General features: G+C 44.6%; 1 protein-coding gene across 8 annotated transcripts; it reads right to left on the bottom strand.

The window, feature by feature from the left end:
* Positions 1-4,464: 4,464 nt before the first annotated feature.
* On the bottom strand, positions 4,465-115,048 carry igsf9bb (immunoglobulin superfamily, member 9Bb). 8 transcript variants are annotated; one of them, XM_018755307.2, is made up of 22 exons: positions 114,715-115,048; positions 83,020-83,211; positions 78,405-78,551; positions 60,775-60,926; positions 54,438-54,555; positions 51,292-51,433; positions 47,101-47,246; positions 43,768-43,910; positions 43,188-43,328; positions 42,936-43,052; positions 42,530-42,680; positions 38,927-39,050; positions 34,009-34,184; positions 32,912-33,138; positions 27,429-27,513; positions 26,581-26,742; positions 25,310-25,355; positions 18,864-18,950; positions 11,871-13,526; positions 8,051-8,178; positions 7,414-7,485; positions 6,217-6,287 (listed from the first exon to the last, which is right to left on the bottom strand). In XM_018755307.2, the coding sequence occupies exons 1-21, from the start codon at positions 114,776-114,778 to the stop codon at positions 7,418-7,420; spliced, it is 4,272 nt and encodes a 1,423-aa protein (XP_018610823.1). In that variant the 5' UTR covers positions 114,779-115,048; the 3' UTR covers positions 6,217-6,287; positions 7,414-7,417. The 8 variants fall into 8 exon arrangements, with proteins under 8 accessions (XP_018610818.1, XP_018610819.1, XP_018610820.1 ...); XM_018755302.2 differs by lacking the exon at positions 7,414-7,485 and having other exon boundaries at positions 4,465-6,287; XM_018755303.2 differs by lacking the exon at positions 7,414-7,485 and having other exon boundaries at positions 4,465-6,287; positions 38,939-39,050.
* Between the last annotated feature and the right edge of the window lie 10,560 nt (positions 115,049-125,608).

Raw genomic sequence — 125,608 nt, 5'->3', positions numbered from 1 at the left:
GGACAGTTTGCTTCCAAAAGAATCACATTATCATCTATGGTCCAGACTCAGACTGCTCGGACTGCGGAACCTTGTACTTTTCGTGACAGTTTTCACTTTATACACATCACTTATTTTCCGTTAGTGACTTTTGACGTCTCTTCACTGTAAGCAAACCTCAGAGACATAACCATGCAAATGAAACCTCTCTATGTACATTACCTGCCAATGCTGGTCAATAAAAAAAAAAAATTGTAATAATAACAGTAATAATAAATAGTAATATTGTCCCTTAAATCTCTTTCTTTCATGCAGCAAAGTTATTTAAGCGCTTCTGTACAAAAAATATTTCTATCAGCAGTTTGAAATTTAGTGGGATTCTCAGACAGCGACTTTATAGAGGCTACAAAGATGATAAATGATAAAGGGGTTTTCCCTGGGGGGGGGGTAGGGGGGGTTGGGTAGCAACATGGCTTCAGCTGACTCTCAGAGTGAAAGAAGGTGTACTTTTTGGGGATGCGAATAGGACGAGCGGAGGCCAGCTGACCTCTGTCTCAAAGTGGACTTTAGGTGCAACATGTGGACCTGGGGATGGGAAATACCAAATTAGAATACATATGAATATTCATACACAGGATGTATGTATTTGCCCAAAATTACAAAAAAAAAAAAAAACAGTGTTATGATATCATTATCCATGTTAGCTCAGGACACACTGGAAATCCCTGTAGTTCTTTTTAAAAGAACTGGAAGAATCCCGTCAAGGTTTAGATTTTGCAAAGCACAAAAGTCCCATTCAAAGCAATGTCTTACTTTTCTACTAAGTCCTAAGCTGCCTGAATCCCAAATCTCAAAAAATAGCTGGACATCATTTCAACGCAATCTAAATCAGCTAGCTCATCTTATAAAATACAGGCCCCTCTATGTTCACCCTTTTCTCCATCTCGGGAGGTGCCAGACCTGCAGAAAAGACAAGATCAGAACAAAACTGGATCTGAGGAGGCCTGGCTGAGCGTGGAGGGGCGAGAATGACATGCTTCATTATCAATGCTTCTGAATCACAGCTGGCTGACAAAAACAGGAAGCTGAGCCACGAAAAAATGGCAAAAATGCATGTGACAGTATATGCGTTGTACATACAGCTGTGAACTTCTCAGGTAAAGAACGCCTCTCCTCACATTGGAACACTGCCGAAAAGGAAAAATGGGAGGTCCAACGACTGCCAAACATCATTACCTAAACAGCTTGTTCAAGAACAGGATAAAAAATTCTCTTTATATAAGGTCCAGAAGCTTTCAATTCACATCATTTATTATCGACATAATATGACCTATAATGGTTAATACTATCGCTCACTATGATGCCTGAACTCTTAAAACAGCCAGTGTGAGGTATTACTATTGGTGTTACTGCAAGCCAAAAGTGCACACTGCATGTGAAACAGCCGGGAATCTATCTACTGCAAAGTACTTTCACTAAAAGTGCTTGCATCTCAGATAAGTACACGTACACTAAATTTATATACTAAATCATCCAGAGGCATAAACTATCCCCCTGGCTGTTCATGAGAGATATACTGGATCTTGATATATTCTTACTCAGGAAAAGACTTCAGGCGGCGCTCAAACGCAATGAATGAAAAAGCCACGCAAATAAAAATTTAAACATTAAAAATAAATTAAGACAAACTATTAAAAGACTGCGGCAAAAACTATGTAAATGTCAAAAAGTGGGAGCTCTTCATAACAGTCAGACTAGCTGCTTATACATTCTTGCATACAGTATGGTAGCAGTTATTCGTCTTAATCGAAACAGGCAAGTGTAATTCAAAGACAGACTTCTATAAAACCTTTAAAAATGTGTGCACTATAAGCTTGTTATATAAAGTATAAAGGAATGTGATTGAGTATGAAAGTTATAACAAGCACAATTTAAAAAAATTAAGACATTACAGTTTAAACATCGTAGACAGTGTTTACTGGATGAAAAAGTTCATTCAGTGCATTTTCTTTGACCTCCTAACGTCCAGTCAGCAATCGTTTATTGCCGGTCCAAACTCCCGTTATTTACATTATCTGGTGGCAAGCTCGAAATGAAAAGTTAATGCGGAGGCTTCCCTCCCAAACTGAATTAAGCTCACAAATGAGAAATGGATCAAGGCGCGTTACCTGAAATACGCCCCTACGGCACACGTGAGAAATCGCCAAAATATATTCAACTACATTGCCATTCTCTGTTTCTGGACACTCGCTTCATACCTACAGTAGTCCATGGCAAACAGCACAGGTCAGACTGGATCTGACTGAAAACGCACACGTGAACATTCACAGCCAACGTGTAGATCAGGTGCAGCGATGACTGGCGATCACACCAAGAAATCACCTTCTGGGCGTCACAAGTTAGGAAGATTAGCACCCGATATTTCAAGAAACGAGCTGTACTACAGTTGACGTTGTATTACTGGTAATGGTGACTACCAAACCAAACTCCTTTCCATTCCGGAAGGAAGAGGTGCCTCCTGGTGATATACTGTACTTGTCCCATGCATTTGCCCTTCATTCGATATGAAAGCGCTGAAGAGCGCGGAGAGATCAGCTTGTGCTCCCGCACACCGAGGCTACATAGAAGGATGAGCTTTGCTCAAAGTCCCTTTCTCCACAAGAGTACCAGACACTGGGTTTTATAGTCTAGAAATAGCACCTCATGCTGATTTCGCTTTTTAGGAAACTGACTACATTTTTCAGCTACGTACACATTTTAGGCGTTGAATCCTCCACTGTGTTCAGCTGGTCGTGTGGTTTGCTGCTGATACAACGAATATGCACTACGAAGCCACAGGGCCAGAGAACCCTCTGTAAAATCAACCCCGACCCCACCTCCCTTTACATTTGTGTTCACGGAGCAATAAAACTGGATGACATTTTACAGATCACTCACAGTTTTTTTTTTTTTTTTCTTTTTTTTTTTTTTTTTTAAATCTAATACCAAAATGCAGTCTGTTTAACATCTACATTAGTGATTAAATATTTCAACATGATTTTACTGCTGTCATCTACAACCCCATAACTACACCCACTGACATCTATGATGAAGAATTTTTCTTTTTTGTCATATAAGAAAGGGAGCAGCCAACTGTAGACTAAATCTAAGATTCAACTGAATGTCACACAGGCTGCTGACTACTGTTTCCACCCAGGGTCCAGCGCAAACGGCAACCAAGTTATTGTGTTTCAGGGGCGACATATTCCTTTGAGTCAGGTACGTTTGGCTGCAGGGCCTTACTGAGAAGCACACGTTAATAAAGAACATCTCCCCAAGTGCTAATGGCAAAGCTGTTTTGACTAGTTTCAGCTACGGATGCTTGTAAAGAAAAGGCAATCGGGATTCATTCTCCACCTAACCCACTAACAGGATCACTTAGTCTTGACATCGATAACAATATATTTTTTTTAAAAAAACCTTGAAATTCTACGCAGACAAGCCATCTACTAAATGAATGCAGAAGCATTTGCTTTATCAATAAATGTACAGTAAATGTAAGAAGCCAGTTCTTCGTCAATTAAAGTTTTAGACTGATTTTCTTTTTTTTTTTGGACTGAAAGGAATAAAAAAGAAATAGTTTGGTAAACTGTGGCATCATTAAAAGTGATGGGAAAAAGGAAGAGCACGAGAAAGATCTGAAGAGCCAGTTGAAGACAGTGTACAGCAGGTGTGTGAAAGCTTACAGAATGCAGATGTGAAGTCACAAATACTGCCACGTTATTGTTCTGGCTGAAACAGAAGTCGGATCAGTGGTTCAGAGCAAGTCCACTGCGGGCTGCTTAGTACCCCAGGCACATAACATCACACCCGAGATCTGTTCATGACTGCTCATCATGCGCGCTCAGGAGCCCAAAGCTAATGTGTGTCCAGCAGCAGAAAGACCTCACACCGGGGCCACGAGTCGGGCAAAACAGCATTGCAACGTCTGCAGCTTAGATCTGCTACCTCCGACAAGAGAGCACACCTGAGCACGCACACCTGTAAGCGCACCTGGGAGCACTTCTGCGGCCCCTCCCAGTTCCATCCGTAAGGGTAACGACAGAATAGGAAGAACACAGATGCCTTGGCGTAGCCCATTCTGGATGTCTCGGTTCTGTCTGAGAAATATGTATGCATCAGTACAAATCAAGCACCCTCTGAATGTTAAATATTACAATGAGGACAAGAAAAACATTGCTGATTACAGAGCTGCTTTTGTAGCCCTGTCACCTCATAGATTATACTGGTTCTACTGCCATGTCAACAAAAATATCATTCCGTACATATATACGCACACAGATACATGTGTATATGTGTGTGTGTGTATATATATTTATATGTACAGAATGAGATTCTTAATGCTTCTGCAGGCTGCAACCAGCAAATTCCAAAAAAAAAAAAAAAAAAAGAACACAAAACAACCTAAAAAATACATTAACAAGAGTCATGTCAAGGCTACAAAACTGGTAACAAAAGGCAGTGGATGTAGTTTTCATAAAGAAAAGCAACGCAGCAGACAGATGTAGAACAGGCAACCTGGAATGAGCCCTACTTAGGCCCAAAGAAGCTGTCTATGAGTTTTTATACAGGCCCTCCCAAAAACATGAAAAAATACTATAGTACCATATGGCACAAAATCCTATCATCCTCATAGTACAGTACTTGTGTTGTTTTTATTGATTAAGGAAGCGGTAGCATTTTTGGCATTACTATAGTACTTTTTTAAAAGGGTTAGGAGCCCTCTATTCCAAAGACACACAGGGTTAGTGTGCCCAGAAATAAGGTGGGAGTGTACGAGTACAAAATCCAACATTTTGCTCCAGTGCAATTGCATGTGAAAGGAAAACATCAAGAAAAGGCAAATGTTTCATGTCTAACGGCAAAGAAATAAGAAAGTAATCAAAGACAGTAATGCTTGTAATAAAATATTGACACTGTTTATGATTACATGAAAGTGTTGAAGACTAAATTTGTTTATACCAGCAAAGAGCGGATGCCTCTTCTGCCATCAAATATACATGCACTCCTTGTTGTGCTTTGCATTTAAATGACTTTCCTACCGAGTGGAAATAATGAGCGCTTCATGATGGCATCAATGATTCAACGAAAATGCTTCTGATCTATTAACAGAGGCTTAAGAAGATACCAGTCTCAATTCATTAAAAAGAAATCAATTCACAACTCTAGAAAATATTGTCATAATATTGTTTGACAGTAAGGTATGACTGTATTACAGTGTGGTATTCCCTTCCCAAAGTCAACACAGCAAAAGGCCTAAGTGAATTGAATTTAGACAGTGTTTGCCATAAATAAAACACAATAGTCATTAAATTAATTTCAAACGGTAAAACAATAAATAGAGCTCAGTGAAATAAATAAATCCCACAGCACGGGACGGTTGCGAGTATGGTAATCGATTGCAAAGACCCAGTCCATGCGGTAAACTGCTTAGTGACCTGAGGTATATATTTTCAAAAGACAGAACCCTGTGATTCACTGACAGATTAATTTCCCCTTTTGGCAGGGAGTGTTGGCAGAGCAAAGTTAGTGAAGGAATGTGAGTAGAGTAGAGGAGAGGCATAAACTGGGACCGCATCGAAAACTCCTACCACGGCGCAATAGGGGAAGACTGAAATCAACTTCTTCTCAGCACACTGTGATAATACTGTCGAACGAACATCGAGGAACGAGCTGTTGACTGTTTTTACATGGCTGAACATTGTAATCCATCCTTTACTATAGTTTGTTTGTACAGACTCCTTCTGATCTGGTAACTTCGGCACAGCAACTGTAGTTGTGGAAGATCAGAATATTTTCCCTTAAATTTTCCTTGCAGGGTAATTTGCACTGGAGTAAAACTTTGGACACTTTGGAATATCACCAATTTCCTCTGAATTATCAAAAATCATAACACTAAAAACAAAAAGATACACATCTGAATATGGATGAGGGCGACGGCTAATGAGTCGCTGAGCTGGAGAGAATGATGTTTGAGGACGAGTGTTCTCTTGAGGGTTGGGCGGCTTTCTGAGAAGGGGACTGAGGGGAGAAATGGACTTGGCCTGGTTGGCTTCAGAGGAGGGTGGCATGGTCTGGGTCTGCTGTGTCCATGCTGGCCAGGATGGCTTTCTGGTCCTCCCGCGGTGGCCGGCGGTAGAGCAGAGCAGAAAAGCGGGCATATGGGTCCTGTCGGGCTGGCCTTTTCTTCTTCTTGCGGAGGTAGAGAGCTTCTTCGGGCAGGAGTACCTGAGAGGTGTGGAGCTGCTGGGTCTGAGAGGTGGACACACCTGAGATGGACAACAACAGTGAGCTCAGAGGGGGCAGATGAAGCAGCGACCTCTGTGCTCAGTGTCGGCAACATCAAGTATCGTGACGGTTAAAGGGCCAGAATGTTAGAGTGGTGAAATCTGCCAAGGAGTACCACTGATGTACCTCTGACTCGTGACCTTTACCTTGTCTGCTACAGTAAATAGCCAGCAGTACAAAGAGATGAAGTCTGAGCTCTGTTAGACGGATGGCAACGATCAAGTAAAGGTGCAGGGAATGCGAAAGTTACGCAAAGACGTACAAGAATGAAGATCCAGGATACACATGAATCACACATAAGAACATTCAACAGAACTCTTGAGTTTTACTCCATGATCCAGTAAGTCCTTGTCCTCAGCAAAGGAGACACAGCCACTGTAGGAGAATACATACAGGGACACATTCGCACACACCAATGAGCTTCCAGCATGTTTTTGGGATGAATGCAAGGAAATCAGGGACCTGGAGCACAGGGACGGGTCAGACAACTCCACACAGACCGCTAAACTGGAATGGGGCCTTGGTCCACCGAGGTGCCATGCCAACGAGGCTGCATTCACACAAGCCTACGTGTGATCGACTGCCTACATATAACACGAACCAGGATGTTCTCACAGGCAGACATGAATGAAGTCATTGCCATTACCTCAAAATAATTCTCTACTTTAAAAAACCTTTTTTTCTCATTTACTGTTAAGTTATAACAAATTTATGTAAAAATGACTGTCAGACTTTATAACATTTAAATATCATCATCTTGCATAAATAGTGAATATTGTTAGACATCAGCATGCAGGGCAAACATATGACAACAGCTGAAGGTGTCTGCGGGTCTCTCAGAGGAATGTAAATTCTGGTCCTCTTCTTGCAATGCAGACTACAAGGTTAAACTGGTCATGGGAAACAGATGGGTCAGTGCTGGTCACATATGAAGGGCAAATGATTTTTTTTTTTTTTTTTAACCCTTTTGGCATCACACCAGGAGGTGATGTGGAGTTTGTTACAGTATGACTGAGGGTACACTCAAGCTCGGTAAGAGTACATCACGCCACTGGGGGACGCAAGTGAGTTGGGGAAGGCTGTACTGGAACTGATCTGTCATACTACCTTCTCACAGCTCAGTGGAGTGCTGCTGGGAATTCAGAACCACCGGGCGCATATATACAATCTGACTGAGGCCTGTAAGACAGGAAGTGCCCTGTTAACCCTAAACAAAAACTGCCTTGTTGAACTTTCACAGTGACAAAAGTTCAGATAAGGCCAATTCACCAAAATTTCCAGGACTGACAGTAGAAGCATTATTTTGCCTCGGGGAGAAAAAACTGGTACATACATAATCTGTGATTACCACATTCAATACTCATTTTATGCAACTGTTACAATGAGCCATAGAGTAAAGCCAACATAGTCCAGAGATCTATTGCATTTATTCACCACTTTTCTCTAAAGCAACTTGCAATGTTAAGCTACCTACACTGACTTACCCATTTAAAGAGCAGGGCAAGGTAGCATAAGTACCTTGCTCAAGGGTACTACAGTAGGAGGTGGGATTTGAACCTGTGACCTTCAGATCCAAAGGCAGCTGCTTGAGCCACCACACTATGAGATTTAAGTGTTATAACCTCATAACCTATAAGTCACATGATTTCAATTAAGAGCTTTAAAATAACTGATCTGATCTACTTTAAACTCCCTACGTTCTTGAATTCCAGAAGAGTAAGGTTGGAAGGTACTTAGTGCGTACCTGTTTTCTTTCTGGATTTCGAGTTGTTGTTGTTCATAACCATTTTCTTGGCTTTTTTAACTCGTTGGTATCTCAGTGCTTCCATCCTCTCAGACCCTGCAGGGGCACTCGATGCACCTAGACGTTTTCTGAGGAAACAAGGAAAAGAAGAGAAGGTCAGTCACCAAGGAAACCAGCTACTGCCCGAATATCTTGAGGTCCAATAATCGTATTCCCCCAGGCCTCAATTCAGAGGTGCCGGTACCATGTTAAGACGCGCCTCTGATTACCTACAAATCAACTTGAGTTATTGTGCTGTTTGCCTGAATCGAACAATTTGTTCAGCATAATAATACTGATTTTTCTATTACAAAAGAAAGATGTGATTGCGCTGCCATGTAGTACAGTAGTCCATATTACAATTTCATAAATTCATTATCATGATACAGTACAAGTCATATGGCACTACAAGAGGAAATCTTGATACTTAACAGGAAACTAAGGCTACTTGATTTCCAGGTTAGGAGGATTTCTTCCGTGAAACGGTTAACAGGCTACAAGTTTACCTCCTTTCGTGTGCTCCAATACAGTGATGCTAAAAGTCCGTTTTTTTCTCAGCGGGAAAAAAAAAAAAAAAAAACAACAGAAATAAAAAAAAAAAAAAAAAACAGAACTTTGTAAACATGGCCAACTTCAACAACTTCAATATTGTCAGGTTCCTACGTGTGCTTGTTTCTACAGATACGATGGTCTTCCCATCCAGATTTGGAGGCACTTTTTAAAGGTAGTCCGCAGACTCTGACAAAGACACAAAGGTTTTCACGAGGCACAAAAACAATGGAAACTGCATTATACGGAGGCTGTCCTTCTGAAGTGGCTGCGGAAAGAGAAATTGAAGGCAATTAGTAGAGGGGCAGGGTGAGGCAGGGGGGGTCACAGCTGAGCCACAAAGCATCAATCATCATTGATATGTGTTCATAGACATGAATACTGTCTACAATGGGCTTCACCATGCTGACAGGGGGGAGAGATGGCGGGAGGGGGATGACTACTCAGGAACAGTCACATAAATAAAAGAAACCAAAGCACTTGGACAACAAATGTAACAAGAGTTTATTCTGAGAGTCACTTTCCTCTTTCTCTTTTTTTGGAACAATATTCAAGAGCAATATTCAGCAATGGCATGCATGGCGATTTGCACATGGAACAGGACTTTAAAGGGGAATACTCTCACTAGCACCTCTTGGTGCCACAAACGCAGATCCAGCAGAAGCGAGGCCACTGGACTCCCCAGACCAAGTCAGGCACGTTGTTACTTTTGGAGGAACACATTCTTCACAGGCTGTTCTGCAGTCTGAAATGTGACTCAGAAACACAGCAATTTGCTTTGATTTTGTGAAACCCATGTGGGACATTGACAAGAGGAAGTCAAATACAGTAATACCCCGCTTAACGCTGCCCCGTTTAGAGCTCTTTTCTTATAGTGCGCCTGCCAGTGGAACCCAGAAGAGCTGCACTTCTCTCCACAATAAAGACAATATCACATAAAACACTGGTTATTTAGCATTCACAGGCTCTGTACTCTGTCTGTGTGTGTGTGTGTGGCAGCCCAACATTTTCAGCGCAGTAAAGTGCCATCGGTAGCCCGTTATTCACAGCTCAGCTGTGTGATGTACCTGGAGCGTCCCATGTCTAATCAGTTCAGTGACACTGAAGGAGTGAATTACACCACCTCACGAGTAAGAGCACAAGCCGCAAATCGTGCAGTGCGTGAGGATGGGTGCAGCCAGGTGTGTGCTGATGGTGCATCCTTCTTACACAAGTCTGACAGGTGGATCAGCGTGTTGAAGCAAGTTGGGTAAGCAAAGTGACTCGGAGTCCTCGTGTGTGTGTGTGTGTGTGTTTTGCACTGTGAGCTTGTGATTATCTTTGCAGGTGTGAGCCATTAGTGTGACTCAAAGCTCATGTGCAAGTGAAGCACATGCTTCTCGCATGTGCCACCTGTTGTTACAGTATGTTTTCTTGTAAAAATCGCTCAGTAACAGTTCATTTGATTGTTTTGTATTTGTATTTTCACCTAGCTAATAAAACATAATGTCATAATTACCCCGTTTGGCACTGTTTTGCTTAGCGCTCCACGTTCCAGGAACGAACCCTGAGCGCAAACCAGGGTATTACTGTACTATTCTTGGCGCAGTAATACTAATGCTATTCCACCGCTGTGAAGTTACTTGCGTTCATCTAGATGCAGAAAATGGATACATGCCAAATTCATAAACCTTAGCACACTGCCTTGAATTATTTTAAGGAATATATAAGTACAAGATCCTCAAATATTCTTCCTTTGGTAGGAAAGTGATTTAGAAAAAAAAATCTAAATGTTGCATACCTTTCGCTAGATACCACTGATCGGAGGTTATTCAAGACTGCAGAACCAAAATGCATTAAAGCAGCAAGGAACAATGTAAACTCTAAATCGGCTGGCGCTGAGATCAACTGAATGGAAGACCCAAACACTCGTATTCCCCTTTAAAGGACAAGGTGATTAAAAGCCCCACCTGCTGCTGCCCCCCCCCTTTCAGACATGGATCCAACCCTTACCTATTGCGATGTAGAGGACCTGGTCACAACAACGCTGCCCAGATAGCTGAGATCAATCAAAAACAAAGCACGTAAGACTCCCGGAGCCATCAGAATGACCAGTTTGTCCCTAATTAATATGATGGAGACATTGCAACAGATGAGAGTTGACAATCCCTGCAACACGGTTCGCCCAATAAGCCTCCCCTGGCTGGCAGTCAGACCTGGGGTCTCCTGGGCCGGGGGTGGGGGGGTGGGAGAGAGGCGGACATGCGGTCAGGTACCCCCTTCCCCCCATCCCGCCCCGTGCCTGCAGTGGTGAACACTCCATAAGCACCTTCCTCATCACACCATGAGCCAGGTGTCCTAAAAAGCCTGGAATGAGTCGCAACAAGGAGAATCCTTTTGTCTGGGGGCGCTCAATTGAGGGTGTCTTGTGGGTTTCCACCTGCTGGGTGAAAGAGGGGTAAGGACACAAAATAGGAAGACTGGGATCCAGTGGCGACCTCCTTCTGAATCCAGGCTTTTTAGGGACCTGCAACCTGGTTGTTTTTATTTTATTTTTCCAGGTTTGTGCAGCCTCTGTCAATGACCTGGGTTGTTAACCAAAGACCTTGACACAAACAGTCTGGTTATACTTTTATCTGTGAAGCAAATGACTCCAGCCATCTGAAGTTACGAATTCCACATTACTGAAATTGTTCCAAAAAAAGTACAACGTTTGAACATTCAATTCGGCCGCAATGTTAGTCCCCAGACGAGCCTGCTGCAGTGCTTCACAGATTTCATGGATGGATGTTTGGAGTTAAAATGTTTGACAAGAAAAGCAGCAAAGAAAAAAAAGACTGGCTTGAGAATTATTTTTCAGCCCAACAAATGAAGAGATCAACAGTAAATGGCATGGCATAGTGTGATGTCAGTGCACAAACCTTCACAAATCTGTCTAGAGATACTGGACAGTAACTGTACACGGATGATCCACAGTTATAGAACACATATGTCGAAAACCTCCATGGCTATAAAGCAGAAGCTCATAAGAGCTTCTTTATTACTTCATATTATATTTGTTTTACAATTCTCAATTCAAGTAACTGAGCAGTAATAATAGAATTCCAATAGAAATTCCAAAGGGTTGCTTCCAGAATTAAATCTGGAACCCCTGGCCATCAGTCTAATTATTGTAATTTGGAGGGGTAGAGAGCAACAAAGTCCTTTTCTCATGGGTAAGTGCTGCTTTCAGGTGACAGCCTATTGCACCTACCCTGAAGCTGACAATTGAGGTGGAGAGGGTTCTGATGGAAGGATCTCCTCGTCTGTCCTCCTCTGGGATGGCATCTGCCCGAAAACGTCGCTGCTTTCCATGGGGGGTGATGGGGACTGGGACGGGTAGCTTGTTGCTGTGGAAGCAAAGGCCATGTGGGAGCGGTAGCTGGGGCTTGCCCGCCTACTACCCTGGCCCTGGGCGGGAGAGGAGGAGGGCGAGGACCTCCGGGAGAAGCTGGCGGCAGAGGGGGGCTGCAGGGTGATCTCCGACATCTCCGGAGGTATGGGGGGCTGGACGATGCTCGGGCGGGGCCGGGGGCGCACTACAATCTCTGGGGAGCCCTCGTGTGAACTTAGGGGGCTCTGGGTAAGAGGGGAGAGTCGGGATGGCTGGAGGACCACCTGATGCATGCTCGGCTCCATCCTGCGAGCCAGCCTGGGGCTGAGTCGAGGCCCAGGCTCATACCACCGGGTGTCCAGGCTACCAAATGTGCTTGGGCCGCCCATGTGGGCTGCCGGGTCAGGGTAAGGCAATACTGGTACACCCAAACCGTGGCTTGTATGTCTTAGCTGCCCTAGACTCTGTGCCTCTTGCATAGGTAAACGCTTGGCTGGAAGGCCCTGAGGCTTGACCTTGCTGGGAGACTTGCCTGGGCGACTCTTTGGGGCCTCCAGCTGCAGGACACCAGGGTATGAGGGAGCCTGAAGGGAGGAGGGCTGGAGGCTACTAGGAGGAAGAACATGAGGAGGAGGCAAGGGAAGCTCCCGGTGAAAATGTAAAGGGTGGTGAGGTGGGAAGATGAAGTGAGGCTCCTCCAGGCTCGCGAAAGGGAAATCCGGTCGCTGCCAGATCTCCGGAGAGCGAGTGGAGGGGGTGTGGGTGAGCGGAAGGGTGCTGCCAGAAGCGGCGTAGTGTTGGATGTCACCCTCCCCCATCTCCTCTGGAATGGTAGGATGACCAAAGGGCCCCTCAGGCAGATAGGGGGGTGAGGACATGACAGAGCTAAGCGGGCTGGTGTCAGGCATGTAGAAGGGAGGCAGGGACTCAGGCTCTCCAGGGCTGCCAATGTAGCCGTAGTACTGGCCGTGGGGAAACACTCTGTGCTGCTGGGAGGTTCTGATCTGCCCTGTGGCCTGAAGCCGGCTGCTCTCCATGATGGTCATACCTTCCATGGGCCTCTGGAACCGGGGACTGTAGGCTGGGGGCTGCATGTAGGACTCCTGGCTGGAGGACATGGGGGAGATCTGGTGGGGTCTGAGTGTAGCCATAACTGGGGGCATGGGCCCGGGATCATCATTTTCCTCATCTGACTGCCGAAACTCAGGGTACAAGTCAGACTCCTCCACGAAGGGGAAGCCCTCGATGCGTCTGGGCTTGACGCTGGTCTCCATTTCGGATGGGTCCATGACGAATCGGCCATCAGGACCACGGCTGATGAGCTCGATGGGTGTGGTGGCCTCGGCCTCGTGCTTAGAGACACTGTACTTCTTGCTGGTTATTGCTCTCTTTGTCTTCTTGTAGAGGGAGAGTTCCTTCTCTTTGCCCGGACTCGGTGGTGCTTTTTTCACATGCAGGCCTCGGCCATCCTCCGAGGACTCGGATGGTGCTCCCATGGAACGAACACTCTCAGGACTCAGCTTCCCAGAAGAGGACCTGTGGGAAGGGTGGAGCACAAAAAGACAGTTACTGTGCAAACTTCAAGCTGGTAAATGGAGACCTAGCAGGCCAGGCTACAACAGTGGACCAGCAGACAACATGAACATTGATGTATAATAGTTAGGGTATCACTCATGAAGGTCACCAAAAGTCAAAACAATTCCTCTGTCAAGTATCTATAAAGACCAGTTTCTGGAAAAAGAAAATAAAACACTTTGTGGACAATTGTCTAAATTAATGGATCACTGAACTCAGTAGCCTTAAATGACAAATAACACGCACTCTCAAAATTCTTAAGCATTCAAAATGGATCAACTTCTCTGATGGTCAAACTGAGATTTTAGCAAGAAGAACTGATGCAAGCTTTATATAAAAAAAAATAAAAACAGCTATGGAGCACATTTCTTCGAAAAATAAAAGCTTATATCACTGGACAGGGTCTGGGAAGGATGTCTGACAGTTCTACCAACTCTAGCTTTTACATCAGCAATAAGTACACGGCGGGGTATAAACACTGCCAAGTTTACTCTGAGGCTGGTGACTTTGGAGGTCAGACCCAGAGTCACATGACTCACAGCAACTCCAACTGCATACTGCCCCATGGGTGTTCCCTATCTGCACACTTTGCCAAAGGCGTATGAGTATTGTACATTAAGGACATGAGTCACAGCTGAATCATGTAGGTGGCGTGCGAGGGGGGTGATCACAGCTATCAGATTTTACCATGAGTCACGATCACCACTCCCATCACCCCAACCCCGAGTCATGGAACGCGTGCCGAACACAGCTTAATGCCACAGTTCATTTGGCTCCTTGAAACACAGCCTATTTAGTCATACTTCATTACTCGCATGTTTCTTAGAGGCCAACGTCCCTGACGAGAAGATTTTGCCAGGGCTCATAGCACAAGGTGTCACAGTTTACATCCAGCCCACCAATGGGACACATAGAGAACACAGGTCTGCCCAAGTGGCACTGATCAGCTTTTCTCCCCTTGTTTCTGGGCATGCCTTATCACTGCTCAGCCCTCCCTGGGTCTCATACTCTCCAGTTCAATCCTGGTGTTTTCACTTTTGATAATCTGTCACCAGAGAATGCATGTATGTGGAGCACTGCCAGACAGTCTTCAGTAGTGACAGACATTTTATTTGCCGATAGATGAAATTTGCATAAATTTTTATATTACTGACAAGCACTATCAGTAACTGGAAGGAAACAGAAAAGCAGAACTGAATTAAGGCCAATATGTATTTAAAGTTGTATCTATTATTTATTATATAAAAGTAGTATGTGAGCATATACACACTCTAGTCCAAACAGTCATTATAACACGGACTTAGAATGTATTGAATTCAGAGTTTCAATGTCAGTAAAAAAAACCTGGCAGTGTTACTATGACTACCACTGTATTAACTGCAGGTTCCTTATGAAGCCAAGAGAGTACTCGCACCAAGAGATGAGGAGGAGTAACAAGCGCCTTCCAGATAACAAACGAGAAATCAGATCCCTTGTTAAGCCATTACAGTTTATTGAGAGGAAGAAAATACATTTGGTGGCTCAAGCTTATGGTAAATGCTGTTTTTTTTTTCTCTTGACTTGTTTGCTGCATCAGGGCTTGCACTTCTGATGGCTGTACTGATGGCTTAGTTTCCAAGACAACCGGTTGTCGATGGCCAGCAATAAAAGCAATGATGTTCTTTCTGCCACTTAAGCCAAGCTGCGGGATGCGATGTTCTTCGTGAGGCAATGTCTTCTGACAGGCCGATTTCCAGCGCACGGTGGAAAAAAAAAAAAAAAAAAAAAAAAACAGGCACACAATCTGCTTTCCATACCATATAGAACAGTACACAACACACTAAACAGTAGATCACGGCAGCTGAAAATAACTGCTAATAATCATGCATAACACACTGAAACCCTTTTGATAAATAAACCATAGGAGAAAAGCGACCGATCAGAAAGAGCCATAAACTGGTTAATTAAAATAAGTCATATTATTGAATCAGTGTTGTAGGAACTACAGTTACACTGTTTTATACTGTTGTCCGCTCATGGAGGAAATGACATCCCTGTTTGTAAGCGCTGTGTGTAACTGTGCTCTTGTATGTAAACACACTGCCGTCAGTTTGGTCGATTGTCTGTGCAAAGACCTGAGATAGCACAGAGCGCAGCGAAAATAAGACATTCATAATGAAAGGGAGAAAACGGTACAAAAGGGAATACCAAATGCATGTGCAAGTTCCAACGATATTAAAGTAGTAGTAGTAGAAGTAATAGCAACCATACCACATCGCTGACAGAGATAAAGATTTGGGAAACAGCAGGAGAGAAGAGTAGAACCACAGGCCAGTACTCTTTGGCACTGAAACAGGTACCATTAAGGTATACCCAAGCAACTACTACAAAGGTGATAAATAAGGTTGAATTAAAAGAAACAAAAGGTTTATCATGGCCGGATTTAGTGACAGAGCAATATGAAAAGTGATGGTTGCCAAGAAATTCACCACAGAATGAGAAAGGAGCACATCTGCGACCAATGGATCCAATCAAAGTAAAAATGGCAAAAGGTTGAGCTGGCAGGGCGGCCGCTGGTAAAAGGCAAGCGGGGCTCAGTCATGCGCGGGTGTGCAGTGGAGTGTCGGTCACCACGAGGCAGTGATTCAGAGGTTGCTTCTCAGTGAAAATCTGGAAGAATACAATGCACACAGATAAGGGTCATTCTATGGAGCAGCTGCAGAATGGGGCACCCACTCGATGCTTTCTGGGCGCTATTCCCCCAGTCTTCCTTCAGAGACCCAACGTGTTTGGCCGAGACAGATCGACTGATCCCAAGTGTTCGTCGCGGATGCAGCAAATACAGGAAGTACCTCAGCAGGGGACAGTGCAACTCTGATGTTATATTTCTGATTAAGCCAGCAAATGACCGAATATATTGTGTTGCTTGTGGGGAAAATGACAGTCCAGCAGCATTGAGGGTCCACTCGTGACCTACAGAGGTTGTGATGCTCTCTCCCGTGATCCTCAATGGGACTCACTTCCCACTTTTTAAAGTATCTTCAGAACGATCACATTCATTCACAGAAACTACAATATTTAAGTTAAAGCAAAAAAAAAGTTCTTTTTAAAGCAAGAGCGAAAATCACCATTATTATTTTTAACCAGTAGTGACACTGAAAATAAAATGAAACTAAGGCTGCCCTGGCAGACGTTGCAAATTAGCATCAGCTGGTACAGATTTTTCCTACTGCTAGCATTAATTGGGCCCTGTGTGGGTTAAAGTTTCTCTGGCTTCTATGAAACTATTACAGGTGGCCCTCGAGTTACAACATACGTATGTGATTTACGAGTATCCGGACTTACTACGGGAGTCCCATTACTCTTATTATATTATTTTCGAGTCCTGAGGTTTCGTCACACAATGGGCACTGATGCCTCCATATGCTTGTGCGGTTGGTTGCATATTTGTTACTGTTTGCGTTTCAGTCAGTGTTTGGGTGTCGAGCAGCAACTGCACTTTGTTAGCAGAACTTTTAATCTGTGACTCCCTTCAAGTTACTTTTTATTCAAATTTTTGAGTAAGCAAGAAAGTTGTCATTATTCATTAATACATACCGTACAGTACTAACTAAAGTATTCAAAATTACTTGTACTATATTTAATTTTAGAACTACTATACTTTATTTAGTGAGGGGGCGCAGTGGCGCAGCGGGTTTGGCCGGGTCCTGCTCTCTGGCAGGTCTGGGGATCAAGTCCCACTTAGGGTGCCTTGTGATGGACTGGTGTCCGGTCCTGGGTGTGTCCCCTCCCCCTCCAGCCTTGCGCCCTCTGTTGCCAGGTTAGGTTCCGGCTCACCGCAACCCCGCTCGGGACAAGAGGCTTCACCCAATGTGTGTGTATACTGTATTTATGTTGTTTTGTACTGGTATTATTTTAAAAAGAATAATGTGTGAAATTAGTGACACAACAAAGCTCTAATATACCATGTAGCATTTGTGCATATTAATTGTTTATATATCTGTATGTCACCTGTCACCAAGACAAATTCCTTGTATGTGCGAACATACTTGGCAATAAAGCTCGTTCTGATTCTGATTCTGATTATATGGTTTATATAATACAGCATAACTATCAACAAAGTCAAGTTACAATGGGTCATTGAAATGGAACCCCATCATAAGCAGAGGACCAGTTATACGTCTTTCACAGAACAAGAGACTGGGTCTGCCTCCTAAGCCAAGGGCCAAAGATGTATTTTTGAAGGTACTAGTATTGGCCCAGAAGCATTTACGCTTTTCTCCAACTTCCTAGATACATTATACTTACATTTATTTGTTCAGCTGATGCTTTTCTTCAAAACAGCTTACAGTATTAAGCTACTTACAACAATTTACTTATTTATACAGCACAACAACTTTTACAGGAGCAATCCAAGGAAAGTACCTTACTTTTGGGTAATACAGCAGGACGAGGGATTCAGACCTGAGTCCTTCAAGTTGTAGATGATGGCTTTAACCACAATGCCCCCTGTTAGACTGGCCAACTGTCACTACCCAAGCCAAGTGTGCTTTGATCTGGGCAGTCAGCATCCATCATCAAGCAAAGTTCGAGCACCGTTTTATGGAAGGGGGCCTGGGCTGGAACCCGTGCAGGAAATGATGCCATGGTGCAGGATAATGGAAAGCACCAGCAAGAGAAACAGGACCATGGGAGGATGATGGGGGTTTCTGAGATAGGAAGGGCCCTCTACCTGATACTGACAGCGTGTCCTGCAAAGTGCTTAGCGAGAGCAATGTCTACAAAACCAGTGGAAGGCAAAATAGTCTTCAAGCATGAGCACCTACAGAAGCTGAATCCTGCATGTATGCTGGCATGGCCATCAGCTTCTAAACAGTACAAAACACATCACTATGGTAATTCCACCTGCAGAGCTGGCAGCAGCACTAACAGCAAAGGGATATGGGGAAAGGGAAAATCATGAAGTGCCTTAGAACTGGGTTTAAAATTAAATTTTACCTTCTCTTAGTAAACGACTATTATTCATTCAATGATGGCAGAAGGCAGTGGCGACCAATCTAAGTTAGGACTGTTCCGTTCAGAAGGAAGCAGGAGGTGGTCACCAGCGGAAACAAAATAACTGTAACATTGGGGTTCTAGAACCGAGCACCAGGGACTTGCTCGGGCGGGCAGGGTGGTGGGGTGTGTGTGGAGGAAGGGTAGGGGCATTAAAGACTGAGGCGCTCTTGTGTCGCCCGCGAGTGGGCCGCGCCCAGCACTGAACATGGGGCATGCTGCCAAAAGCCAGCGCACACTGCTGAACAAGGTGCAGGCACTCACTGAGGACTGGTGGGCGGGGGCCTGTAGCTGCTCCCATCTGGCCCCTCCCAGTAGGGCTCAATGCCAGGCAAGGGGGTAAGAGGAGTCCTGCGGTGGGAAACACAATAGAAACGGGGGAGAGTTGGCCGTCAATGAGGCAGGGCGCCCTGGCAATAAACACAGCAGACTCAGGAGGGGACAGAGAGACAGAGGAGAGGAGAGGAGAGGCGAGGAGAGGCGAGGAGAGGAGAGGCGAGGAGAGGGAGGGACATGTGCAGAGAGCAAGAGACACAAGGAAGATGTGGCCGGTGAATGTCTGAATTCTCTGTTTATTAGTGGAAATTAGACATACATCTTACAGTTCAAAGACCACACATGCAAGGGGGGTATAATCTCATGCAATCAGGTCAGGATACGATAAATATCCTGCAAGTCTTGCTCAGTGTAATAATATACCTCTGTAGCTCCATGACTTTTGGTAGACACGTTGAAAAAAATCAGGTATATGTATCTATATATTACACAGTAAAAAAAGCTACAGTTTGCTGGGCAGGAACGGAAAGGTGCCCCTTATCGTAAAGGAGACCGACCCGCATACAGTACGGAAGATAAACACAATACATTTAAGAGCGAGGTGTACTGGCTCGACGAAGCAGCTGTGCTAAAACACCCACAATGCATCTGCATTTCAGAGTCCACACCTGGCACCGTTGGCAGTAATTTGTCACCACTGCGGCATTATAGACTTCGGTGGTAAGGAAACAGTGGCACTGTTGGTTCACGCCATTAGCAACAAAATATGTGGTTGTTAAATGTGCCACTGGTGTAATTTTGGTGTAGATTACTGTGATGGAGCCTGGATGAGGTACACTTTATGGCCATCTGGTTTATGTCCTTTGAGCAGCTGAGCCCATTTGCGTAAATAAGCAAAAACACACTGGTATAGCACGAACATTCAATGCATTTTCTAGGCGAGAGCTGGTTTTTACTTTTCTTTGCAGCACCATTAAGAGGTTATGTAACATCAGATTATTAATCTGATGTAAGAAAAAAAAATCAATATATAGTCATACTAATACAAGTTATTTCTACTGATGATCACTCCACTCAGACCATTGTATTTGCATATGTATAGTAATTACTAAGAGCTGGAAACAAAAAGAAAGCAAACATTTAAAACTCTGTTTCTAAAACCATGCCAATATTAAATTCTTTCCTTTAACGTTCAAGATTGTGTTCAACAACTGACTGCAATACTGACACCAATTTTTCAAGTTGTCACAATACTGTGCATTACATTGCTTATAATAACCAAGGGATCAAATACACAGAATGCAACCGATTCAAACAAGTCATCTCCAAAAGTCATCAAAGGTCGCAGTTATCATAACTGGAAGAAGAGAGACACACAAAAGAGCAGTTAAGTAGGAAGAAATATATAAATGCTTTTTCTTTTCTTTTTTTTACAATGTACAACTGTCTTCATTTAATACGTAGTTCACGTTATAACCAATCCAGCACCGCAAGTTTAAACGCTGCTTAAAATGTTCAGCTTTGTAGTGTACCATGGTAAAACTACTGAAAAGGTGTACCAAAAGCGGTATAAAAAGCATGGGAAGAAGCCAGAGCCAAGCATGGTTGAAGGGTCGCTCTAAGGTACAGCATGCATATTTACCATGGTAAACTTCAGGCAGGGAGTACCGGAGCTGAAAGATGTGTTCACCGACAGATGCTCTCTGACTGGTGCTGAAAAGCACTTTCCTTTGAGCAGCACAATTAGACTCGAACACAAGACATGAAATGAAATATCAGCAGATTTACCCCTGAAAAATGGTCTTCTGCTCATGTTTTGCCGTTTCTTTCTCCTTAAGTGAGAACACAGACAGGGAGTGTGCGCAACTGATCGAGCCGGGCGCTGGGTTCTGGGTCGGGCTATGAACTTCTCAATCAACAACGTCTCAGGGTTTTAGGCAACATCTACATCTGTGTGTACATGACGTGTGCACATGTACCCACGAGTGTGCAACACCATCTCAGGGGAGGTCAACGACAGCAGGTAAGAGGAAGGGGGGTGGGGGGTGGTGGGCCAGCACTCACATGTACCGTCTGTGATTTGTTAGCGAGCCACTTTTCAACCACTGGGTTTCAGCCAGTGCCTCTGCCATCCTGGTCAGACAGGAGCGTGGGGACAGACCACAGACAAGGTGGAGTTCAGTCAGGGAGCTGGAGATCTCTCCTCCTGAACCCTCGCAGGTCCTACGGCTGTGGGATCTTCTCTGCTCCCACATCCAAGGACCACAAGGCCACCGGCCACACACAGTCTGGGCGCTCTGTGTGTGTGCTGCACACCTGAGTCAGTGCACTACTGGACACCGAGTGTTTCACATTTCAAAAAGAAACTCTTGAGTACAAACTGAACAAAAATGCTTACAATAAAACCACACGTTAAGGGCTCGTTCTGTGCATGAGCTTCTTTCATTCCTACAACACATTTTCATTTATTACATAGCCTTCTCTGTGATATTATTACATTGTCCTGGTGCACCAAGAATACACTTTGCTATTTGAGTGTTACTTGTGAACAAATATACTGGGTTTCAGAAAATGTGTGAAAGGTTTGAATGTGCACCAGAAACACCACCTACCTGTACCAGGAGGTTCACAGCAGGTACAGCTAAAGTAACTCAACCACCTTGAAAAATATTAACTTCAGTCTTCATTCCAGACACAGCATCATGTCAAATTTCAAAGTTACCATCTAATATTATGTTTAATTATGATTAAAATACACAAATTTAACATATTATTACCATTGGGGGTATAATGTAAAAACTGTAACTGAAAGTATATTGGTTATACTTGTCAAAAATTGCTACAGGGAACTTTTAAAGGAGCACTTAGTGTGAACAGATTAGTGATTCATAATTTCAGTCCTCAAAACCCCTTGTCCCACTGGTGGTGCTTGAATATTTGTGTTTGACACAAGCGATTGGTATCGGATGTAACTTGGGTATAAGAAAAATGAAAAGCCAGTTTCATTTATAGATTGTAAAGAGGCATTTTCAATCCAAAGTAATACACCTTTAAGAGTAAGACAGTACTGAATAAAATACACTGGCTCCTCGTGTTATGAACATTGTAGTTACGCATTTTTGAAGATACATACGTGCAGTTTCCAGTTTAATTTTTTAAAAACTGCATTTTCTACCCTACTCTATTAAAAAAAAACCTCTGTCCATTGGGCCACCTGTACCCATCCATTAGCTAACAGTTAAAACTCTCAGACTGGAAACAGTACAGGTGCATGGGTCCATATCCATTCAACTTACTCCCTGTGTTTACAGCTCATGTCTGGTGTTCCTGAGTGTCGATGATCAATAAGAGGTATTTTGCACACATTTATGAGATGAATCAAACAATAGTCGGCATTCAACAAGGGTTTGCTGAGATAATGTACACTCACGTTCAGATGTTTTAATTTAGTTTTAATTTTAATCCAACTTGAAGTTAACAAAGATGTTAACATGAAAAGTATTACCAAGTATTTCATTTACTATAACTACTCTAACTATATAACGAAATTCACTATATAACGATACATCATCTTATCCATAAATAAACCGAGGGACATCTATTTTATTAAGCTTTTATTTATTGTATGGACGATAAAGAAAGTTGACAGAGGCCTGAAGCTGGTAAATGATGGGCATTTTTATGTGATGAACTGGTCAACAGCATGGAGTGGAGTGTTGTTTTTTTTTTCCAGTCATATTAAATAAATTTTAATTTTAAGAAAGTTTGAAGTTAATAAAAATGAGAAAAATTATAATCAAATGTAGTGGCATCATTTCCAGGGTGTAACCCCCTTGCACCCTGTTCTTCCAGAATGGGCTACACACACAGTGACCCTGCACTAGCAAACAGTTCCCCATAATGGATGGATGCAGGCGTTACAGAATATTTCTTACAGCTTTGTCTAATGGCTTTTTACAACTATCCCATTAATAAGTGGAAGGAAGTATGTATTATTTCATTGACTGCAGCTTACTAGTACAAATGTCTTTGGAGTTATAAGAAAATTGAGTTTCTGCTTCCAGTCCCTATCGTGTTCATAAGTTGAGGATCCAGTGTAAACCAAAAACACAACACAATAAAACTAAGCTCGAAAATCCGGCACCCAGTTTGTATAGTTTAACAATGTTTAATCACAAAAACTGCATTTAAAGTAAGATTCACAGCATCTTTTTTTCCGTAATAAATGTTGAAAAAAACTGCGATATAATCCACAGCATATCAGCAAATTTCATTACATAAATGTACCTACTATAACAAAAGAACAGTATATTGACCTCTGTTTTGACTATATTTGTTTTATAAAAAGGCTTTGCAATGGGTTTGGCCATACTTGTCAAACATGTGTGTAGTGGGCAGTACAAATGTCAATTCCACTCTAATTGTCTAACATTAATCAGTTCTGCCCCTAAAGAGCAGGGTAAATGTGTCCACCGCGTTTAACAAAGATGAGAAATATAAATGGCAGCAAAAATGACTATAAACCATTCCAACTTATAAAATATGAAGAGTGTACAGCATAAAAAATAAAGTGTCACTGCATTGTTTCATCTGTAATTTTGACTTATTGTTCAGTGTAGCTGCACATTCATGTTCAAAGTAAAAACAGGCAACAGCTCTCTAAAAACTAACCAGAAATCAAACAGGCATGATAATATTGTAATTGACAATTTGGACACATAAATGACAACAGCTGGCCAGCATAAACAAGTTATGATTTGTTCTCACATATCACATAGCGTTCCCCATAATGAATACCATACTAAATACTGCATTTCATACCACTTGCAAAGGATATTATTTCTATAGGACATCCAAAAGAATTTATCACTTTGTTTTTATCACTAAACAAAGACAGTTTTTTTTGCACTCATTTTGAACTTTTTCAGGTTATGTTAAATATGAAGTTTGCTACATGTTTTAGATTTTATTTACTCATACAGATGGTCCCCTGTCTGCAATACTAATATTGACCAACAAAGTGCTACTAATAGAGAAGTAATATAGAGTGGGACTACTTTTCCAACATAATTACATAATTAGTACTTATAAAGTCCATATTTTGTGCAAAAAAAGATGCTAGGAGTACATACGTGGGACACTAACTGTAGAAAAAGAGCAAACTGATGCTCCATGACAGAGGGTAACATGGGATACAGGGAGTGAAATGACTACATTTCTATATTTTTTTTACCCCTCTAATCATTACTACATTTGACTACTTTCATCCTTATTGTTAGTCATACTATTGGTTTAATAATAAAAGTATTATATTTTGATATATTTTAAGAATGTTACATGTACATTAGGGTAGCATAGTGTATTGAAAGCTGAGCAAAGGTTCTGATTGCTTTAGAAAACACAGTACAGTACTGAAAAAAAAAATAGTACCAAAAGCTCCCACTGAACTTCCCTATTTATGGGATATGTGCGCTGAATATTTTGAGTTTTCTTATTACTTACAGGGTTTACCATCACTTTAAACCAGTTGTATGTGCTCTCTCACTTCATGGGTGGGAATCACAGCGGTACATTTTCTTCAAAAAATACATTTTACAATCATAAAGGACCATTTCTAAATAAGCATCTATAAACACATCTTTGTAAACATTCTGAGTTTAAATGCATCCCTCTCTAAGTTTAGTGATGTTTCTGTGTAATTAAATTGTCTCATTACGACAGTTGCCCTGTATCTGCAAAGCAACAAATAATGGGGAACCGTATAGTAGAGACTAACTGTACTTGCATTTAAACAGGCAGCAAAAATTTTAATGTTATTTACCACAATCCTGCTGTTTATTTTTTGTTGTATTTAGCAATGGCATGAAAACAACAGCAGAACCACATAATGACTATTGATGATGTTACGCATTAATAATTTAAAAAGTTGGCCCATAACATTTACTTTTCTTAAGCAGGTGAAACAATTTTTAGCACTGGCAATCAATGTGCGCGAAAAGTGCGGCGCATTAGTTAAGGATGACAAGCCACTGTGCGGCTAAAAATTAGTTTTCCACAGTTTCCTTTTCTTGCCTCACTGAAATCACAGCAAGTGGCACATTTTATATAAATCTTTATTTATCAGAAAACGCCATGTTTTGTATGAGAACAGACCGTAACTGAGCCTCAGAAATGAGGAAACTCTGCCTGTTATTACTGATGATGAGCTTACTGATGTGGGTAGAGAAAGCAGCTACATGACTGCATGTGGTCCAATCCCTCACTGGGTACAGGTAACGGTTTGTTTGCCAGTAATCAGTGAGGGATGTGACCACAGCCAGGCCTCCTCAACTAAAGGATGCAGCAGGCTGCAGTGGTGGGAAGCTGATGGCCTTTTGCCTTGGCGTAACCTGTAATTGCGTGGAAAAAAACAACAGCCACTGGATTTTACTTACGGAGTCTCGACGCTTTTCCTGCAGTGCGTTATCGAAAGTGGGGGATCTGAGAAAAAGGACAGAAACAGTACAAAGTGGATGGTTAATCCTCAAGAGAGCACAGCAAAGGGTGTCGATACACTGAAATACTGGTAAAATGCCCATTATTACATTCTCGAACTCATTTAAGTGCCATCATCACAGCCTGCGGCACAAAGGCCTTTAAGATGCAGCGGTTGGCACACTGTTGAAACCAGCGGAGACAGAGCTGACGTCAATGTGAAGTCACCACACTTATCGTTCCGTAAGAGAACGTGTCTTTCTCCCAGTAACTTTTAAAAGAATCTGCAATTACCTTGGGCCGAGTCAGGGGTTTTGAAGATGAACATAGACTTACAGTTTGCTATAATAAGCTCGATGTCACTCCTGCTCACACTCAGCAACTACAAAAGAGGGGTTTCATCTTCTGTTTAGCAATTTTGAGCACCTGCAACTCCATTAATAAAGTGCAAGACCTGTTCAGGAAGTAAGCCTTTAGTGTTTCACTGAAGTGGGCACCCTTCTATTATTTGCACATCGACTGTGCCACGCAGAAATGTCGCAGCATGCCATTACATTGGAATCGCAGAAACGTTATCTCCAACACAAATATAATGTTTGTATCTTTGCTGAGGGGAGAAACACAGTTTTGATTCCATCCAGTGCTTATTCCTTCAGCAAGTGTAAGACAGAGCACAAAAAAAAAAAATCAGTAGTGATGTTGCTTAGGTTTAATTATGTCTCAGAGCTGGTAGATCATGTACAGGCATCAAGACTGGCATTTCACAGCAATTAGAGGTATTCTATGGATGAAAATGTGAAATAATCACGTTCAGTTGCGATAAAACATGTTTTATTTATCTCTGAATGAGCTTCAAAAAGTTGGTGCTCTTAAAACCCAACAAAAACTACTTCAGCTAAAACAGAGTAAGACTATGAAAAAATATGTAAGTGCAAGATTACTTTCCACAGCGACACAAGAAGAATCTTTAAAAGAAAGGCTACTGGTATATAGCACTACTAATTTAAATTCCAATGCCAATAATTCTTTAAGTTTGACTCATTCATACATATTGGTACATAGATTTACCAACCAATGAATCGCGAGGCAATGGGGTGAAAGGCCATTCTGCAAGAACACAAAACCCACAATATACGGTACATTCAATGTATTTGACATTCATACATGAAAGTGGGCTTATCCTCCTGAAAAGAGCAACTACAGTGTTGACAGAGCAGCACAGCGCACTCACCTCGCCTTCTCTTCAGCTTCCGCCGCCGCTGCTTATTGACAAAGCAGGCGGCCAACGTGCTGAACAAGATGGCCGCCGCCAGGAAGCAAATGGTGGCCACGATGCCTGCTACCACAGGCCGAGCCAGACCTTCGTCCGCCATCTCCGGGGGTGGGAAGAAATCTGCGTGGAGAGCAAAGAGCACACGGTACAACAAGGGAACATCACGCAGGTATGCTGCAAGTAAAAGGCAGACACCCCAAAGCACTGTGACCTCAGGACAGAATCTTCAAAAAACCTGCCTCTACCACTAGTTATACTTTTTCAGATCACTGGGAAAAAATGTATGAGTTTACTAGACTGTTCAAAACAATTTCACATTTTATAAAATGGAAGCAGAGGTAAAAAAATCCCAATAATATGCATTGTATTAGATTTACTTTCTTATGCTGTAAAATATTCTTTTTGCACAAAACAATTCCAAATACAACGATTTTAACAATTAGAATTCAAGATGTTCAAACTTTAATAAAAAGGAAGCAGAATTAACTGTGACCCAGTAGGGGGCAGTAAAGTGCTTCCACTCTGCAATGTTTAGCAGCAGAGTATATGGAGTTGTAAAAAAAAAAAAAAAAAAAAGCAAAATATCTATACGTACATTTCTCACTAATTCCAGCACACTAAAATGAAATCTGTTTTGACACCGCCACTGATGATTATGTGTTTCACAATAGATTGCAGGCAAACAGTATTTATTCTTTTTAATTATTACGAATATAATGAGGCAGGCACTGCGACATTAAATTTAAGTCAACCAGGCATTTTTAGAATGCCAATACCATGGACACAGACAGTTTTCAAAACCTCACCTGTACTCGAAACTCCCACAACATTACTGGGCTCACTGATGAGGTCTTCCATGACGGCCATCACTCGGAATTCATACCATGACTCCTGAGGTGAGAGTAACCCATTTTAGACAATGGACTTGTAGGGAACAATTAACATGGTCTCATTGTCAGGTAACACAAAAGTGATAGATTGCTGGGTCCTCCCACACACACACCATCATCCCCTCAAAGCTCAGGAATCACCCAGTACAAGGTCACAGAGGGTCCAGAAGGTTCTCCCTACTGCCTCAGGATCATGACTTCCTACCAGTAAGGCACATTTTGAGTTCTAAATCAAACTCTTAATATCCACATTTACATGACAAGAACAAATACTATGAACCACAATTAGTGAATCCATCTTCATCACCAAACACACAAAATCCCTGCCTTACCTTTTAAATGTAATTCAAATCCAAGGTCAGAATATCATTAACTATTTTGATCACCTTTAAATCCAGGCTTAAGACCCACATGTTCAAAATGACTTACATATGACACTTTCCCTGATTCTTTTTTCTGTCCCTTTTCCCTCTCATCATTTATCTTACTATTATTTTCCCTTCTTACATTAGCACCATCAGTGCTGGAACATACCAACACAGAAACAGCAGCACATAGAGATAATGAATACATCCATATTTAAAGCAAGGAAAAAAAATGCAATATTAAACATGTGTGGTGATGAGCATTTAGTACCATGGTCCAGAAAGTCCTCTAGTGAAAACAGTGTCGAGAAAGCAAATGAGTTATCATACAGGTAAAGGTTAATTTTTTATAGCAAAAGAAAATTCATCACTTGGGTCATCTATACACTGTTTTACTTCATTTGATATGGATCATAACAACAAAATACACACACACACACACACACATTTTCAGAACCGCTTGTCCCTTACGGGGTCACGGGGAACCGGAGCCTACCCGGCAACACAGGGCGTAAGGCCAGAGGGGGAAGGGGACACACCCAGGACGGGACGCCAGTCCGTCACAAGGCACCCCAAGCGGGACTCGAACCCCAGACCCACCGGAGAGTAGGACTGCGGTCCAACCCACTGCGCCACCGCACCCCCTTATAACAACAAAATATTTCTACTGAATTATTAAGCGAGAAAGAAGAAAAGCTCACAAAGTTTTCAATGTGCTGTTAAGCAGAATAATTTTTTTTTTTAAATTTCAGCTAGTTGTGTTAACTGCTGTGTTTGGGATGACACGGAGGTGCAATGAGTGCAACGCAACTCCTGGGCTGGGGGTTCAGATACGAGCTCCAATCCAACCCAGTCTGTGTGGGGTCTGTATGCGCTCCCTCTGTTTCTGCGGTTTCCTCCCACAGTCCAAAGACATGTTTCAGATAAACTCAAGACTGTAGTCCTGTCATTTGTGACTTTATTCTTCCACATCATTATTTTTCTTTTTGCTTAATTCTGTTAAAACGGCCACCCACCGCTGAACCCCAACACAGTCATTCACTTTACCCAGCATGCCCTGCGTGGGCGCTTTCCTTTCCCTTTTAAAATTCTTTTAAGAGTCTCATTAAAACTTTTCCTTATAACAGCTGATGGTTTTATACAATGAAGCAAAGTCGAAAGAATTCTGAGAAACACTTGCCAGTGGTCACGTGGCAATGAGTAGAAGACACTCCAATCCACTCCACTCCGGAGGGAGGGAAGGAGAAAGTCTACTCACCTCGTAAGATTTTCAGCATCACCGAGGCTTGTATAAGATTTCAGTTCTCCTAAGGTATTTCTCATAAGTGTGAATTGGTAGCTTGTTATGCAAATTTTCTGGTATAGTTTATATGCACTCATAAGTGTAAATTCTCGCATTATGAGCATTCATTACATGAGGGGAGACGGTACCTCTGTCTTGGCTAAAATTCTACCCATACCGAAGAGCAAATTTTAGTGGTGTCAGGAAAGAGCTGAAAGCACTGGACACTGTACCATGTCCAAAGTCCCACGTGGGACAATTACTTCAGCAACTCCAGCAGTCAACACAGATGTGCTCTATTCAGAGGAAGCAGAATGAACAAGGCAAAACTGCAAACGTGTCTGCTAAAAACAAAGAGAAATTTAGCTATTTAAAAACTCAGTATAGAAATATGTAAAGGAAAAGCCTAACAATTATGCCATAGAAGATGTGTTCCCCAAAAGCTATTATTTGTATGTTTAATTAAATGATAATAAGCGGTTCCGAAAACGTGTGTGTGTGTATTACAGATTTTACAGGTCTTTTGATGATGAACCACATTGGACAGTCTGAAAATAAAGAAATATTTGTGAAACATTAATATTCCTACCAATTTCATATATTCATATACTGAGAATAGTATATTTCAGATATGCTGGTCCCTTGCTGGATCTGGGCCTGGTCATGGTGAAAGGGCTTGTATGATCTCCAGAGCTATATAGTTGGGAGCAGTATGCTGCTGGTAGGGTCTCCCACAGCAAACAGGTCTGGAGTGAAGATTCAGACTAACACAATCCAAAAAACCCCATGAAAGGGATCAAGAGTACAACGTGTACACTGCCCGGAATAGGATCACTGGGACCTACCCCTGGAGCCAGGCCTGGGGGTAGTGTTCCTGGGCTAGCACCTGGTGGCCGGGCAACCCACGTAACCTGGCTGGGCACAGCCCAAAAAAGGCAACGTGGGGTCCATGTGGGCCCACCACCCGCAAGGTCCAACATGGGGGCTGGGTGCAATGCCTTTCAGGCAGCAGGAGTGGGCAGAGTGGCACACGGCATCACAGACCCTTGCGGCAGAAACTGGCTCTTGGCACATGGAATGTCACCTCACTGGGGGAAAAGGAACCGGAACTGGTGCAGAAGGTTGAGAGATACCAACTAGATATAGTTGGGCTCACCTCCAATCACAGTGTTGGCTGTGGAACCAAATTCCTTGATAGGGGGTGGTCTCTCTCCTACTCAGGAGTTGCACAGGGTGAGAGGCACCAGGCGAGTGTGGGGATACTCTCAAGCTCCCGGCTGGCTGCCGGACAGCTGGAGTTTGTCCCAGTGGACGAGAGGGTTGCCTCAATGCAACTTAGGGTTGCAGAGAGGAAAACTTTGACTATTGTGTGTGCTAATGCACCAAACAGCAGTTCAGAGTATTCAAACTTCTTGGAGAGAGTGGGTGGGGATCTGGACATTGCCCCAACTACAGACTCCATAGTCCTGCTGGGGGACTTCAACGCTCACGTTGGCAACGACTGAGAAATCTCCCCAATTACCCCACTCCAGAACGGCTTGCCCCATCTAAACCTGAACGATGAAACGTTACTGGACTTCTGTGGTAGTCATGGTTTGTCCATAACAAACACCATGTTCGAACACAAGGATGTTCATAAGTGTACTTGGTATCAGAGCTCCTTGGGCTAAAAGTCAATGACTGACTTTGTAGTTGTTTCATCTGACTTGAGGCCACATGTTCTGGACACTCGGGTGAAGAGAGGTGCTGAGCTGTCAACCAATCACCATCTGGCGGCAAGCGGGATCAGATGGCGGGGAAAATTGACAGACAGAACCGGTAGACCCAAGCGTATAGTGAGGGTGTGCTGGGAACGACTGTGGGTGCCAGTCACAGCAGCAACAAAAGCTTGTGGGTGCCAGTCATGGCAGCAACCGAAGAACCTGCTGGTGGACACCGGTGGTTGAGGGAAGTCATCAAGCTGAAGAAAGAGGCCTTTAGGGCCTTGTTGGCTCTGAGGACTCCTGACTCAGATAGGTAATGGCAGGAAAAAAGGCAGCAGCGGCTGCGGTTGCAGAAGCAAAATCCGGAGCGTGGGAGGAGTTTGAAGAGGCCATGGAAAATGACTTTCGGTCGGCCTCAAAGAAGTTCTGGTGAACTCCGGCAGCTCAGGATGGGGTCGGAGGAGCCTCGCTCAGGCTGTGCTCAGCAAAGGTGGAGAAACTCTGACCTCAAATGAAGACATTGTTGGGAGGTGGAAGGAGCACTTTCAGGAACTCCTACACCCAAGCGATATACAGTACCTCCCTTACAGGAGTCAGGGCCAAAGGCTTCCGGCCAAAGGCTCCGGCCGATAGTTGAACCTCGGATTGAAAAGGAACAATGTGGATTCCGTCCTGGTTGTGAAACAGTGGATCAGCTTTTCACCCTCTCACAGATAACTGAGAGGACATGGGAGTTCGCTAATCCAATCTAAATGTGTTTTGTGGACTTGGAGAAGGCCTACGACCATGTTCCCCAAGAAATTCTGGGGGAGGTGCTTTAGGAGTATGGGGTGCCGGGGCCACTACTGCAGGTCATTTGGTCTCTGTACACACGGAGCGAGAACTGTGTCCGCATACTCAGCATTAAGTCAAGCCTGTTCAATGTGGGTGTTGGACTCCGCCAAGGTTGTGCCTTGTCCCCACTCCTGTTTGGGGTTTTCATGGACAGGATATCAAGGTGCAGCTGAGGTCAGGAGGGCATTCTATGTGGGGACCAGAAGGTGATGTATCTGCTTTTTGCGTATGATGCTGTCCTTTTGGCACCCTCACATGGATGTCTCCAGCATACACTGGAACAGTTTACAGCCGAGTATGAAGAGGTTGGTATGCTGAAGAGGGAGCTGAGCCACAAGGCAAAGCTCTCTATTTACCGGTCGGTCTATGTCCCTACCCTCACCTATGGTCATGAACTCTGGGAAATGACCAAACGAATAAGATCGCAGATAAAAGCAGTTGAAATGAGTTTTCTCCACAGGGTGGTGGGACTCACTCCGTGACAGGGTGAGGAGTTTGGCCATCCGGGAGAAACTCATTGTAGAGCCACAGCTCCATCACATTGAGAAGAGTCAGTTGAGGTGGTTCGGGCATCTGGTAAGGAGGCCTTCTGGGCACCTCCCTTTTGAGGTTTACCAGGCACGGCCAGCTGGGACGAGGCCCCAAGGTCAGCCCAGGATCCACTGAAGAAATTATATCTCCCAGTTGGCCTGGGAGCTGCTGGGGATCTCCAGGGTTGAGCTGGAGGAAGTTGCAAGGGACAGGGACGTCTGGGCTTCTCTGCTCTCCCTATTGCCACCGCGAACCTAGTTAGACAAGCAGTCAGGAAAATGATGGATGGATGGAGATATATTGGTCCACCTAAATAAATAAAATAAATAACTTTTTTATATTAGGTTGCTGTCATAATCGAGATTGTTGTTTCAAGTCAGAAGGATGTAGGCATGACTGCAGCATTTCCACAGATGTGCATAAAAACTGCACTCCTGAGATATACTTACCGTTAGTAGCTGATTTTCACTTTCAAGTAATTCCTTTTATGCCACTTTGATGCTACAGATCCTACAGAACTGTTTTCTTTTCCCAGAAACAAAATTTAAGTTTCTGACTTTCCTTACTTTGTTTGTCTTCTGTCACACTGATCAGGGTGAATTCACTTAAAATGATTTAGAGTGAAAAGACAGGTATGAAAAAAATAGTGCCAAACAGCTGAAAACTGATGCAGGACATTTTTACCTGGACAAGGTCTCTAGCCAGCAGCTCAGTTTCTCCAGCTGGGATTGCATCGTCCAGAACATCCCACCTCTCACCGAGGCGGAATTCCATGATGTAGCGATCGATTGGCGATGTGTGATTGGCTGGCGGGATCCACGTCAGTAGGATTCCCTGCTGTGTCCGATTGGCTGTGAGGCACCTTGGTGGGGTAAGCAGCACCAGTGGTTCAGGGGTACTTATAGGAAATACTAGAGACAGAGCGTAACAGAAAGATAGAGACGCCAGTGAGGTCCAGGAGTACTACATAAGGATGATGTCCTTTACGTGTAAACATAATCAGTGCAAATATTTAAGAAAGATAAGAACATTAAGGGCCAAGTACATCTGAAAATTTTCAAAAAGGTTCCATGAACAAATAATGAATAATATGTAAACAGTCCATACAGTACAGTGTGATTATTTGCGGGGATGTGTAAGAGCATACCTAAGTAACACGGAAATAGCAGAATGATTAAAAATAATTTATTTAATTCCATTCCATTTATTTTAATACTATTGTATTTAAATTAGTGGGGGCGCGGTGGTGCAGTGGGTTGGACCGGGTCCTGCTCTCTGGTGGGTCTGGGGTTCGAGTCCCGCTTGGGGTGCCTTGCGACGGACTGGCGTCCCGTCCTGGGTGTGTCCCCTCCCCCTCCGGCCTTACACCCTGAGTTGCCGGGTTAGGCTCCGGTTCCCCGCGACCCCATATGGGACGAGCGGTTCAGAAAAAAAAAAAATGTATTTAAATTAATTAAATTTGTAGCTAGATGCAGATGGTGGTACGGTATATTAATGTCCATTGAAGTTCAGGTACTGACTACGATGAACATTTCACAGGTTGGTAAAGGATATGGTCTGAGGGGAAAATAAAGTTGCTTTTGTGCATCCTTGTTTGCATGTTTATTTCTATCAAGTTTTCTTTATCTTTTCGGAAGTCTTGGTGCCAGTGAAACAATTCTCACTGGAACATGTTAGTCATAATAAAAAAAAAACTAAATAAGTGGACTAGCTACCATATAACCCAGTGTGACAGATGGGCAGTCATTGAACCCGCCCCATCTGACGGAAATCCCGCCCACCTAACGTGTTCACAGTGACGACCTCGCTGAAGGGTCCTGTGCCTAGCTTGTTCTGTGCCAGGACGCTGAACTGGTACGCCGTCTCGGATTCCAGGCCATGCACCAGCAGCCAGTTCTGAGCTACGGGCACAGGCACAGAGAGCCAGTCGTGAGGCCCCAGCTGCGCCCTCTTCACCCTGGGGAGGAGCGGTACAAGCACAGGGGAGTCATTTCCCACCAATCACACTGGGGAGGAAGGTCAACCGACCCTCGACAGCCCACTAAACAATTTTTCACCCATCTTAACTGAAGGACTCTAAAAAAAAAAAAAAAAAAGAAGTTTCTCACCTCTATTTCTCACTGACATAAAACCCATGTGACATCCACCTCCATTCGTAGGTCTTCTAGTACTTGTCACTTTACACAGAAAACCACAATCCGAGTCACCATTCCAGCTGGATCGCTTCCAAAGCAAATACATTACAGCTTAATTAAAGCACTATTTCTTTTTCTTAAATACTGTAATGCATGACACGGTTAAAGGTCCAGCTTGGAGAAGGTCATTAACAATTAATGATGGAAGATCTGCAGTTCTTTTCACTTCACTGAATCTTTTCATAGTGGGAGACAGCAGCTTTCAGAACATCACTGGGACTCTGATCTGAGTTAAAGAAGTTCACAGTTTTTGGGTAGTCAGGGCACAAGGAGCTAAGCAGGATCAAGACTTTCTATGACCTAAATATTGGACATGACAGTCAAACAGCTCCTATGAAACTCCATAATATATGAACTGAACAATAAAATATTGCAGGTAACCTGATCACACATAATTACCCAAGAGATAGCACTGATGGCACACTGTTGCATGGACACACACAGCCTTGGAGGACAGCATGCTACTGAGCACACATGAGCCATTGTGATGACACCATTAGCAGCAAACGTTGCATGTGTTCTCACGCAGCTTTCAATAGCCAGCAGGTCACTGCATGCAAAATGCGCAAAAGTGCACTCATAGCCAGCGCAGGCCACAGTAACAGCATCAACCCTCTGACTTCACTCATCCAGGATAAGCGATGGGTACCAACACCTAGATGTCAATTGTGCACACAATCGGTACAGTGATGGTTCATTTAAAATCATGTTAGATTTATAATCAGATTATTATTATTATTATTATTATTATTATTATTATTAGAGTATATAGCCAAAAAGAAATTATCATAATAGTGAAATAAGTGTAACCTACATTAAAGCCATTAGGGTAACAGGCCAGTTAAAAACCAGCCAATGTAATTTTTTTTTAGCTTCGAACAGATGAGACGTGCACAGGCCTTTAGGTCGCTGTCCAGCGGTGTGACAGTCATACAAATGCTGGGTATTTATTTATGTCATTACTTACAAGTGGTAAAGTATCGTCCTGGAGGTGCTCAAGATAAGAGATGATTTGTACAGCGATCACAGGCACATTTTAACCTTGGCGGTCAGGTACCGCTGGAGCGGCACAGTCGGCACATACCCCAGTGACCACGATGGGGGCTCCTGGCTGAAAGGGGATTATGGGTTGTGATAAATTAAATTGCTCTTACAGGGCGCATATGGTCTGCTGTGATATGCTGTACTCTAGAGGGAGGAACCTGGTTCATCATTCTTGAATTTTAAAGCACAGCATGGTACCATTGTGCGCATGTTAAGCGATGTGCTTCCTGTCGGCGTGTGCATTATGCAGCTGTCAGAGCGGCACAGGTCCAGGGGTGGGGGCGGGTGTAAATATCAGAAAGGCACATCAGAGGCGAGTTGCGGAGGACAGACGGGAACCGTCGCTTTCATGGAGCGTGGACGGTGCTGCGTACGCAGAGGATGGGCGGTGCTGGTATCGCGACGAGCTTCGCCGGTGTGGACCGACAGCGAGATGACTGGATCCACCACTCCTGTCTTTAAAAAAAACTCACAGGGTCTTTCAGTGGCTCGACCAATGAGATCCCTTTGTAAACTGAGGTTTCATATCACAGCGATCGGAAGTTTTGTCCTTTCCATCAGGTTACCTGTCGCTCGATGATATCTGGCACTGAAATGCGCCTAGTGTAACGGGCAATGACCATATAGATGTTTCATCGTTTCTGCAAGTGCGTTGCGTCACGAGGCTAATGGAATGGCAGGTCCTATGTGGAGAAGCAGAGCCCAGGTCTGCAGCTGGCTTTGCTGCATCAGAGATGAGAAAGGAACAGATGAAGGGGGGGTATCTTCTGTGGAGGAAGCCTCTCTAATGATGATGGGAAGGGGCTCATCTCTCAGTGCAGCACTGCACTGTGGGAAATGCCCCTAATCTCCAGCCTGTCTGTTACAAAGAGCCTCTCCAGACTCGAGCATTCCCTCCTCAGGGAAGAACAGAAGGGCTGAGAGATAACCCCCCCGACCCTGTGCCCCAATCAGTATGTGGCCGTGCCTGGGGAGATAATGTGCTTACGGCTGCAGGTGGAGCGAAGGACAGCATTGGTATTCTGTGTGGGTCCACGGGCCGTCACTCGACCGATGCCTCTCGCAGCAGGATTCAGTCAGAGATCCTGTCCGCTGCACTGACTGTATCCAGGCCACCCCACCCACACACACACACACACACACATTGTTTCTGCATGGAAAATCAAGAGCCGATATGACGGGTCAGTCAATGAACAAGGAGACAGAAGACTCCGAAGGGAATGAGAGACCAGAGTTTTGCAAGGAGAAGGCAGAACACACTGCTTTGCATCCTGCATGTGTGCCTGTTTGAGGTGCGAGTGTGTGCATGAGTATGTGTCTGCAAGTGCATGCGAGTGGGTCTTTGAGTATTTGAGCCTAAGGGTGTGTGTGTACGACTCTGCATTAAGTTATGTACATGACAGTTTATGTTTTACATATGTCTGTGGACATGTATTCCTGCCTATCTCAGTGTGAGTGTGTGTGCGCGTTTGTGTGTATGCGAGCATGCACCTGGCTGTGTCCGCTACTAGAAGACCTTGAAATGAGAATGCCACTCCCTCCTAATCTCCCCTGCAGCCCAGAACTCTCTTTGCATTCTGACGCTGTCCTCTGTCCCCAGCTCCACCACCCCAGCTCCCTTAGACGCACGTAGACGCACATACACACTTTCACGCTATCCCCTTACCCAGGGTCACTCTCCTCATCCCTTATCAGCAGTGCCCTGAAAGGCCTACAACCCAGGGACACTTCGCTACAGAACAAGCATCAGAGACAAAGGCAAAGAGAGACCTAAATGCCCGAAAGGGTGTCACTCCAAAGCAGGTCATGAATGATCTACTCGAGGTGACGATGCACTCACTGTGAAAAAACTGGGAAATCCAGAAACATCTTTGCCACTTCATCAGAAACACCAGACTTGAACTGCTCCCCCTGGTACCTGCATCTACAGTACACCAGATGGCAACACCCTCTATGGTGGTGAACTTTCAGAAGACATATTTAATGTAAACCAGCCAAATGGGAAAACAGTTCCCTTCCGTACCACACATACCTTCCAAAAACGTGTGCAAAGCAGGTGGGTTTCCATTCTATAGGAATGGCCAGGGGGTCTATAGAATGCTGATATTCAGCAGAATATCGAAGAGCGGGACTAGCGCGGGTGGGGCAGCAAAGCTGTGCAGAAGCACTAGAGCAGATCTAGCCAGGAGAAAGAGGAACAGAAGGGAGCAAGGTGCAGCCCGTCACTCTCACAAAAGACCCCCCAAGGAGCTACTTCACCCCCACCTTCTTCGGCAATACTCAACGTACTCATATCTGAACCAGCTGTTGGTTTCCCTCAGATACACCCTTAACCTTTGACCTCCCATTACATGTCCTTTTATAAGTCCTGGTGTGATAAACAGTGTGTCTTAACTATCCCAAGGTGACCTTCTTAATTTCTCTGATTAGACAAACACAGCTGTTAGGCCATACGATGCGACGTGTAATACTCACTTAAAACCAAAACGAGACCGTTACATGAAGGTTTGGTTTTGGACACTGAAAAAACATTACTTCTATTCACGCTGCATTAAAACTCTGTGGAAGTGTTCATCCTATCAAACGTTGTGGGTTAAATCAGTTGTGAAATGTTAGAACGGCTCATCTTATGATATGTTTATTACTATGGCATATGGCACGGGAACTAAACATACCCTCTAAATCACATGAACCCATTATTACTTTTCACTGGGATGGAATGTTTAATGGCCAATCTAATTGCACACAACTGCACCCTGTAATTGTTTTCTCCTCTAAATAAGGTGCTTTATATGCGCCGTGTTGCATAACAGCTCAGTCCCAGAACTGCTGTGCTATAACAGTTTCACTCCAATTGTATTTTCACATTCGGTCATCAAGTGTCAGGCTCACTGGCTCATTGTCTGCGTTCGGGAACGAGGGCTGCAGAACTGCTGGCGGCACACTGCCTGGAGAAGTCCACCTTTCTGACTATTGAGTCTGGGGCTCAACTAGAACGGGTGAAGAAAAATCCTGATGGCCAACGACATTAGGAAATTATGAAGGCACTTTTCGATGTACTCCGAACTTTAATAATAACAGAAATTCAATGGAAGCTATACTGAAATTTACTTTTAAAAAGTAAATACTTTTTAAAGTGCTATAATGCAACAAAAAGATGTTGCCAACACGCACTTCCCGTCGTCGTCTTCATACTGTGCTTGCTGACTAAACCCTACAATAAGTTTAGCCTGTCATCGATCTGATGGAGGTGAGAAGTGTTTCAAGGAGCATGCTTTCAGTTTTGAGTCACCTCCTACTCTCCCTTTCACCCCACCCATGTCCTCCTCTTTTTCCCCGTCACCCCCAACTCCCTCGTCTATGTACTCCCCAAAATTGCCACAGTCTCACAGGAGCAGGGCAAAGCTCAGGAAAACGGTTAGGAAAGAAGCAGAAAGCAAAGCATGCTGGGATGACTCACACATGGCCGTACCAGACTGAGAATGTCTGCTCATGTCCGCCATCATATCCGGGCTCCCAGGAGACGTTGGCCGAGGTCGTCGAGGCCGAAACATGGATGTTGGTCGGGGCGTGTGGGCTTGTGCCTGGCCAGGGGGAGTTGGGGGACAGGGACACATCAGCACCCACTCTTTTCCCAAAATGGGGACACAGGACACTCAAGGTCAACATGTACAAGAGTACAGCAGCCAAGGACCATAACCCTTGACCTAAATGTTGCCCGTTCTGGTCCAGGGAAGGATCCGATATCGATTATCTTAAAGCCTTCAATTTGGCTATTTAAGATGATGAAAAATATCCAAATGCAGAAAGAAAATGCAACACACTAAATACTTGAACGTAAACATTATTACGACTCTCCAATGGGACGAGTTCAGAAAAGTGCAAATATGTTTCAGAAATAATTATTGCTCATGAATCTGCAATGCAAAGCTCTGAACAGTTCACAGGCCCCGTAGTCTTTTGATATGCACGTAAAGAGCGTTAGATTAAGTAATAAAGCCTCTGCAGCATTCTAAGAATATCCGTTACTATGACAACACTGGCAATTTACCCAGATTGCCCATAAATAAACACAATCATTTCGTTAGACCTTTGGGACCTGCAAATTATAGTTATATTAAATCTGAATGTGCCTAAGTAAAAACATGAAAATGTTGCTAATATTTCATAAAATAACTTGTAGTACAGTGCGGGGCTTATCCGCAGACACATTCTGAAGTAACACCCCATCTGAGAGCAGATTTCTGAAATATCTTGCTTTAATTTTCAAATAGGAGTTTACCGTTAAGCATGGCATGTCTAATTGAGTCGAATACAGATGGATGCTTTGAAATACTGCACGAAGGCTCGTCTGTTTATTGATATGGCTGTTACATCGTCATCTTGCATCGTTAAAAGATTTATCTCCTCGGACCAGACCGGCATCCTTTGTAATTGCCTGCTCACTTTTTCCAGGGTTGTCATGAAGGTCTGGCAGTTTCAGAATCAAACCATTAAAGCTTGTCCCCTTGGCATCATTCCGTCATGTCACCTGTCACATCAGGGGATTCTCATAATGACTTGACAGACATAATTTTGTCAGCCGGAGGGGTTGCTGGAAAACGGCGATAATGGTGGCAGCATTTTGTTCCTGCAAAAATGTGTTGGCTCTCTCTGAGTTTTGTGACAGAGAAAGGGAATGAACAACATCCAAACACGGGAGGTCACAAGAATCCATGAGGGCATCGCCGTAACGTCCGACATCTGACAATTTCATGCTCTGCTGAAACCATCTAGACATACACACACATTCATATCCAACAGGCAGTAATTTAATACTAAGGGGCCACTACAAATTTTAAGAAATCATCTGACTAAAATTCAGGGTTACTCATTTTCAGTTGTACTATATCTTTACGCTATGTTGATCCAGAATTTATCATTTGCACCGTTGAAACCCTGGATTAAATTTTCGATGTACAATGCCAAAAGGTACTAAAGGTCCAAAAGCAAAAGCACAAAGGTGCTCGGTTCTGACTCCGGCTCCAGTGTGGTGGAACGACCTCCCCCTGTCACTCAGAACTGCTGAATCTCTGCCCACATTTAAAAAGGGTCTTAAAACTCACCTTTTCTGGACTCACTTCTTCCATGATCTCTTAAATTCATGTAATGCGTAAATGTTCATGCTCTATAACTTTGAGATGAGAACTGTTGAACAACAGACAAACCTGCACGCAGCTACTTATGTAATGTAATGTAAATGTTTAAAAAATATATTACGAATGTGATTCGGAATTGTCGATATTCAAATGAGATTTTATGCAGCAACTTGTGTGATGTACATTGGTTCATATGGCGGAAAATAAATTATCCGCTTTACAATTATGTGGCTGCATCTAAGTCTCTCTTTCCACTGATGTAATGTACACAACGTATTTTCTATAAGACGCATGGAGAAAAGCGTCTGCTAAATGAATAAATGTAAATGTAATTCCAGTTAGTAAAATCTCTGTGTGGGCAGGATTTATTTTCAGAAATGGTTTTGAAGTAAAAACAATTAAGAGCTTTGTGCAAATTCTCCAAAGCAGGCAATTATTTTTGAGGTGATTCACTAAAGACAAGTTCTTCCTCTTGCTAGAGTTCAGAGGTATTTGTGTTCAGCATCAGTGACTACCGACCTCTTAAAGGCAAGGCGAGGCGAGGATTTTCAGCGAGCAGCTGGATAACAGCTACTAACCACATGATATCGACCATGAAGCAGCTATGTGCTCCCTTGGTGTTGGTCACATTGTGTTGCAGGAGATAGGCCAGTGGGTACCGTAGCAATTAGAGTCATCGCCTCACACTCAAAGGACCCAGGTTCAAGTCCCTGCTCCCACTATATACCCTTGACCACGATATTTTCCTGAATAGCTCCAGGAAAAATTACCGAAACTGGGTAAGTTTTTAATACCCAGTTTTTAAATGGTAAATATTTACAAGTAGCTTAGTAAACAAACTCTACATTGTAAGTGGCCTTGGAGAAATACATCAGCTAAATTAGTAAATAATAATAAGAAGAAGCACTCGGTTACATGTGTGCTACTGTAATGGGACAAGTTCACAAAGCCTCATTTGCAGTCAGGCCCCAGCATATCAGACCCCATGCGGACATGACTCTCATCCACCTGAGGCCCACCAATTAGATCCCCTTCCACATGTAGCCCCACCAATCACATCCTCATCCATATGCAGCCCCACCAATCAGATCCTGATCCACATGTAGCCCCACCAATCAGATCCCCACCAATCAGATCCTCATCTACATGTAACCCCACCAATCAGATCCTCATCCACATGTAGCCCCGCCAATCAGGTCCTCATCCACCTGTAGCACCACCAGTCAGCTCTTCAATCAACTGCAGCTCCGGAACTCAGAGCCAGCCATTGTTGGCATGTAAACTCAGAAACAAGCATTCGTTTTGTTCATTTATATTTATCAGTTGAGTACTACCTTTCACAGCATGCCTGGGCCATTTGTAAAAGACAGCAAAGCTGTGAGGCAGTCAAGTCTGGGTGGGAGGGAGCGGGGGGGAAGGTTTCCGAAGTGCAGGAGACATTTGCTCATCTGTGGACCCAAAATGTCAGTGCCACTCCACTGACCCAGCAAATTGCTCTTTAAATACCGCCTCCAGGTGCGTTGGCTTGCACCGTTGGGTTCCGCAAGCACCAAACAAACAAAGCTCACAGACGCCGTTTTCTTGCACCAATGACAGCAACTTTACATTTTACTCTCTCTCACTTTCTTCCCGTCTTCATTGCATCTCACAATAAAACATTTACTGCACAAAGACATGATGTGCCACCGCCAAAAAGATTTGCACTAACAAGACTGACCAGTAGTATCCACTGTTCATTCAATTTACATTGAACTAGACTAGCACCGCATCTGCAACTTTCTACACACTACTTCAGACAAATCCATACCTACGTAACTATAGTGCCACGCAGATCAGAAGAAAATAACTCCAAACAATATCAAGTCTCCTCGCAACACTTTCCTGCTGTGGAGGAAGGAAAGCTGGGTAATGGTGGTCACTCCTACCGATCACCAGGAGGTGCGTGCTGGCAGTGATGCTCGTGGCGACGTTGGTGGCGACACACTCCCACTCCCCGTGATCTTCCTTGCTGAGGGACTTGAACTGTAAGCTGCCAGTTGGTAGGACGTTGTGCTTGCTTCGGCTGGGCTTCCCTACCTTTGCCAGATGGAGAAAACCCATCAGCAGTCAAACTCTCGGGTAGACATGTGCATCTGTGCTAGTGCAGTGTTCCCCAAATCCTCCACCGACCCCACTCTCATGCCCACATCCACATTTTTCAGTAGTCCTTACAATTGGGTTCAAGGCAAATTAGGCATTATCATGACAAAAATCCATTCACACTCAGTATCTGCTAGAAGGGTGAACACTGCTTCTGCAGCCTCAGGTAGAGAGAAGCAGGATGAGGCCAACCTTCCTCCATGTGATGTTTGGAAAGGGGTCTCCTTCAGCCTCACAGGGGATAACCAGCTCTCTCCCAGCCTCCTGTCGGTATTCCCCTCCAGGGACCACCGAGAATTTGGGGGGTTCCTGCAGGTCAACATGTCTATGATTTAGCCCCGGCAAGAGACTCCAGAGGTATAGCTAAAGGAGATGGTGACCTCAGAAGATTCCCAATCATCATCTAGGAAGGATGCAGCCTTAAATGAGGTGAAGAAGTAATACCTTTAGCACCAGGGGGGCTGGGGGTGACTGTCCCATGGTACCCAGGACGTTGTAAGGCACACAGGTGTAGGTGCCGAGAGAATCCTCTGTCACCTCCGCCACACGAATGCTTCCATCTTCCATTTGGGTCCAGCCGGGGTACTGGTGAGGAGGAGTAATGTCAATAGACTGTGCATTCCTCCAAAAGTATATTTCAACATAACCACCTAAAACTTCAGACTGGAGACTCTAGCAGAACTGTATGTGAAATCTCAGGTGAAAATGAGGTTCCTCAAAGCAAAAACCAGGACTGAAAAAATAGAAGGAAAAGGAGTGAAAGATTAAATAAAGGTGAGCAGCATCTTGCAGAATGTGAATTTTTGCTTGTAAGCAAATGTGTTCAAGTCGGCTCTTCTCGAAATTCACAGTTTTCTGAAAGCTCAGTTACTTATAAATATACATACTGTTTTCCACTTACTGCTGTTCTTTTCGCATTTCACACAAAACGCTAAAAACAGACGTCAGTATCAGACAAGTGCCTCCATCCTACCTATAACCTTTGATCTACCCCCTATAAAGTGTTCAAAACCAGCTGGCTCACCTTTTCGACTCTCAGAGGGAGTCCATCCTTTTTCCATTTGACTGATGTCACGGGTGGGTTGGCGTCCACCGGGCAGCGGATGTAGCCTGGCAGTCCGATTGCGACGTAGATGACAGGAGGCATGTTCACGACTCGGGCAGGGTCTGATGGGGTGACATGTAACAAAGAGGCATTATAGTTAAAGAAAGAAATGATTTTGTCTATGCATTCTAGTTCACACTTTTCCCCAAAGCTATCTACAATTATTTACCCATTTATATAGTTGGGTAAGCTTACCAGAGCAATTCAGATTAAGTACCTTCTGCAAGGGTACTGCAGCTACAGGGGGATTCAAACCCACTTTGGGCCTAATGGCAGCAGCTCTAACCACTATGCTACCAGCTCATGTATGTTAATATCTCAGTTCTGAATACATCCTATCAAAAGGTCTGCACAATAAGGGTCATTTACTGTAACTGACAGTTAATCTAGAAGATTGTAGCTGCTGAGAGTCAGTGAAACATCCAGATGTAAGACAAGAGGACAAGGGGTCCATAATGATAAAGCCAGTTCCATTGTAGCGGTCAGAGACAAGTTTAATGAAGCTTGAGGAGAAGAAGGCAGTAAATTAGGTGCAGAAGAACACGGTTGGAGGCTCAGCTCACTTTGCAGAGGACATGAGTATCAAGCCCAGCATGCCCGTACGGCCTGGCTTTGTGGACACTGCATGTGACGGGACTTTGCTCACGTTAGCTCGGGCCGGGAAGACAAGGCTCATTTGTCAGCTGTTTCACAGCCTGTCTGAGTCAATTTGTGGTGGACAGGAAGCTGCAAAAAAACACTGACTTCTTAACCTTTACGTTGCTGGTTCATGTCCCAGGAATAGTCTTAAATTAAGCCAACATCAGTTGTTCCAGTAACATACTCGGCTGAATGAATGAGTAAAAAGTGCATATCCGCAATCACAATATATTACTGCGAATAAAGACAGTAATCAATAATAATATTAAAAAATAAGATACACCACCCTTAAAGTGTTCCTCAAGCTGGAGAGTTTGCAGAAACCCCAGGTTCTCATTCATAGAAACAGCAATGTGTAATGAACTGATTAATCGCTATGCGCATTTAGCTTGCGCTGTGTCTACAGCGTACATCCGGCATTCTACGATCGCAGCAGTATACGAAGGACTAATCCCAAGAGCACAAATATGGAAAAGTGAGTTTACTAGGGGAGAAAAACTGCCAAGCCAGCAAATGGAATCCACCACGCTCAGGGCTCGACGCAGCCGGCCCTTGTTTGAAATATTTAAATCTCGCAAGTCTGTGCAAACGGGCATGGTGCCTCCTGCAGCAGAAAGAGCGTTAGGTCAAAGGACAGGCAAAAAAAGGCAGGTTTCCCAAGGGAACTGTTTATCAGGGCTTTTTGAGAAGTTCCAAAATCGAAATTTAATTAGTAAGCAGGAAGGCGCTCCTGACCTCAGCAGGAAAAAGAGTGATAGCGGCCTGTAACTGACAGCAGGACACATCGTTGTCAAGTGTGGGTTTCTGGCAGCTGCACCCTCCCAGTACCGGTGTCCTATAAGACATCCAGTGCAGTAGACCAGTTGCATTTTGTGCTTGGCGTCTTTGCAGTCTTCCTTGCAGTTAAAACGAATCATATCCACTTTGGAGGGAACGAGGGATCAGAGCTTCCGAGGCAGATTTGGTCGCCATGGCTGTCTCATACTGCGGAGCAGTCGTGTCTGCGCTCCATCGAGGCCTAATGGTCAGGGACGCTTAGACGTCTAGAGGGGCTCTCAGAATTGAAGCTTGAAACAGATCCATCTCAGTGATTTTGTGTAAAGGGGCTCGGGCCTATATTTAGCTACTGTGACGCGGTGGAGGGCGGATCAGGAAGCAGGCCCGGGGAGGGGGGAGGGGGGGTCGGGGGGTGGAGCAGACGGATTCGGCCGAGTCTCCGCACTCCAGCGCTGCTGTGCATTTTCTGGGGGCTACCAGCATGCGGGCCTGGTCTCCCGCAAGCAGTCTGCCGCTGACGTCACTGCAGAGGGAAAGAAGGGAGAGGGGTTCCGCGGAGCGGGGAGCAATGATGTCACCCCTGAATCCCCGCTGCTTTCAACACCCCCTCCCTCTCATAAACACACACACACACACACACACACACACACACACACACACACACACACTGCTTGAGGATTCTCTTTCAGAAACAGCGCTTTCACCTGTGTGGTGCCTCGAATTTACTCGTGGAGGGGGTGGGGGGGTGTGCATGGTGGCTGTGGTGGGAGGAGGGGGAGCAGGCTGGGCTCCTCACTGCAGTCCCTGTGTACTGCAGGATCCCACCCTAAATGCCGCACTGACAAGCATCTGTGTCTTGCACGTAAACTTTTTCATACCGGACACAGAAAAGCAATAAAAAAAGCTTCAATCATTTAATTGTAACAAGCTTAAAAATATGCACGTAGTCAACAGCCATAGGTACGAGCACTCAGAATCTTGGAGGCATCTTTCTGCAAAGGTGCCGATAATCAGACTGGACACTGCAATTCCCATGTCAGTTCTCACCAAGGGCAAAAATCCGGTATGCTAATTACACCATTTATCTTTCAGCACAAAAAGAAATAAAGGTCACATCTGAAAGTGACAAGTGATACATTTTACTGTATATACAAAATTCACATTAAGGCTGCTGGAGAAAAAAAAACTGTGAAATGACAAATCCTTTACTGGGCTGAAAGACAGCGCCAGTGGAATGAGCCGGAGGGAAGGCCAGTGAGGCTTGAGAAGCTAGGAGACTCAAGGTCACATTATACACATCCGCCAAGAGAGTCTGGGATGGGTGGGGGGCAGGGGGCCGGGGGGCACTCGTTCCCGAGCACCTCTCAATGGAAAGTGCTGTAGTGCAAGGCGCCAGGCTGCGGACGCAAGCCAAGCCGGTGGCGGTTGGGAGCGACAGTAACCTCTCATCAGCTGTGGGATGAAAACGGACAGAAAACCCCTTTCTCTAGTCACAGCCAGGCTCTGCTCTTCCGCCATCAAACCAAGTGAGAAAACATCACAGAGAACCCATAACCCAACATCTAGTCTCTTCCCATCAAGGGAAAATTTGCTACCTTCATAATACGGTTCACATCATTTATTAGTACTTCACACATCTGTTTGCTACCAAACTCAGACACTGAGTCCAAAACATTTTATTGTAATTGTATAACTCCCTTATTATAACTGCCTTAAGCGAAATACACGGAATAACTTTAGATTTTGACTGTGGGAAGCAGACAATCTGTCGGGGTGAAGGAAACGATGACATGTTCAGACCGTGGGAGTGTAGAAGCGGGTGTGCAAAACACTCACACTGCACCGTCAGGTGCGCCGATGCAGAGGGCGGCCGGCCAAGGCTGTTGCTGGGACTGCACGTGTATTTCCCAGCATCCTCTGGTTTGACTTGGGAGATGATGAGGGAGCCATCAATCAGAATGCTAACTCTGCGCTTCAGATCACTGTGGGGGCAGAAAAGCATAATACATTAATTGGCTGTATTATTATTATTATTATTTACTACAATTTTTGTTCTGTTCCTTAGCCTGTAATTCTGTCCAAAGACACTTTAAATTCCTCCTCCTTGTACAGGCAGTTATCCTTATTGGAGCTCTAATGTAGCACCTTTAGGTTACAAACCAGATTACCAGTAGTGTACTCTGCTACTGAGGGTATCCTGCTCATGACCCTGAGGAGTAAACATCTACAGCATAGGAACAGTGTGCCATGAATAGATTCGCTCCAATCTCCATATTTCGTGCAACTGATTTCAAGGGCATCAAATGATTTCCATTAAAGGCGCATTATACAGTAAATAATTCCTTCAAGAGAGGCAGCAGCACTCCAGTCAAACACGCACTCCATCTATTGCAGTGGCAACAAAAGGCCCTTTGTGAGCGAGGGATCTTGCCACGGGCGGCCGCAAAATGAATGGCTTGTTTTCAGCATTATCGACTGGAGCTTCACTCCAGGTTCGCAGTCGAACAGCACTACGGTATTACAGCTGTAACTGCTCTCTGATCCTTAAAACAAGATAGAGCCTACAGGTGCTGCCCGTCCTTGGCGGTGTTGGAGTCGCTCTGTGGACATCCAGGGGAAGCAGTACGCTGTCTGCATGAGCGGCCTGACACGAGCCAACATTTAATCGATACGGGAGAGCCGGAGACGTTTGACTTGATCGCGCGCAAGCTGCACACTAAGCGGAGCACTTAGCATACTACGTGTCCGCAGCATGAAAAACCTGCAAGAGATTTCAATACAGCCCTCTGAATTTCTGCAGTGTCTTTCCCAGTATGAGTGTAGGAGGGCTGGATTTGGGTGCCTGCAGGTCGTGAGCGCTTCCGCTCCGAAATGCACAAAAAGGAAGGAAAACACCCCTGAATTACATTGACCGACATGCTGCATTTCAAACTATTCTAACGCTAAACCACGTGACTGCTGGAAAAGCCAAAGGAAGAACCTTTCTTAGGAAAGGTCAAGGAATTCTGCCACTATATTTTGTTTTTTTAAATTAAATTAGTTTTCTTCCTTAATTTTTTCATCATTTCTCCTATTTCTTCTGCTTTTTGAAATATCGTTCTTCCTTCATAGGTCATAAGAATTTCATAATCCCAAGTCATGGCACCTAGAGTGCATAATGGGAAACCCGTCACTGGGCGATCACGTATTGCGTAGCTACGCGGACTTCTCTCTACATTTTGGTCGACTGAGCATGCAGTGATCCGAAAGGGCCAATGGAGGGCAGTGTTGAGCTTGAAAATGAGCTTGCACGGGGGGCGCACCGGTTTCCTAACAAAAGAGAATCTCGTACGTTTTCGGCGCCACTCTGAAATACTGTAAGTTGAACATACGGCTGTTCGTGCCCAGCGCTGTCAGGTGTAAACAAACGAATGAGTGTATGACACCTATAAAACGAACATCTAACGTTCTTGATCCTCTAATCCACATAGTAAGCCGGATTTCCCCCAGACCAATGGGAGGAAAGCTCCTGTCACAGGGGCCCCGTAGCAGGTTACCCCCAGCGTCTGGTAATACTGACTCAGTGGCCTGAAGGACACATCCGATCTTCCTTGTTCCGTTTACCAAAGGCAGACCCTTGTTAGAAGACAACCAGCGCCTCAACGTTGTCCCTTTGGTGGCAGTGTCCAATTGGATGGATGTCATGGCCATCGATTGCACGCTAATCTGAAAGGCCACACCTGATCAAAGCAATAGGTCCCTGGGAATGAAGGAAATACGGCTCATAAGAAGCCTACAAAGTCGGGTCTGTAGCCTTTCATTACCGGCTAGCGCCGAGGGAGCCACAGCAGCTCGGGTTCGGGCACAATGAAGCGTACGGTGACACAAGCACCATGCCATAAGATGTTCCTCTCTTGAGGTCTTGCCCGGTGTGCCCTGGTACAAAAACCCGGTTAAGCCGTGACTGGGCATTACGCCGACAAAGCACCGATGATGCGGCCCACAGACCCTCAGAGGGAGTCAAGCTGACTGAGTGCACGAAGGCTTTCGCCCAACATGAATTACCGGCTACAAGCCTTGCCAGGCGCCTCACAGGATTCAAAAAAAGAAGGAGCAACATCGGCGCACTGGACGTGATCATGTGATCTGACAGCGTGGCAACAGACTCGTGGACTGAATGAACTTTAAACCTAAATGCTCAGGAATCCACCTCGTCAAAACATCTGGCAGTCTTACAAGGTGAAGAAAACGGGAACAGCAAGGTCACCACTAGTCCGGTGCCACTGTGATATTCAGTGTCACTCAAAACATCGAACATTAAAAGCCCAGCCTGCGTTGCTGCCTTCATTAATTCAGTGCAATCATGAATACAATTAAATGACTAAGAGTTTCAGCGGATCAGAAGCATCTCCAGTATCGCTGGTACATCACAAACAAAGTACAGTGTAAGTAACTGAGTTTCACAACTGCTCCGCAAATAAATGTTTAACAGGAAATGTCCCAGGAGCAAAAACATAATGTCGACTGGAGAAAATGCCGTGGGATACACTTTCTCAGTGCAGAACGCAAAGTGCCGGTTGAACTCGTACGTGTCATTCCAGAAAATACCATGGAAACGTGGAAGACTTAACAAAACGAGGTCACTTTCGAATGTCGCCAATCGTACGTGAAGCTGCGCTGACAGCCGTGGGCAGTCAGCATGTAGCTCCAGGGCTTTGTGCTACTCAGGGTGCGAGGCTGCATATACAGGAAGACCCCCAACAAGCAAACACACACTGAACGCATCCTTCTCTCCCAAGACGCTGGGGCAATGTCAAGGAGGAGAATGTCTAATTATTCATGACAGTTTCAACATCACAATCTATTCTGCGCTACCTTAAAGCTTTCCTATGCGTTCTTACCCAACCCTGAATTTGTACCCTTCTCTGCAAAACGTAATATATTTATTTTTCCCTTTCATATTTTCAAGGGCTCCTGTGCAGCAATCCCTTTTGAAACTGTGACGAGTGACATCGCCCGAGTAATATGCAGGAACGCATGCGGCGCATCTGAGGATGCAATAAAGGCAAAGGCGTGGGTTTCGGGGACAGCAACTTGACTGTAACAGAAGAGATGGGCGTATTTGCACAGTATGCAGCTGCCAGAATCCATCTCCCGTGATAAATTGTAAAAATGTCAGAGCATGCCGTTCCCCGAGTAGGGCCGCGGCAGGTTGCCTAACAGCTGCAAACGCGCAGAAATGAAATTAACCTGGAGAGCGGCTTGTCGCTCCGCACCTCTACAGAAAAGTATGATTATTGGGAATGCGGAGTCGTACACCTCTAGCGCAAATACCCACAAACTGGGCAGTCCGCGCCTAGGGGAAAGCCAGCCCACTGCCGACCTCTTAAATATGACCTTGGGATATATGACAAGGACACACAGAATGGTGCAGTGGCCGTCCAAGGACTAGAGTGCTGAGGGTGGGGGAGGAGTTGCTGGTTTTCAATACAGCCACCGGTAGTGGACACTGATCCATGTCTATCTGTACATGGAGTTTACCTTCAGAACCATACCTCATTTACAAAAGGAAACAGTATGTACTGCAAAGGGCACTTGAAGCCCCACACACACACACACACACACACACACACACACACACACACACACACACACTTTCTGACCCGCTTGTCCCATACGGGGTCGCGGGGAACCAGAGCCTAACCCAGCAACACAGGGCGTAAGGCTGGAGGGGGAGAGGACACACCCAGGACGGGATGCCAGTCTGTCGCAAGGCACCCCAAGCGGGACTCGAACCCCAGACCCACCGGACAGCAGGACCCGGTCCAACCCACTGCGCCGCCACACCCCCCCTGCCTTTAATACTTCATCTTTATCAGGTATTCTAAAGTAAACATTCAGAATTCCAGTTTAGAGTAGATTTTAGTACTCTACTGAAATGCAATGAAAAAGGTATAATGAAATGTGAAAAAAAAAATCTGCAATGACACAGTGGCCTGCGGTCAACAGTGAGGAATGGCACAATAATGAACCCGATCATAACTTTACTTCTTGAAGAAGACGTTATCTTCCTCCCAGAACCAGGTGTACGTCAGGTTGCCAGGATACGCCTCTGCTTGGCAAGTGAAGAATGCGTCCTGGGATATGTTGACTGTTATGTTTTCAGGTGGTGATACAATAAATGGTGGTCCTGAAAAAAGTAAGAGAAAAACAGAAATAAAGGGCCAGTAAACAATTTGCCACGAGTACTGAAATGTATTTAGAAGGAATCAGCAAAATCGGACTTCAATATTCGTTCAAAAGTATAACTTTTACACAAAGTACGGAACAGGACTAAACCAAGAGCTTCAAAAGGAAAATAATTTGTCTGTCTAATATAATTTCACATCAATTTCACATTCCACAAATAACACAATGAATGCATGTACTACCTTTCTACTGCACAAATATAAAAAATAAAAAATGTGTTCTGACTACGAAACCAAGTTTCTGTTTTCAAGTTTCACAAGATCAAAAATAAAAAAAAAATCCTTAGTAAAGAAAATTAAAAAAAAAAAAGAAACAACAAACTCTTGGATGGCTCCAGCAGGTAGCGTTGCTGTCTCTCAACACCTGTACTGCGTGTTTGGACTTGGGTTTGATCGCACCTCATTCTGTGTGGAGTTTGGATGCCCGCTCTGTGTTCAGATGGAATTCCGCCCACAGTCCAAAGGCACGTTTCAGGTGGACTGGTAACTAAACTGCCCATCTGTGTGTGTTACATGCTCTGCTGTATAAATGGGTAAATGCCTGTAGTTAGTTTAGAGGACCTAACATTGTAAGACATCTTGGAAAAAGTTGTCTGCTAAATACTACGCAGTCCAAATCATTGTAGGTAATCACGATACGTCATGTTGGAAAAAAGTGTCCGCAGAAAGAATGAACGCAAACGCCAGAAACAGATAATTGTGTAATACAGCACGGACACCACCGGGGGCACTGCCGTGCACGATGGCCTCCCACAGGCAGCACTTTACCTCCCACCTGAGGACGTCACTATAAGTTAGCAGCAGCGCTGGCGTTGGAAAGCTCCGGTAGCCCTTCAGTTTCCCTCGGCCAGCGAAGCATGTGCCTCACAGATGCTCGCCGGCCCCTTTTGCTACGGACTGCCGTGGCGGCATCTTGTTGGAGAAAGAACCTTCTTGACCTAAACCCGCCAGCTAGCCCTGTTCAGTAGTTGAGCAGATGGAAGCTGCGGGCTTCTTTCATTTGCTTCTACAGATTACAGCATTTACTCTGAGCAAGGAAGAAGCAAATACAGCTTCCCTACTGTCATTTGGTGCCTAAATTGGATAGAAACCAGCAGCAAGTACTGCAGTGGTTCACCTGCCCATTCCAGTTTCGGGCCAGCCGCCTGTTGCTCCCCTGAAAAAGGCATTAACTCAAACAGTTTCTGTAACTGAACAAGCTACATACAGTAAGTAGGTAAAACTGCAGCTTGCTTTGGATAAAAAGTCTTTACAATGCAATTTAAAAATAAATAAAATAAAAAAACCTTGTTTGTTGGGCGTCTTTACGTGGTCATTGCGCTACATTCTTGCGCCGGTTCAGTGGCCCACACAAGGTTCTGCCTCTGTTGGTGTTCAGGGCCTGGCATTAGCCTGAAAGATTTTTTGTGGCCATTTCGAGGTTTTCTGAGAAAAGGATCCAACTTTCACGTCTCTCCTAAGGTATAATGGGTTTAGGAACTTCCCTCCCCTGGTACTGGTCTCTGATGAGGAGGCCTTTCCTTTTAAGGGTATTTTAACATTCATTCACTGAAGCAGGGACTGCTCACATATTTCCCCGTTGATTTATGGAAATCCTATTTACGGACGTGCCCAGAAAGAGTGGGAGTGACAGACAAGCAGACGTGGCGTATGAATACACAAAAGTGGAGTAAATCCACTAAGTGGATGCCAGCAGCCACAGAGGGTCTCTGATGGTTCGGGGGGGTTTCTGGAAGAGCCTGTGGGGTTCCTAGGAGTGTGATGAAGGAAAAACGAACTGACAGTGGAACCTTGCATTGACCTTGGAATATGCTGGCAAGCCTTAGTCCTTGAGTGAGCGCTTATAAGCCACCCGACAGGCTGCGTGAAAGTACAGCGGCACTGCCAACCTGCACGGCACACACTTGGCTCCCACACGCAGGTAATGAAGCACAAGCGGATGCAGGTTAATGCTTGTGCTGTGCACAGATGGGTGGGGGTTGGGGGAGCACAGGAGACCGGGCTCCAGGTGACCTCTGTGTGACTTTGGCCAGACGGAGCACCTAGCACCTACTATGTGTGCGCACGCTTGTGTGTGTGTGTGTGTGTGTGTGTGTGTGTGTGTGTGTGTGTGTGTGTGTGTGTGTGTATTTGTGTCTGTGTGGGTGGGTTGGCAGACAGTGGACATCATGGACATTAATCAAGAAGCTCATTTCCACCCCTGCACCCATGTTGCCTCTGAGTAATTAAGCATGAAATGCCAGTTCAATATGCAGCGTGGGAATGGAGGTAAAGAAGGCGGTCCTGGTGCTGTGGAAGGAGACCGTGCTCACAGATCACGGGGGGAGGCCGAGGGAAAGGTGTTTTGGCCCTACTCCTTCTGCAGCTATTAAGGGGAACATCTCCCTCAGAATGCTCATGCAGGTAAACCACCATCCTTTAGGAAAGTTAGCATCCATACTTTTTAACTGCCAGGATGGGGGCGGGCGGTTGTGTTCCAAAGTGCCAGTTTTACAGCGGTCAGCATAACAGAGGGTGGTCAAGGTTAATTTGGGCCGAAAAAGGGCTTAGTAGCCACTGGCGATGTGAACCAGCACAGATTTTCCCGGAGAGATATCTCGGTGATAATTCCTGTCAACACCAGAACGGGCAACAGTGACCGCCATAATCCCCAAATCAGTTTGACACGGCCACCCCGGTCTGGATTGGCCCCCGCTCTCCTATTATGCCTCATCTCCCTCTTTATCGCTAGTTTAACAGTGTAATACGGCATAACCTTGTACTGTCAAATTCACAGCGGTCAGGGAATGATCCACGGCTAACAAATCTGCATTGGACACCGCTTGCTCCAATCCTTCCCCGAGAAGAGATACTGCTCGGTCGAACGGCCCAGATCGTTCTCCGACATACTGAACTGGCTGCTCCACTGGTGCCAGTGTGATGTCAGGCAAGCTCAATGAGCGCTACCTTGGACCAGCAGGCGCGTGGTGTGGACAGCCTCCCCCTGCACGCTGTACGCCCGGCATGTGTAGGCCCCCCGGTCTTCCCGGTTGATTGACTGCACCGTCAGGCTCCCATCGCTCACCTATGGACGGAGACACAACTCAACAATATGCAAACAATACCCATGCAGACATAGCTTGGTATAAGTATAAGCCAGAGTACGTGAATATTTCAAGCCTCAGTCAAAAAGAATTCAAATTTGTCGCAAGTTACAGCTCAGTTTCCACTTCCGAGTGCAAAATCTCATGGCTGCTGCTCTCGGTCATGGCTTTCAGACTGGTCTTCTTCCTGCAGATGGACACATCGAAAAGCATGCGGACCGGAACCATTTACAAGGGATCCTTCTCTGTTTCAAACCAGGGCGGACGAATACACTTAGTCTCAGCCAATCGCATGTCTGCTGGGACTGATTTTATCTGTCCCCCCATTCCCATGGGAGACACCAGGACATGTGAAAGAGACCCAGATAGCCCGCAGTGCCACTTGGTCACACTAACCAATGCATCCGGCTTCCGTGGGGCTACAGCAGAATTTATAGGTCAAACTGAACTTCCTGCTGTGTGCATGCCACAGATTTGATTTCTATCTGGCCTCGAGGCTAGAAACAATAGGACACTCTAACTCTAAACATGGGAAGACATAAAAAGGGGATGGGGAACCGGAAGGAAACTTTGGCACAAATCCTATGCTTTAGGATACCAAACAACAGGGACCATTGAAGCTGCATCTTCGGTCTTCTTCCCCATCGCGGTCCCTTCATTCATAATTGTACTGCAATTATCACAACTCGTATGACACAGACAGCGTGCGGCTCTCCAGGCCCTTAATGGCTGCTAATTGATCTGAGGAAATGGAAAGAGGGAAATGCTAAGAGGATAGCCAATGGCTATAAACCTAAATCTTATTCCTAAGTAGATATTACTTATGCGTTTAACCATGGCACTAATGGGTAGCCCATAATTTGTTTAAGGGGTAATTTATCGTCTTTATTTACTAGCATGTCGAAAGTGCTTTTTTTTACATTTATACTCATTCTAATTAATTTAACAGAACAATATATCATTGACACCACAGATGTTTAAATGAAGTACTCTAGACAGGCCACTGGTGTTTCTCTGTTAAATGGATATTTAGTAGAACAAAGCCAATAACGGCATTCATTCCACAAGATTTCACTCAACAGCCTCTTGGTCAGAAGTTTGGCTCCTTAATTTCTCCAAAAACTGAGATGGTGAAGGACAACAGAACCACAAAAACAAAACGCTGAGGGCTGCTTTGCAGCAAATACAGCATGGACTGCATCAAGACTCAAGTGATTTCGCGTCACACTGTTGAAGAAAATAAAATGAGAAAAGGATGTTTATTGGCAACAGGGGGATGTGGTGGCAAAGTGGGTTTGACCAGGGCCTGCTATCTGGTGGGTCTGGGGTTTGAGTCCCACTTGGGGTGCCTTGCAATGGACTGGCGTCCCGTCCTGGGTGTGTCCCATCCCCCTCCAGCCTTCCGCCCAGCGTTACCGGGTTAGGGTTAGGCTCCGGCTCCCCGCAACCCTGCTTGGGACAGGCGGTTTTAGACTGTGTGTGTGTGTGTTTGTTTATTGGCCTATAGAGAGCTTACATTTGCTGCTGTTCTGTGCAGATGCTTTTCAGCTGAAGGGCAACTGACATCCATCCAATCCACAACTGACTCTTTTAAAGTTGCATATAGCTCCAGTTACACTGTGTCAGGTATGAATACAGGTGTGAGGAATTTACACAGGTACTGCCTGCTATTCCTGTTGAACCACAGACCATGCGTGTACCTTTAAGGAACAAATCTTTTTTCACAAGGAGGAACTGCATATTATTAGCAACAAAAATGTTAAAAGAAAAACTCCTAGAGAAGTCATTGAAGTCTCTTGCCAGTAAAAGCCTGTCATGAAAAAAGTATGAAGGCACTGTTGGCTGAGAGGGATCTGCTGGAAGCCCAGGTAAGGCAGCACTGACAAACACTGACGCCCCACACCAGGCAAGGATGAAAGGAGGACAGGCTTTTACCACTTAAATAATTCAGAGCTCCGCTCACCCTACTCAGCGTATGGGAGGTGCATGGGAGAGCGGGCTGCTCACCAAGAGGAGCAGGGGGACCCTGCCAGCCAACTCCGCATTTATCATAAGCACAGGGGAACAACCCATCGGCACAGAGCCCACAGACCGAGGACTCCCATATCCATCAAGAGGTCAAACATAGGCCTGGGCAATGTGGATAAATTCTGGACGGCATTTGGTCTTAGGAAATGCCATATGTCAAAAATATTCTGATGGATGGATTGATTGATTGGCATGTCCCCCTTCAAGAGTCCAAGACCCACGCTGACAATCCCAAAGGCATGAACCATTGTTTACCTTACATAAGGGTAAATGATGACTAGGGATAACCTTACCTAAAGGGGTTCTTATACTTGACCCCTCATTCAGAGTTGAGCTCAGGACAACAGCGCTGATTTTTGGCCTGGGTGTCCTGCTAAAGCATTTGAATGTCTGACAGCTTCAACAAAGTCCAGTAAACTGGCCTAACATAGAACATGGTGTTCAACTAGAGTTTCCTAACACTACTCATCTTTGGGAAACTGAAACCTGTGGTTACATATGGTATATATTTACATTAACACACACACTGTCTGAAACTGCTTGCCCCAAGCAGGGTTATGGCAAGCCAGAGCCTAACCTGGCAAAACAGGGCGCAAGGCTGGAGGGGGAGGGGACACACCCAGGACAGGACACCAGTCCATCGTAAGGCACCCCAAGCGGGACTCGAACCCCAGACCTGCCAAACAGCAGGATCCAGCCAAACCTGCTGCGCCACCGCACCCTCAATTTACATTTATTTATCAGAGGCTTTCACCAAAGCGACTTCCAATGAATTCTATGTAGTGTTATCAGCCCACACACCTTATTCACCAAGGTGACTTACACTTCTAGATACACTACTTTCACTGGGTCACTAATCCATATATCAGTGGGACACACTCTTTCTGTCACTCACACACTATGGGTGAACCTGAACAGCATGTCTTTGGACTGTGGGAGGAAACCAGAGCACCCGGAGGAAACCAACACAGACACAGGGAGAACATGCAAACTCCACACAGGCTGAGGGGCGATCAAACCCACGTCCTTTCGTACCACCCAGGCTCTGTGAGACAGTAGAGCCACTATATATGATAGTCAGTCAGAACATTTGTAGAGAAGGGGACAGTTGGTTTTAAAACCTCCAAACATCGTTTAAAAGCCATGACAAGCAAGGCTTCATCAATACCAGCTTGGCTGAATCAACCTACAGATCAAACACACACACACTGTCTGAAACTGCTTGTCCCAAGCAGGGTCACGGCAAGCCAGAGCCTAACCTGGCAGCACAGGACACAAGGCTGGATGGGGAGGGGACACACCCAGGACAGGACGCCAGTCTGTCACAAGGCACCCCAAGCAGGACTCGACCCCCAGACCCACCAAAGAGCAGGACCCAGCCAAACCCGCTGCACCATCGCGCCCCCAGAGATCAAATAGAAACATTCAAAAAAAGTGCAGCTAACGCACTACCACGAGGGTGACAGGAAAGGAGAGGAACACAGCAAAAAAAAATAATTTGTTTAATCAATAGCTACATTCCCTACAGTGCCGAGAGTGTGGATGGACATAAAATTGAGCTGTCATTTCTCACTGTGACATCTGTCTCAAAGTATGAAGCCCCACATCCAGAAAAAGCAATGTACTGCAGCTGACCATGGGCTTTGGGACTGTGAACCTAAGACCAAGTTTCAGAGACTTGCAGACACACACACACACACACACACACACACCATCACCAGTATCAGCATCAGTATCAACAGTATCAGCATCTTACACTACCCTGTATTTCTACTGCGGAAGACCAAGCAATCCCTTCACACAAGCAAGGCTGGCGAGATCTGAATATTCAGGACACTGCTGCCATTTAAGTGCCATGGCAAGAAGCCACAGCGTCTCCGTCTGAGATCCGGCAGAGCTAGAAACCCCCTCCATTAGAAAAAACTTCTCCTGCAGTCACTCTGACCCACCTTTACGACCCCATGTCCAATTTCTCCTGACACGGCCAACGACAAGAGCCCTCCTGACACAAGACCGTTTACGATCCATGCCCTCCCGTTCTAATTAACAGCCCAGATGATGCGGTGCACAGTGAACATTAATGGCGGCACAGGGAAAAAGAGAGGAAAACATTTTATAGATGTAGCATTAAAAGGAAATCAATCAAACTGGCTGGCAGATTACCGTATTCCAGCAATTATTTAGTGCCAACAGTGAGGAGAAAAAAAATGTTAATTTAAATCAATAAATCTGCTCGGCTTAAAATTGAACCACATTTCCCTGAAATGAGTGAATTACCCGTACACCTCATTAAATATTCACTCAGCTCGCACAATGTAAAATATGGATGCCACCTCCACATCTGACAGCTTTAACTTGACTGACAGATTATAAATCTTGGGCAAAAAGTAAACATTTGTAGCAAAGTAGATATATGCAACGTAGAGTTTCCTTGAACAATATTTACTGTTTTTGGCAAACACTAAAAGGGAACCAGGTAAGAACACTGGTTAGCGCTGCTGCCTTTTGGGCTCAAAAGTTATAGGTTCGAATCCCACCTCCTGCTTTAGAACTCCTGATCAAAGCGCATGACCCTAAATTGCTCCAGTAAAAAAATATCCCGCTGTACAAATGCATATAATTGTAGTAATCTTAACAGTGTAATTTGCTTTGGAAAAATGTAAATGAATAAGCATAGTAACGGGGACCAAACTGGCCCTGCACTGTCATTCATCCACTGATACTATCCACAATCCTAGGGGAGTAACCAATAACATCGTCACGATGAACTGCTGAAATGATTAAAACTGGTTTGTTTCCACAGCCCCTCACTTAATAATTGCATTCAGAGAGAGCAAAAAAATTAATTTACTTGGCATTTCAAAGAAAAAAAAAAAACTTTTTGAAAGGGAAAATACAATAGCACTGGAAATTAGCAAAGAATATGGTACAGATTTCTTCGACTCGCCGGTCATTCAAGCTGAAGCATGCCCCAGTTGCTCATTTTAGCTTGACCAAAGTTAGCAATAGCTAGAAGTGAAGCCATAGCAAAATGTAAATGCTAAATGCTAATGGGAAAGGGACTGATGAATACAATGAGTCACTCCTGCCCGCCTGGAAATTTTGGTGGTGTTTCCACAGTGACCTTCTCAGGGGCCGCAGGGGAGTGGGCCACGAGACAGGCCGCGAGGTGCCCCACGCTAGGGAGAACGGGAGAGAGGCGCTAGCGGCAGCCAGCTGTCGCGGCCCGTTTGTCACAGATCAAGAGCCCGCCGGTGGCGGCTGTGGCTCGGCGCTCAGCGAGAGGCATCACCCGGCACCTCCTGCGTGTACAACGTAAGGAAGAACCGTCAGCACGTTTGGCGATTTATAGTAACGGGAACGCTCGGTGGCGGTTTGCTTTTATGAGGCTTCATGGTTCAAAAGGGCCTCTGATCAGTAAAGCAGTACACCTGAGACAAGCTGTGAAGGCATTAAAGAGGAAATCCGGGTTAAATGTGCCTTAGTGGCTTCTGACGCTCCCCTCGGGTGATCCGCAAGACAAATCTAGCAGCGCTGTCGTTACCTCTTCCCCGCACTTTTCATCTTTCTGGGGTTCGAGGAGGAAAGAGGCAACACGCGCGCACCTCGCTCACTTCCAAAAGTCTAAATTGCAGACGTCTCACATTTTCACGTGCCAAACGCACACGGCACAGAGGTGCGAACAACAAGGAATCACTTATGAGGGTGTTAACGCTCAAAAAGAGGACTCTCGCTTCCTTATTGTTTTTTTCTTGTGCTGCATGTTGCGTAATGATGGGGAACCAGGCATGCAAACTGTTTGTATTCCCAGTGGTTAAGAAGTGTAATTAAGCGAATAAAACAATATAACTGTGACTCGCGCTTCGGGCCATCCCGAAAGCACCGAACACACGTTTTCAAAACCAAGGAAAGTGCATCTAAACTACTTTTTAAGTAACCGTGCAACTGGAAAGGGCAAAATTAGCCGGAAAGTCTTTGACAGAACCTTGGATGAAGGTCAAGCTATGCGGATACTCAGTCAGTTCAATGGAATACCGTTGTGTCTGTTGGAGAAAAAAAAAGGAGGGTCCATGTGGATTACTGGTGGTTCAAGCAGCCGGTCATTCCCATCGACTGTGAACGCTTGTCACGTGTGGCCATGGTGGTATGGTGAGAGCTACCAGGAGACCAACCTTGTATTTCCTACTGTCCTCCAGGAGCTGCCCCTCTCTCAGCCAGCTGACCACGGGCTTGGGGTTCCCAAACGCGATGCAGCTCAGGGTGATGCTGCCCCCTTCCTTGGCCTCCACATATTGCGGGGGTGTGTCCGTGAAAGTGGGAGGAGCTGCAGAAAAGATGAAGGGGGAACAGAAAAGGCACGCGACATTTAGAATTTGCACCTTCGTCTCACCTTGGATTGAGGAACCTTCTTAAGTTTCCCTCGTTCCCCAGAGCCGATTTCAGCCACAACTCTGCTGGTGAGGTCTCTGAGGAACACAAGCGAGCAAGCATAGCATCGAAGGGTACGAAAGGGACAAAATGTTACCGTTTCAAATTCCACTTCAAGAATTTTCAGCTATAGTCCACTTTCAGACCTCTTCCATGAAAGGAGGCAAACGTTTGTAGCCGCCTCCCTCCAACACGGGTTGAAAGCATAGCAAGTTCCTGCTAAGCCTCTTATCTACTATCATTTGTTTTCCCAAATGCTCCATCTCAGACATTTTCTCCGAATAATTAATCCTCACCGTCGCTAATGTGTACATTGCTTGTACGCATTCAATTTCAGATCCGTTCTAAAGCGTGTGAAAAGCTTTCGTGCCAAACAAAAAAAAGATAAAAACAAGAGGCTGTGCGGAGACAGCCGAAATTACGCAGATCTTCAACGGAAAGGCTAATCGCTGTCCGGAGCCGGCGCCATGCTCGCCACTTATCTATAAATTCGACACGTGCTGCCTCCATCGCTGAATATGGTGGACCACGTTACCCCGGCAGCTTCCAGCTGCACTCTGTCCCTACGCAGGCCATCAATCGTGTCTCCACAGCCGGCACGCACCGACATTAATGACCACTTAGAGTTTATAAGTTGCATGTGGCTTCTGCTCGCCCTGCTGCATATAAACTTACTGTATGTGATTAATTTCTCTCCTCCCTGTGTCTGTAGCTCTCTGGAGTCTTCAGCTTCCTTAGCTCTTGATTTAGAACCTGCACCTTAACTCCCTCCCCAACGCTCCCCCTATAACTCATGGGCAGGACGGCTGCTGCATTTCCCCACCGCCAAGTCTTCATGTGACCAAGCGCATTCCCAGCACCATCTCATTTTTTGAAGGATGACCATGGGCCCGTCCGCCACCGGCTGGGCCTAGATTACCCGGTTCATTCCTGAACCTAGTCCCACCCTGTTGTCCTTTACCAGCATGGTGTTCGTTTATGAGGAGGACCACCCTTTCCAAAACTAAAAGACGCGTGCTACGCCACAGGCGGTAAACATACACCATTTCCTTATTTCTGAAACATCGCCCGCTGCCCATGCCGAACCTGTCACCGCCTCGTAGCTCTGTTAAGAGGATTATACCATCTGGAAATTCCTAAGGCGTACTGCTGTTATTTCCTTTCTGTGGTTCAGAACTGGGAAAAGTCGATGTCTTATTGGCGGTACCACTGAAGGATTTGCGGCGTTTCATTTCCATTTGTAGCAATCAATTGCTTCGAAATGAACGGGCTGCATTTCGGTGAACAACAGTCATATCCACTCTTAATGAGGTTAATGATTAACTTTCTACAGTCTAAATTAATACTATTATTATCCTACTTATTACACTATTTAGATATCCCTCTTTATCCTGTCCTAAAGGACCCAACAGAATCAACAATCGCTTGTTAAGTAGGCAAATTCAAGCTGGAACTTGCAATCCTGTAATTTTCTGCATTTGACTCTGATTATGTTTGCTTTCCACACTGAAGCTGCAGCATCCTAGATGAGGAACTTACGGCGTTCAGAGAAAAAGCGATTACCTTCCCCGCCAATTAAGACCTGCCTCCACCAGCCCAGCAAAAGGGCACATCCCCCATCCCGCTGTAGGCCAGCATTAACATAATCATCGTTCAGGTCCTCATTTCCATACTAACAGCGTTTATAGTCCATGTCTAAATTAAATAAGCAGGACGAGATGGAGCCGGTAATGGAGTCTCACATGAAGGTATCTGCCTGTGCCTGAGCAGAGCTGCATGCAATCATAAGCTGCCAAGCATAGAAGCAGAGGGCAAAGGGCAGTGTTACCAAGCAACAGCAGTGCCATATTAATTTAAGTCTCGAGTGATGCCTTGGCTTCAGAGGTGCTTGGTGTCACCTCAGACGAAGAGCACACATCTACCCATTGGCAGACATTACCCTGCTGCACAGCTTTTACTCTGTAATTAAGGGAATAAGGGATCCAAAATGCTGTGATGATAAACATGAAATGTGAGGGAAGGCCGGGTTGTAGTGTGTCCAGGTGAGCAAAAAGTGCTGCGCCTCAGTCCAGCTGTTAGCTAGTTGTCTATGGGTAGCAGGGTTCAAAAGCTACAGGATGGCAAGCACTGTGAACCTCATAGCAGTTGCAACCAGCAGTATCGAGGTGTGAAGCGAAGCGGACGTAATGCAGTGGAGGGAGCTGAAGATGTTTGTGAGAAAACATCAAAATGCGAGTAGAGATCACGGTCTGTCCTTCCGTGTCCATCAAACTGCCTGGAGTGAAGGCCTCTCTTAACATCTCCCACGAAACGGACAAGAACCATTTCTACAATTGCTTTCCTTGCACCACTCAAGATGCATTCAATACAATTACCATCCATCCTAAGCTTTTCCAGATCGTTGACTGTCAAGTGTTTGAATTTTTAAAAAAGCTTTTATTATCTTCAATCTGGGGGGCGCAGTGGTGCAGTGGGTTGGACCACAGTCCTGCTCTCCGGTGGTCTGGGGTTCGAGTCCTGCTTGGGGTGCCTTGCGACGGACTGGCGTCCCGTCCTGGGTGTGTCCCCTCCCCCTCCGGCCTTACGCCCTGTGTTACCGGGTAGGCTCCGATTCCCCGTGACCCCGTAAGGGACGAGCGGTTCTGAAAATGTGTGTGTGTGTGTGTGTGTGTGTGTGTGTGTGTGTGTGTGTATCTTCAATCTAGTACGCATAATATACGCATAATATCATTCTTAAAAACGATCCTTCGTGTTTTCTATCAACATTAAAAATCATGTGAGAGCCAGTTCTCAGTATGCAAAACCTGATTGTTCAAGAAATTTTTCTGTATGTCATGTTTTCTGCAAAACCCATTTTACCTGCACCAGGTATTCATATGTGAAAAATGCTGATACCTGGAGGTCATTTTTATCATCAAGGTCTGACAGCGATAATATTTAAGTAGGCTCGTGCCCTTTAAGTGCACTGCAAAACCACCACTGTCAACGGAGTCCAGCACTCCATTTTTCAAACTACTCCACGCAGCAATTACTCATTCCACGTTTCCAATGTTACACCCACAAGGGTGTCACTTTATTTGACTTATATCCATGCCAGAAACCGCAAAGCTGAAAATGATATATAAGGCCCTGGAACTGGGGAAAAATTTTAAGACAAAAATGGCCAAAAAAAGAACTAGACCGATGATATCACTTACATTACAGACCCTTGCAACAAAGCAGGACACGCTGTAAACGAAACGTGTTTTGGATGTCTCGGTAGCTCTTCGAACGCGGCCGGATCCTCCTTTGTTGAAACACTGATCCATTATCTCTGGCTTCGTGAAGGAATTGCCGGATCGAGGCCCTTTATTTTCACACATGGAAACGGCGCAATAAATCAGACACGGCAGGAAAGATTACCACAGAACTTGGTTTAATGGGGATTAAAGTCCAAGATGAACAGCATGCCACCATCCACCTTACATGTCTACTTCTGCTGTGCCACACAACATCAGCACCCTCTCTCCATTCTCTGTTAAACTAGAGGCACTAAAATGTTTCAGCTGCACACTCGAGTGAACAGCTCATCCACTCCTCAAAAGCCCTTCATGAAGAACATCTGAATGGCATTCACTTTCCACATCAGCTAGCCTGGATGGAGCTCATGTTCCTAAACATTTATCTCGCCTGTTACTCCATCCTTCACTTGCAGCTTGGGCCAATTCCGCCTACATTTCAAGAGCAGGTCTTAGTCCGGAGCAGGGCAAACAAGCAAAGAAAAAAAGGAGAAATCATTGTAAGAGGGAGATGATGATGATGACAATGAATGCAGAATTGCAATGAAATCGCCTCACAAACATAAGGCAACTAGACCAAACCATTCCAACTCATTCTCTTCTTAAACTCTGGAAGCAAACATGGGAAACTCTAAGTCTTGAGGTACTGGACCTGAGCTTTTTCGAAAACCAGGCTGCAGCACGAAACTGCCAGACACGTAATTCATCCATCATCCATTAAATCATTTTGAGTAAATTAATTTACTCAGTAAGTCACTAAATGATATGATAAGACTTGAATGTGAGGACTCTTGCTACCAAGCCTTTGCTGTTATTGCACACAGGGACTGAATACAGGAGAGCCTCACACTGAAAGCACCTGCACAGAAGAGAGTCGTGGTACTGAACAAAGGCGCTTCTCACCACTGCAGCTCTACCATCTGCAACTTTCCATCCCAGGCACGCAAGGGCACCTGGCAAATCCAAAACGGATGCAAACCCGTCTGTACTGCCACGCAGTCGCCCTAGCCAGGCGATCAAAGGGCCAGTGTGCGATGTTCAAACCAGGAAGTGGTGCACGCCTTCATCCAGACTCTGTGGTCCAACACACAGCAGGCCGCACCTGCAGCTTGCAGCAAAGGGGCCTTTCTAGCTGAAGGAAGGAGCGAGAGAAAGCGGGAGATGGAGCAATGTCTGAATAGTGATCCCACCACAGGGCCCTCTTTCTACAGTCAGCCTGTCCTCTGTGTTCCTCTCGCCTTTCTGTCTACCCCTCCATCACAATGACTAAATGAGCCACAGAAGCTGAAGCCACCCCTGTGTTTGTTTTCTTCTTCTGCCAGACAATCCTAGATCCTGGATTGCTTTAATTTCACATTTGCAAGTCACCCCCTGAAGGCCAGCAGATTAGTTAACAGACCAGTTACACTTTTAACCTACTGTAGACACACATCCAATGCCTGCACCATCCCCCCCCCCCACACACACACACATTCTTCTTTTCTCTCAGTGCGAGCTCAACCTGGACACAGGAGATGTGACATCATCTAAGTGTGAACTGATGACACAGTTGCCAGGCTGCGACGGCGCGTGCGATTTGAAGGGCTGTGAAGAAAGGCGAGCTATAATAAGCCTCTGCTTTGGCAGTGAGCCACTGTGGCTGTGCACAGATGCCGCCCTGGCCACTCAGCCCCAACGGATGAGCAGAGGTGAGATCTCAATGGCAGAAAAAAAAGATGAAGGCAGCTTGCCGGACCAGCCGGAACCCGAAAGCACAACTGCCGCAACCTGAGCTTCAAAAACTGGATCTCGTGCCTTCGGTTCCCCCGCCAAGCTCACATCCATCGCTCTCATATCAGTAACTCGCAAAGCAGTCTTCTCCAGGTTTATTCTGGATGAAATATACATGAGAGCCACTGGCAGAACAGATGTCAGCAGGGCGGCCAACTTCTGCCCGTTCCGCGTGCAGCAAATGGTAAGCTCATGCTCCAGTTACAATATTCCTCCCAGATAGTGATGCTGCAAAATGCCCACTAAATGGTCTGAATTACTAACTTCTTACATCACTGAAGTACAGCTGTTGAATATTTTATTCAAAGGGGGAAAAAAATTGTTTGAGAAATAGTTTCAGTGTGTTTGTGCCTTTTTTGAAAGGCCAATACCAAAAACCTCCTCAGTATGAACACACGAGAACTGAAAAAAAAGACAGGAATGGATAAATGGCCTCTTATCTTACACAAAAATCAAGAAGACTTACACAATTCCACACAATGAAGGTCTCAGCTCTTACTGAACAAAGCAAAATTAAATGAAACAATCACTTTGCTTTCTTTTAAGGAAAGAATGGAGATAACTTTTGAAACAGTCTTTTTGGTAAAAAGACTGAGAACAATAGCCTCTGTGCATGATGATGGTATCGGTGGCTGGCGTACGAGGACTGCCGTTTCAGAATTGTTTCTTTTGTAAACAATATTTGCCTACAGCTTAGTGGCTGGGATATGTGAGAGTACTATTACAGTATATGAGATACTAAAATATCTCTTCTATGGCAATCAGGATAGCCGGGCCAGTAACTTCAGGTACAGTAAGATAAGATGAGGTAATACAGGATGGCACAGTTACCAGTAAGTGGCTCTGGGTGTTTTGTGTTAATCTCATTCTTTACCTCTGCTCGAAATGTTGAAACTGCACAGATAGCAGTCAACGGTTATGTTGTGCATGCGATCAAGTTTTTAAAAAACGTCCTAATACTCAATTCCTGTATCAACCTTATATTATGCTTTGCGATGCACTTCTAGAAATCTGTAAAGGCTGTAAATATGAAAATAAACTAGAATAAAAAGGTGATGCCAGTAATATATCTGATTCTAAATGATCATGCTAAAAAGAATATACCGGTATTGAGAATACATCATAATCTAATGCACAACCAGTCTCAAAAACAGGCAGCAAAACTGTAACGTCTCTGCGTGTCACAAATGTATCTAAACCAGGATTGGAAGCTGTAGATATAAAGGTATAATAATGTAAGATATGCCCCAAACATACAGGATTTGTATGGGTAAATAATTTTTAGACCGCATCGCTCAGATTACACTGCAAAGCCATGAGGATATTGCAATTATTCGATAATTCAATTGTCATGAGAATATTGGCGGTATTACTTACAAAATGCAATATCAGGATACATGAGGTCTGGTTCTAGCCAGAAAAACTAGACATTTTGAGAGACAGCCCTTGTAGATGTGTATTCTGCTACCTGAGCCCATGATCTGAAGAACGCAATCTCTCACAGATTAGCTACTAGGTTGACCACTCATCAGACCCCTACTGTGTCATCATCAGACAGTATCCACTACAACCCCACTGGTTGTCAACCCTGGCATCACAGCCCAAAGTCTTCCGGAGATCAGTGGCTGCATTCCATCTGCTGCTAGGGACCATGTGATTGTAGATAGAAGCTGCTTGTGTCCAGTCCCTTGTGTACTGATCCAATAGCAAGCAAAAAGACCATTTCTCCATCTTAAGGAAGCAAAGACAAACTCTGGGTTTGTTAGCACAAAACGTTCCACTGGGGTAATAGCATGAGTTGGATACAGTATGACATTAAACTGAGTTCACCTTACAGAGTCAAAGCTCACCAACGGAGAAACAAAAGAGATGTTGTGTCATAACACGGGGCATGAATACTGCATCAACGCAAGGTGTACAACAAGGAACAAGCCTGTGAAAAACAGCTACGCCGCTTGCTCATTACATCTCATTGCCAAAGCAGGGAAAAAGCTCCCAGCTCACTGAAATGGAATTAAGTGGATAGGCGAGACGATGGCGGCAAGGGTATAAAAAAAGGAGTGTTCTGAAATGCTGAGATAATTATGGAAAAACAAAGAGGCGAGCATCATTACAAATCGGTGTTAAAAAAAGGTTTCTCCAGCTCAAGATTTGGGCGACCGCCCACGGAGGCCACAGATGACCCCCCGCCAGTCGGAGGCAGACGCCATTGCCTGTAACGTACATGTAGATGAAAGGACCCAACGCATTAATTCCCTTTTTCATATAACACACATATATAATCACCTTAGGGGGTCTGAGCCTCTTACACGTGTAATCCCTTGCTTTGTCCCTTTCACGTTACTTGCATGCTCTCGCTCCTCCTGGCTACCGTTATCACTAATTCTATGCTCCAAGCACACCAATGCACATCAGCCTTTTTTGGCACTGCCTCCTCCTTGGAAGCACAAAACCAAGAAAACATTATGATACTGAAAATGTTTTTTTTCTCCCCCTCAGAGATTCATATCCGACTGCTGACAAACTGCAGCGACTGAAATTGAACCTGTGCTTTAGACACACTCCTAGAATTGGGTCGGAATAGCTGATAGACTTGTCACCATTAGTCACGCTTCTGCACCGCTACCATTCAGGCTTCAACACGCCGCTGTTTTCATTTCCATGTTTCCGAGCTTTAATCAAAGAGCAACTGCTAAACCCATGATGCTGCAGAATGTCTCTAAAGAGCCATAAGACACACACACACACACACACACACACACACACACACACACACACAGAACAAGCCTCACATTCATTCAAACAATAACCAATGTTTGCCTGCATTAGTATGGCTAGAAAACAGACATTTCCATGCTTTCTGAAAAAGCAGATGCCTCCAAAAAACTAATCTAAGAATGAATACTCAAACCACCCCTAAAAGAAGAAACAGATGAACAACACAACTGCTGTTCTGTGTTCTGCTCACTTCAGAATCAGAATCAGAATGAGTTTTATTGGCCAAGTGTGCTGATGCACACAAGGAATTTGCTGTGGTTCGAGATGCTTCCAGTAATGCTTCCTTGGTTCTCAATATCTTCCTTGGTTCTTAGTCGCCCCAATGCTTGCCTCATGACCTCAGGAGCAAAGGGGAAGTGAGTCAGCCTATCAATATACCCTCCTCCGCTGACAAAGAGGCACACATCCACAGCAATTCTAGCACTGAAATAGACGTCCTCTGTCCAAATCAAAGCCCACATTATGATCTTGTGTATGGCTCTCTTCGGCAGCCTTTGGCCAGAGATCATAGACAGAAGTAGGCTGAGCAGATCAGTAGAGAGGCCAGCTTTCCAGGCTGCCAGGCCAACTTCATTGCTATCGTGTCCCTCGAAATGTGAGCAGCCCTGTTTCACCACTCCCAGTAACACAAGTGGGCACAGAGTGGAATAATACGAACAACACTGGAATGGCCGCAGATGATCGGATGATCCCAAAAATGATAAAAATAGTTTGGTTACATGAAAAAACTGAAGGTAAGTTCTGAGTTTCACAGGTTTTTAGTTCTCTGTTGGGCTTTGTTGACTAAAATACCCCACCATGAGGCACCCAATGTCTTCAGATGTTGCTCCAGAACACATCATGTGAATGTGATTGTTTTCTTTACTCACTGGCTTACAAGACCCAGCTATGTCCCGCCACCATAAACAACCAATCGCAGCCCACAGGTTATGAGGTTCAGAAACAAAAAAAAGTCTGAATGCAGATCTAAGGAGTGAAGCACATTTGAGTGACCTGGCAACTCTTGAAAGGCCAAAGTTTTGATTTTTTTTTTTAAACCTGTCACAAGCTTTTTCCGGTCTGTTCCCAAGCGACTTGCTGATTGCATTAAATAAACACGTGGCACTCTCCACCAGAGACTGAGCAGTCAGCTTTTTGTGACTTCAGCAGACTGCCTCTAGTCAGTGAAAGTGGGGGTGGAATTCAAAGTGATCGAACCCACCGTGCTTGAGTCACGCTACCATTGACCTCCATGAGATCGCTCCGTGTGCGGTTGCTCCCATTAAAGACCCCCGTACTTGCATGAAATTCCCTGAATGAAAAACTCTTTACCGCTCTTGCTCCGTCATGTAAAGGTAAGACTTGAACTTCAACAATTGACTTTCAGAGCTCTGCAGCGCCTTCCTGACGGCTTTGCCACTCTAAATAGCACAGCCACAAGGAGCAGCATCCTAATGGCTTTGCAGGGTCTTCATTCATTTGCAGCATAAGTGGAGCTCTCATTTACAAGCCTGTCTATGTCCATTCCATCATGCATTCTTTAAGAGGGTCTTCAATGTGGCACACTTTCCCTACAGCACACATTTAGATTTACATTCACATTTATGCATTTAGCAGATGTTTTTCTCCAAAGCCACTGCATCTCATAGAAAATACAATTTCTGCATTACCTTAGAAGAAAGAGACATAGCTGCAGATGTGTGACTCTTAAGAACAGTTAGTTTTTTTCCTTCACCATATGCACTGACGTTCATCACACAAGAGCTGAGAGCACACACTCTAGCTAGACATTTTGACTGTACTCTTTTCTCTCGCTATTTGTAAAACATAACAAAAACCCTCCCAGCAGCTACGTAGTGCTTTGGACGGGGACACATATAACACAGTGCCGTTACTCTGTTGCTTCAGATTCATGCTGTACTGAAAGGGCATAATGAGTATGACAACAGTTAAGAGTGCTGCAAATTTCCAAAAAACTTGAATTACTGAAGCACTCACATCAAAGCAGTAAAAGCCCCAGGACAAGTCCATTAAAGACAGCATACCAGCATCCAATGTGTATATTTACACACAGAACTGGGACGGTCCTATTACCTAAACTTGAGCTAAGAACAAAATAATCCTGACAACTCAGTATCTTGACTATACCCCATCTATCTTTACCTCACAACCAACTCTGCGCAATTACTTGTCCAGGCCATGGTGACATCCCATCTGGACTATTGCAACTCTCTCGTCTGGCATTCCTGCTACTGCCATCAAACCTCTACAGCTGATACAGAACGCTGCTGCACGAGTTGTGTTTGACTTGCTGAAGCGTTCGCATGTATCTGCTCTACTCGTTTCTCTGCACTGCCTTCCCATAGCTGCCCGGATCAAATTTAAGACCCTGGTTATGGCCTAGAAATGCATCAATGGAACTGCCCCCAGCTATTTACAGGACTCGATCATTCACTACATGCCAGCCAGACTGCCACGCTCTTCCACATCTGCCCGCCTGGTGGTCCCACGCATGAAAGGTAAAGCACGGAGGTTCTCGGATCTGGCTCCGTTGTGGTGGAACGACCTCCCCCTCTCGCTCAGAACTCCTGAATCTTTGTCGGCACTTAAAAAGGGTCTTAAAACTCATGTCTTCCGAACTCACTTCGCCCATGATCTCTTAAGATCATGTAAGATATAAATGTTCATGCCCATAAGGTATACATGTTCATAATCATGCTCTGATCAATCCTTTACAGAGCCACTCCTGCAATGTAACGAAAATGTTTATATGTATCCCAAAAAAAAAAAAAAAAAAAAAAACTACTAGGAAGGTGATTAGGAATCGGCGATATTCTGGTAAATTTTTATGCAGTTACATGTGTGATGAACGTCGGTGCATATGGTGAAGGAAACTAACTGTATTTAAGAAGCATACATCTACAGCTATGTCTCTTTCCCCTAAGGTAATGCACAAACTGTATTTTGTATGAGATGCATGTGGCTCTGGAGAAAAGCATTTGCTAAAAGAATAAATGTAAATGTAATTATACCACAGTAAGACGTGACACTGAACATTGGTATATAAAAAAAAATATATAAGCTGTCATTGTTATCTTCCCTGCAAAAAAGCCATGAACACCTAGTCACAAATGCTTATTCCACACCACTGCTTCGTAATGCAGAACCACCATCTAATTAGCGCCTGGCTGACCTGACACTGACGCCACATGCCACACCATTACGGGAGTAAGTCAATGAAAGTGGGACGCCGGCTGCCACATACGAGCCTGCTTTATTTCACACTGCGGTGTGTCCAAAGAAGGCTCTGAGCACCGCCCACAAGAGGCTTCGCCAGGGCCTCCCAGCACAACATCACAACAGCCGTGTCGTCGCCTAGAAGAAATGGGTCGCAAGTTCCAGTACCTCCTCTCTCACAGCACAATATGGAAAACTGAAGTTGGATAACTTGCCTAATGCCGTTTAAAAGTACACTGGTCTGCAGTCTTTCAAAATCACATTATCTGGAAAGCTTTAAGCCATCATATCTACTGGTGCCCTCCATTGTTGATTATCTGCTGTCTTCTGCATCAGACATTCACTTCTCTATACGCCAAGAATTTGTACCACTTACTGCAGAATTTTCAGTCTGTAAGTGCAACAAATTCAGAGGAAAACATCTCCAACCATATAAATTAAATGTGACACCAGAGCAGAGTGGTCCCAGTGGATGAACAATCAAACAGCTGTGCATACAGGATGGAGATGCTGGGAACGAAGGCAATCTCAGTTCAGGTTTACATCAGCAGTGTTCTCCTGTGTGTATCCTCACTTTGAGTCGTTTTGTTGCTTTATTTGTATTTATACTGGTTTCACCATAGGAAGTAAAAACACAAGAAAATACTGGAATGAACTGACAACTCAACCAATGTTTATGTAACGAACTGGATGCTTCATCATACCCAATTTTGTGACGTTTATCCTGAGACACACACCTGGTATTTAAGATAAAGAATTTTTTAAATATGTTTTCCCTTCGCAACTGTCCGTTACACTGAAACTCAAGCTCCTTTGTACTTACCCTAGAGTTTAACTCTACTATTGCACCTGGTGGATATTTTTTATCTGATCTAGTGAAATGTTATAAGAGAGGTACAAAGATGCAGCCTTCTGCATGAACAGCTCCCAAAACTTCATTCCATGTTCAAGTCAAATGATGGAAAGACATTTAAGAAACAACACAGACAACATTCGCGTTTTCTTTTTTTTTAACAAATAGTTGAAACAAGTCAAGGTCATTGATGAAAAAGTACATGAACCCATATATTTAGTAACTACTGGAACCTCCTTTATTGGCAATGATACTTATCTGTGATCAGACCACTGCAATAGTTAGGAGGTATCTTGGGCCTTTCCTCTATAGAGAACGGTTTCAGTTCATGGCACTTTTGGGATGTCTTGGTTCAATGGCCTGCTTCAAACCACGCCACAGCATTTCAATGCGATTGTGTTCAGGACTGTGACATGGTCATTCAAAATACAGAATTTCTTCTGTCTGAATCACTCTGTTTATCATTTACTCCTGTGTTTTGGAGCACTGTCATGTTGCATGACCCAACTTGGGTTAACCTTATGACCCAAAGACTTCACAAACTTCTTCTTCAACATCAGATACATCTGAGTGATAAAGACGAACACCCGTTTATCTAGGTCTATCCACAGATTCAAAGGAGCAAAATACTCCACAGAATTAAGCTATGGGCCAGCTGGTATTGTAGTTGCTAGAGCTGCTGCCTTTGGACCCAAAGGTTGCTGTTTCAAATCTTAACTCCTGCTATACTACCATCGATAAAGGTACTTACTCTAAATTGTTAGAGTAAAATTATCATTCTGAATAAATTGGTAAATAACTGTAGGTAGTTTAATGTTGTCAGTTGCTTTGGATAAAAATGTCAGCTAAATGCTCACACACACACACACACACACACACACACACACACACACACACACACACACACACACACTGAAGCCGCTTGTCTCAAGCAGGGTTGCGGCAAGCCGGACCCTAACCCGGCAACACAGGGCTCAAGGCTGGAAGGGGAGGGGACACACCCAGGACAGGACGCCAGTCCGTCGCAAGGCACCCCAAGCAGGACTCGAACCCCAGACCCACCAAAGAGCAGGACCCGGCCAAGCCTGCCGCACCACCATAGCCCCCGCTGGCAGTTAACTGAATAAATGTAAATTAGTAAATGAAATCCTTCAACATTCAGAACATACAAAATGTACTTCAGCAAGCTCCACATCAGTTCAGTGAGGTTGTGTGCTTGCAATGAATTCCCAGGGGACAACCTATAAATAAGAGACTAGTGCTTCCTTCTCCAATGTGCCTCAGAGGCTCTCGAAAGATTACCTCACTCTGAGTTTCTCTACAGTCCCTCAAAGAACGTGTTTACTTGCAAATGAGCCATTTGCAACTGTTGGAGCACAGCTAAAAATAAACACTGGTGTTGCATTAGCTGTCGCTGCCATGCAAGTAGCTGTTCTGAGCTATGTGGTGCGACTGTACTGAAATCTGGCTGCTCACTTGCCCTCCCCGTTCTGGCTCTCCCGATTCCAGATGAAACGATCATTTTCTTCTCCCTCCGCAAGTGCCAGAAAAAAATGGCTTTGCAAACGGTTCTGCATGCAATGAATGTACGATGCACATAATTCAGCTTCTTATGCATCTCCACGATCTTCTCCGGCCGCCTTCAAACCCTAACAGGATTAGTGATGACCACGGGTCATGAATAAATCCGTTCACCAAAAAAAAAAAAAAAAAGAAACCCACTGATAATTCCTCCCACCGTCTTTTTAAATTTCAAAAAATTATCATTAAACCTAAGCAGCCCTTGAAGAGTGAAGATCCCTGTGGCTTCGGCCCTAAGGATGGTCACCATAGGAAGAGTTTGGAGTGAAGTTACAGGGAGTTCCTCTTTCCAAAGAATCAATGAGTACCAGAAAATTTAAAGGACATGCAGGAATAGAGTCGAGGAGCCATTGTGCTCACTCTGGTGAATATTTAATAGGCATTATGTCAAAGCACTATCAGGAAAGTCAGCCTTTAATAAAACTGGAAATGGAAATTGTGGAAATTGTTATTTCGCATATTTGAATGTGTGAACCTGAAACGTTCAGAAGACAGTTTGCTTAAACAACCGATTCCTACGTTTACATTTACATTTATTCATTTAGCAGACGCTTTTGTCCGAAGTGACGTACATCTCAGCAAAAGTACAATTTATGCATCACATTTAGAGAAGGAGACATAGCTGCAGACATGAAAGTCTCAAGCAAACCTAGTTTGTTTCCTACAACATGCTGCACCGAGGTTCATCGTTCAAGTAGGTTTTGATTCCTGTGAATACATATTCCAATATGAAAATATTAAGCAGACACCTAATGAGAAACATAGGGACAAAGGACTGCAAAAGCTAGGGGCACAATGCTATATGGTTTTTTTCCTTTATTTGCCACATATGTAGTTGGGGGTTTTCATGGTATAATACACAGGTATAAAGTCAGGAAATACAAAATATACTGTATAGTGTAGTCCCTTGAAAGACCAGCGTGCTGAATGACCTGATCTCTTAAACCAATCAAAATCTTTACAAAATGAGAGCTTATGCATTATATTTTGTATGGATACTGCTTACTTTACTGAAGTTTGGTTTCTTTCTTTTTAATTCTTTATCTGACTTTCTGAAGAGGTAAAGAGAACGGAGAGAAAGATGAGTGCAGCTTTGGCATAGGCTAGACTTTTATTGAAGTCTGGCCCTGAGGGCATGTAGAAGAGGCCTTGCGGGGATACTTACACTGACTCCACCATGCCCATTACATCATTTCCTCACTGCCTCCTTCCCCTAACCCACTTGACATCTGCCTCGCACATCCCCAGGCAGATCCCTGAAGTGTGAGGGTGAAGAATATCACAGGAACGGTACACTGGTGAGACAAGGAGCAAGGATGGGGGCTGGGGGGGGGGCCAGTGTGTGCGTGCGCACGTGTACGTGTCTGTTTGTGGGGAGGGGAACTAAGGCTGCTGTCAGAATATGGCTCGCTCATCTTCTCAACCTACGATCTCGAACGCTCCGCAAACAAGGCCCGACAAGGGCCTGCAGAACATAATGGGCCCAGCAGCATTGTCCATCATAATTACCGTATGTGGGGTGTGAAAGCTGGGGATTTCATCAAGTGTCAACATCATCGTAGTCACGGCGCCACGTACAGCATTTAGCTCCTTTCTCAATAACCTTGGCATGGTGCGCCTGGCCTAAAAACATGTTAATCACAGCTACAATATTTATGTTAAGGCTCAGCCTCAGAGGGCAGAAATACATTCAGAATTATTAGAGCTTCAGCAAAGGAATGAATGATGGGGAAAAAAGTAGTGAATAATACATTTTAAAAACAAATCCTACTTTCAATAACATTTTAATAAAAGAATCAGGCCATACAGTATTCTTGAGCATAATCTCAAACTGTTCAAAAATCTGAGTAGATCACTTATTAAAAAGATTCTTTACACTAAAATTAGTTATTTATAAGGTACTAAGCTTTGCAATTATCCAGACACTCACTGCAGTTTAGTCTGTGCTCACATATTTACACACTCATGCAAATTTTAATGTAGGTTGCTTTGCAAAATCTAGGCCTGTTCTGCAGATCCTCTTTGATTCAGTGCAAGTCATAAAAATTAATTAATTACTGAGGTATACCCAGTCAACACAGTTCATGTACTCCCGATGAGGTTTTGTGTTTCCCTGGCAGGGGGGGTCGCTGAGTCCTGATGAAGACCCGCTGACCTACAGTTGCCACTGTTCCCATTTACAGCGATAGCCCGGGCTTGTTCTGTCGAACCCTGAGGCCGCAGAACAATGAAGCACTATGTGACAAGGTCTTCGAAAGAAGCTTGCTCACGTCCATGGCCAAACCTAGGCACTGTCAGTGAGTCAGTCCCACAGGACTGCGAGTGCCATTCCGAGACACGGGTCTCTCAGCAACCCACCTTGGCTATGAGCAGCAGGAATATTTGGAGAGCTTCCATAAAAACCACACAACTCCCATCTCCTGCACTGAAAAGGATCTTTGCATGCTAATACTGCATGGTCAAGCTCATTTCCATTCCCTTTGGCCTGTGGAGCAGACCTCATTCTGTCCTTTGGCCTGATCTTGCTCACTAGCTGGGCCGGCATCAGGCTGTTGCTCCTCTAACCTAAACCCTTAGAATTTCTAGCCTGGATTAAGATTTAAAAATCTTTTCCACTCCTCAAATCATACAGAGTTTTTTTTTTTTTTTTTTTTTTTTAAATTAGCCTCAATCTAAACTTAAGAAAAGGATAGGGCAAGCAAGGATTGGTGAGGGAGTCCACAGCTTAGAATATGGTCAGCTGTTACACACATTTAAGGCAGCGATGGGGCTACTACAAAAACTACTCCACCACCAGTTGTGGAAATACATTTTGGTTTGTTTGTCAGAGAGCAACAGCTCCACTGAGTCTTCCGCACGGAATGGGTGACGGTTCTTCCAGATGTCGGGACAAAAGTGATGAAGGTTTAATGTACTGAAACCAGCAAGGAGAGCACGAAGTCTGAGAATCAAGTTACCCTGGTCAAAACAGGCCTGAGTAGCGCAGTGCTAAAATCACTGACTTGCACCATGCACTTTTTTTTTCCTGTGCTCCTGCCCACTACTTTACAGTATCGGTTCACAAAATCATAGTGGAAAATTCTGATTTATTAATCCGCAAGGTTTCTAACAGCAATCGAATCAAACCCTGAAATATGTGTCACAGACATGGGGTTATTAAACTGACCATACCGATGAGTCCCCGATTGAGTTTCTGGGCAGAAAGTTACATACCCTATAAGAGGCTTTTACTATATGTTTTTAGACATTTTGATACTGAACGCTGGTGTTCAAAGTACTGAAAGAGGGGTAACAGAGCTATATATTTCATACAGCTATCCAATTAAAATAGACTTGACCAACATGGGCACTGAATCAAGTTTCGATTAAAGTTTTCTGAAAAATTTTGTGGAGATCATGTAGTGTGAAGATGAGTCAATGCACACCATAACAAATTTAATATTAATATTATTAATTTCTATGACTATTAAATTTGAACACCACAGACGACTGTACAACTACAAGACAATCCAGAAACCTGACTTACAAGCCAGCAGTCACATATGACAGCTGAGTTACATATTACTTACACGTTTATTGTTAGCCAAGGCATCATTAATTTGGCTGAGGGGTTCCTCCTCTTTACTCGTACAGATACACACAGAATAATCATGTGTCACACACATACTAAAGTGTAAGATCCTCACATGATCCCCATTGTGTAGGCCTGAATGGACTCCCGAGATCTTAAAAGCCATCAGGCTTTAAACCAGCATGAATCCACTACAAAGCGGTTTTTTTTTTTTTAACTTTTGATTTTTAAAATATTCTTTTTGTGACAATGCTCTGCAATGCTGCATTCCATTTCAGCGGGCTCCAGCGGGGCTCTTATGTCACCCAGGCTCTCGGCCATGCCTACCGTTCACCGTGAGGTGCACCCAGCTGCCATTGTGGAAGGTGTCGTACTGCTGCTCCAGCATCAGGACCTTGCACTCGTACCAGCCCTGGTCTTCCGATCGCACCTGCTCGATCCGCAACGAGGACTTGCCGTACAGGCTGGCTCGGCCTGCAGATGGAGAAATACCAACAGTCAAGTCCATAACTTTTCAAACTGCTTACATAATGATGGGAAATTATATACATGCGTGATACTTTACAAGACTAAATGGCTAATTAGCATAGTTAGGAAGTAGTGTAGCAGTTCAGGTCATGGGTCTTGTAAACTAAAGGTTGCTGGATCAAGTCCTTGGAGAGACCTTGCTCTCCTGTAGTAGAATTTACAGCTTTATATAAATTTAGGTTGGACCTATAATGATGAGTAAACCAGAGATGTAGCATGGTAACGACCTTGAAATGCTTTTTGTAAAAACCATACGTGTTAAGAAGAGTGCAGACAACATGAAAACTCCAATATCCAAGGAGACATTAGTGGCAAGTAGGAAGAAAAAGCTGTCAGGCTCTAGGGAGGCCATCACCACGCCAGGGACCACCGCCACAACGACCGCAGGGTCTCCGTTCACCATTAAATGCACTGGGCTGTCGATGGGAAGTATGACTTTCTCTCTACAGCCTGGCAGACATTCTGAGTTGACGGAAAGCAGCAGCATCTGATAAATAAAAAGGCCTTCAGAAGGGAGACACATGAAGAGGAGAACAGCAGAGCTGCTTCTCTGAGTCTTTCTTCCTTTCTTCTTCTTTCTACCCATTCCGTTCTGAGACTTCTATTGTTGCTAAAAGCTACATCCCTACCAGTTTCCAGCAGGCCTGCCTGCCACTGCCACGGAAGGATTCCCAAGAATATTTATTCTTCTTTATTCCATTTTTTTCAAAGTACAGCAAAATGTCACAGACATTTTAATAGCTTATATTCTGCCATCAGATTCATTAAATAATTTATAAAGCTGTCATATGACTGTCAGCATGCACTGCTGCAAGTAGTTGTAAGCTGTCAGTTTTTTACTGTTCTTGTAAGAGGAAAGTGTCAGCGATCATAATCATAAAAATATGAATCGGCAGTTAAGTCAACTGTTTCCACAGACATTTTTGGTATTGCCAGTGTTTCAGAGGCCATGGCCATCTAGTGCCAAATGGGATAATAAAAGGCAGGTGTATTTTTACACCAGCCATAGAACAGTGATGGGACACATGGTGGGGACTGTTTATGGTGAGGTTACAGATACCGTCGCACCCCCCACCCCCACAGAGGGCAGGATGCCCTGTCTGAATGACCTCCACCTTGCGTTTGGTCACGCTGGAGAGATGCTGGGCTCTCCTGAGCGGCGAGGTCAGTCAGGGATGTGGATGCAGTCAGGGTCTGGTTTGTAAATGCAAATCGCTGCTGAGCGCCGTGTTCATTGTTGAACAACAAACAATAATCCAAAGGTCACACTTCTAATGTTCTGAAAGTCAAGTTTTCGTGTCTACGGCTATAGAATGCCCCACTTCGCCTGGCAGTTCCTTTCAGCTTCTAAAGGGCCCTGGCCAACATGCGGCGTGTGCCCAAGTGCCAGTGTGAATGCGCTCCTGTTGTCTGTGGCGGTGCATTCAGTTCTCTCGCTGCAGACTTCCGAAAGTGTGGCCAAACAAGTGGCGCTTTGTAGCCGGCGGACGGCAGGTCCACACCCCGAACTGGCCGGGGCCCAGGGCCGGCAGCGAAGGGAGTATCGAGGGTATGAACTCCTCTCACGTGGGAGGGTCGCCCACATCACATGGAGCCACACAATGCAGCCCTTTGTAGGAGGCAGTGTCCACAGAGCCTCTCTGCACAAAACCACCGCTATGCTTGCTCAGAGGGAGGTCAAAGGGGCACTGTAGGCCTCAGAAGGTCCTTGGCAGACAAAACACTGGTTCTGGCAACAGTTACTCTACATAATATTGTCTTTTCCCAATTCAGCACAATTGGAATATCTGTATGCACATAAAAAGATGTAAAAAACTTTATTGGAGTGAAAAACATAACCATTTCTAAACCTATACAATGTTCCCACTATCTATTATTAGTAACTGCATGTCACAGCCAGGGTCACAGTGGTCAGAAGCCTATCCCAGAAGCACAGTTTCTAAGGCTGGGTATGCCCTGGATGGTATGCCAGTCCAACGGTGAGCAATCTCAAAGATGTAAAAACACACACTAAGCGCAGCAATCTATCTGAAGCACGTGCCTTAGGATTGCGGGAGGAAACCAGAGCACCGCAAGGAAACCCATACAAACACGGGGCGAGCACGAAAACTCCATACAGAGCGAGTTACATTCACACCCAAGTGAAAACCTACAGCACAGGAGCTGTGAAGCACCGGTGCTACCCACTGTACAACCGTGCTGCCCCTATCCATACAAGTGCTAACTTTATAATGAGGTAAAGGGTTAGCCGAAGTGCTGTGAGAAATTTGCATGATCCCCAGTTGGCCAACCTAAGAGAAAATGACTCCGCTTATTAATATAAATGTGTCTTAGTTTAACCATGGGATGTTCTGTACCACTCAGTCTGGCATCAACTGTGCAGGCCGTCCTCCAAGAGGGATCCAAGTTAATAAATGAAAAGCAAAAACTGCACATTAAGCGGGCAGATGTACACTGGCCTGCAGAAGCGAGGCTGAGGGCCCAGACAGCCTCATTTACATTCCCTGAAAGGACAGGCCATTAGCAATGCAGGACTAGTCCACAGCCACGTCTCATAAACTTTCATCGGTTCTTTGCTTTTAGTAAATTGACACGGGTTTTAAATTGCGGCCTTTATGCCTCTGGGTCCTGTGGACAGCATGCATTTAAATCTTTGTTTTAAAACAGCACACGAAGAAATAAAAAGTTTTACTCTATGTCGTCCTAAGATACTTTAGCCCACAAGTCATCTTGTCATATTTTTAACCCAAATGTTCCAGACCTGGAAACTGGCGAAATGTATTTGTCACGTCAACGTCCACGTCCTCGCACCGAGCGGATACACCTGTGGCGGATCAGGGAAACGAGGCATAAAAGGTCTGCCCCAAACACCTCGGATCGCAGAACCTCATCTGAGCAGAGCGCAGCCTCTACGCCAGCAGTTTTCCGCGATTTCTCCCGTGTCCTTGTTTCCTTGTTCTCTCGCCCGTCTTCCTACGTCTCCCTGGTTTCCCGATCCGCGGCTCTGGTTCCGGACCCCGGCTTTAGATTCTCCCTCGTACGACGTTTGCTCCTCAGTGACCCCTGCCTGTTTTGCGACTATTCTTTAAGCCTTCCCCTTGTCCGTCGACACGACACAATAAAAATGCGCACCTGCAATTGGGTTCGGCGACTCTCTCCATGCTCACGAAATATGACAGTATCACCGCATCATTAACTCTGTCAGGTTTACAGATATTATTTTTATCTTTGTCACTGAGGAAGTACCTTTATTTTCCAAACTGAAACACTTGGAGCAACATAAGCGTAGTAGCTGGAGCTGCTGCAGGTTCGATCCGTACCTCTGGCTTTGACACCCTTGAGCAAGGTACTTACCCTAAATTGTTCCAGTAAAAAAAAATACCCAGCTGTATAAATGGGAAAATAATTTAACATAGTAAGTGGCTTTGGAGAAAAGCGTCAGCTAAATGAAAAAATGTAATATACTAAGGTGCAATGGACTGGCGCCTGGTCCAGGATGTACCCTCTTTTGCCTTGCGCCCCGTGCTTCCAGAATAGGCTCCAGACAACCGTAACTCTGATTTGAGCATGCGGTTGGTGATAGCGAGTTATGCAAAATACCAAAAAAATTATTCTATGGAAATGAATCGCTTACAGCACAAAATATGCGGAGGGACACAGGATATATCCATTTAAAATACTTATGTAAAACTGTGGAGATAAAATACTGTTCATCATAAATAATCACAATAAAAGTCCAAGTCAAGTCAACAACATCTAATGAGAACAGTTCATTCTATATGCAATAATAAAATCAAATGATAAAAAAAAAAATAACACACGCGCACTGCCTGAAACCGCTTATCCCGAGCGGGGTCGCGGCAAGCCGGAGCCTTGCCCAGCAACGCAGGGCGCAGGGCTGGAGGGGGAGGGGACACACCCAGGATGGGACGCCAGTCCATCACAAGGCACCCCAAGCAGGACTTGAACCCCAGACCCACCAGAGAGCAGGACCCGGCCAAGCCCGCTGCGCCACTGCACCCCCACCCCACAAAATAATAGACAAACACACGTGATATTCCTCAATGTTCTTCATACTGTATATAGAATCCCTGTACCTCTTGGTGGATAAAAGCATGAGCTTAAGGATAAATACGAACAGTATTCCACTTATTCAAAGAAACTACTTCAAGCTGTCAGACGTTCTGCTAATAGCATATACAAAAAAATCAGGAGTGTAAATGCAGGGTTCCTTCATCTCCTCAATGTATTTCTGAACGTTTGTAATTGGGCCACGAAGGGTTAAGCTCCACCAGCAGAGTCATCGATAGGTTTCATAGCATGTGAGAATAATGCGTGTGTAGCACGCTGCTGTTAGCACCAGGGTGGGAGATGTGAGAACGACACCCCAAGAGTCGACGAACCGCTGGCTTACCGGCATACTCTGGGTCCACATGGGGAGGGTAGAAGCGGAAGTTGATGAAGAATGGGATGGGCACTCCGAACTTGAACCACTCCACCACGTAGGGCTGCCCGTTCAGGGGATGGGCCACGTCACATCCTAGGATGACACTCTCTCCTGCACGTGCCGTCACAAACTGGGGCTCCTCTCTGACTCCGCGGGCACCTGTAAGAGAGATCGGAACAGTCTCTATATCACACGTGTCACTGACACTGCTGGATTCCCATGATGCCCGAACACGACGGCATGCTGAAACTGCTCCGCGAAGCTACAGGGCGTTTCGATTAAGGACTAAGGACAATCAAGCCAATGTTGCAAGACAAAAACGTCCATTAGCGACACCCCGGGTGCGGAGGAAACCTAGAGTAAAACAGACTCGTGCAAAACGGAGCAGCCTTTTAATTCTAAATTAAACTGCTCCATCTGAGAGACATTTCTGCCATGAGTCATCCGTAAACTGAAAGCACAATAGAGCACTTTTACTACTAATACTACTACTACCATCAGTCCACTCACGCCCACCACAACCAGCCTCTTCTAACAAACAGCAATCGCTCTCCAGTGCCTAGTGCAAAAATACAAAACGGGAGAAAAAAAAAAAAAAATCCAGACAAACGACACTAAGGAATATAGCACGAGTTTGCCGGAAACCTCAAGGCTGAAGGAAAAAAAGAAGAGGAAAACGATTTTCGATCCACATCCACAATAAAAATAACTGTAAAAGCCGGCACGGGGCTAACGGAAACTTCCGTCCTTCCCTCTCTGTGTGTGTGTGTGTGGCGCACGGGCCTTTTCTGTCGCTTTGTGCGCTGTTAAAGCAGCGGCTTGCGCGCACCGCGAACTACAGCCACCGAGTGTGTGCAGCAAATCATGATTTATTCAAGAGCTCTCGTAGGTCGCATTCTTACCATAGTTCTGCAGCGCATGCTTGCCAAATTAAACTATTCCGTTGAATGCTTCACTCAAGGGCATAATTGTCACTCAAGATTTGCACCTACAACCTTTTAATCAAAAGTGTACATACACTCCTGCTTGTGTGGCAGTCAACTGCCCTAATCCTTTGTCCGATCCGGGCTCTCAAATGCGACCGGAGTCCGCTTCTGACACGGTTCCATTTACGCTATCATCGTTGTTCCTGGAAGCTGCGAGTCTGGTATATGATATATTGTTTGATGGCACGGAACATCCATGAAAAAGCCTAAAATATCATGGGCAAGCTCCATGACCTGGAACACAAACACCCTCTCTGACGGACTTAATGGTCGAGAAGAGGTATTTACTAAACAGCCGTCAGTCTCACACACACACGCACGCACACACACACACACACGTGTGTGCGCACAATCCACAGCACTCGACCAAGTAAACCTACGGCCTCCATGAACCTGCAGCACAATCAGCTGGGTGTTTATGCCAAATCTGCTTTGTGCATAGCGATGTCCAGTTTACTCAGATGGAATTAATGTTCTGTTTTCCTTCCATTCTGTTCTGTGCACTCATTACAGTTACGGGCCGGGATTGGCCTTCGGATCTGCTTTTGGCCCTGTCATCGACGTATTTCTTAAATTTTATGCATTACAAAATAATCCCTCTGAAATTTAATTTTCGGAACAATTAAAAATATGAACATAGGACACGCAGAACAGTGACCGAGATCGACAGCCATGGCGGGCAAAAGGTGAAAGGAAAGCAAAGAGGATCATGGGAAAAAAGGGGTCTCCATACATTTGGTAGAGCCCTTCTTGGTGCCTGGACAGCACCCAGTCCTTTCCACTGCAAAAATTTCCATCCTTCCTGTTCTACTGACTTGTGCTATAGCTTCCTCTATGCCTTTACCTATGAACCACACACTTTCACCAGAGCAACAGCAAGACAACAAACATATTAATGAAAACTCTGTAAACTGTTACTTTACCTGCTATATTTAACTATGGTGTAATGCACTCCTCAGGAAAATGGGTACCTCCTTTAACATTTCCCATGTTTAAATCCAGATTTTCCTTCATAGTTTCCGAAATAGTTGTGACTTTTGACAGAACTCAAAATAGGCACATTTTGAAGCATAATAATAATAATAACAACCTTTTGAAGCAGCACTGCAGTTATTAGCTGTTGAGTTTGAAGGGGATGTTTGCTGTCTTGTGTTCATTGTAAATCAAAATGCAGGAATACCAAGGACATGTGTGACTAATACGCCAGTACACAGATGTGTGCAGACAGAAAAGCATGCTTTTACAGTGTTTTACAGCGTATGTGCAGGCAGAAAATTGTACTGAGCTTTCAAGTGACCTTGGGTGAAGGTCACAGCCAGGTACCTTACAGCATTACTTAATGTCTTAATCCTAAACAATGTGGAAGAGGCTTCAATTATACCGCATGTGGGTAGCCCACGGCATCAGCCGAAGACCAGCTTCTTAAGACTTGTGATTAACCTGTGGCCTTAACAAGCTCACTCAGATCAGTTCTTCCTTCTCGCGCGAGACTACAGCTTCACATTTAAAGACTTGCTGAGCCTTAGGTCACGGCGGTGCACAATCAGAGGACTCATTGAAAATCTCTGATACTACATACATCTAGTATTGCAAGAATGATCAATTCAATGGAAAATAACAAATGGTGTTATTTTTTCCAAGAGCGATAAAGACAGAAACCAACAGAACGGCGAGAGTCGCCGTTTACCTGTTGCTAACCGTAAAAATAAAAATGGTGACAATAAGAGCAGAAGCCTCCCCTTAATACGAGAATGCTCCCCTCCCGTGAAAGACAGCCCCTGCCTCGTCTACCTATTGCAGCACAACGTGTTGATTGGCTGCTGGTGACATCATCAGCCAGGAAAACAAGCCATGGAAGGGATGACTTCATTGTTTATATCAAGTAGAGCAACAAGCCGTAACAAGCAGTCCTGCACCTCCTCCGAGAGCCCTCGCTAGCTTACAATCAAAGACACTGGGGAGGAGAGGGTCACACGGCTGGATCTCGGATGCGAAGCGAGAGGGAGGCAGGGAGTTCTGTTCAGCGGGCCTTCTTCTCGTTCCGCCGGCGTCCCGTAGAGGGGGCTCAAACACCCTTCTTTCCCTCACCGTCCTTCTCTCGGAATGTGCCATAGAGCTGGCAGATGGTGGCAGACAGGAGCATCGGTGCCGCCATTGGCAGGATGGCTGCGTGACCTGCGTCGAGCCCTCTATTTTCACATTGTCACGTTAGACCGAAAACTGGCGGGAACACATTGTGAGCGTGACGGAAAGAGCAAGTCACACGCTTAGACAACACACCATACGCCGCATCTCAAAACAAGGGATTTTGCTGAGTACTGCGAAACCCCTAAATTCAGTTTTGGTCACGTTTGTATGTCTTCAAGATGATGAGAAAAGGTTTTAAAATATTTTAAAAGATTCAGCAATAACTTTTTTTTATCTATAGACTTGGTCACATCTTGTAAGTTGACTAATTCATTTAAAAAGCAGCCTTAAGAGAATATTCGTAAACACTTTGGGGTAAGAATTTTGTGACCCAAAAGAGTGTGAATAAAAAATATGTAACAGTTACAATGTCCTTAAGAGAAGGATGAACTATGTCCTCTGTCATCTCAGCAAGACTTCTGCAATTGTAGAAAATATACTTAGTAGTAAGGTATGACTTAAAAGACTAATAAAAAAAAAAATTAAAAAAAAATCACAAAAGATTAATGAAATTTTCTTTCTCCTCCTCAAGCTGACAACCTTTAAGTTACAAGACAGTATCATTTCCCACCATTCTGTGTATTGTACCATAAAAGACACCTCCAGCATTAGCTAAACAACTTTAGAGAGCAGCTGAGAAATGCTGAAGCAAGCTGAAGCAGACAGCATTGCAAACATAAGCATTTTATTCTTACGATATGCTCTACCGTAATCCCACTCACCGAGCGAACATACATAAAAAACATCACGGTGAACTAAGCGAGGGATCAAACCCAGAACCCTGGGGATATGAGGAAGTGGAGTATGTGCAGAATTAACACACCACTGCTCACAAGCACCACTTAAACTTAATATGTGTAAGTAACAAAGCACAATTTACAGGAGTGTGCATTAACGGTTGTCAGACTCTCCTAAACAGGGAGTTTGCTTAGGATTTTCACAGTCGGACAGGTAGAATCACTCCGATACCTTGCCAGTTGACAGGTGGACAGTACTAAGTTAAAATATTAAAAAATCTGATGCAGAATGACAACTACCATCAGAATAAAGAAACAGTGTTATGTCACTAATGGCACCAGTTCCATTTTCACAATAATTTTTTTCTCATTAGAAAGAACCCAAACTTGTTAAGAAAAAATAGCCCCAATATTTAGCGATTTTGAGCGACTTCTTTATGTTGGGGGCTTTTTATTGATTGCTTTCAGGTGATACCTTAATTGTCATGGATTATAATTTGCAAGGAGATTGCAAACCTAAGGAATTTACAGGTGGTCCCCGATTTACGATGGTTCGACTCACGATTTTTTCGACTTTACGATGGTGAGCTGGCGATAGACACACACACACACACACACACACACACACACACACACACACACATTTTCAGAACCGCTTGTCCTATACAGAGTCGTGGGGAACCGGAGCCTACCCGGTAACACAGGGCGTATGGCCAGAAGGGGAGGGGTCACACCCAGGACGGGATGCCAGTCCGCCGCAAGGCACCCCAAGCAGGACTCGAACCCCAGACCTACCGGAGAGCAGGACCTGGTCCAACCCACCGCGCCCCCTGGCGATAGACATTTCATAGAAATTGTACTTTGTATTTTGAATTTTGATTTTTTTCCCAGGCGAGCGATATGCGGTGCAATACTCTCTAATGATGCTGGGCAGCAGCAGCAGTGATCCGCATCTCCCAGTCTGTCAAGCAGAGGTGTGTATTAGGCGTATTAAATGCATTTTCGATTTACAATAGGTTTCACGGAACATAACCCCTTCGTAAGTCGGGGACCACTTCTATATTCGTCTTCTCAATACATTGTAAAATTGAATAAAGCGGACGAAAGAGTGGCTGGACAGGTAAAATATGAAAACTGCCTGCTTTGCTGATTGTTCTTTTGCAAGTTAAAACAATGTATAGATAATGTTAACTCAAGTTCATACCAGTGATCTTTTATATGCTGCATTCAAGCAGATCAACTGGTGCACAGGGGTTGATCCAAGACTTGGCTGAAGTCATTCTAGGGAATGGTGCCAAACACAAACAACATGTTACAACTCTTTAACATTATCACCATCACCTCAAATCTGGACATGAACCAGACACAAAAATTGGTCAACCAGTGGAACAGCTGGATTTGGATTTTGGTGTTGGTGGACCCTAGGTACTTTCACTCTGAAATGTGCAAAAAGATTCCAACCAAATTACACAGACTGACATGATGCACTTTAAACTACTGTAATGCTGAACCACGTAATTGATGGAGAAGCCTTTGAAAGACACTCTAGGAAATGCATAGAAATTCTGGAATTTTTTTTAAAATGTAATTTCAAAGTTTAAGTTGCATGAAATTTCTCCCTCCTTCATAGGCCCTAAAATCTTTGTAGGCCCTATGCACTGTGCCTGGGGTGCCTAGTGGGAAATTCAGCACTTACTACCGGGTTCTTCAACTGAGGTCAAACTGAGGACTTTCTTCTTCAGTAGGGTCATGGGCTGAAAGAGAGCCTTTAAAAATGTCGCCCTCTCACTCAGTTCCTCACACTGAGAGAATGCTAAATTTCACTGCCATTCCCCTCTGTGCTTTTCAGCTTTCTTCCCACTTTCAGCCTCCAACCACACTGCCTCAGATGTATTCGTGTAAGATACATCACAGTGCCCTTGTCAGGGTCAAGAGTACAACAGCAAGCAATTTGATAATACAACAGTACTGCCCAAGGCTCCACAATATGGGCTAAACTCTGCCTGTATCATGTCCAGGATTCCTAGAGATATTAATCAAGAATGAATTTGGTGTCCTTGCAGGAGTGGCAACATGCAGCTGGAGATTATTTAAAGACCCAAAGGCATTTGCCACTGATATTGCTCCTGAGTCGTGACATGAACTGGCAGAGCAGCGATCACCAATCCCTGTACCGCTAATCTACAGGGTGCGCTGGAATCTATTGGATTTAATTAAGCAGATAATTGTTTTGCTCAAAAAAAACTGCCTTCAAATTCTGTGCAAAAAAAAAAAAAAAAAACTCTGGCAGTGTTATGATGGTTATTAGCTAGTTTTTGCACAAAAGTACAGGAAAAGCTCAATTGCACTTAATGAAGCAGAAGTTGGACTGAACCGTCGTGTTGCTATGTTGATTGCGAGGAAGTGGGAGGGCAGCCATGTTAGAAAATCAAACACCACAGAAATGTCATGTAGTGGTGATCCAGATACAGTGCCTCAACCAGTACTCCACTTGCAGCCTGTAGTAGTAGAAATGCTGGACATTGTGGTCATTCCAGGGAATGGTGCCAAACACAAACAACTTGAGATCTACAATATCAACACCTCAGAATCCAGACATCATTTAGGCACAAAAACGGTCACCCAGTGGAACACGTAGCAGGCTGTTAAACTCAGACTGAGAACTTCTTTTCAGTAAGGTCATGGGCTGAAAAATGCCTTTAAAACGCTTAATTAATTGCTGGCATTGATTCAATTACTACTCCGCAATCAAATAAAATTACTCCAAATTTAACTGAGCTAATATAAATCTAAATAAAAGCATTAACATTTGTACCTGTTTCTCCTTTATAAATATTCTTTCATCATTTACAGTTAAACAGATGTTAGAAAAATAAGATGCATCCTTTATAGCTCACTGCAACACGTTACAAACTCTACAGTAGGGGTCCTTTAAGCGTCATCTTACAGATCAGCAACCTGTCCTAAAACTCCAAGATACTGTGGACTGACATGACACAACCTTGTTGTATTCTTTAAAACAATGTTTAGAGGTATCTTTTCTTGAAAAGGCCCTGCATTTGTGTTTTAATTCAACGATTACACACACTGCACCAAAAAACCCAATCACTCGATGCAAAATGTCTCCACTGTAGTGAAAATCGTAATGTCAAAGCAATTACAATGACAGACACAAAAAAGCAAAAAAAACTCACAATGTGAAGCTGTTGTTTGACCTCAATTAAATCTTCCAATTAAACTGGTGAGGCATATTCTCTTCAAGTCTCCATTAATTACAGTTCCCAAAGGGAAAAACTATAGAACGATGACAATTATGTTATCCATCTGAAAGCGTTATACAATATGAGTCAAAATTCCTTTTTTACCAAACACTTCACTGAACACTCAGTATCAAAAGTTATCATAGTGTGAAAGTTGTCACTGAAAAAAAAAGGCTATTTACATTTTAATTACTGTATCTAACCTAAGAAATGATCAAAGACTCTACCATGGATCTACCAGGAAGAAAATAGAAGGGATCGAGAATTGAAAGTTATAATCTACATTTACTGAAACTGACCAGAGGGAGAAGAATAAAAAGCTTCACCACTACAACCAAAAGAAATTCACACAGGAAAACTCTATGCATTTGCAGCTGGATGACTGATGTTCCATACTTGCACTTGCTAACTTGGAAATGTGCTGTCAATCTTCCAAATCAGCACAGTGGCTTGGGAATCAAAACAGGCAGCAAATAAGGAATTAACCATGACGTTCTGAGCAGCAGTGGGAGAATCACGTAAAGTATGCAGTAGAGTGTCTTACCACTTCTGAGTTATTTTCCAGTAACCATAGACCCTAGAGTAGTTTATTCAGTTTACACCATGGCTACTCAATTAAAAATCCAAAAAATAAAAGCACAAATGTCATGATATGAAACAAGATTAAATTTTATTGCAAACACCTGATTAAAAAAAATCTAAATCAACCCAAGTACCGTCGCTTTCTAGGCTAATTCAATGTAACAAGATTGAAGCTGACTGTCATAAATCTGTTTCCCTGTACTGCAAAACTTGACACAGAAAATGGTGAGTTGACTGACACATGAGGACTGCTGCAGTCGGACAAGATGTTTTGACACAGTTTCCTGAGTTTGGACTTCGGGATATCTACGGACAGAACTAATAACTCGTCATTTAAAAGGAAAAAAAGCTTATATTAATAGCGAAGATCCCAGCTAAAACTTCTTTCCTACTAGGAAAAGCTGCTGGAGCTTTTCACCATATGGTTATAGGGAATTAATCACCATCCTTTCAACCAATCAAGTACTTTCCAGCACCATGGTATAAAGTAAAAGTAATGGCTTGGCCTACTTCAGTTCAGATCATCTCACTTCACACACCCAAGGTCACACTAAACATGAAACATTTAAAATCGAAACTGAAGGACTTGTCAGGCTTTGAAGTTTTATATTTATGAAAAAATATCTTTAGAAATTAACATCTGTGGTTGTATTTGGACTTCAGGTTATTGTTTTCCTGCATCATTCTTTCCTCTGGCTTCCTCAGTCAGCTCACAAAGGCTTGTAGGCTGAATGGAAAAACAAATTTAGCACTCGTTATAAAAATAAATAATAATATATCATGAGTTTATGTTTCATCCTTCTTTAAAATTTCCTCCATTTAACTAGCAACACATTTAAAGGCTTTGCTGCGAACTTATCTTCTCAGTTCAAGGCAAGCCTTGAAAAATAAGCAGCCACAACTTTTTTTTATTTAACTTGGAAACAAAAAGACCATAAATTCCACCGTCAATTAGTAAACAAGGGTGATTTCAATGGGGATCTGTTGTTGTAATTACTGAAGACAGCTTTCATTGCTGATCTCAGCTTGCTCTCCATATGTAGGCTGTCAGCCAAGAGAACCACATTTTTGCCTGGGCTTCAGTGCTCCAGAGTTCTGGCCTCCTACAGCAGGTCCCATTCTAACCTGCCAATACCCCTAGTAGCCCATGTGGAGTTTGTGGACCCACTGCAGTTCATGGGGGTGGGTGTTTGCAGCCTAATCCCAGTCTGAGCAGTCAACCAAGGGCTGTGTGCCTTGGGTAACCTGCTCTCTAGAGGCAAGAACAATTCCCTCCCAGACCACTAGCTTCCATTTAAGGTCTCTGACAAACACTATCCACAAAAAATTGGATTATCTCGTAAGTAGCTTTAAGGCCAGTCAAAGAAATTGTTTTGTTACTCACAGTGACACCCACTAGTAATGGCATCACATTATGCTCCGATGATCCTTTCCTTGAAAAATGAACTACTATCTACTACTATCTCCAAAGAACTACCAGTCAAGCAGAACGGAACCTTACAGATCAGCAGCTATAAATACTACATAATAACATGGAACCACGGACGTCTAATCATGATGGAAAAGAGAGGGTAGCAGATAACGAAACCATGCTGCACCAATTACCATCTAATGTCACATGAAAATCAGCTCTTTTCGACAGGCTCATTGCTTCACTGTAACTTGCTTCCTCCGTCCATCAATGGCTTCGTGACTGATATTGTTTCCGACAGCTCTTTAAAATGCATCATTGTGGCACGTTCGCTTCTCATTCCCTGGACAACGTTATTTTCTTTCCCATCTATGGTGTAATGAAACCATTACGCTAACCATGGATATCCATGTTAAGCCTCTGTCGATGATATATCATGGTTCAAAACTCTGACAGTACTGTGGATCTAACTGGTGATCTTAGCAGCACAAGGCAGTATAAATATCACTCAAATCTGGATTCCCTCACATCATAAAAATGACATTCAAACAATAAAATGTCAAACATATTGAGTCGTTTCAAATATTTAAATACTACACCATAGTTTTAGAGAACCTTCAGATGAAAATACTGGAAAATGTCTTTAGTACTGTAGTGGACAAGCTGTTACAACTATTTTAAATTTGAGAGAAAGTATTTCAGTATTTAATTCTCACTGGCAAGTATTTGGCTGAGACAATGAAACTGGGTCTGACTTTGAGCCTCTTACCCCCTGTGGACACAGGCTGCTTGGAACGAACAGCAGATGGCCAAACACGGATAAAGATGCCACCAGTATCCCTAGGGATGAAAACTCTATCTGACCATAACTACAGAAGTATACGTCTATGTAGATATATTCTGATATAACTGTAGACAACACCACATTTCTGGCACAGCAATCCCAACAGACAGACAAAATTAGAGGTAGAATCAAAGCGACATGTATTTTCTCTCTGGATACAATTCATGCTTACATCTGGCAGCGGTTCAGCCACATTAATTTTATAATTTCATCAATAAACCTTTTCTGGAACTTTCTTCCACTGAATATGGAATTACCATTTTAACCATTATTGTTTAAATACTGACCTTGGCTGAAGATACTTGTAAGGATGCTATCGGAAGTATCCAGTCATTATTAAGGCACGATCCTTTATTCTCAGATAAAGCATACAGTTAGGAAGAAAACTAAACGACCAGCTTACATTGTTCATTTCTAGAGCCAAATTCTGGCTTTGAAGGTGTCATTGTGCGTCCTTGTGGTCAGACATCCACTTCTGATGCACCAACTCTTAACTAACTTTACAAATAAGTATTAAAAACAAATGTTCTTTTTAGTAATTTCAGTAAAACTAAATCACATTTCTCCAAATCCTCCAACTGATAAGGCATTAAAAAGGTTAAATACAATATAATGTAAATAATGTAACAAAATCTAGAGGTAGGGTTTACAGCATGAGAGTAACAAAAATAGTAAAAAAAACAAAACAGTATTAAACAGCGGAGTATACCCACAAACAACAGTAATCTACTGCTGGCACAGACACCATGAAATATTATAGCATTAATCTGAAATAATATACGGCCGAGGCCTGGTTCTAAAACAAGGCTGAGATCGGCTATAATGTTAAACATGAATCAAATTGTCCGGAATTTTTCGAGAAATGCCTCTGTCTCCCTAATCCTTCCTTTTTTTCCTTTTACAAGAGACTCGTGTCTCAATGGCCCCCTCCCCAGAAAGACCCCCGCCATAACCGTGCATGCGTTCACGACTGTGTCTCCCCGCGTTTAATCCGCTTTATTCAGCAGAAGACTTAATCCACTTTATTTGATTAAGCTTGTGCAGTTTTTTGGCCTGAAAGAGAGCAGATTTAATATAATTATGCCTTTGCAGAGCAGAGCACTGGGCTGCCTTTCACGGTCAGCACTGGTGGGCCTTACACCAGTTGTGTCGCACGTCCTTTTAAGAAATGACGCCAATCACGTGACCGGACAGCGGTCACTTCGGGAACGGAGACCCGATCGAAAACTCAGGCTTGTCGCGCGGTGAATCCAAAATCCGATTTTTTGCCACTTTTTCAAGAACAGAAAAATTTTTGCGTGCAGCAATAGTAGAAGTACCGTAACTTGCACAGTCTGCTGTACGTTTGTGATGTTTTCAGAAAATATCTTGCAATTCTTCGCACCTTAAAGAATCAAACTGTAGCCGCCTAATCTTGTACTCGTTCCCACTGCTGCGACTGTTGAGCGTGACTAACAATTCTGCGCTCGTTCTATTTCTGAAAATGCCAAAGTTCCTGCTTGTCACATCAGTTGAAGCCTATTGAGAACATTAAAGACCCTGTGCGTGTAGGATAATGAGAGGAAATGACTTAATTGGGCATTTCCTCTGGGCAGAGGCTCACTGTTGTGCCTGCAACATGGGATAATTGCCATTGCGAGCACAGGGAGTTACGCTTGGGTCTAATCGCCAGGGCTCTCAAATTCAGGGCTCCACCAGACAGCCGACCCACAGTTGAAAAATGGCGCTAAAGAAAGCGATAGAACTTCTTCAGCAGCATGGGAGAACCCCTCATCCTAGTATTCCATGCCACACGATGACCTCCTCCAGTCCACAAATGTGGTGAAAACAACGAATGTGCTCCTCAGCATCTACCGTTCACCATGGAAATTCACACAGAAGAGTGGGCTATGCAGCAGCAGGTTGCGTACTGATTAGAGCTGCCGCACTGTACTTACTTGACCCACGTTCAAATCCCACCTCCTGCTGCAGTAGACTTGATCAAGGCACTTACCTTGAACTGATATGGGAATTACCCAACTGTACAAAGCAGTAAATCATTGCTAAGTAATAGGTAAAAAAAGTTGTTTTGGAGAAAAGCGTCAGCTGAATTAAAAAAAAAGAACTGCTTAACTGAAGAGCTTCGAACAGTAATCCATTCAAATTAAAAATCCACAGGAATGGAACCCAAGTGCATAGAAAGGAATAGAATAATCTGGGGATCAACTAATATCCACATGAATCACACTATATGTCTTCATGGGAAGAGTACTTTGTAGGTACTGTGCTAAATTATTTATCTAAGAAGCTATTTTTTTTCAGGGAGAGTTAAAAAAAAAATGACACCTTTATACATGACAAGAGCTGAATGTTCACTGAAGCATTTCAGGTTAAGTATTGTGATCAAACCTGTGCCCTTGGGTCCAGTGTGGTTAGAGGAATCACCTGCTGCTCTTTCCCCAAGAATGACAGCCTGGGCCACCAAAGGTCTGGGTCTCATGTATGGAACCACAATGAGGATCACAATGTCAATGGGAAGAGTCTTCAAATACAAGTACCTTAGATATGACTTCAAATGGCCAACAGAACAATAATAAGGTCTTTCTATAAAACATGCACCTTAAAGGTGGGATGCAGCCACAGTGATGTGCTAAACTGAAGTTTTTCACAAGTTCCAGCCTAAACACACTGAATGATTGTCGCGCCCACACCCGCAAGCTCAGCGACAGCCCCTGTTGCAGATTAGCAGGGCCAGGTGTAAGGCAGCGCCGTCACTGCAACGGGTGCGGAATCTACAACGCCCACCTACTGGCTTATGAATTCAGTGTTCTGTTTCCCAGTACCCTATTCCCTGTTTACAGTTCCTGATTCTCCTGGCTTTTTTTTCGACCTCAGTTTGCTCACCCATTTACTGAGTTTTGCTTCGACCCGTAACGATATTCGCACCTCAGAAGACTCTCGTCTGTCCCCGACCTCAGTCTCTGATTACTCCTGTGTTGTAACACCGAAATAGAAGCACCCGCACTTCGGTCCAAACCCTACCTCCTGTCTCCTGTCCTCAACATTAACAATGATACTATGAAGTGTCAGAGTTTTTGTTGATAACCCGAAGATATGTAAAACATAACAGGTACTCAACCTTGCACTGAAATACAATTCCTTCATTCAAGATGAGTGAATAGGGCGTGTGCTTTTATCAATTGCTTATTAATGTTTCATGGCAACGGTATTCTTTTTATACACACTTTAATGTCTGTCAGGTGTTACGCAGCCCTATTTTCATATCAGCCTCAGCCAAGGTTAATTCATCTTCCAGATGGGGGGGGATTTATTATAAAGATCGAGATTCATTACCTGCAAAGAACGTCTCCTCTCATTCCTTTCACTAGCGTGGCTCCAGCAATTCACTGCAGCCAAGCAAGTCATTTTGTCATGGATGACTCAATACTCACTCATCCAGAGAAAAACACTGAATTCCATTTGTTACATTTATGTTCATGTGCTGTAATTGCTGTTTAATTGTTTGCAATGAAAAATTTCCTCTTATTGAGTCTAAAGAATAACTCCACTTCATGCTTAGATCTAAGCAAAAGAAAAATATAAAGTTTAAGCAGATGTGATGACCTAGACAGAGCATCTTAATTTCCTTAAAACGTATCCAAATCAATCTCCATGCAATTTTTAAACACATTTATCCACTAGAAACATCTAGACACTGACCAAAACTGCTGAACATACTGTTGAACTACCTTCATTAAGGTGATTAATATTGCAGGTGCATTGACTGCAGATGAATTATGAGGAAAAATCTGTGCTAGCATATTGAGGAACGTTTTGGAATCAGCCCCGTACCAAGAAGAGAGAATGGCACACATTTCTGCAAAGACCAAACTTCTCTATTCTAAATAGAGACATCAAGCTGAATATAGTAGCTTAACAGCATGTTTGCAAGAAAATTAATTCACATAGTATGTCCCAAACCTGCTAGAGACAAGCAGTTTTTAACGATGGATGGATGGATGGATGGATGGATGGATTGATGGATTGATGATCCTTTGAGAAAATTGCCCCAGACGTGAAGCGAAATTGCAAGGTGCACCCGGCTGTACAGAAACACTGTCCAGTAACTCATCCATCTGAGGTGCTCACCAAGTAGGCAGTCTTGGCTTCCCATCACCCTGAAAGGCACCCTTACAGTCAAGACGTGGTAAATGGCACTCAGCAATAGCTTTGTAGAATAGCGGAAACTCCCTTGTGATACAACAGAACAGCTACAGTATATATAAATTACACATTTTTGCACGGAAATAGTATTAGCAGACCTTTATAATTATTTTACTGATTTTTTTCTTTGTGTTTAAATCTTGCAGAGAAATACAGAGCCAGATTCTGGGGCAGTACCCTGTAATCAAACACTTTAACATTTCTGTATAAAATATATGAATATTCACACTAAGTGGGATAAAAAGGAATACTATAAAAAAAATTTCAGTCGATTTTACTGTGTATTTATTTCGAAATAAACTGGTCAATGAAATAATGGGATAAAAACAGATCGTAAATGCTTGTACTTCTAAGGAAAACGTTCAGTGAAACTTCAAACATATACAGCTTGAAACTAAGTTAAATACTTGTACATTTACATGCGATAAATGCTCATTATATCTGGTTGCTTGAGGACCTTGAAGAAGAGGGGACATCAGTGTCACCACCATCATCATCAGGTTTTGTTTTTACACGTTTGGCACCGAACTTACGATCTTTAAACTTTTAGGGCTTTTTGGATTCCAGAATTGCGGATAAGGGACTGCAGACCTGTATTGGCTTAGCGCTACATAAAAAACATGACTGTTCAGCTCTCAGTACTACATGAATCATTTATATTATGAACACAAAACATGACAGGAAAAAACACTTAATTCCTGTAAGGAGGGACAAAGGTGGTCATTTAATTATCCAACTGCATTCTGGGAAGTGTGCAACCGGGTTCACAAGAAATCAGCACTGATGCTGCAAACTTCTGACACTGTGACATAAATAAAAGTATTCCCACCTGACAGAAGTGCTGAATGTGTAACAGCGGACCCAACTTCTGAGTTGGACCTGAATGTACAAGGAAAAGCAGACCAATCAATCCGTTCACCTTCTGGTCCTCTCACTGCCGCCGAAGGCCAACACCACGGAAGAACAGGGTTGGCATGGCATGTATCCAAACTGTGAGCAGACTGTCACAACCATTTCGGCCGAGTTCAATTAGATCCCTGCTCTCTCAAGAGGATTTTATGCAGAAAGACACCCCTAGGTTCATCGTACTTAATCAGATTCAACGAACCCTTGCAGGCCTCTTATACCTCCTGCATTATGCCTTAGTGCCGTGCCCCCAATGCTTCAATGGTGCCAATTTGGACTCACTATACCACACTCAGCATCTGGCAACAAATCCACTCATCACTTCTGCTCTAAGAGACTGGCAGGTTTGGAAAAACCACCGAGAAACTATGGTCACCACACTCAGCATTTTCCTCTGAAGCTAATAAGAGAAAGTACCACACATTGCCTCAAGCGGGGTCACGGTGAGCTGGAGTCTAACCCGGCAACACAGGGCGCAAGGCTGGAGGGAGAGGGGGCACACCCAGGACTGGACACCAGTCCATCGCAAGGCACCCCAACCAGGACTCGAACCCCAGATCTTCCAGAGAGCAGGACCTGGCTAAGCCCGCCGTACCACCGCACCACTGCACCCACCCCCACACATAACAGTAGAATCATTTAAATTTCTTGAGCATGAATCAATTGGTTACTTTTTGGGTGTAAACTTCAACTAAACCATGAAGAAGCCAGAACAAGCCCATTAAATGTAACCATTGTCTTTGCTGAAACTTCAGCTGAAAACTGGTGGAGGCCTTCCAGATTTCTGCACTTTGTGTAGCACTTTGGGCAAATGTAGCGTTACAGGATGGTCATGCTCTGGTGGGCTACATGGCTGGGTGGACCCTCCATGGAATGGAAAATTAGTCTTTCCCTCAGTGTGTGAAAGTTCACCCACAGTAGTGATGGTTAAGGAAGGTCTGCCTCAGCTGACACTGTTGAGTCTAGTGCACAGCTCACCAGATAGGTGACATTTTCCATACTGCAGTTATATCCCTACAACAAATATTTCCAGAGCCTTTCAGCCAGAATTACCTTTAAATAAAGCCATAATGGAATCCAATCAAAAAACAAAGCACAACCATTCAGGCACCAACCTAAACCCCTTTACTCTCCAAAAATGGAAACCCAGCAAAATCAAAAGCAGCTGAATGGGACAAATTCTTTAGGCAGCGAGGCAGCCATGGTGAAGCCAGTAACTGTGGAACATTCCCAGAAAAACAGTGGCTGCCTCAATCCCTCCGCACTCTTGCAACAGTTGCAGTCCCCTCTCCAGGCAAAGCCAGCAGCGAAGACACACACATGCTCAGACAAAGAACATCCACGGCAAGAGAGAGGAACTGCAACACGGCTTGGGACTGACATGGAGATGTAACGGAAATATGCTAAGGCACTGAGGACAGGACAGCTTTAGAGAATCACACTGAGAACAGAACTTTCATTCACCCCATGTCTAACCCTAACCCAACATTTAGCCTGCTATAGTCATCTTTTGAAAGAATAAATCCCAAAACACTTCACAGCAAATACATACACAAGGCATCTGAACATTGGAATTTTCTAGTTTCGTACATCTCGTCATATTTCATTGAAACATGCCTACTGGACATGTCAATCAAATACATGTGCTTAAGATGAAGATGTACTTCTTGACAGAGTATGAAGGCACAAATGTATTTCTTCAGGAATGGAGCCAGGTGATAACAAAGGATGCAAACTCCGACAATCCAGTAACAACACCATCACCCTAATTGATGATGCAAGCAAAGCGCCGTCTCGATATCAGTAGCTCCGAATCAAAAAGTGTACGTATTGTGGCGCCCCCTGTGGTCCAATACCAGAGTCGGCAGACAGGAGCCCCAAGAAACGCTCTTCATCGAGGGCACAAATACCTGCGATGAACCAAGATGCTGTAAGCAGTACAAAACTAGTCCCCCGCAGAACTGGAACCTATGACAGCAACTCCACGCCCACCCATGGTAGTAAACTGCCCACAGGCATCCCAGCATCTCCCACCGGCAATGCATGCATCAACACAAAGAAAGGCCTAATCACGAAAAACACTGTCCAACAGCAACTCTTCATATTCATTCTCTCAGCACTACCGAAATTTGTTCTGGACTCCACCCTCTGAAACAATCTTTCTTCTCTGTGGACAAAAATCGGAACTTTTTTTAAAACTATACAGGTAGCAGTACAGTTAGCAGCACATGAAAGCATATAAAGCCCTGTTTATCAAAACAAGTTGGAGAGGAAGCAGAGTGCTGTCAGATTCATTCTGCCGCACTCAAGGGGGCTTGGACGAGGAGTAATAAATCGTGCCGATTGTAAAAAACACACTGAGTCATGTACTCGCACTGCGGTACGTCTTGTGCAGAGCTGAGAGACGAGGTTATACGGATACGTCACCCTACACACACATACGCACACACACCTTACAGAAAGAACAGTGAACAATTAAATCCTAAGCTGTGGGGCCTAGAAAGAGCTGGAGAACAGTATTTACTCTGTTTACAACCAAACGGTCTCTCAGCAGGTCACAGGCTAGTTCCCCGCATCAACAGCTTGTCCCCGGTAAGCGTTCGCAGAGTGGGATTGCTGCCTCCTGGGAACAGACGGGACCATGAAACTGAGTGCGTCCTGCTCCGCAACAATGTGCTTCGGGTCTCGGTACCTTACGCAGACCAGCCTCTTGAAGACGTGCTTGGGCATCCTGCTCGGGTGTCCCGCTGCGGACAACATGCGCCACTCACAATAGCTGTGACACGTTCAGATTGGCTCCTGGGCCAATAAGCACATCTCCATTCTCCCCAATTCCATTCACCCAACTTTTCCCAAACGACGCAACTCGAGCGTGTGAGGGAAGCTACCGGCGTCCGAGTCAGACGTGATTAAAGTAAATGTAGCTTTAAAAAAAAAAAAAAAAAAAAAAAAAAAATCACTGCAAAACAATTTTAAAAATTGGAAGTATTTGCAAAGCAGATAGAAGGATTTCTGCCATGACACAAGCTCCCTCTTTAGTTCCACACTATGTATCTCCCGCTATTTATATCTGACACTTATTCCCTGCCAAGTCGCCTTCCCTGCGCTGTCAGCCCGGACCCAAACACGTCCTGCGCAACAGCTCCCCGTCGAAAAAACCGAGTCGGCTCTTAGTGCATGACTACAGTAAATTCACATTAACATGATACGCTTTTAAAATGGTTCTCCCTTTCAAAGCCCGTTGCTTTGCCCTGCGGCTGTCCCAGCTGCTTTCTGGCACGACAGAGAGGGAGAGACAGGGTGGCCGCGTGGAGGGACCGCTTCCCAAGTCTCAAGGCAGAGCCTACTGCAGCACACACACAGCCGTGCTGAGAATCCCACTCCTCCGGCACACACAGCACATGCCCCTCTGTGGGATTAAGATAAACATCTGGGTCCTTCTTCAGCCATCATTCATCTTCTCCTCCTGGTTACCCAGCTTTCCTTTCATTTCCATCTCCTGTTTTTTTTCCTAATTTCCTTTTTCTGCTGCAGGTGAACAGGCAAGGTCAGGTGGCAGGAGTCCAACCAAGACCCACAGAAGAGACACTCGCAGGGATTCACACTAATTAATAATAATTACACCGCTACACATCAGTTACTGGGAAAATCAAATAGTTGGTCTGGAGTAAAAAGCCTGGTTCAGCACCCGCTGGCAGTTTCCACCAAAAACAGTTGCAGTCCGTCAGCTGTAAACAAACACCCATCACCAACAGTAAATACCACCAGTACTAACAGTTGTGAGTAGCAGCGAGACATCAGGAACGCAACGTAGGAGACAAGCCTGAGACACAGCGGAAAGAGAACGCTTTCTGCTCCTCTGCTTCCATTCCTCAGGAAGAGGCAGGAGATCTGAGTTGTCGGGAAGAACAAAAAAGGACTGCTTCTCTTCACACCCTCTCCTCTGGGTGTCAGGCAGAGAAACAAATCATTAACAGAGTGGTCATACCCTCCTAAAAAATGAGAGGAGAGAAAAGAAATGTTTAATTTATTCAGATACAATTCTAAACAACATGGGAGGGTCCTTGGGCAAAGCAAATGATTGCTGCAAGGCCAACAAACATTTACAAATGACACTGTTCAAACCACTTCAAGTGGTCACTCTCACAGCAAACATATTACAAAATTTCTATTTTAAGCAAAACACCTTTTTCAATCACTGTGCTTTTCATAAATATAGAAAAACAAACCATGTACGCGCCACACCAAATCAGAACAGAATTGCTCTGAATAAAAACACAGAAAGCAAAAGAAACAGCTACAGACCATATTTCGGCCAAATATAGTAAAATGCGACCAGACCTTCTTCATTTGCTTCTACCTTCTACCTAGCTTCTGGTCTTTTACACTAAAGTCATTAGAAGCTATGAAAGTGTAAAAAGCACTCATGCATTACTAGGGTAGGAAGGGTTAGCGCCATCAAGTCGAATTGAACCCAAGGGCACCGCTCATTCAGTTACTGCGGTAAAGGAGCAAACAGAAGAGGTTTACCATTGCCTTCTTCTACATATGCCTTTGGAGTGCGAACTCGGAAAAAACATGCAAATTCCAAACGGCCTGAGAAGGACTCAAACCTCCAACCGGCATTGAGAGGTGCTGGCGGTACCAGCTGCTCCAACCACTGCCACAGATACAAGCAAAAATAATCTTTGAAGCAGACAACCAGTGTAGAGACCAAGGTGAGATAATTCATAGTACCCATTTATGTACCGCATCACTGATTAGTGCTCAGGCACAAGTGTCTATACAAAGAGTAAAGTGAAAAAAGCGGCACTCCTTGCAGGGTCTGCGTGCCTGGTCTCCGTCACTGGGCCACCGTGTCCAACGCCATGTCTCTCCCGCTGTTCGTAGAGCATGTGTATGTTGCCGGATGCCAAATCGGCCTGGCCTACCAGGCTGCTTCTCCAGCGACACGGAAGGAAACCACTCTCCAGTGGGAAGGGTGACGGAAACAACACATGCTTCCTTCGGTAGCTATAGCATATGGTGGTAAAAAAAAACACACGTTTCCAGACGGTTGTATAGGGTGGTATGTACGCCGAGCCAGTTTCGGGTGCGCTGACCTCCTGCTAACGTTTGCGGACGTAGTGGGTTGCAATACAGAGGACACTGATGGTGTGTCGATGGGGTGTCAGCCGCCAGAGACCATCGTGTGCCGCCCGAACACCCTTCCATTCACCATTCAAAGCTGGGTGAACACAGGCTGAAAACAAAAACCACCAATCAGACACAAGATACAACTTAACAACACTGTGAATTCTGGTACAACGCTGCACAGATGTGCAGTTGGCATGGCTTTTTGAGCAGAAGTTCTGGCTTATCTACTGTTCGAATTTTATGAGTCCTTGAGGGTCAGTTAGGTCCGAAGAACTAATGGAGATGCCCTCCATCTCCTTCTTCAAATTGCTGCACCTGGTTCTCATCCTGTTGCTCTGAAATTTACAAATGCCATCAAAACATACTTAAGTTTTTCATCTGTGAATTAATCGTGGTATATTGAAATAAGAAACATCTACGAATGGTCATCTTTAACCTTTGAGTACGAGTTTCCTTCTGCTGTTACCTTTATTTCAACTATTTCACAGAAATTCTAGGTCCTGTACAATTCAGCGATTCATCACAAAACTCTAAAACACCCCAGAGGGGCACATTTTAAACTAAGCTCGTGGCGTTAGGTGGTAAATCCATTTTTTGTACTTATTATTTTTGCTGACGTCACACTGAGACCAGCAAATTTGCCGCCTCAGTCGCGGTCTGGAAAATGTTCCGTTTCATGTGTCTCGAAGAAGGAGAGCCGTGAGGAGGTGCTGACGCCTGAGAGATTAAATAAAGTCGGAGCGCTCGTCTCCTGTGAAACTCTCCATGTATGATGTGTCCGTGGAGAATGCTCCATAATTTCATCAGCTAGGCTTCAAACAGTCCCCCTGCAAGTGACTCTCTCGCTATGTTCATGTTCCCCCCTCACCGTTCTGCTCGCCCATCTCTTCGGGCAATCGCAGTAGAACGGCGTGTTGAGGGGTTCTTTGTCTACTTTCTTCCTCCTGAGTTGACAGTGAGTTGAGAGCACAGCCATAAACACCATAAATAATTTTTGGCTGCTTCATAGGGTGCTCACTACTAGGCAAGGAGATGCTCACTGCATCAACTCCAAAGCAACAGCTGTGATGCAGTGAGCATCTGGATGCAGGGTGGCTTCCTGTGGCCTCATTTGAGAAACCATGATATAGAAAGCAGGTGATGCTGATGGACCTTCCAAAGAAACAGTCCCCTGCATTGGGTTCAGCTATGAGATGCTTCCTAGATGGTCCTGCCACGCGCTTTATAAGCAGTTCCTCTGTCGCTATGCAACGACTTTTCTTAGTTTTGTACAAAAATCTGACATTAAAATGACAGATTCATTGCTGGGAGTTATTTCTGTTCTCATGCAGCTGTCTTCATAGGTAAGACGCTTCTGGATCTGCTCAGAGCAGAGGGGTCTGGAATCTGCAGCTTATCCAAGAATAAACTGTGGGTGACAGCAGAGTTGTAGCACACTTTAATACCACAGTCAGCCTTCCAGCACGTCCCCGCCAGGTTTAAAAAGTTGACTTTAAGCCTTTCACGCATGACAAACGACATGGATTTTGATCACTTCCCCACCTTAGGACGTGACGAGCTCTAAGTCAACGGCTGCTAGTGCTCTTGCAACTAACCAAACTGAGAAAAAAAAAGAAATATCTACAAACATATTTGAAAACATCACGCACATTCACGTTTGAAAACCACAAACTGCTTCGTTTGCTGTGGGAGACACCCGGATGGGGAGAGCAGTACGAGAGCCGTGAACATTTTGAGCACCACGACACAAGGCAGTGTTTCCCCTACACAGAGTAGACGCATGGCAGTACCACCATCACTACAACATGACCATCACCCAATAGATTACATGACTTTAGGAAAAACATCCCAAAAACCCCCAGGAGTGATCAGTACAGCATCATAAGGAATATTCAGAAAATACATACTGTATTGGAGGGGCGCGGTGGTGCAGTGGGTCTGACTGGGTCCTGCTCTCAGGTGGGTCTGGGGTTCAAGTCCCGCTTGGGGTACCTTGTGATGGACTGGCGTCCCGTCCTGGGTGTGTACCCTCCCCCTCCAGCCTTGCGCCCTGTGCTGCTGGGTTAGGCTCTGGCTCCCCACGACCCCGCACGGGATAAGCGGTTTCAGATGGTGGGTGTGTGTGTGTGTGTGTGTGTGTGTGTGTGTGTGTGTGTGTGTGTGTGTATATATATATATACACACACACTGTATTACTAAAAATATGTCATTTTGTCAAGAATTGCATTTGAAACAAAGCCAACCTCCCCAATAATTTGGGGACAACATCAGGCCCTTTCATTGCCTCCTGTTCCCCACACATATTTCACCCTCAAAATTTCTTCAGACAAGCTAAGCGCAAAATAACTATACTATTCATACTTTTAACTGCCAAGCTATAGAATATTAGAACAAACTCAGTGAGGCAGCACGCACTCCATCTATAAGTCTCAAGCGGATGCAACGGAACCGGTAGCGGCATGAGAAGACGATCAATAGGAGTGAACGCACCCTGAGTGGCCTGATCTCCTGGCAGCGACACGCCCATGAAGAGGTCCTGAATGAAGCGCAGAAGTGATGTTCACTTTCAGCAGACACGTTAACAGCTGGAGACTGATAAATGCAATTTGTACAGATCTGTACCGCTGACACGTGAATAAAGAGAGATGGATGGGTGTATATAGAGATGTGAAGATATATTAATCGGAGGAGTAGTGGGAGGGGGCCTCATCCAGAGAGGAAGGCTGAGATTATTCCTGAATGCAGCCGGTGCTGGGCCACGGTGTCTAATGGCCCCCGCATGAATGTTTAATGCCAGTGAAGGAGATGAGCCGGACGAAGCAGGCGACGCTGCATCAATGGGGAGCTGTAACACGAGACGGAGGAGGAAGTGCAGCAGCCGCTGGGAGAAGGGATGAGCGCAAGACAGAACGGCCCGTCACAACCCCTCCCCGGCCCGGTCCCCTGGGCGACACGCGCTGACGAGCTCCCGAGCTGCACCCAAGCTGAGGTGTATGCGAGCCGGTCGCCACGACGACCCACAGAGCGACAGTCTGCGATCCAAGCCTGAGCACTGACAGCTCCTTCCAGCTCCTGTGGCCTCCTTACTGAATATAAGCACCAGTATCGCTTCAAGCTTTAGCAAAATGTAATAGGATTCCCATATTTAAATTTCGACGCTACTTTTTCAAACCCAATAACACATGGGAAAGCAGTAGATGTAAAGTAGATACTAATGGCATAATTGCAGGCTATGTTGTGTCATGTTTCTGGCAACATAGCCCAGTAACAAGCCAAATATCAGATGATATGGATACTGCACTCAGGTGATTTGCATACCGAACAGCGGAAATAATGCATGCATGTATTTGAGATGTACTGACCCTTAACCACCACCCCTTAGTCAAACCAGCAACAACGAGAGCATTTTCCCAGGCCTGGGAGCAAACCCAGACTGCAAGACATCTCCTAATGGAATTGACATGGACTGCAGTTTTTCTCTTGCCTTTGTGCATTACCATGTTTCCCAGCAAAGGCCTCCGGCAAAAATAGAGGCCAATTAGGGGGAAAATACAGCCATGAAATTCTACACGGCAAAGCACTCCCACCGTTCGTGATAAGATGTCTTAATCTACTTATTCAGCGCGCAGGCAACTGGCAAAGAACAGGCCAAGCTGCCAGATGACTGGAGGCTAAGTAAATGCTGCTTGGCTCAGCCTGGTCCATGCAGGTTGGGGGCTTCTGCGCGCTGTCGGAGAGACGCAGGCTCTGCGGGGTGCGCATATCACGCGTGCGAACGTGCGTGTGTGTGCGCGTATGTGGACGCACACCAACACACCGCTAGGCTTTATGAGCGTAAGATCCCTCTACAACATCGACCCCCTCTCTGAGTCACCCGAGTCCCGCGTTCTCCCACACACACACGCACACGCACACAACCGGCACCCTCATCACTCACAGCGCTGCACCACGCTCACCTGCCTCCTCCATCGTCCATCATCGGCTGGCAGCCCCGACACCGAGCCGGCAGGCAAAGACGCGCGCAAACGCACATCGACACGCTGACGGACGGGACGCGGGGCTCCAGCTGTCACTCGCCGCCGTACACTTTCTCCCACATTCTTGGCCTTTTCTTCCCTGCCAAAGGCGATTTCCCGTCGTTTACATTACCGCCGATGCCAGTTTCCCTCCTTTGCTCCCATGAAATATTTAACTTTAATCAGCAGATGTGGCTCTGATGCAGAGTGCGCCTAAATCATTCTGTCACTGTGTCTAGAGTGTTTGCATTCTGTGTATTTTAATGTATACTATGAGGAGCTCTGCATTGACCAGTGGCCTCTCATGTATTTTGGGATGAATTCGTTTTATGGTGAAGATGTCAGTACTGTGCCCTAAAGCAGCGCACAATAAATGTCTTTTTATATAAAGAACAGAAAAGCCATTTCTGCTTTAGTGATCTTGAGAGCCACACCGGGGACTTTTTCCAAGACACTGGCTTGAAAATAAGACTGCCCTTCATACCACAGTTTGCTTGGCAAAGTTTCAAACTATGAATGACAAGGAGATCTAAGCATAAACCCCCTTCTCCGCATCTTAGCATGAACATGGCTGCAGAGGACTAACCTGTGTTATTTATAGACATGAGCACTAAAGATAGTCCCACCATTTCACACAAATCAAACATGAAAAAGTAAAGAGTATCGATCTGCATGATGCGCGAGTCCTTCGCCAGCTGCACAGTCATAATGTAATCCTGGTCTCCCATTGCACGCAGATACTTGAGCACAGCTGCGTTGGTGGGCTGTCTGCTGGGGCATCAATGAGGCACTGCTGGAGGAGAGTACCTGCTAAGGGATCTCTGCAGTTCATCGAGAAGGAGTGGGAGAGGTGGCGGGCTACAGAAATCTTCTATTAAAGCAAGTATACTTTGATATACAGTAATGAAGAGTGCCAATGCAAGACTATCTGGTTCATCTCAGGTCTGTTTGCTGTCTTCTGTGCCCGACAGCTGGTGAACATCAGGGGTTCCCTGCAACCAAGCAATGCCTTCCTGGATGGCCTGAAATACACAAGGTGACCTGTGACTGAATAAGTCACTCAGTTCCAGTCACCACATGCAATAAATGTGTCATAAATTGGGTCGTTATGAGGTCACTTTGTCCATCAAGCCTGTGTGGTAACCTGAATCAACAAGTCATGCAATAATTCAGTAGCACCTATTTGGTTTAAAGAACATTCTTCAACCGATTCTGGCAAAAATCTGTACTCTCAAAGCTTCTAATCAAGAGAAAGGCCAAAGATGGAAAAAAATTCAAAGTCGCCTCGGTGGACAGAAAAATTGAGTAACCACAAAGTGGAGGCCGGTACCCAAGAGCCCCGGCGAGATTCCTGTGGATTGAACCAACTGGCAAGAGGGAAACCAAGTGGCAAGAGTTAAGAGTTGACCATCGAACCTGCTGGTTTTGGACTTAAATGTCTAGAGTAGCCAAATGAGGTAGGGAAGTACAACATGAAATCTGTTTCAGCACAAACAGACTAAAGAGGTAATCCATTCACTGGAGGGTTAACCACTAACCAAACAATGCTAAAAAAAAAATGAATACACAGAACATGGCAGATGGAAGTGCGGGCAAAACACTGAAATAAGCAGTAATGCATCCATTTTCCACAGGGAGTCTTTGTTTTCCTGGCAAGATCTGCTACGGCACTACAGTGCAACCAACATTGGCTTGTTCACTTGCCAACAATGAATCGCGCCCAGGAAAGAGTCTGATGGGACCAGGGCAGAGTGGAAGGATCTCGCTCACAGCCTTAAACTAAGGTTCTCAACTACATGAACTTCGGTTGCTGCTCATGCCCTTGCGCCGACCTTCGCCTCACCCGAGCGCCACTTGCTGTTTACCTGCCATTTTTACCGTTCCCCTAACACTAAGTGAGGGATGTCCGTCTCAAGGATCAAATGTCAAAAAGGTAAATTCAAACCTCAACAACTTTCCAACGATTGCTTTGGTCCAAGTCACCACCGATTCGAATCGATCTGTACAGCCAGATCACCGGGGGTCGAGAGGTAGTGGTCTTGGTCTTTAGAACCAGTTCTCTTGATCTGCACACTCAGTGTGTAAATCTATGGTGCCAATCTGTCTTGAAAATTTGGAGCTTATCGCTGCCTAAAGGTAAGAGGCTGCTCCTCTGTGATTCCCAGTGCGTGGAACACAGTTTTACATAAACCTAAAGCAGACTTTGAAAGTGTGAACTCGCAGCCTTGCCCCCTTCACCCCCAACCCCCACCACACCAAGTCCTTGGCTCATACATTATTTATGGCAGACAGGAAGTTGCAAAGTGAAGCAATTCTCCTCTCCAGATAGACTCTGCCATTAAGATGACCTGGAACGGCCAGATGCCAAAAATCTTCATGCAACCTCGTACTGCGCGCACGTGCCACGAGAAGCACCCATTCACACATACTCTCACGCATGGCATTCCATTGGCAACCAAGGGCACCCTGCTGCGTGAGCGGTCCACTTTGCAAAAGTCGGCTGTGGGAGCTCCTCGGAAACTGCACATCACCGAAACGTCTCAAAACACCGTCACGAGTCTTTGGGCTGTCGGTCCTTTTAAGAAACAGACGGCAAGCTTAACAGGTGAAGAACAACACGCCGTAGTCCTGCATCTTATGTACGGTACAGAACGGTTATTGCACCTTGCTATCATGAGCGTGCCCTGCACACAATTTTATTTGTACACAATTATCCATCTGACTGTCCCCTGATGTGTCCTTAAAAGGTTAATATGACACCCTCATAAACAAATGACTCCTGCTTAATGTGTTCCATTAATTGACTTTCATTACAGCCTTGGTAATCACCTAACCCCGGACAGAAGGCTAGACTGAACCTCAATCGTAACCGATGAGGAGAAAGCTGAAATCGTGTCTGTGTGCAGTGATGCTGCTTGGAGTCTAGGGAGGACTTAATGTAAGTACAATTGGCCCAAATCTGTGACGATAACAGAGTTCATTTCTGTTTTGATGAGCCTAAAATAGTAATACCCTGACCTTAACTAGACCGAAGCTAAGTGTAGTGAAATTATGCATAATTTATGACTGTGTACTGAGCTCCTTTAAAAGCGCTACTGTCTGAGGAATATCCTTCACTGGTAGTTCCTCTCCTGCATCGTTTTATAAAATCGGAACGGCCGAGCGTGGCAGTTTTCCGGAGGCTGGGCAAGGCGTTTTGAAGAGCGTAATACTTCAGCTCAAGCCGTAGCCCCCTGCCTAATAACATGTGAAGGCTCACAGCTCTGATGGAGCTTGCCAGCTGCCTGGGTTGGAGAGCTCTGGCTACTTCTCTCTGTCCAATTCAAGACATCAGAGCCAGAGCTTAAGCCGACTCAGTTATGAGTTACAGCAACTGCGAACCGCAATGCAAAAGCCTTGTCAACCACAACTAAGTGAGAAAAAGAAAAAAAAAAAAACAACTGTCACAGAAGGGCATCTGCCAGGGATAATGTGTGATCTGGATGGTCTGAGGAGATACACACTGAAGCCTTCCACTTTTTTCGAAAGCTACCACATCTTACACACCTCTCAGGGAAACAGGTAAAGTGGTGAAAACATTTTCTGTGGGGCTTTTCAAGGTGGGGGCTTAAATTGTGGGTTAAATGTGAAACCACCGAGCGGACCGGCAGCGTGGCCGAGACCGGATTGCGGACGGCACGCTGCAGACAGGACGCTGGGCCAGCAGCCTCTGAAGTGCTGAGATGGGGGAAATGGAATCTGGGCAACGCCGGCAGACGCCATGAGGCCACGAGCCGGAATCAGGAATGCACTTGGAGGAAAGACAAGTCGGTGAGCCTGCCGTCGCCTCTGTCATCAGAGCACCCCCGCTGTTCCACCACGCTAGGTTGAAAACTTGCTTCGTTTCATAGTGACACAGCAAAGTCTAGGACTGAATTCTGCCTTGTCCAAACTGACTCTTCCAGTGACACAGACACACAGTGCTGAAGTTCTCAGAGTCATTCTCATCAAATCTATTCCAGCCATGCACCTCCTGCTGGACTCATTTCATTTGACTGGTGGGGCAGGATACTCTATGCTTTCACTGAAACAACTATATTTCCATAATAGAATTACTATGTCAATTCTTTGGTTCCTCTTTCCAAATAGGACTAATACAATACAATGAATGCGGTATTCTGCGAAGAAAGTTGGGTTTAAGGTGACTGAAACACTGTCATGAGCCTGTGGTGTACAGGATGGAGCCATCCAAAGTTCTGCAGGACTCGCTTACCCCTCAGTCTAAAGGTACCCTGATGGTACAGCAGTCAAACAAAATGCAGGAAGGCCAGGCAAACTGGGTTTGTACCCTACCTTAGGAGAAGTATCAGACAACGTGCATTACGGTAAAATACCACACTAAAGGAATATTACCATTTCAGTAAACTGAAAAAAATCATCTTCCTATGTCCTTTAGCTCCGATCCATAGTACCCAGCTCCATGGCAATAAAATCAATTTTAATTTTGACTGACTCAGGGCTTCCTGCAGCACTTGGTGGATTTCCGCGAGGTCATCAGAAGTCGGTCACATCGTGTTGTCAGAGAAAACCCTCGTTGCATGTGACCTGGCAGCAGTGAGCCTGCCACTACAGGCCAGCGGCATAAGATGATTAAAAGCAGAGTTCAGTGGAATCAGAGTCGAGAGGTGCCTTGACCCAGCGAGCCTTTTTACCTGAAGAGACATAAATCCCATTCTTTTCCACGGCAAACAAATATGGCAATACATAATAGATGGAGTGGATTACTGGAGAACTTTGAAAATCCTAACAAGGAAGGATTCCTGGCTTCATTGCAATTTAATATTGATGTCTTTTCACCTATAAATAACATGCGTTTCATCTATGTTGTGGCCTGCTAAAAAATAAATAAAAAAGAAGACGCGTCACAAAAAAAAAAAAAAAAAGCCTGTTTTAGCTCTTGGCACGCATCACAAGCATAATCCCATTTTCGTCCAAAATTCAGTGCGACCCAGAAAAGTCAATTCACGGAAGACCGGCAGCAACCAAACTGGTTCAGAGGATAATTCCGTCACCAGCGCTGAAACAAACCGCACCACACGGAACGCACTTGGCCGCCGCCTGAGCTCCCGACAAAGGACCCCTCTCCTCCACCAGGGTAAATCTGCAGCACAGTAGCAGCTGCCACACTGCCCCACCCCCACAAACACCACTACATGTGTGCATGCAAGTTTGCGTGCGTGCGTGCATGCGTGCATGAAGAGAACCAGCATGGCACTTGCTCAAGCACACCAATTAGTCATCATCACTTTAGGCAAGACAGACCATTATTGGGCATATGCTCCCATCAAGTTTAAAGATACACTTCCTTCCCCCCCAGTCATCCAAAAGGGAGAGGGTTACGCGGGGAGAATTCAACAAGTGTGGAGCATCCTGCTGCCATCTCACCCCCGGTCCCCATTAGCTGCGCTCGCCCCGGCTATCCCATTTAGCTCAAGGCACTCTTAACAGCGAGATTTCCATTTAGTTTGTGTAGACAGGGGGTGGGAGGGGGAGCAGCTATTCTGGCCCGCATCCAGGGGACTGTTGGTGAAAGTGAAGGCGTCTGCCAGCTGACAGCTTGAGACAGCAGTGTCAAGGCAGAAGGACGGAGCCTCTGGTGGTCTGTGTTTCTGCCATTGTTGGCTGCGTAGGGGGGAAGTAGGGGAGCTGTGCGCGTGTGTGTGGGGGGGTGGTAGCATATGCATGCTAGCGCACAAGCGAGCGGCGGAGCGGGACAGGATCTTCCTCGGTCCCCAGGCCGCACTGCGCCACGCTCCATCACCTCGGCCGGCGGGACGGCGCCGCCTCACCTTGAGCTGCTTCACTGACTCTTAGTGAAACCGTAGGCGTAAAAAGCCAAACAGTCAACCGCATGGCTGCTCTGTCTCAGTCTTTGCGACATAAATTGCCGCTGTCAAACGTATGACACAAAGTAGGATTTCACATAAAAAGGATAGAAAAGCGTCATCTTAGCAGACAACCCTGGACACTGGAGGAACTTGATGTGAGCTCTCAGAAAAACTTCCAGAAAAACGTAATGGGGGGGGGGGGGGGGGAGTCGTGCGGTACAGACTAGAGCCAGGCAGTGTCTGATTTTAGAATGCAATGATGCAGTAAATGTTAAGAAATAGAATGAAGCTCAAAAAATATTAAATGTGACTTTAGGTACATCCCCAAGAGTGACAGCAAGGCCAGGTGCTGCAGTCCAGTGATCCTCCTCTGTTGCAGCAGCGCCACTGGATCATGAAAACGCGCGACCCCCTGTGGCGGCGAGAGGAACTGCAAGGCCAAATGAGTCCATCAGGACCAGGTCAGTTCCCTCTCAATTACAAACGCGTTCGCATCAAACGTGAGCGCTGAAAACTGCAACCAAATCCCCTCAAATTTAGCCCGCGATTAAATGAGAACTGGAAAAGCAATACGAAAGCAAGCGGAAAGCAGGCTCAAAACGGCTTTTTACGATGGATTTAATGCAAAGCGCACGAGGAACCTGAAGACACACACACACACGAAAAAATTAAAATAAAAGGACACAGCGGAATGACGAGGGGACACCGCAGCCTTCCAGACATCCTTCCATTCTCTGGCAAAACCATCACCGAGCGCTTTCAACACTAAAGAACGCAATGTTCAATAATAAAGCAATAAATAATGGCACAATACATAAATAAACTGGAAACGCACCGTTTTCAGCAGCCTTACAACATGATGTCTCTCTGCCACAATGCTGCCAATATCCACAATACTTCACTTTCCGCATGAAGGAAATCATCTATTTAATCAACCGCCATTTAGAACCGCTATTATTCCCATAAAGATAAATGCATGAATATATTATATATATAAATATATATCTTTTTTTTCTATTAATTAACCTTAGTTTCACAAGGACACGGAGAAGTTCGGACCGTGAAAGACAATGTAATCTCAAATAAATATTATAATATATCTTCATGTCATTTCCTGCGCCAAGTAAGTGCCACTTTCCAACTATTCCAGCAGCAGTTTTGCGTCTATTTGCTAGAATCCTCCTTAAAAACGTGCAATGTCTGCACGGGAAAAGATGCACATTTGAATTGTCTAAAAAAAAGGAATGCATGGATGGAGAGGATGGAAAGAAAAAGGCACGCGAGCGCTTGGCTGTGTTTGTAAAATTGTGGTGGGTCGGGAAGCGGTGCGCGCAGCCGGGAGGCGGAGAATTCAATGTTAATAACAGCAATTTCGCGCAATTCTGGAAGGAGAAGCCACACACACACACACACACACACACACACAGTCTCCGGCAGCAGGATGCGATGCGGGCGCGGGGAAACTAAGCGGGCGTCTGCCGTGCAGCGGTGCCCAAAGTTGCCGCGTCGCGCTGCACTTCGACTCACCTTGAGCGGCCGATCCTCGGGCGCTGAACACACTTGCTATCAAAGTGGCCACATACCAAATCATAGTACTACTGCCAGCCAGGAGGAGACCACATCATATCTCAAAGTGCCCCTTCAGCGAATCTCTCATAGCCGAGCCCCCCAGCGCGGTGAACGCTCAGTCTGCTGCTCAAAGCCCTTTTTATTCATGCCCTGCGCACTTTCTCCTGGCCGCTTCTCGCCATCATTCTCGCCCGTCTCCCGTTCCTCTCTCTCGCCGTTCGCATCCCTCCTCTCGCTGAGACGGAGCACCCGCAGACCAGCGCGACGAAGGCGGACGGGGCGAGCTCGCCGATGCGACGTGAAACCAAGCTTGACATTTTAACCGCAGCGTCCCGCCTGCGCTGGGCGCTTATTGGCCGGCGTGGGAGGGCCGGGGGGCGTGGATTGGTTTCTTGCCCGTCGCTCCGGAGGCCCGCGGCAGGCGAGCCCCGTTTCAAGGTGAGTTGGAGCGTGAAGTTGCACGGGAACCGCAGTATCATGCGCAATGAGGGAGCCGAGTTAGCATCTTCCCGTCGGTTCGCGCTGCGCGTCTGCCAACAGTCACGTTGCGCGCAAGTTTAGGAACAAACAGGCTCCGTTGGAATTGTGTGTAACTCAGATCAGCCAGGTATTGCACCTTTTTCCTCGGTACAAGAGAAACGCCATGGGATTAAGCGACCGTCATCCGTTTTCCCTAATCTCAGCCTCGGATGACCGCAAACTTGACTTTTAAACTGCGGTTATTTATTGTGCTAATCGTGATTTAAGCACCTGCGATATGACACGATTATATATATATATAATAGCAGCGCAAGGATAATCAGGCTGCCCTTCATCTGAACCTCTTCGGAGTTCAATTCCTCAATTTTTCTTCAGGGTCGTCTCACAGAAATGTCACATATGACACAGGATGACAATGGCCGTCAACCCGAAGCGCACTTTGACTTCGCAGTCCGCTGCGTGACTCATCCTCACAAGGCGCTAATAAGGCGTGTGGAGGACGGACGGACGGAGCGCAGCCACCTCGTATTATTCGTGCTCGGGCTCTTCGTGAGACTCTACAGTAAAAACGCGTGGCCGTGGCGTGGCGTGGGTCCGAGTCCTTTCTCAGCGCACGTACGATGCCCGCGAGCCGGTCGCAGTCACCCAGTGCGTGTCGCGCGCACAACTTCTCCTCGCCGATGTGGCTGGAAGAGACGCGTAAAGAGCGCCCGGCGATAGAGCCTTTAGTTTAGATGGAAGTTGGACGTTTAGGGCACTAATAACAAGGAATAGGGAGAACGCAGCAAATCTCTTGCCACAAAATTTAAACCCTCACCGGTTCTAATGGACAATATAAAAATGGTCAAATATCCCATATAAGATACTGTAAGTAACAAGCAGTAATGCATAACAAACTTTTTAGGATAAAACTGAATAAACAATGATTGTATGATTTTATTCATCTACACATTTCCAATAAACGCTTATCCAGTGCAGGGTTCTGGTGGTCTAGAGCCTATCGTAGAAACACAGGGCATCAGGCAGTATACACCATGGGCAGGACTTGAGTCAATCCTAGGGCAATACACACACACGCGCACGCGCACGCGCACACACACGCGCGCACACGCACACGCGCACGCATACATACATGTACACATTGTCTGAACCGCTTGTCCCATATGGGGTCACGGGGAGCCAGAGCCTAACCCGGCAACACAGGGCACAAGGCTGGAGAGGGAGGGGACACACCCAGAACAGGACACCAGTCCGTTGAAATAGCACCCCAAACGGGACTTGAACCCCAGACCCACTGGAGAGCAGGACCCAGTACGACCACTGCGTCACCACACCCGCCCCCAGGGCAATACACACACACACACACACACACACATATTCAGAACCGCTTGTCCCATACGGGGTCACGGGGAACCGGAGCCTACCCGGTAACACAGGGCGTAAGGCCGGAGGAGGAGGGGACACACCCAGGACGGGACGCCAGTCCGTCGCAAGGCACCCCAAGCGGGACTCGAACCCCAGACCCACCGGACAGCAGGACCGTGGTCCAACCCACTGCGCCACCGCACCCCCCAGGGCAATATTATATCATAATTATAGAGCCAATCTGAACAACCACTTGTCCTGAGTAGGGTCTCAGTGAACCGGAGTCTATCTCGGAAGCATTGGGCATAAGACTCGGGGGTGGGGGGCACACCCTGGACAGGACATCACGCGGATGGGCTACAGGCAATTTTTCACCAATTGATCTGAACCGAATGTCTTTGGAGTGTAGGAAGAAACCAGATCACCCACAGGAAACCTACACAGACACTGGGAGAACATGCAAACTCCACACAGACTGAGCCGGAGTCAAATCCACGTTCTCTCGCACCACCCAGGCACTGTGAGGTGGCAGTGCTACTCACCTCACCACCGTGCCGCCCTGTTCCGTGTTATATTTTAGAATTTTATGTTATATTTGAAAAACAATGAATGTTGGACATATTCACGGTGCCATGTAGGATGTACCAGTTTGAAGAGTAGCTGTGGCTTTGCCATCAGAAGGTTCTGGGTTCACACTCATGCTTTAGTACCAGTTCTATAAATGACTGAATACCATGACTGTAAGCAGCTTAGTACACAGACTTAACATTGTAAGGTGCCTTGGACAAAACGTATCAGCAAAATTATTGAACATTAATTAATAATTCAAAGGATTTGGCCATGAAGTAAACAAGACACACCGGAACAGAAAGATACTATGACTATAGTTACAAGTCACAAGTAGTTTTTATTGTCATTCCTCCATACAGCTTGTGTACGGTGGAACGAAATGTCATTTCTTCGGAGACCATGGTGCAAGGCAGAACATAGCACAAGACAATGAATAAGTAAATAAATAGACAAATACACAGGATAGGATGCGGGTATGGCTGTGAGCTGTAGGTAGTTGTGGAGTAATGTAGTGCTGAGTTAAATGGTCAATGGAGCCAGTTGAGTGTTGGGAGATAGTTGGGTGTTGAGTAGTCTAACTGCCTCAGGGAAGAAACTGTTGCGGAGTCTGCTGGTGGTGGCGCGGATGATATTCTCAGGTTTTTAGGAACTCAGTCTGAAGCTTATTTTTGTGTTTCTGTGCCATAAATCAGATTATTTTGACAGCCTCTTTGCTTGAACAGAGAAAAATGTCTTGGAATCCATAGCTCAAAAAAAGCACTGGCTGGATTAGTATTAAACAGGGTTTACTGGAAAAGGCAATAATTAGAACAGTGTTTCCTCAGACGGTACAAGCTATATCGAATGAAACAAACTTTTAAGACGAGATAATAGTATTGTGATAATGTGACAATATACCCGAGATATTCCAGTTTATTGCTAACACTGTGCAGAGCTCATAGCCTCTAATTGGCAAGGACTGTGAGTACAGCAGGCCTGAATTGAAGTTCATATAGTTAATGAGGCACACAGAAAACAACTTGTATTTACTTTCGCATGGCCAAATTGAATGTACAAATGATTCTGCTGAAGGAACATCCAATGTGTGCTTTATGCTGGTTAGGACTAATTTCCTGTTTTCATTTAGGCTCTTTACAGTTCAATCTAGGCAGCCATCTGCCTGTAAGACAGTTTTCACTATGCTGCCTATTTCAGCCAATGTTTTTAATGGAAACATTGGTTGACAGCCAATAATTTTTCTGCCCCTAAAAGTGCTACAGGCAGTAGGTATATTTCTTATGTTGCATTGCAGGACATTTCACAGATACCCAGGTAATACTGTGTCCCTGGGCATGATTTTTTAAGATAATTCTTTCTGTACCCAACATCTCAAATCAAGACGTTTCCTCCAGTTAAGGTTTAATGCATTACATCATTATGCCTGTTATTGAAATTTGCCTCTTGGTCTTTTTAAAATAAGCATATCATCCACTTAGCTCCGTGTTGCAAGTTTAACACATGAACAAAGCTGAACAAGTTTGTCTAGAAAAAATGTAGAATATTGTTTAGTCTGAATTTACAGAAAAAAGTATTTGGCTTGACATCTGAAGCCTACTCCAGACTTTAATTTTATTTCATGGAACTATCAGCATGTAGGCTTTAAGTGAACCTCTTAGACATCTTTCTTTGTCTGCTTCACTTTGTGACTCTTCCAGTTATTTTTCACCCTTTGTAATTTAGTGACGTTAGATAGATTGTTTCATAGATCACTTCTCAAATTTATACAAGGTTCAAATTTGTTATTCTAAGAAATGATTCAGCTGCTCAGGGTAATTAGTCTTAGTCAGTTACTAGCATTATAAGACATCATGGATTCCAAACTGGCATGTTCTATTTCAGAAATCACAAGTAACTGTAAGAGTCACAAGCACACACATGCTGTAATTAAGTCTTCACTGTAGAAATAATGATACTTAGTGAGATATAGAACGAAGGCGATGTAATAAGAATAGCTCATAGCAAGATCAGCCCCGTACAGTATGTGCCTATTGCAGTATACTTGGCTATACTGGTTGTATAGGTGACTTATCACATTGTTTCATCTAAAGCGTGATATACACTCTCCAAGCACTTTAATAGGAACACTGTACTAATACTGGACAGGGCGTCCCTATGCTCTCAAAACAGCCTCAGTTGTTTGTGGGATGGATTCCAGAAGATGTTGGAAGCATTCCTTTGATATTCTGGTCCATGTTGATATGATTGCATCATGCAACTTCTGCAGATTTGTTATCTCCTGTTCTTCCACATCTCAAAGGTGTTCTATTGGATTCAGATCTGGTGACTGAGAAGGCCATTGAAGAACACTAAACTCACGGTCATTTTCAAGAACCCAGTTTAAGACAACTTTTGCTTTGTGACATGGTAATTTATCATGCTGGAAGTAGCCATTAGAAGATGGGTAAAATGTGGTCATAAAGGGATGAACATGGTTAGCAACAATACTCAGATAGGCTGTGGCATACAAGCAATGATTGATTGGTATTAATGGGCTTAAAATGTGCCAAGAAAACATTCCCACACCATTACACCACCACCACCAGCCTACACTGTTGACACAAGGAAGGTTGGGTCCATGGATTCATGTTGTTGACTCCAAATTCTGACTCTACCATCTGTGTGCCTCAGAAGAAATCAAGATTCAGCAGACCAGGCTAAGTTTTTTCCAGTCTTCAGTTGTCCAGTTTTGGTGAGCCTGTGCCCACTGTGGCCTCAGCTTTCTGTTCTTGGCTGACAGGAGTAGAATCCAATGTGGTCTACTGCTATTGTAGCCCATCCGCCTCAAGGTTCGACGTGTTGTGCATTCTGAGATGCTTTCCGCTCACCACAGTTGTAAAGAGTGGTTATCGGAGTTACCATAGCCTTTCTGTCAGCTCGAACCAGTCTGGCCATTCTTCTCTGACCTCTCTCATCAACAAAGCGTTTCCGTCTGCAGAACTGCCGCTCACTGGATGTTTTTGTTTTTGCACCACTCTGAGTAAACTCTAGAGACTGTTGTGTGTTTCTTCTGTACAAATTGAGGCATCCAGACATCTAGTCTATAGATGTCTTACAACAGAGTTCATGAAGTTCAACTACCTGCACCCTAGTCTTTAGGAGATGTATTTCTCACTGAGTGTCCATTCTCCCCTTATGAACAATACACAATCTGTAAATGATCTGGAGCACTGGAGCCATATTGATAGAGTAAGGGTTCATGGGGGTTTAATTGAAACACCAGGGGGCTGCTGCCAAGGATCCATGCTGCTCAAGATATACCAGTACAATGCAGGTACTCTTGAAAAAGCTTTGGATTACTTTGTTAAATTCCAGCTGTGTGTAAATGGGGAAGTTCACATTTGTAAAGCAGCACTGATTTAAATACACACACACACACACACACACACACACACACACTGTCTGAAACCGCTTGTCCCATATGGGGTTGCAGGGAGCCAGAGCCTAACCTGGCAACACAAGGCACAAGGCTGGAGGGGGAAGGGACACACCCAGGACAAGACGCCAGTCCGTCGCAAGGCACCCCAAGCGGGACTCAAACCCCAGACCCACCGAAGAGTAGGATCCAGTCCAACCCACTGCACCACTGCACCCCCCCACCTGATTTAAATAACTTTATTATTATTTTGTCTAATAATAATCATCTTCATCATTATCATCATCATAATCACTATGCGCCGCACTGGAATGGTGTATTGTCCTGGGTGTATCCTGTCTATGATTCTGAGGTAGGGTCCCAACCATTGGTACCTTGTGTTGTACAAGTACACACACACACACACACATTTTCAGAACCGCTTGTCCTATATGGGGTCACGGGGAACCGGAGCCTAACCCGGCAACTCAGGGCGCAAGGCCGGAGGGGGGAGGGGACACACCCAGGACGGGACGCCAGTCCGTCGCAAGGCACCCCAAGCGGGACTCGAACCCCAGACCCACCGAAGAGCAGGACTGTGGTCCAACCCACTGCGCCACCGCACCCCCTCCATTGTACAAGTAGTCATTGATAAAGAATAGATGGAAGGGTCTTCATCATTATCATCATCATCATCATCATAAAGACAGTTAAAAGCCAAGGTATCTTTTAGGCCACATCATTTATTCCCCAGTCTTTTAAAGGTGATGACTCTGAAGTTGTGAGTTAAGACAGAGTATGTGTGTCATAGTTTTATTACAAATGCTCATATTCCATAGGGGGTGCAGTGGTGCAGTGGGTTGGACCACAGTCCTGCTGTCCAGTGGGTTTGGGGTTCGAGTCCCACTTGGGGTACCTTGCGACGGACTGGCGTCCCGTCCTGGGTGTGTCCCCTCCCCCTCCGGCCTTCCGCCCTGTGTTGCCGGGTAGGCTCCGGTTCCCCGTGACCCCATATGGGACAAGCAGCTCTGAAAATGTGTGTGTGTGTGTGTGTGCTCATATTCCTCTGAGCAAAGGTTGAATGTGGCAGATAGCATCTTGGTAACTTTACAGTGTCAGTAAGTTTGGGTGGTCCTTGTTACTTGGCAATGTATTTTGCAAAAAACACTATTATAAGTTAAGCTTGTGCTGTCCTTGGACTGAAACTGTGTCTATTCTGTCCACGATGAGTCACATTCTGCCACCTCCTAATGTCTCACAGTGTGGACCAGCTACAAATGTGACAGTACACATGTATGTGTAAGTGTTTGCAAGAACACAAATTTGCTGCCTCGTCCTTGATATTTAGCTGAGAAAAAGACTCCTACGACATAGGGCAGCTGAAAACCCCGTACTGAGGAGGCACTGAAATGAGATCACTGAGAGGGAAGCCTTGAAGAAATCCAGATCTCTCTGCCTGCTTTCAGGCAAGCATTCAAAGTCTGTTTGTGTGTGTTTAGCTTTAATTGCTCTGGGTTCATATATTTAAGGTAAATATTCTAAGGGTTTTCCTTGCATTTTTCTGTTTTTGACGGAATGATTTTGTTGTATTTTCGGATAGACAGTTCACCCGAGGAAATTTTTTGTGTCAAAAATCCAATTAACACAGACAAGCAGTATCAAGATCAGGACTTTTTTACCCTGGAGAGCAATCCTGAAACACTCCCTCATGCATGTAAACTTTATAAAATATATAACAAGCCAGTTCACTTGTAATTATTTTTAAAAGTTGGTAAGTTAAAACTGGAACAGAGTTGCATGAAAATCTTCCAGAAATCTTGTCTCTTGTTCATCTCTGTGGATATACACGCTTCTTGTCAAAGAACAGTGTCTTTAAAATTATTCACACCCTTGGACTTTTTCTCATTTTACCATATTGCATTTAACTGGGATTTTCACTGCTGATCAGCAAAAAAACACTTCACAATGTCAAAGAAAATTGTAGAGATATAACAATATTAATGGCAGGCAGGCAGGCAGGCAGGCAGATAGATAGATAGATAGATAGATAGATAGATAGATAGATAGATAGGCAACAGTGGGAACAGAGCTGCACACTGTCTGTTCTTATCTTTCCCATTCAGCATATTTCAGACTCCAGAGAGGGCAGATAGACCCTCTGTCTGATGAGCCAGGATGCCTTGTGCCCATGCTGCACGTTCTGAACACCTTGGCAGGGGTATTTACAACATGTCATGAATAGGAAAGCTGATAAAGTAAGGTGATCCAGAGCTAGACCAATGTGTTCATCTGCGGCCCTCGATCCTTTCTTTCACTCCACATGAAATTCACTAATACCCAATAGCAGATTAATAAAAATAATTGCAATCATTGCTATTAGGGATTAGAAAACAGCATTAAGTTGTATGTTATTTACCTTGAAGTGCAGACAACAACTATGCATCAACTTGGAGCCAGAGTTATTAAATCGAGGTATAGGGTGATAGAGCACTAATAGGCTCAAAACTGGTTGATGTAAAAGGCAGATGATCATCTACAGCTTGTAAACTTCTCTTTGCTTCTTTTACACCTTCTCTGCTCTTTTGAAAAACTTAAGGCAGTACTTATTGTTTGCTATTGCTATGACTGCATTGAGAGAAGCTTTGGCACATGATTTGAATTGGTATGCAAGCCCTTTGTTTGAAAAATAGATATTAGATATGTCTCAGAAAAGTCTCTATTGGTAAAAAGTTAGTTACCAAATATAAAAAGGTGCTTCCTCTGGAAGGTCTTCCAGTTAGTTCATACAGCTCCTAAAAACACTGGTATCATAAAGACAAACGAGCACACAAAGGAAAGGGGATGAACATTTTTTTGGAGCTGTCTGGAGCCACCAGTGTAGTAGAAGGCAACAGTGTTGTAGCTTAACAGGAATAAGAAAGTCAAACACAGGTTCAATACATTGCAAAATGGTAAAAATTTACAAGTACGAAGAGTCCAAGGATTGAAGCGTGTTTTTGCCCACCCTCAAAGAGGTCAGCCACCTTTTCAAATGGAGCTCATCGTAAAATAACCTCTTGGGATGTTGTTCCAGTGCTCAAGATTAAGATAAGTGGAGCTCTGCAATAGAGATAAGATCTGTAGCTTTCCACACCATGTTCCAAAGGCAGCTTAACTTTTCAACAATCCTTCCAATTTACCTTTCGGTTTCCATAAAGTCTCTGTCAATAAAAAAATAAAAGCACTTTATGAGACTATAGAGAGTAGCACGTTGTTAAAATTATAAATAAAACAACATAAAACAGGAACCTATGCATCATGGGAGCAATTCATTTGAAACGTTATGGTTTCTCCAAGAGGCACTATCCAGAAGGCTAATACTGGTATCTGGTATGCAGCTGTTTCATTGTTTTTAACATTACTTTTAGTTTTATTATTAATTCAATAAGCACAACTGGCAATAAAACTCCAAAAGGAAATGATGCCATTATTGTTATGGCTTGGATTGATTATTTTTGGTGTTTTCAATTTACATGGCAGTAGGTCAGGAATGAAGAATGGGTATCAGTTGGAACTGCTCTTCTCCTGGGGGCACACTGGGCAAGTTGTATATGTGACATTCTTGAGCTTTATTTTATTGGATTTATACCCAGGGATGGACTGGCATCGTGATCAGGGTGTATCCCTTCTAGCGTAGCACCCAGTGATTTCGGAATAGGTTCTGAACCGCTGCGACCCCGACATTGACAAGCTCATAACAAAAGGGAGGGAGTGAGTGTGTCTGTTGCATTTACTCTTCTCACTGGAGTCTTTATTTGGTGGTGAAACTTGAAATGAAAACAGAAGACCAGCTCATGTAACTGAAGGGTCACTTGGCAATGTAGCATTTAAGGACATGGACCTGTAACCTGAAATTAACTAGTCTGATGTCCAAGAAAGGCTCTGCTGCCATTCCCTTGAGGACAGTTAGTCTGATATACTTCAATGGAAATAGTATGTTTCTTTGGATAAAGCATTAGCTACGCAACAAAAATACAACAGAAGATGCAATGGATTAGTGTATCAGATCAATCTGCACATTGTCCACTGATTGTCTGTGCCCCCACAATGTTTTAAAAGTATGTCACTGTACATCAGTAAAACATTACATGAATGTGCAGTATGGTCTGTTGGCGGGTTGTCTACTGAAAAGGTGACCCATGAGAGCTTTTCGAGACCCCTTCTCCAACATGAGTGCTTATGGAGACTGCATCATTTCCACTGTGGGTCTCCTTTCTCCCATTCAAAGAATAAGGCCACAACAGAAATCCAATATGCTGAACTCAATGTCAGCAACATTTTGTATAATCAGGGTCTATAATGTGCTCATGCATTACTCATTAAGATTTGCAAGGCTTTCTGCGGTACACGGCTGCACCAGAAGTGATTTGCAAAGCTCTTACATTCTTCTCGTGTGCCTGCAGGAAATTTTAAATAGGACATCTTTGTTTTAATGTTTTGTCAAAAGATTTGCATACTTCAAGATAGTTGTAACTGTCACAAATGCGCACTTGGAATGCATTAGGACTGTCCACGTATGATGAAACATCCACCATAAAATGGAACAATACTAATCAGTTGCACGCTAACTTTTTTCCTTCTTAGAGAATGGAAAGGTGTCAGATACTGAAAACTGAGCAAAGGAAACTTTACATCTAAATCCTGTCCTCCAGCTGTAATGGGGTTGTTAGTTTTTTTAGAATAATAATAGAAAGACAGCAGTGCCAACTTTAAATCGATTATATAACTGGACCCAACCACAGCCTGAGCTGGAATGCAACTACTGTACATCCCCTTCACAAATTTTTGTGTTGCTTTCAAAGGCCTGGGCTGTTTTTCCTGGTCTAATCTTTTTTCCTTTCTAATTATTCCTTTAACACTCTAGCAGCCTTCTGTCAAATAAATTACAATTGATTGGACACTGCCCACGTAGTGTGCGCCATTGATTCTTAAATCAAAAAGACAAACAGAAATCCACCTTTCAACACTGGCTGAGTTTCATAAACTGTTCACTTGCAAACTGTGCCG

Source organism: Scleropages formosus, chromosome 4 (genome assembly GCF_900964775.1).
Source record: "Scleropages formosus chromosome 4, fSclFor1.1, whole genome shotgun sequence".
NCBI lineage: Eukaryota > Metazoa > Chordata > Actinopteri > Osteoglossiformes > Osteoglossidae > Scleropages > Scleropages formosus.
This window is presented reverse-complemented; position numbering and strand designations above follow the sequence as displayed.

Excerpts from the sequence above, each read along its gene's own strand:
- igsf9bb (XM_018755302.2), bottom strand. The coding sequence starts at position 114,778 with ATGATTTGGTATGTGGCCACTTTGATAGCAAGTGTGTTCAGCGCCCGA. Across the intron at positions 26,743-27,428 it reads TGTGGGAGTTTCGAGTACAG|ATTTCTTCCCACCCCCGGAG; the intron begins GTGAGGTTTTGA and ends CTCTCCACGCAG. Across the intron at positions 13,527-18,863 it reads CCCCCGCCCACCAGTCCTCA|GTCCTCTTCTGGGAAGCTGA; the intron begins GTGAGTGCCTGC and ends CCCTTCCCACAG.